Here is a 120,348-nt window from a genome sequence, read left to right on the forward strand (position 1 = left end):
GTGGATATAAATCACATCATGTGGCAGGAGGAATGTCAGCATCACACCCCAGGGAGAGGAGGTGAGATGGGAGATACTGTGGCCATCTTTGGGAAATCCGGTCAGCCACAGTCACTCTCCTGTTTCTTCTCTGTGTGACTTTGCTGAGGAGAACTATCGTCTAGAATGCATATTTACTCAGGAAAAGCATTTTAGTCAGGCAGATGTTCAAGGTCCAGAGGGAAGAGTGAAAAGAGAAGAAAGGAATTCTAGGCCTGAAGATGCCAATAGGGAAAGGTGTTGGGAGCAGGTCACATCATGTAAGGGAGGTTCACAGCCACAGGAGGTTAGTCTTCTCATGGGTACGTGTCTGGGTCTGATGCTGCTGTGAGCACACGACATAGAAGCAGGGAGAGGACGTGTTGTCTGGCACATAGAGAGCAGCACACTCAGGCATGTCCTTTCTGCAGTCTGTGTAGACAGAACGCTGACAAATGGAGCCCCTTTCCCCTATGACAGTCCACCATGAACCCCTGAATGTGGGGCCAGCAGGCTAAGCATGCATCAGAAAGTGAACAAAGAAAGGTTTGGAGGTAGTATCTGTCATCTTTTGGTGTCAAAGTATTAAATAAAATCAGCTAACACATTGGTTGCCAAAGTTATGAACCCGTGCCTTTTCAAAGACTTAGTTTTACAATAAGTAGGATTTCTTCAACTCAAGAGATACGAGAGAGAAACCAAGTACAGGTGAGCAGGCACTTAAAAATAAAACAGAAGATTGAAAATGGATGTATTGATAAGGATTCTATAATGGTTAAGGGAAAAACATGTCAGCTTTCTTGAAAGAGACTGTCGCTCAGACACTGGGCAGATACTTAAACCGAGGAAGGGGTCATTCATTCATTGCTTCATTCAAGAAATACGGTTAAGCAGGTAGTTTGTCCTTGGCCCTATTTCAAGCAATAAAGAAGTGAATGAGACTGGCTGCCTTCAAGGAGTGTGCGCTCTAACGGGGGCAAACAAGACAGAGCATTAGAAACTGCGATGTGTGGGGAGGGCATGAACAGGGCTGTGTGTTACAGTGACTGAATTGGGTGAGGCACGCCACAGATGAGGTGGTGACAGGCAAGGCCTCTCTGAGGAGGCCACATTGGAGCTGAACTTGAAGGGTGAGAAAGAGTCAGCCATGCCGGGGCTGGATGGAGAGCATCCCGGCCACTGGGGCAGCGGGGAAACACACAAGCTCCGAAACGGAACAAGAATGCTGGGCAGAAGGAGGTCGTGTGGCTGATTCTTCGGGAACCCTAAACACGCATTGATTTACTGCTGTGTTTATTTATTTATTTATTTATTTATTTAAAAGATTTTATTCATCTATTTGACAGAGATCACAAGCAGGCAGAGAGGCAGACAGAGAGAGAGAGAGAGGGAAGCAGGGTCTCTGCCGAGCAGAAAGCCCGATGTGGGACTCGATCCCAGGACCCTGAGATCATGACCTGATCTGAAGGCAGCGGCCTAACCCACTGAGCCACCCAGGCGCCCCTACTGCTGTGTTTAAACAGTGAGGTGTTTTTTTGTTTTTTGTGGGGTTTTTTTTCCCTGAGCGTGGAAGTTTGAATGGTCCCTAGATGGGGATTTCAAAAATGACTTAAAAATCATTACATCTGTTTTCCGTGTACATTGTAGAATCTTTGATGTGTGGAATGAAAGGCAGAAATGAAACAGCTAGTTAGTTTCTCAGGGCCGTTCACTGAGTAAAATGTCTTTTCCCCATTGAGTTGATAAAACGCCATCTCTATTGTGTACAGAAATTCACCATGAACCTGTGGCTCCTTGGGACCCTCTCTTTGGTTTCGTCCATCTGCCTCTCTGCTCCTGATCCCGGGGCTGTACTGATTGAATCTCTGTGCTCCTGTCTCAGCGGCGCCTTCCTGAAAACCAGCATAGACAACTACACAGCAGTGCTTAGGGTTTGAGTTTCTAGTAGGTTGTCCTAGATCACTATTAGCATCCCACGGAATGCCTGTGTTCCCTGGACCTCAGTTTGAAAAATACTAAGCTTGTACTGCCTTGCTTCGGAAAGGACCAGCAGGCCTGGAGTTGCCTCTGGAAGAAGCCAGATTCGTACAACATTTACACATGTCAGGCCTTGTATAGCACACTTTCGGCTGTTTCATCTCCTGTAATCCTTACCTATTACGTCCTCTGTTTTACCAGGAAGGGTCCACAAGGTTAAGGGGCTGTGTTCTAATGGATGTCTAATAGATACCAAGCAGTGCCAAGTGCTCTGAACAGAGAGATGCTTCTGCCCGTATCCTACCTGCAGTCAAATCGGACTGCTTGATGGGCCCCCCAATGCTAAAAATAAGAGCCAGTATTTGTGGAGCATTGGGCCTCACCCTCCACTTGCAACGTCTCATCCTACCTTCCTGCCACGGGATGGTTTTCTCCTCTGGGAAGCTCTAGCTTGTTCATAAGTGACAGGGAAGATCGTGTGCCAAGCCTGAAGGGAGGCAGATGGCTTCTCGTTGTACATGTGAGGAAATGAAGGTGTGGACAGTTAATGCTCTCGCTGGCAGAGTCACACCACGAACGAAGTGGCAAAGCCGAGATCTGGACCCAGAAGCAGCAGGTTTGGAGTCAGTCCGTGGCACGGTGGACCATTCCCCTCCCCACCAGGTCCTGAGCTTTTCCTCCTTGGGGCCTTTGAGCATGCCGCTGCCTCTGCCTGGGTTTTTCTTTGAGGCCAAACCAGAGACCTTGTATAGGGAGGATGGCTGGGCGAAAGCTGGAGTCCATCATGCTAGACAGACGGCATGTCGTCTCTCGTGATACTCTTGTAGGTGATACAGAGAAGAGTATGAGGCCCAAAGGTAGGCAGAACTGATTTGGAAATTGCTTCCCCCACGTATTAGCTCTGTGCTCCCTGCAGCTCAGTTTCCTCACTTGGGAATCCTTGTGAGATTTATACAACGCAATAATTCCATTAATACAAAAAATCACGGGGAGATGTCGTCTCTGTCCCCAACTCCCTCATTTACTCAGCAAATACTTGTGAACCTCCCATGAAGCTCCAGGCACTGTGCTAACCATTATACTTATCAGTTGTTTCTATAGAATAGTATTTCAGGGTTCAGGCTGGGAGTACCCCAAGAGTGGGCTAATATCGCCAACATTGTGCTCCTCCTTGACGCTGCCTGTGGAACTTCCTTGTCCAGTTTACAAGGGGATGTTACCTTCATAAGCTACGTGTGATTTTTTTCAAAGTTCTACATGAGCTGGTGTTTGTGTAACTCAACTCGGCTCTTTGGTCTTGTCACAGTTGTTATAGAACCCAGAGCCTGTGTGGCCAACCCTGGGGTGACCCCAAACGGGGCTGTCAGTCCGGGGGTGTGGAGAGTGAAGGGAGGTCTCTCCCTACAAGTTCTTCTAGGGTAATTCTATGGATTCTTTATCCCTGGGGAGTTGCTTCTGCAATTAGAAGGGCTCTCTGTTTCGATGGCTTATGACCTAATTCCATTGTCCTGTGCCTGAGGTGGTCAGATCCAGGCCTTGCAATAAGTCTCCAAAATCAGGGCCAGAGGGAGTTTAATGGGTAAGGTTACTATTTCCTCAAGGATTAAAATAAGCAAAGAGGATGGGTTATTACATAATCATTGACCCCTTGATTGAAAACACAAATGTAATTTATCTCAAAATCATCCTCTAGTTTGTTGTTCTCCAAAATTAGATTACGCTAGCAAATGTGTTGAGCCTCTTGAACAGACAGTTATTTTCATGTCAATAGCCTCTGGAAGAATAGTCTTCCCAGGCCCAGATTCTCTATGGATGGAATTTGGGGAAAAAAGCACTTCAAATCCAAACATTCGACCCATAGTTCTTATAGTCATTGAAGGCTGAGAGACAGCATGGCCTAATGGGGAAAGCTTGAACTTCGGAATCAGATTAAACCTAGATGGAGATACTGGCTTCTTTACTGACCCACCTGTGTGAATTTTGTTCAACTTCACCTTTCAGAATCTGTCTTCTTAGCTAAACAAATAAAATAAAACACTTAAAAATGAGAATAACAATTATCTACCTTTCAGGATTATTTATAGGTTTCTGATACTGTATATGGACGTACATGACAGAGTATCTGGCATACATTAAGGCCTCAGTCTATGGTAACTATTAAGTCTACAAATGCTTAGTAGAATACAGATCAAAAGACTGAATTGGTTCCAGAACCTGAGGGCTCTGTCTTAATCTTGGAAAGAGAGAGACACATAGCCAGTGGTTCTCAGCTCCAGCAGCTCAGAATCTCCTGGGGGTCTTCTAAGAAAGGCTACTGTCCTAGTCCTGCCCCCAAAGATTCTGCTTCTAATTGATTTGAGCTGAGGCTGGGTGTTGGGATGCCTCGCAGTGCCAGTCGGAGAACCTCGCCTGCATCTCCATCGCTGGGGCTGGCGGACCACACGTGGGGAAGCCTCACAGAGATGTTTATCAGGGGTCTGGCCTTAAGCCTCACAAGTTCAGAAACCCTCTTATTAGACCTTCAAGGTGATGGGACTCAGACACATGCTGAAAAGGAAACGGAGAGGCTCCTAATTTATCATTGAAAATATACCTACCAAACAGACCAAGTACATGCATTGGACTGAAGAGCATGTTCTCCCTTTAAGCAAACTCCAAAGGAAGCCAAATGATGGAGAAATGACTCGGAGCCCAGGAAGTGGTTACACAGATTAGATGTTGCCTGGCATCTGGTGTTGAGGTCCCAGCAAGGGCTTGTGCCCTCCAGGCAGGCTGGAGGCTCTATCTTCCCATGTAGCAGCCCCTTCTCACCTGTGAATGGTGCTTACGGGTCACATCCAGGTTTTGCCACTGGAACAACCCTTTCCATGGGCTTCAGAGGTTCCCCTGCCTGCCACCATTCTCAGGTCATCCCGACGTGGGCCCTGTAATGTCAGTCAGAGCAGCCGAACTGGCTCACATCTGCATCTAACAAACTGACTTGCCAATGCACCAAAGAGGGCAGGGTGTGAACCTCAGCTATGGTCTGATGAAAGCAAGGGTCATACACATGCGTGGGAGTGCCCCAGAGGAAAGGATTTTGGCTTTGACCTTCATCCTTCCCATTCCACAGGAGGATTTGAAAGCTGTAGCTGAAACGCCTGCGGGATCATAAACATGGGATGTTGCTTTTAGAGCCCATTACTGATCCCACAGTTTCTCGCCAGTAGGGAGAGGATCTCAGTGAATGATGGGATGGTGAGTGTGCTTGGGGAGGAGGTCCATAGCCAAGGCCAACATCTGCATCAGCATAGGGGAGATGGATGGGCACAATAATAGGGTAGTTGAGACATCTGGGTTTGGTATAAAATGTTAACAGGTAAAGAAAGCAAGAATCCAATATTAGGGTCATTCTGGGTTCAGAAGTCTTCATACCTAGAGGGAATAATTTATTCAGGATCGAGAATCACTGTTCTGTCCTTCTTCCCAGAGAGTGAGAACTATGTTCTGTTTATTAGCTGATGATACGAGATAATTACACCTATGCAAACCAAACTTTCATCATGGCTATAAGCAAACTCTAGTTCCTTTGCACGTTGGGTATTTCCTTGGCCAGGAGAAGCAGAAGGAAATTTCTTGTCTGCTTCTGTTTGGATCCCTGTTGCACTGAGCTGACCTAATTTTGCTTTGCCCATTCTCTTGGGTGGGGTCCACACTACTTTCCATCAGAGTGGCCATGTGCTTGTGCCAGGATTTTTATACAGCAGAACAGGTTTTATTTTCCACCCTCCTCTGAGTCGACGTGCCAGGCCCAGTGAACGTGGCAGCCCTCCAGCTCGCTCACACCCCTTTGAGTTGTGTGGTGTCTGCTCCTAAAGCAGTTTATGCCCACAGTACATGTTACAGTAATTAAGTGATTTAGTTACCTACTATGCCAACCAACTTAATATTATGTAAACCGATACAATGAGTATGAAAAGAAAGGGCTATTTCTTTGAGAACTAAGTGAAATTATTTGGAAAGACTCAATAAAGGAAAATTGATTTAAAGATTTCCTTTAAGTGTGGGGAGGTTGGGGGAAAATCAGAAGAATATGGAAGAATTCTGTCCTGGAAGTCTTTTTCAGGACTCTAAACTTTCATGCCACCTCTTAAGAAGTTGAAATTTAAAACAGTGGATAACACTTTATAGGTGTGATTTATGCAAAAAAAGAGACAGCAAGGATCCCAAGTGAGGGCACCAGGCTCAAAGAAAAGGCTTTGGTCCTATGTCAAAATGTTGGCAAATAGGGGTGCCTGGCTGGCATAGTTGGTAGAACATGCGATTCTTGATCTTGGCATTGAGTTCAAGCCCTACGTGGACGTAAAGTTTTCTTTAAAGAAATATATGTTTGGTTTTTTTTAAAGATTTTATTTATTTATTTGACAGAAAGATCACAAACAGACAGAGAGGCAGGCAGAGGGAGGGGAAAGCAGGCTCCCTGCTGAGCAGAGAGCCTGATGCGGGGCTCGATCCCAGGACCCTGAGATCATAACCCATGCTGAAGGCAGAGGCTTTAATCCACTGAGCCATCCAGGGGCTGCAGAAATAAATGTTTTAAGTTAAAATGTTTTAAGTATATATTTTCATCCTTGATTCATCATTTAACATATATATTGAGTGCCTACTGTGTATCAGAATTCCAGGTTCTGGAACTGCAGAAATGAATAAGGCCAACAAAGTCCCCGTCCACAAATGAACATTCTGGTGAAGGAGACAGTGGCCAACGGCAACTTATAGGCTATAGGTAATGTATGCCGCGATGCACATCTGTGAACTCAGTGTAAACTGATTCACAATGGGGTAGACAGGCAGTCACAGAACAAGCCTTGCCAATGAGGAACCAGAGTGGAGATGCAACTCCGTGGGCAGAGGGGAGCCATGTGGAAATCTAGGGAAGACTCTGGGGACAGAGGGGCCAATGAGGCTGAGACCCCGAGCTGGGCCTGAGCTCGTATTTAAGGAACAGCAAGAAGGCCAGTCTGCCTGGAGGAGCAGGATGGAAGGTGAGAGCCCAGGGGTGAGGGGAGCCCTAGGCCCATCCAGGGCATGGGGACCCTGGGGAAGACTTTGGATGTGACTCTGAAGCTGAGAAGCAGCCACTGGGGGCTTCTGAGAAGGGGAGGGGCCAGGTGTGATTGTTCTATTTAAAAGGTACACCTGCTGCTCTGTGAAGAGAACTGGCAATGAGGGGCAAGAGTGGATGCTAAAAGCTGCAAATGAGGCAGACAGGAAGAGTCCGTGATGTGAGCGGGGGTCCGTGGAGACCGGCTCCCAGAAAGCCACGCTGGGGCAGCGTCCCAGGCTCAGTGGGACTGGAAGGTGCTCTGGGGGCCCAGTGAGGCCAGGGTAGTAGCCTCGGAGGAACCAGGGGCCAGAAGCTACTGCAAGGAGCGCCAGGGAGTCTGAGCCCTTTCCAGTGGCTTGAAGGGAAAGGGCAGGAGAGACAGGGCTGGAGAGAGAAGGGCCCCGGAGAGGGGCAGGTAAGAGGCTGTCGGGAAGGAACCCGGAAGTGACCCCACAGGCCTCCCAGAGTCCTCTGCAGGGAGGCAGAGCTTCCAGAGGATTAGCAGAGATGGCTTTGTTTAAGGCTGGGAGACAACCAGGCAGAACTTGGCTTCCTTCACCATTAGAAGCAGTTGGCCTGACTTAGGAGGTATTTCCTTATTGTCTTCTGCTCTTCCAGTTTTCTTCTCCCTCCAGTGGGGAGGACTGACTCAGGAAGCCCGCAGAAGCCTGCTTTTGTTTGTCTTTGCAACAGACTTGACTGGAGGGGAGAGGGAGGGGTCTGGGTGCCTGCGGTGGGGCCTGCAGAGTATCAGGGAGATGGCCTGCTGCCCAAGGGGGCTAATCTTGCCCATTTTTGGCAGTCACTGTTAGGGAATGCTACTGGGCAGGGTTCCCATGTCAGAGGGAAAATAAGCTCAAGGCTTACATTTCTTAGGCTTTAGGTAGACTCTCCGTGGTTTTCAAGCTTTTGAAAAATGTCTGTTTATGGGAATCTATTTTATATATAGGTATCAGAATCGGAATGGAGAGAAAGAGGTTCCTGGCAGCCTCAGGACCTTGCTGGGCCCCCAGGATGGACTGGAAATGTCCAGGTATGGGGCCACTTTTGAGGATTGGATCTTTCTGGCTGGGTAATGGAAGGAGCCTGGTTCTGAAATTTTACCCTAAAGGCCTGGTCTGGCCTTAATTTTTCACCATTTTTGCCTCTACCCCTAGGTACTGACCAGCCTTTGGGAACAGATGAAAGAAGGGGTTGATCTTCAGGCTTGAATTCTGCCTCAACACAGCCCTTCCTCCTTTTGAGGTGCCCAACAAAGAGAGGTAAAGGCAAACATGTGCTTTTGATGACGACAAAGCCCAATGTAGACCCTTGTAACCTAGGGTTGGCCCCTGTGGAGTGTGCCTCCTTCCTGGGCTGGAGGCAGGCCTAAGGCCCAGAGTCAAAACGGGCTACGTGGACATTCCCTCCTAGCCCACACCAGAATCTTTCAAGTATGCATCCCAGGAAAGGCCTGCACACTGGGGAGAAGCCAGAGCCTGAAGCCTTCCCAACCTGACCTGTATTCTGCTACTGTGCCCTAGGCCACCTGGGGTAGGGGGAGGACTCATGTGGGAGTCATGGTGCACATGTCCCCAGGTTTCTCTGCAGTGTGCACATAGAATTAGAAGTTCTGGGTTCACATATCCATAATCTTAGAGATAGTGCCGAACTATTTTCCAGAAAGATGACCTGGGTTGTCCAAGTCTCTGTCCTTGCTGTTTCTTCTCTGTTAATTCCTGAGAGAAATATGTCAAACCTCCCACTATGTTTGTGGATTTGTCTGTTTACCATGTGTGTTTTGTTGGGGTTCTTTTGCTTTTAGATTTGAAGCTATGTTATTAGATTCATAAAATTGTTCTACCTTCTTGGTGAATTGATCATATTCAAAACAGTTTGGAGGTTCAAGAATGTTTCTAAGAGCATTATGCTTTGCCAATGACACTAAACCACAGCCCCAGATGGGAAATGGTCCAAATGTTATTTTTTCACTAGGAAATGACCTTAGTTGTCTCTCCTGATGCTTTTTGCGTTAAAGTCTATTTTGGACTTCTAACCTTGTTGCCTCCAGGATCTTGGGAGAAAGGGAGCCCAAGGCAAAGTGAAGTTGATACAAGTAGACCAAAGAGGGCTGGAGAGGGAAAAATAAGGCTTACTCCCCAGTGAACCACCCAGCTGCTCTGTGCTCAAGGAAGTTGAGGGATCCCAGTTCACTGCCTTGGGGGGACTGGAATGAGGCAACAGAGGAGGAGTACAGCCTTGAGGACAGCCTTCCATCAGAACACCTGCTAGACCGAGGATCGGAACATGGAAACTCAGCTGTGTGCATACATGGCCTCTTCATCTGTTCTCCCTGCAGCTCCGGGGGGGTTGTGGCCAGTGGGAGAGCCTGAGTGCTCTCAGGTGTGTGCGAGGATGTACTTCCTGCCAGCCCACAATAGAACTCCAGATATTTCTGAATTTGTCATTCTCTTCTTCGTGGACGTACTTATCCAATCAACAAAATTTTTTTTAAAAGGATAAAATAAATTTTTATTTATAGTCTTATAGTAAAGGGGAAAGACTTAACTTGCAAGAAAATTCTTGGGCAGTATGTACAATGTACCTTTTACTTCCACGTGAGGGAATCAAACATGGGCTGAGACTACACAGTACATGCTGGAAATCAGCAAATGCCAGGAATGGAGTAGGAAAAAGACAAAGAAATATGGCCTAAACACACAAACCCCTTCACCAGGATCAGGGCTGGTCACACACTGGGAGCGGGTTCCAGGACAGGTGGAAGGGGAGTGGGGTGAGGGTGGGGAGGGTCTGCTCTGGGGGACGGGTTTAGTATCTGGTCAATTGCTCTTAGTATTTACATACAAAATCGGTTGGCTCTGTTTCTTAGAAATGCACAAGGAAAGAAAGGAAAATCTGATCATTGCTTTATGAATTTGCCACTTTGCAATACCGACATCATCAGAAATAGAGACAATTCACACAGATACAGGTTTTAAGAGCAGGAAAGTATATCAAAACATTGTCACTGGCCCCCAATCCAAAACCTCTCCCTGACCTGATCCTGCCTCCTTGTCCCACCCCTTACCCTCCCTTTGCGGCTACCATTTCACTGCTGCCTGCTGTCTCCCACACATACCACACTGCTGCCTGATGTCCCCCACACATACCACACGAGTGTCATGCACCGCCCCGAGGCTGGCTGAGAGAAGCAGGATTGAAACAGGCCGATGGCAGTGCTCCAACTCTGTCCCCACTTGTTTTTATACCACAGACTTCTTCAAGGATCTGGCCTTTCAATAGGAAGGTAAATAGCTTTTTAGAAGAAAAATAGATTCTCAAAAAATAGGGGGATTAATTCTGATGACTCCAAACCAGTCATCTTTGTAAAGTAGAGCAGTCCACAGATTCACCAAGTCTATCAAACGGAGGTGAGGAGGCCCCTGGAGGAAAGGCCTGTTAGGGGCAGGAGTCCTTGGGGCATGTGCCGGGGGCGAGGAGGGGGGCGGCAGTGGAGGAGCTGGTGGCCGGTCGGAGGGCCGGCCATCTGTCCTCCAAAACAAAAGCTGCCAAGTTGGGGTGTCTTGGTTTAAAAATTCCTGGTGAGGACAGGGAATCCTTGCAGGGAAACATCAGAAAAAAAAAATTGTTGAGATGGGGAAGGAGAATGAGAGCTGTTGTCCAAGAGCTTCGATGTGAAGATCAAGTTTGAGAAAAAAGAGGGGAAAAAAAGTCTCTTAAATGATGGGAGGATTCTAGGGAGGAGCTGACAGGTGGCTGGGACCATGGAGGAGATGGTCTTTAGCTGGAGCTTAGCTGTCTCCATCTGCAGCTCCTCCCTGCTCTGCGGCTCCGTGCCTGCCCCCAAACCAGAGTCAGAGCCTTGGGCAAAGACAGAGATGGCACTTCCCTTGGCGTTGTGGTAGTAACGGTTGTCTGAGGAGGGGTGGTTGGCCAAGTTGAGCACTGCACCTCACCGTCTCTAGTGCATGGACTTCTTGCTCCAGAGGAACATCCTGCTGCTTGAAGTCATCAGTGTCTTGCTGGTGTGTGTGGTTTTTCCTTCACATTTCCTGGATGTCCTCTGTGGCTTTCTCTAGGACTTGGGCCTGGGATGCCTTCTGTCCTTGGAGTGACAGGTACTGAGTACCACAAACTGGGAAAGCTTTCTTAATGTGCTCCCTATGTTTTCATTCCGGGAAATTATGACGAGCCGGTTTGTCAGTCGTAGGTTGAAACCTCGGTTGCTCTTTGTCACTCTCCGTCTCAAGGTCATGTCGTCCTTATGGGTCATTTCCTAGGGTTCCCTCCCAAGGATGGGGGGGCACCTCCCTGACAACAAGCCCAGTCCCCCCACACAATCACTCACTCAATTGTGTGTGCACACATGCACACACACACACACACACACAAACATGGACAAGAACCACTTTCTCACTCTAGTCAACAGATACTTATGAAGTGCCTACTGTGTGCAGACACTGGGGCCCATTCCGACTCTTCTCTTTGAGGTTCCTGGTCCCTGTTCAAGGGACACTGGACAAAATCTCCCATCCTTGAAAGGCCCAAGCTGCTCTCTGGGGGCCTGAGTTGACCAGGAAGGCCTCAGCCAGTTAGCAGGGGAGAGCAAGATACTAAGGCTTCTTAATCCCTCAGACCCCTCTCTCTCCTCAAAAGCTAGAAGCCTCTGATATGGACATTTCTTGCTCTGGAACAGTCCTCTGGTCCTACGAACTAGAAAGACTTGTGACTGGGAGATGCCACCCGAAAGCGGCTGAGATCTCTCCAGTGTGAGGGTGGTATGAAAAGAGGTTTATGCCTCCAAATGTCCCTTATTCTTTCTCCTCAAAGTGACAAGATCCTCATTAGGTTTCAGCCCAGGGGAAAACTCAAGAATAAACCAACTGCCAATGCCACGGGGCTCTAGAAGCTCAAAAGTGTCACAGCCATCAGCTAGACCGAGGATAACCATGTAAAGTTGTTGCCAAACTAGAACACTTGAGAATGGCAAGGAGTGCTATTAATATGCGCACTGAACAGCCACCAGAAACCCAGACCGTCCTGGGCCAGCTGAGAGGTGTGGTCACTCACTCTAGAATGGAGTTCCTCAGAAACAATCTGCAATGGAGAAATTTGGTTCCCCGTCAGCCCTCTCAGGATGTGACTCAGAACTCATGCTAACTGAGAGGAATCTTTCCTAGACAGGCCCACTCCCTCTTTCCAGAACACACGGCAGGAGAGCCTCCCCAAATGAGGATGGGGTGGGCCACTTTAGAGAGCCACCCTGAGGGACCTCGAAGGCAGAGAGGGACATGGAAAAGATGCACGCAGGCCTCCTGTGAGGAAACTCCATCAATGCTGGAAACTTAGGGGCTCTTTGAAGATATGCTGGCCAGGAGGAGGAAATTCTTATAGTCAGTGAGGTCAGAACACAGGCCTCCGCTCCACACTGACACTTTTCTAGAAGGTCAAATATGTGTTTGGCCTTTGTAGTTGGTTTAGGGGAAGTTTCAGGCTCTGAGATTGAACTTTCCAGGCTCCCATCTCTTGTTTCCATGTGGTGATGCATTTATGGACTGTATTTTTAGAAGAAGATATTTGAAAATGGGAAGGTATTCATGACAGAGGAGTGACTCAGCCCTCATTGGCCGTGCCTCTGTTCTGGATGCCTTGAGATGGGATGGCATTCAGGACATGATGAGTGGGACTCGGAAGGTCCCAGCCTGTTACTATGAAGTGAGCGGAGCCTAAACATTTTAACCAAGAGGCAGGCTCCCCAGTAGACCGGAGGCAGGGATATACTAGAATCCAGACTTACCCACAGGGCTGGAATGGAGCCAACCTGATGTGTCTCAGCTCCCATCTTAGTGCGAGTGTCCAGCAGATAGTATGCGTATGCGCCCTTCTCAGGTGAAAACCTTCCAGATCTGCTCAGCTGTCCACCCAACCAATAAGTGTCCTCTCTTCTTTAAGTACTGAAGTCGTGAGATGTGTCACGCTGCTCTTGGCAGAAGAGGGTAGCCCTGGAGAAGAGCTGGTTGCTCTGGACAGGGGTGGGCGTGGGCTGATCCTCTAGGCTGAGGGCATGGCACCAGGGAACAATTGGTCGACCTTTTTTTTTGTCTCTAAAAACGGAAAAGGAAAACCCGGAGAGACCAAGAGAATAGACTTGATAATTAATTCTTACAACTAAAGATAGCTATACTAATAATAGCGTTCATGGTAATAATTACTAGGCACAGTAGCCAACATTTACTAAACATGCTTAAATGCAGGGTTTTAATGAATTCTCATGATAACCCTCTGAGGTTGGTATCATTGTCCCATATTTTAGATGGGGAAACAGGCAGAGAGAGGCCACATCACTAACCTGATCTCCAACTGCTTTAAGTGGACCTGGGTAGACCCAGCCTTCTTGGCAGGACATAATGGCCGTGGGTCAGATGGGAGTGTCCTTGGGCTCCCACCACCGAATCCCATGGCTTTCCCTCTGCTTCTTGCCATCCTTCCTTCTGACTGGTGAGAAAGGAAGAGGCACAGCTTACCAGTCTGAGGGACTATCCTCCTGGCCTGGCCCTGACTTCAGCCTTTCCCTCCCTTACAGGTTCTTCCCATCACAAAGAAATATGTGCAAGTCTCTCAGGAAAAAGTACCAAAAACTAAACCCTCTTCTTGGAGCCCATTCCCTTCCACCTCCTCTTCTTTCTACCCCCTACCACTAAACTTCTAGAAAAATTTGTTTGGGTTCTCTGTGTCCACTTCATTTCCTTTTACTCCACAACCTGCTCTAACCTCTCTTCTGCCCCATCCCCATCCCCTCTCCACCAATGACCTTACACCCTACCCAGCGTCCATCTCTGTCTCTACTGCACTTGCCTTTTTGAAGATTCCATCCCTGTTGGCCACTCTTTCCTTATTGAAGGGCTCCCTCCCTGTGACTTCCCTCCTACCACCTCCTTTTAATTTCCTCCTATTCCTCTAGCTTCCCCTTTGTTGGCTTTATAGGCTCTATCCTTTCTGCCTACCTGTGATGGTTAATTTTATTTGTCAACTTGATGGGCCCACGGGATGCCCGGACATTAGATTAAGCATCATTCTGGGCATTACTGTGAGGGAGTTGGCCTTCTAGAAAAGTGTCAGGATCAGATTAACATGTGAATCAGTGGATTGAATAAAGCAAATGGCCCTCCACAAAAGCCTTAACTAGACAAACAGGCTGAAAAAGGGAATTTGGTCTCTCTGAATGCCTTTGAGTTGGGTCATTAGTCTTCTTCTGCCCTTGGACTTAGACTCAGACTAGAAATTACACTGTTAGCTCTCCTGGTCTCCAGCTTGCCCACTGTAGATCTTGGTCCTTCTCAGCTTCTAGAATCACATGAGGCAATGCCTTATAACCAACCTATCTCTCTCTACCCAGTACTCCTATAATATATATGATGTCCCACTGGTTCCGTCTCCCTGGAGCCCTCTGACCAACAGGCCGGAGCCCCTGAGCACTCTTCAATCCTTACCCCATCACATTATGTCTGTCATAAGAGAATGTGTTTCACATTATCGTAGCCTAATGAGCTCCTTAAGGACAGAGATTGTGTTTTATTCATCTACCCAATCCATAATAAGTGCTCAGAGGTGTTTGTTGAATGAATGAACAAACCACAAACTTGGACGCAGATAGGACTAAGTACGATGCGTATAACCACAGGTGAGGCTCTTTTAATGTCCACATGATCTTCACGTTGGCAGTGCGGACCGCCGTCTAGTCTAAGTAAGATTCATGTACCTTAAATCCAATCTAGAGCTTAAAGTCCCTCAAATGCATTACTTCAGTCAGGCCTCCTGTGCTTTGGTCTCAACGGCCAGGCATGCTTGTCGGCTCAATAAACAATCTTTGGGAAGGAAAAGAATAAACATATATTTTCTTTCTGAACCTACAGACACGATTTCAAAATCTCACCTCCACCCAAGGCGCCAGATTCCCTTTCACTGTGCACTCTGTCACTTTCTCTCTCCGCCTGTCCCCTTGCTATCACTCCGTCATATTTGCAATACAGAGTTCTTGGAGAAGAGACTAAGACTGCATGCCTCTTGTCTGTAGCTAGAAATTATTTGGCAGGTTAACAGTCAGCCTTAGGCCTTATTCTCTGTCTTGAATTTATAGGGGAAGTACCTACACTCCTCAGGCTGACATAAAACCACAAGAACCTGTTTTGACTTTTTTGGGGATGGGCTGGGACCAGTGTGCAAGGGACCTGTACGAACAGGGCAGGGGAAATGTTAGAAGGCATGTCCAGGCCTGAAGGCTGCAGGTGGTGACAGCAGGAGAGAGTTTTGACAGAAGCCTATAAAACAGAAAAGTGCAGAAAAACAGGTTGTGAAGGTTCACAGGCCCATTAAGTAGAACATTCCATGATGTTCCTTCTGTGTTTTTCCCAGCGATATAGAACTAGTTTCTCCCCTGTAGGTCATGTACCCCACTTGGGACCCAAGGTGGGGTGTGAAGTGATAGAGAGGAGGGTTGAGTGCTTGCTTCCAGGATGGGCAGCCTGTGGTATAATCTTGGACGAGGCTGCAGCAACTCCATCTTTGAAGAGAGGTAGGAAGCACCTGCCTCCAACATCCACTGGCTTCTGACGTATACAGTGTATGGAGATCTGCTCCTTTCCCCCAATGTGTTTATGATCCACCATTAAGGTCGCTGCCTCTAGCTAAATATTCATATTGAATGTTCATTGGTGAATATCAGTGTTAATCAGACCGACGTAAATCCGTGGAGCTGGTAGAAAGCTGAAATCCTTCCTTAATTCTGAAAGGAGCCCTAGGGAGAACAGCAAAAATGCCCGCCGCCCTGTGGTACCAATGGACTCCAACTTTTTTGGGCAGGATTTCTCCTGAGTTGTGATCTGTGTGGCTGAGCGGGTCCACTACATGTTGGGGATGACTCTGAGGCAGCATTGAAGTTGGTCACTTGCAAGTCTGAAGTTGAATTATTGGAGCGCCCAGTGCCCATACCAAACAGTACAGAAGTAGAGCCTGAGGACCTTCGTGACTCTCTGGTGACACTGAAGCCAGCTCCAGTGACGGCCTCTTCAGCATCAGGCCCTTTGCTCCTTAGGCTTATTCCTAATCAAGACAGATCTTCTCATGGCTGAGATAGTCTGAGCCTGGAGAATTCTCCCTCTCACTCGTGAGGAGCAGAACGGAGGGTTAGAACCCAGTGCCTCTCACCCATTGTGATCTCCCCATTATTTCCACTCAGCCTATTTCCTATGACTCCTTGGGTCTTTTACATTCTGTTGTTCTTTTTCCTGCCTTCCAGAGAAGCTATGGAGAAGAGCCCCTTGCTTGCCTAAAGTGACACGTTCCTGGCAGTCTTGAAAAGCCCAAACACCTGTCAAAGGCCTTTCTACTCAGAGATCTCCTTTAGGCAAGTCTGATCCCTTCCTGTCCGCTGCCCTGCACAGGCACTGTGCCCCTGGCTGCGGGGTGCCAGTCAGCAGCGCGTGGCTCTTGTTCCTCTTTGCGTTCCATGGCTGAGCCCCAGCAGAACGTGGTGCATGCTGGGTACGGACAGAACTTTCTCCTTCCTCAGTGCCACATGTCCCGCCAGCCTTTCCTCCTATGTCCCAGTGTCCTGACTAGGACACTAGGCTAGAAGTCTGAAATCAAGATGTTGTTGGTGAGGCCATGCTCCCTCTGAAGGTTCTAGAGGGCAATCTGGTTTTTGTTTCTGTGGTTCCTGGAAACTCCAGGTGTTCTTTGGCTTGGGGTCACATATCTCCAAACCCTGCTGCCTGGGTCCCATGGCCTCCTCTCGTCTCTCTGTGAACTCTCCCCCGGCCTTTATCTTACAAGGACACATGCTGACATTTAGGCCCCACTGGGTACCCAAAAAAAGTCTCCTCACCTCAGAATCCTTCATGGAGTCACTTCTGAAAAGACCTCCTTCCAGCTAGGTCAGATTTACAATTTCTAGGGATCTGGACTTGCCGTCTTTGGGGGCCGTTACTCAGAGAATGGGCCAGGAGGGATCCCAGGTGCAAGTGGGGGCATGAGGTGGGCGGCAGCAGGGAGCCTATCACTCGGAGGAGGAGTGGGGGGCACTGGGATCCGGGGAAGTGTGGGAAAGGAGTCATGGGTGAGGAGTAGGGGTGGGTACTGGTAGGAACGCGCCCACAGGGAGATTAAAGAGAGTGTGAAATCACTTCTGAGAGAATTAGAAAAGCAACTTGAGACCCGGAGAAGAACTGCCAGCAGCACAGAGGTCGCTCGGGGCTACAGGCCACAGATTTGTAGTGACACCAAACTCATGCCTGGGGAACATTCTCTGATAGTTTAAGCCTGTGTGTGTGAGAGAGAGAGAGAGAGAGAGAGAGAACATGGCACAGAGAGCCCACCGCGTCTTTGGCCGGGTAGGTTTGCAAGGAGGACAGGGAGTGGGGCCGTTGGTGGCACTGGTTCAAGTCTGGGCTGCCCAGGAACGCCCAGGAAGGAAGGATCACCAGGAAAAGTGCAGAAAGATGGGCTAGTGAGTGCTGTCAAAGAGCAAGTGTGGTGCCTGCTGCTGGAATGAGTGTTTAAAGTTTTGGAAAATTGCCAACTAAGCAGAGTCCAAAGTTTGGGATGATGAGGGTGCAGGATCGTGGGTATATTGAGAGAAGTGGCTGAGATGGGGGGCGGTGGGGAGAGGGATAATGGGGGAGGGCCAGAGCTCTGGGACCAGCCTGCTGGATGTGACAGCCCTGGGGTGGGACTTACAAGGGAGGAGTTATGGGCTCAGGGGCCAAGGCCTTCCTTGAACACGGGAGGGATGGATGGGCAGCCTCAGGATATCTAGGGGGCCCGGTGGGTGGGGCGATCTGCCTCCAGGCTGCAAACAGAACTCCAGTCTCTTCAAGGCAGAGCTGTGCCAAAGCCCCTGGGGGGGGGGGTGGCGGTGTGCGGGGGCCGAGTTAGCCCTGGAAGTTTCTGTTCCTTATTTGCTGACAGTGCCATGTTTGAGAGAGGTAGCTAAAGTTGGCGTTCGCTGCTGAAAGGCACTTTCAGAGCAAAGAAAGAAGAGATGGTCTACTCTTGGGTCAGGGCCTGACGTCTGTTTTGGTTGCATAGGTTAGTCATTTATTTGCCAATGCTAAGGTCTGTGCTTGAGAAGCCCCTCTAGTCTGCGGAGCTGATGGCAAGCTCCTGCCATCAAGGAGAGGAGAACTGCAAGCTGAAAGACTGTCGTGGCCCTTTGGGGTCTGCCCACACGGGACCGAGCAGCCTCCCTGCCAGAAAACCACCCTTGTGGCTGGACAGACCCACTCTGCTCTAACCTCTATTAGGGGCAATAACCCCCCTTGGTGGAGAGGTGAGGCTCCAGGCACCCCTAGGGACCGGAGCTGTAAACAAGGGAAGACTTTGTACTCAGACCTTGTAGTAAAGGGTGGCCTTGGGTTAGGCAGGAAGTGACTTTCAACTCACATAATTTAAGGTTGTTGCTGCAGAAATAAATACGAAGCAGGAAGACAGGGCCTTCTTTTTTTAAAAAAAAATTTATTTATTTTTAAAGATTTTATTTATTTATTTGACAGACAGAGATCACAAGTAGGCAGAGACAGGCAGGGAGAAAGGAAGGGAAGCAGGCTCCCTGCTGAGCAGAGAGCCCAATGCAGAGCTTGATCTCAGGACCCTGGGATTATAACTTGAGCCGAAGGCAGAGCTTTAACCCACTGAGCTACCCAGACACCCCTTTTAAAAAATGTTTTATTTATTTTTTTAAAGATTAAAAAAAAATTTTTTAGGGGGACAGAGAGAGTGAATCTCAAGCAGGCTCCCCACTTGAGCACAGAGCCTGTCACGGGGGCTCCATCTCAGGACCCTGAAACCATGACCTGAGACAAAATTGAGTCAGACGCTTAATTGACTGAGCCACCCAGGTGCCCCTAAATATTTTATTTATTTATTTGGCTGAGAGTTGCTTTAAATCTTCTCCATCATTGGCTTTGTAATATTTTGCCATGTTCTCTCTCCACAGTTGCCAGGGCGGGGGATTGGCAGAGCACAGTGGGCTTCTCCATGACATGTTTTGTCACATTTAACTTCTGCTCCAAAGTTAATGAATTTCAGGCAGGTTTTTCAGCACCTGCACCTAGTGAATACTTGAATGACATTTTCATAGGCACCAAAAATACTTCCAATTACAATGTTAGCGAATGATAAAATAAAAGCACACCAGTCCTCAAAATCACTCACGCGATTTGCAGGGTTCAAGAACAGCCTGGCTCAGGGGATCCCAAACCCAAACCCAGTCTCCAGCTCAAATGTCATAAAAAATATACATATTGGATATTTGACCCTGTTCCTGGCACAGAGTTCCTAATGTTATATAACAAATTAGTATTTGGTTTTCCTCCCAGGTTCTTGGCACAGAGTTTCTAGGGCCCTCGGAATTTCCCAAATGATAGTTGTCATTCATAACCAGGCCCTTTTGCAACCACTCCTGAGTTTCTGTTACTGCGGTGAGTCTAGGAGTATGGGGGCCGGTTGCCGAAGGAACCTACCCAATCCTTGAGTATCTTAGAGTATCCTAGAGTATCACCAACCCAGTGATTAAAGGGCTGGAACATGGGGTGCCTGGGTCGCTCAGTGGGTTAAGCCTCTACCTTCAGCTCGGGTCATTGATCTCAGGGTCCTTAGATCGAGCCCCGCATTGGGCTCTCTGCTCAGTGGGGAGCCTGCTTCCTCCTCTTTCTGCCTGATTGCTCTGCCAAATAAATAAATAAATAAATAAAATTTTTTTTATAAACGGCTGGAACTTTTAGTCCCACCCCTGGACCTCTGGGAAGGGGAGAGAGGCTGGAGAATGAGTTCAATCACTGGTGGCCAACAACGTGATCTGTGTAAGGAAGTCTTCACAAAGACTGACTGAAGGTGCTGGAGAGCATCAAGGAAGGTGAACTTGGGGAGCTACCTGGAGAGTGACGCACCTGAAGAGGGTGTGGAAACTTCACGCCATTCCCATGCCATTCTTCATGCCATATTGCCCTATGCATCTCTTCCTTTGGCTGCTCCTGAGCTGAATCCTTTATAATAATTAGTAATAGCAAGTAAACTGTTTACCTGGGTTCTGTGAGATGGTCTAGCAAATTACTGAACCTGAGAGGGCCCGAGGGGGGAGCTGTTGGAATCTTTGATTCTGTAGCCAGGTTGGACAGAAGTTGTGGCAATCTGGGGACCCTCCACTTGTGATTGGTGGCCGAGGCTGGGAGGAAGTCTTGTGGGACTGAGCCCTCAGCCTGTGGGGCCTGGGCTAACTGGGCAGTTCGCGCCAGAATTAAATTAGATTGTAGGACACGCATTCAGTGTCTGCTAGGAACTGGAAGATTACTTGGTGTAGGAAAAAACCACTTTCAGTGTCAGAGTGTTAGAAGTACAGAAAGAGAGGTTTTTCTTTTAACCAAGATTAACAGCAGGAACATGGCTTACCATTTCCTGTTCTACCAGCTTCAAAATCCGGTGGCTCTTAATGAATTCTTACATTTTGGAAACATTTCAAATTTTGCAAATAAAGTGAGTCTTTATTAATATTTTACCTGGTACCATTTCAGCTTTGTATAATCTTTTAAAAAAAAAAAGATTTTATTTATTTATTTGAGAGAGAGAGCCAGCACAAGCAGGGGGAGCTGCAGAGGGGGAGGGAGAATCAGGGTCCCTGCTGAGCAGGGAGCCCAATGCAGGGCTCAATCCTAGGACCCTGAGATCATGACCTGAGCCAAAAGCAGACACACAAATGACTGAGCCATCCAGGAGCTCCAATTTTGCATAATCTTAATTAGCATGAAATCTGTCCAATCATTCAACAATCTTTTTTGTGGTATCTTCTGTGGACCAGACTCTCTTCTAGGTGTTAGAGATTTAGCAGTAAGCAAAACAAATGTCCCCCCTCCCCCACCAAGGACTTCTTAGTCTAATGGGGAGATTGATAATAAACAAATAATAGATACATGATAGATACTCTTACCTCCGATGTCAGGTAAGGGTAAGTTTATGAACAAAAATAAAGCAGAAATGTGTGAAGGTGGTCAAAAGGTACAAACCTTTAGTTACAAAATAACAAAAGTCCTGGGGATGTAATGTTCAGCCTGGTGACTACAGTTAATAAAACATTATATATTTGGTGGGGCGCCTGGGTGGCTCAGTGGGTTAAAGCCTCTGCCTTCGGCTCAGGTCATGATCCCAGGGTCCTGGGATCGAGCCCCACATCGGGCTCTCTGCAGAGAGCCTGCTTCCTTCTTTCTCTCTCTGCCTGCCTCTCTGCTTATTTGTGATCTCTCTCTGTCAAATAAATAAATTAAAAAAAAAACATTGTATATTTGAAAGCTGCTAAGAGAGTAGATCTTAAAATTTCTCATCAACAAGAAAAGTAATTTATAAACTACCTATGATGGTAGATGTTAACTGGATTTACTGTGCTGATCATTTTGCAATATATACAGGTATCAAATCATTGTGTGTTACACCTGAAACTGACACAATATTATATGTCAGTTATAGCTTGATGAAAGAAATATCCAAATAAAGAAAGAAATATATAAAGCAGGGGAAAGGATAGGGAAATACAGAGAAAGAGGCGCCATTCCAGACAGGATGCTGGAAGGAGTTATGTAGATATGGGGAGGGGACACCGTAGGCAAAGGGAACAGCCAGGAGCAGAAAGGTCCTTGGTGACTATTTAGCTCCTGAAGGACTTAGTCTAGCATTGACCTAGGAGGTGGGTTAAACCCACTAGTTATGGAATCAGACTTGAGTTCAAAACCCAGCTCTACCACCTACTAACTACATTTCTTTGGGCAAGTGAATTAATTTTTCTATGTTTGCTCGTCTGTTGAATTTGGGATAATAGTCTACTTGGCTCATAGGGTTGTGGTAAGCATTAAATGTGACAATGAACATAAAACCTTTATCTCTGACCCTCATATTAGGATGGGCTCCAAACACAATGACTGTCACTAATATTATGATTACTGGGAATAATAAGCCCTTTGAAAGCAACATTTGTGCAGTTACTACTGTTGACGCATGGAACTCGGGCAGAGCACAGAGGCTGTCTCTGCAGGGAAGAGTATCACATAAAACACGTCTGTGGATATGCAAGCCCATCACCTCTCTGGACAAGGGCTGGTGGGGGCCGAGGGCAAGAGAGCTCAGTTCAGAGCAACGGAAGAGTGAGAATGAGTATTACCAGGACTCGCTTTTAGAGCCCCTGCCCATTGTTTTGCACCTTGCAAGCACCTCACCAACTGGATCTCTGGCTGTCAGACTGCATGTTGGGTGAGCACTGCCACTTTGGGAAGAAGAATGTTGACTCATGGCCACATGTGCTGTTTGCAGAACCAACTTGGGCTTTCCTCTTAGCTTCCAGATGCCCAAACCTTTGGCCTTCCCAGCCTGGGGTGACCATAGTCAGATGTCAGCCCTGGGAGGAGCACCCACAAGTGTGAAGTAGAGAATGGAGTTTGGCAAAAGGAAGTGCTTGTGTTTTTATAAACACAAGCAATTTGAAATCGAAGAACACGTCCTTCTCTTACACCTGTCAGTGGTGTCCCAGCTGTACTATTATAATCACCTGTTACCTTTCCCAGCTCTTCCAGAAGGCTGGGAGGTCCTTGAGGGCTGAGGCGGTTTTCTCGTATTCCTAGAACCTAGTACCTAATAGATACTCAATAACGAATGAAAGAATGAATGAATGAATGACTTCAATGTCAAGGGAAAAATATAATTTACAGTGCTAAGTAGCCTTATGATAACCAGGTGTCCATGTGTAAATGTGTGTGAATATAATACAATTTTATTTCTTGACCTAAGATTTAATACTCTATTATAACATTTTTCCTGTTGTAAAAACTCAGAGTAGCTTTTCTTAAACCACTGTACAATATTGAAATGTGTGGCTAGGCCACGTTGGACAGTCAGCCATCCTTCACTGGTGAGCGGTTCCCATCTGCCCCACACCCTGAGACTTTCCACCTGCCAGCTTCTTCCGGGTTCTTCCTGGCCCATCCTATGCTCTCTGCTGGCTCACCATCCAGAAGTTCTGTGGTGACCAACAAGATGCTCCCCTGTGACCTGGCAAGAGGCAGGCAGTCTGTGAATTCTGGGAATGGAGAGGCGGAGCGAACCCACCCTCGTTCCCCTTGGGTGCTCTCGGGAAGTCTTGCTCGGGAAGACTTAGACCCCTTTGTGCCCCCCCCCCCCAGGGACAGGAATCACCCAGCCCCACCCTGTCCCTGCTCACCTGCATTTTCCCAGGGCCCCCTAGCCCAGCTGCTGGCTCTTATGAGGGGGATTGGGTCTGCCGGGCTCCCTATTCGATTCCCAGTGCTGGACATTCTGCCTGGCCTGCGGTAGGCACTCTGTAGTTGTCTGCTCTCCCTCTCTGTGGCTCTCCCCCATGTGACTACCTCACACACTGTGTCGGGTTATCTCATTACACCAGGGCTCCCCTTTCTCCTCCATGCCCTGTCCCTTGCTGTTGTGACCACCATGGGGCTTCTGGAGACAAATTCACCTCAGCTGCCTTTTTTTTCTTATTTAAGATTTTATTTTTAAATAATCTTGACACCCAGTGCGGGGCTCAAACCCACAACCTTGAGATCAAGGGTTGCAGGTTCCCCTGACTGAGCCAGCCAGGGGCTCCTCTGAGCTGCAGGTTTCCCCTCCATCTTCAGGCAGAGTGTGGAAGCAGTGTAATTAGCATAACAACACGGAGGCAGTTTACAGAGTGGGGGGCTGGTGAGGGAATCTGAGACAGCAGAGGGGAAGCATCTGATGGAAATGGACATCCGGAGGTGGGCAGCCTTCCACTCCGGCACCTTCCACTCTGACGGCAGCTGGTGCTGTTCTCTGAGATAGAAAGCAGCCCCAGAAGAGAGTCATTGAGCATGGCCACATCTGTGCGCCTGTCAGCCTGGAAGGCCAGTGCCTGGGGGGGGGGGGGGGGGTGGAGGGGGTCACGTGGTTCTGGGCCAAGCATTCCCCTCTGTGTCCTCTGCAGGAAGGAGGCAGCATTTCCTAAGGGCTGGATTCTGTCCTGGGTGGCTGGTTTTTCTCTGGAGCCACTTAGGTTCTGTCTCTGCTCTCTACTTACTGAGTTGGTAACTTGAGGGCTAAAATCAAATATGACTTTAGAAGAATTCTTAGCCTGATACGAATGAACGTAATCCAGACACTACTGATGCAGTCTTTAATATCTTTAATGTGGACACTATTGATATGAAGAACATTTTCCAAGCTTCTAGGGACCCTCTGGAATTAAGCCTAGATATGTTAAGAAAGGTGTATAAGAACACCCTCCCCCACCCCCCCCAAACATGTACCAGCTTCCAGAAGGAGATGCAGCTTCTCCTTTGGTGTTTCGCCTTCCTTTCCACCTCCTCCTCCTCTTCTCATGCTCTTCTCCACTTTTTAAAGTTGTGGGTTTTTTTTTTGTTTTCTTTTGTTTTTTAAGTAAGCTCTATGCCTAACAGGGGCCTTGAACTCATGACCCCGAGACCAAGAATCACATGCTCTAGGGGGCATCTGGGTGGCTCAGTCAGTGAAGTGTCCAACTCTTGACTTCAGCTCAAGTCAGGACCTCAAGGTCCTGAGATAGAGCGCCGTCCCTGTTGGGCTACGCGAGGGGTATGGAGCCTGCTTGCGATTCTCCCTCTCCCTCTCTCTCTGCTCCTCCCCCTGCCTTCTCTCTCCAAACACACAAACAAAGCCAAAAACCACCCCAAACCCAAAAAAACAAAAAGAGAATCACATGCTCTACCAACTGAAACAGCCAGATGCCCCTATTTTTAAAAAGATTTTTAATGTCTATTTTTTTCTGGTTAATGAAACCCATATTCAGGAGTATTGTGTTTATGATTTAAGGAGATCAAAATCAATAAATACTCCAGTGCAGTGACACACCATGGTGTTCAGTAGAAAGGAAAGCTCTGTGGAAACAGTCATTTTCACTTACAGTGGGTTCGGCTATGGCACTTGTGAATTTGTTTCAAAGCAACTGATAGATTAGGGAACAGTGGAAAAGTTAGGTGCATTCTGCCTTTGCCTATGAACAGTGATCTGCACCCACTGGAACTGAGTTAGGTAGGAACACACAAAACATGTGCACACATGTGCACACGTGCACATGCACACGCATGTGCTCACACCTCAGCTACTAGCTACCTCGGTTCACCACGTGCACTCTCTCAAAAGGTGGTACTTTGCGATGTTTTTGCACATGCGTGCTTTTTGATATTACAGCAAACAAATATTCATCCAACATCCCAAACATGTCTAAGCCCGCTGGCTCCAAACCCCAAAGAGTCCCAGCGGTGAGGAAAGCATTATTTATATACGAAGATCTTAACGGCAATTGCCGAGTCCTGCAGAAGTAACTCCATCCCAGAGCCAGGAACAGCTCATTTTGTGGTTTCAAGCAACCATTGCTACAATTTCCAAAGCACTGAGTGCAGATGAGAAAAATTAGAAACGGTGATAGAAAATTGTAAAAGAAGTCTATAATGTTGGATTCGATTTTCCATTTTGATGAAACCACTATCTATCAGAAACACATGCCGCAAGGGACCTGAATCTCAAAGGCAGAAAAACATGTCTCAGGATTTAAGGTTACAGAAGATTGCTTACCTTTGATATTTGGTGCCAAGGGAAACCAAGGGCGATAAACCCACCCATCATCAAGGATGCTCCCTCTTTCTGATCAATTTCAAATAATGCTCTTTCCACTGTTCAGGATCACAGACATGCCACAACCCTTCCCAGCCTCCTCTACGAGCACACCTCAGGGTCCTTCTCAAGGGAAAGTGCCCTATTCACTGTCATGTTTTCTGTTATTTATGAACCACTTCACATGTTCTAAACTCCCTGTTTTTATTCGGGTCCCATCTTCTTTCTTGGAACGTGTCACTGATGGCATTTAAAATGGTGCGGAAATCACATGGACTCCCCTGGCCCTGAGCTGTTTAATTTTGCTTAGTCTAGTGATTTTTAGGAACACCTACATCAAGAGAAAGCACCACAGACTGTATTTGGAAGTGGTTTGTCAGCTGCATTACTTAATTAGACTTAGTAATCTTGCCTCATGGCCGTGAGTGACTCATGAGGTGAGGGGCAAGGCGAGGGTGGGGGAGTCGGAGCCAGTGTTAAACTTCTGAGGACCTCACATTTATTTCCTTTTTATTATGTGGTTTCCCAAACATACACAAATGTTCCTTTTCTTTTCTTTCTTTCTTTTTTTTTTAATGTTCAAAGCTATCGACCTGGAGCTTCTAATGTAAAAGATCCTGGAGCTGGCAGAGTCAGCAAAAGACACCAGGGCAGGCACTGCAAACCCAGCGAACCCACAAAACGAACCGAAGATGATTCAAGAAAACACGTCAGAGAGGTGTGTGATCTGGGCAGACTCTCCAGAAGTGCAGCAGGGTCAGAGGTGTGAGCTCAAAGTGCGGGCTGGCGCTGGCAGGGGTGTACATGTCTGGTGGTGGGGGATTATTCTGGGGAAACGGGTGGAGCGGAGGGTGTGGTGGAACAGGTGGGAGGTTATAAGCAAGAGAAACAACACATTTGAAGGGCTGGGTGCGAGAAGGGGGGCCACACACCACATCTGGACAAGACCAGTGACTCCTCTGGGCTCCTGACATCCAGTGTTTGGTTCTGTGGATGATGTCCCCCTTGCTTCAAGGTCTCAGTCAGTCAGAGCGTGGAGCCTTGGGCTCTGCAGCCAGAAGGAATGTGCTAAGGTTTGTGAGGAGTGCCCTGGGAATAGCCACCAAATCCCTCACTGAAGGGAGCAGAGCGCGCGCAGAGCTCGTCTCATGGCAGATCGCAGCGGCCTCCTTGCTTCCCTAGACACACAGTTTTAAGAATCCGAGAGAAGCTGCACAAAGCAGGAAGGGCAGAAGGAGAGGTGGAGTGTGGGGCAGGATGTTGACGACCGGCCTCACCACCCAGGCTTATCCCACAGGAGTGACTGGAGGGGCCAGAAAGGGACCCCAGCCAGGAAAGCTCGTCTCAGGGCTCACATTGCTCACTCCGTTGTTCAGTTGTTCAGTGTCGTTGTTCAGTTGTTCAGTGTCAGGGTTTGGGTAGAAGCAGAGGGGATAATCCCGACTCAGCTGTTCCATCAAAGCTTCCTCACATTCCTCTGGGTCCTACCGCTCCCTCTGGCATTGCTTCCTGCTTTGGTCTTGAGGCTAGAGTCCCCTCCCTTGTCTGGAAGTGTGGGGCAAAGGACCACCTCTCCTCCTCCATGGGGGTGAGGGGTGACACCAGTGTCCTGACAACTCTCCGCTAAGAAATCCTTCCTTCCCACTAACCACCTCCATCCATTCTCCTCCCCACATCCCCCTACCTCAACTGCTCTCTCAGATGCCAGGGTGTCGGGGGCACCTCCGAGCAACGTCTGATGTAGATAGTCCAACATCTCTAGACTATGTGGGCGCTTGTCATCTGTTATTTTCAGCTGGGGAGCCTCTGTTGAAACACCACCACAGTGAAAGATGTCTTTGGTTACAATCCTCCACACATGGACCTTCTGTGAAATTACTGTTCTCTTCCCTTGCTCCTTTGTGTGTGCCATGTCATGACTACTGTGTTTTTACTCTGAAGACCTTGTTGCATGTCTGATTCTCTAGAAATGTGGCATATCTGCAACCTTGGAAAATATTCTCAGGTTGAAAAGAACAGTAGAGAAATCTTAAATTACATTCAGTTTTATTTTCTGTAGTAATGTTGGCATGGTAATTTTGAAACTCATGTATATTGTAGGATAAAATAGGCAAATCTGTGGATGCAATGAGTCAAGATTTTCAGGGAGAGAGAAAAGACATATAAAATTAAGGAAGAAAACCTTTTTGTTGATTTTGAACTGATAATATTGGTGTAAATTCACAATTAAAAATAAAAAGTATTTCCTAGCTTTGTCCACTGAAAGGCACCAAAACTATGACACACAGCAGCAATGAGCATATTTGGGTCCAGACCCTGGTTTCTCAGTATTAGGCTGAAAGCTAGAAAATTGCCTTATGGTATGGTATGGTATGGCATGGTATGGTATAATTAAGTCTAATATTGACCTAACTAAAGGAATCAGAGCGTTTGGAGATATGGCTGATTTCACATCTAGGCAGAAGGATAAGGGGACCTTGATGTATCATGCGCCAAAAAGTAAGGAATCTGTCAAAGATTAATGGAGTTGTACCAAAAACACACAGATTTGAAGGGGTTTCCTAATAGCCAAATTTGGGACAGTCTGAGCACTGGAAGAAAAAAAAAATTAAGGTTGATTATAATTAAATAGATAAATATTTTGCTAATGGTTGAATAAATAAAAATCAATGGCTCCATAATTTTACAGACAAAGGGAGAAAAAGTCATTTCCCACCATGGGTTATGACAGTTACACAAATTTCTTTCTCTACATATCTGTAGTTAAAGGGGGAGAATTAAACATGTATCCTGCCTTTTGAGGAGAAAGTGTTTTGCATTTCTCATTGACAAGAAGCCATTCTTTACAGAAGAATGTCAGTTAATATTGGTAGAAGAGCAATTGAATGAGAAACTTACCATTTGGTGAACAGCAGTGAAATAATTGGCTTGGGAAATAACTGAATTCTTTAAAACATGGACTCAGGAAAGTACCTTCTACCCATCAAATCCAGCCCACCATCTCTCTGATATTGTATATACCATGAATTGAGAATGTTTTTAAAAAATTTAGATAGTTGACAAAATCCAAAGGACAGCAATACGTCTTGACACATGAAATTTTTATACAAATTGAAATTTCAGCATCCATAAGTAAGGTTTTTTTTCTTTTTAAGGCTTTATTTATTTATTTGACAGAGAGAAAGAGAGACACAGCGAGAGAGGAAACGCAACTGCGGGGAGTGGGAGAGGGAGAAGCAGGCTTCCCGCTGAGCAGGGAGCCTGATGCAGGGCTCAATCCTATGACTCTGGGATCATGACCTGAGCCGAAGATAGATGCCTAATGACTGAGCCACCCAGGCACCCCCATAAGTAAGATTTTACTGGACCACCGCCATGCTCATTCATCACTGTGTTGCCAATGCCTGCGTTTGTAGTCCAATGGCAGATTCACATAATTGAGATAGAGACAATGTGGTCTACAAAGTGTAAATTATTTAGTATCTGGAACTTTACAGAAATACTTGGCTGACTCGTGCTGCAAACATTTGTAGAAGGGGAACTGAGGAAGAGGGTGTTTGTACAGGGCAGATGTATCATTCTATAAATCATTCATTAATTGCAAAAGGAAAATGCACTTTATAATGGGAAGATCTGGCAGTCACCCCTTGCCAAGTAATCAGCACTTAGCATCACTGAGAGAGCAACACCCTGACAGTCTGTACCCACCGGCGGTGAGCAACAGCAATCCCTGTGCCACCTCAGGGGCACTCGTGCCAACCATGTTTAACTTGACAATTTTTAAATAGTTTCATCGAGGTAGAGTTGACAGACAATAAACCACACGTATTTATTTATCTTTTTTAAAAAAAATCTTTTAAGACTTTACTTATGTATTTGAGAGAGAGAGCATGAGCAGGGGAAGGGGCAGAGGGAGAGGGAGAAGCAGACTCTCCGCTGAAGAGGGAGCCCCACGTGGGGATCGATCCCAGGACCGCAGTTTTAGGACCTGAGCTGAACACAGATGCTTAACTGACCGAGCCACCCAGGCGTCCCTAAACCACACGTATTTAAAGTGCATGATCTGATATGCTTTGGCGCTTGTATATCACTAAGTGAAACTACCACCATCAAGATAATGAACATGTCTATACCAACAGAGGTTCATCACACCCCTTTTTAATTCTGGGCTCCCACCCCCCTCATTTCTCTCTATCTCATCGATCTGCTTTCTAGCACTGCAGGTTAGTTTGCATTTTGTAAAACATTAAATAAATGGAATCCTACAGTGTGTACACTTTTTTATCTGGCTTCTTGAAGTCACCATGATTATTTCGAGACTGAGCCCTGCTGTTTCATGAATCAGTATTTTATTCCCTTCCTTCCACCTAAAAATAGGGATATATTATTATGTTCATTTTTTCATTCACATGTTGATGGGCATTTGGATAATTTCCCAGTTGGGGCGAGGACAAATAGAGATACTGTGGACATTCATATATAAGTCTTTGTATGGCCAAGTACTTTTAATTCTCTGGGGAAAAGCTCTAAGAGTGGAATGGTTGAATCATATGGTAGGTTTATGTTTAGGTTTTTAAGAAACTTCCAAACTGAGTTCCGGTTACTCTGTATCCTTGCCACCCTTGGCACGATCAGTCTTTTTAGTTTTGGTCATTTGTGGTTTTAATTTGTCTTTCCTGTAATGACTAATGATACTGAGTATGTTTCCGCAGGTTTTTGCCATCTGTGTGTCTTTTATCTTCTTCTTGAATTTTGAAAGGTTTTTAAAAAGAATACATTCTGTTTGCAAAAACATGGATGGAGCTTGAGGGCATTATGCTAATTGAAACAATCTAGACAGAAAAACAAATACTTGTTTGACTTCACTCTCATGTGGAATCTAAAACAAACAAACAAACAAACAAACAAAAAAACCCCAGAAACCAAACTCATAGAAAAGAGATCAGATTTGTGGTTACCAGAGTTGGGGAGCTGCAGGGTGGGGTGGGAAACTGGATCTGGATGAGGTGGTCCAAGGTACTAACTTCCAGTTATAGGATAGATAAGTGCCAAGGGTCTGATGTATATCATGACCTTAGCTAACACTGCTATGTGGTTTATTTGAAAGTTGCTAAGATAGTAGATCCTTAAAGTTTTCATAACGAGGAAAAAAAATTTTTTTTCCTTTTTTTTTCAAGCATTTCTATGAGATGATACATGTTAACTAAGTGTATTTTAATTATTTCACAATATGTGTAAATCAAACCATTATGCTATACACCTTGCCCCTATACAGTGATACTTATCAATTATATCTCAATAAAATTGAGATATAAGATTAAGAAATAAATACATGTTCTGGAGACAAGTTTCTTCTCAGATATATGACTTTCAAATGTTTTCTCCCAATCTGTGTCTTGATTTTTAGTTTCTTACTGTTTTTACAAAAAGCAGAAGTTTTCATTTGGACAAAGTCTAATGTATCCCTTTTTCTTTTATGGACCATTTCTCCAGAGTTGCCTCTGCATCTTTGTAAAAAAAGTTGTCCATATGTATGTATGTGAGTCTGTTTCTTGAATCTATTGTTTCATTGATCTGTGTGAGCAGTGCATTCTCTTGTACAGGATTAGGTAAGTCTTGAAATCTGGTAGTGTTAATTCTCCAACTTTGATTTTTTTTTTAAGAGTTTATTTAATTATTTGGCAGAGAGAAAGAGATCACAAGTAGGCAGAGAGGCAGGCAGAGGGAGAGGGGGAAGCAGGCTCCCCACTGAGCAGAGAGCCCAATGCGGTGCTTGAGCCCAGGACCCTGAGATCATGACCTGAGTTGAAGGCAGAGGCTTAACCCAATGAGCCACCCAGGCACCCGTGATCATTTTTTTAAAAGTCATTTTGGCTGGTCTGGTTTCTTTGGCTATTCTTCACGTGTCCATATAAATTTTAGAACCAACTTGTCAATATCTCTAAGAAAGTCTGTTGGGATTTTAATTTTGATAGCACTGACTCTATAAATCAATTTGGAAAGAGTTCATATCTCACAAATATTGAGTCTCCCAACTCATGAACATGGTATACCTCTCTGTTTACCTAGGTCTTTAATTCCTTCCAGCCATGTTTTGTAGTCTTTACAGTGCAAGTTGTGGTTGGCAGAGTTCAAAGATGTACCGCAAGGAACGCCTGGGTGGCTCAGTCAGTTAAGTGTCTGCCTTTGGCTCTGGTCATGATCCCAGGGTCATGGGATTGAGCTCCACATCAGGCTCTCTGCTCAGTGGGGAGCCTGCCCTGCTTCTCCCTCTGCCAGCCACTCCTCCTGCTTCTGTTCTGTCTCTCTCTGACAAATAAATAAATAACATCTTAAAGCAAGCAAACAAACAAATAAAAACAAAGATATCCACCAAAATTCCTGTCTCCTGGGATAGGCACCCGGTGTAATCTCCTCCCCTTGAGTGTGGGTAGGACCCATAAGTATAGCGTGTGGGTAGGACCCATTACATGCCTGTAATGAGGTTACTAATGGTTGATTCTGAGTTAATAAAAAGGATGTAATCTTACACGGCCCCGACTTTATTAGGGGAGTTCTTAAAAGAGGATGAAACACTGAAAAGACTTTCCAGAGGTCCCCAAGCATCAGAGGAGACCACAGCTTCAGTTGACACTTTGCTCATGGCCTGGGTGACCCCAGCAGAGGATTCAGATATGCTGTGTCCAGACTCTTGACCCACAGAAACTGTGAGTATATTTCTAAGCTGCTGAGGTTATGATAGTCTGCAGCACAGCAAAACAAATCCATAGGCCTTGAACATCTTCTGTCAGATTTGTCCTTGTTTCAGATTTTCGGGAACAGCTAAAATTGTCAATGAACTTGTTTTCTTAATTTCATTAGTTAGAATATGGAAATACAATGGATTTTTGTATGTTGATCATGGATTCTGCAGGACTGCTAAGTTTATTTCCCAGATTTCTTAGGATTTTCTATATGGAGGATAATAGAAAAAACATCCCATAGAGTCTACATATAGAATAATGTGAAAATTAAAATGTTATTTTGTCCCTTCCAGTCAGCAAACCTTTAATTTATTTCTCTTGCCTACTTACTGCCCTGGCTAGATCTTTCAGTTCAGTGTTGAACAGAAGTGGTAAAAGAGGACATCTTTGCCTTGTTCTCAGCTTAGTGAAAGGCATTCAGCTGCTCACTCTTAGTTTAGGGATTTTTTGTATATGCCTATTATCAGGTTGAGGAAGTTCCCTTGTGTTCCTGGTTGGGTTTTCGTTATTTATTTATTTATTTTTTTCTTAAATGAGAAATAGATGTTGGATTTTGTCAAAAAATTTTTTGCATCTGTTGGGATGATCATGTGTTTTTCCTCCTCTATTCCACCAATATAGTGAATTACATAAACTGATTTTCTCATGGTGAACCAACTTTGGATCCCTGGGACGTGTCTCAATAGGCTACGATGCATTATCCATTTGCTATATCGTTGGACTCTATTTGTTAATATTGTGTTTATAATTCTATGTTCTGGTTTGTGCCTTTCTTTTCTTATAATTCTTTGATTTTAGTAATAGATAATGCTGATCTCATACAATGAGATAAGAAAGGTTCTCTCTTCTTCAGTTTTCTGGGAGATTTTGTATAAATGTGTATTACCTTTTCCTTAAATATTTTACAGAAATTACCAAATTTACCACTAAAATTGACCACCTTTGGGCTGTGGTTTTCTCTGTGGGAATATTTTAAGTTACCAATTCTATTTATTTACTTTTCAATAGGTTTTTTAGGGTTTTCTATTTGTTCTTGAATCAGTCTTGGCAATTTTGTCTTCCTAGGATTTTTTTTCCATTTTATCTCAGTTGCATCATGTCTTGGTGTCATATTTCGGTTTTGGGTATATTTGGTCTTTGGCCTTGGACAGAACTTCTAAAAACCTTAGGATTTTTCTAAGTAACGAGATTGATAAAGGTGTCTTTTGTTGTGAATAAGGTGACTTGTGGAAAGCCCCTAGACAACCTAAAGATGGGGACTGGTTACCAGGGGAACCAGCCCTGTGATTAAAAGATTCGAGCTGATGACATGGCCTGGCACCATCTGCTCCGGTGCGCCTCCAGGGACCCCGGCGCCGCTGGAACTGCCCGCGGCCTAGAACCGACGCGCGTGTGCTTGTGAGCCAGAGCCCCGTACAGCGGCGGCGGCGGCGGTCGGGCCTGCGGGGACACGACGGGGCCGCTGCATGGGGGAGTGACGCGCCTGCGCCCTCTGTTCCGCGGCAGCGGCGAGACAGGAGGAAACCCCGCGGCGGGGGCTGCCCAGCGCTCGATTAACAAAATATATTGTGTTACTAGGTTTCACTAAATTTTTGAAGGCTGTGGGACTTTTTGAATCATACGATCTCCTAAAAGCAGTTCACATTGTTCAATTCATTTTTATATTAAAACTCGGGACTGCATTTTTTATGGTTTTGTGTCAAAAGCCATTTTCTTCTGGAAAAAGTATTACCAAACACCAGTGGATCAAAATATTTAAACATGCAGTTGCTGGGTGTATCATTTCACTCTTGTGGTTTTTTGGCCTCACTCTTTGTGCACCACTAAGGACTTTGCTGCTATTTGAACACAGTGATATTGTTGTCCTCTCACTACTCAGTGTTTTGTTCACTAGTTCTGGAGGAGGACCAGCAAAGACAAGAGGGGCTGCTTTTTTCATTATTGCTGTAATCTGCCTATTGCTTTTCGACAATGATGATCTCATGGCTAAAATGGCTGAACACCCTGAAGGACATCATGACAGTGCTCTAACTCACATGCTTTACACAGCCATTGCCTTCTTAGGTGTGGCAGATCACAAGCTTCCAGAAAACTCTCTGTAGATGTTGGTGGAGCCAAACGTCTTCAAGCTTTATCCCATCTTGTTTCTGTGCTTCTCTTGTGCCCATGGGTCATTGTTCTTTCTGTGACAACTGAGAGTAAAGTCGAGTCTTGGTTTTCTCTCATAATGCCTTTCACAACAGTTATCTTTTTTGTCATGATCCTGGATTTCTATGTCGATTCCATTTGTTCAGTCAAAATGGAAGTTTCCAAATATGCCTGCTATGGATCCTTTCCCATTTTTATTAGTGCTCTACTTTTTGGAAATTTTTGGACACATCCAATAACAGACCAGCTTCGAGCTTTGAACAAAGCAGCACACCAGGAAAGCACTGAACATGTCCTGTCTGGAGGAGTGGTAGTGAGCGCTATATTCTTCATTTTGTCTGCCAACATCTTATCATCTCCTTCCAAGAGAGGGCAGAAAGGCACCCTAGTTGGATATTCTCCTGAAGGAACACCTCTCTATAATTTCATGGGTGATGCTTTCCAGCAGAGCTCCCAATCGATCCCCAGGTTTATTAAGGAATCACTAAAACAAATTCTTGAGGAGAATGACTCTAGGCAGATCTTTTACTTCTTATGTTTGAATCTGCTTTTTACCTTTGTTGAATTATTCTATGGTGTGTTGACCAATAGTCTGGGTCTGATCTCAGATGGATTTCACATGCTCTTTGACTGCTCTGCTTTGGTCATGGGTCTTTTTGCGGCCTTGATGAGTAGATGGAAAGCAACTCGGATTTTTTCCTATGGGTATGGCCGAATAGAAATTCTCTCTGGATTTATTAATGGACTTTTTCTAATGGTAATAGCCTTTTTTGTGTTTATGGAGTCAGTGGCTAGATTAATTGATCCTCCAGAATTAGACACACATATGTTAACACCAGTCTCAGTTGGAGGGCTGATAGTAAACCTTACTGGTATCTGTGCCTTTAGCCATGCCCATAACCATAACCATGGAGCTTCTCAGGGAAGCTGTCATTCATCTGATCACAGTCATTCCCACCATATGCATGGACACAGTGACCATGGGCATGGTCACAGCCACGGATCTGCAGGCAGAGGCATGAATGCTAACATGAGGGGTGTATTTCTTCATGTTTTGGCAGACACACTTGGCAGTATTGGTGTAATTGTATCCACAGTTCTTAGAGTGAAGTTTAGATGGTTCATTCCTGATCCCCTGTGTTCTCTTTCTCTCTTTATTGCTATATTAATATTTCTCAGTGTTGTTCCACTGATTAAAGATGCCTGTCAGGTTCTACTTTTGAGACTGCCACCAGAATATGAAAAAGAGCTACATCTTGCTTTAGAAAAGATACAGAAAATTGAAGGATTAATATCATACCGATACCCTCATTTTTGGCATCATTCAGCCAGTGTTGTGGCAGGAACAGTTCATATACAGGTGACATCAGATGTGCTGGAACAAAGAATTGTACAGCAGGTTACAGGAATACTTAAAGATGCTGGAGTAAACAATTTAACAATTCAAGTGGAAAAAGAGGCATATTTTCAACATATGTCTGGCCTAAGTACTGGATTTCATGATGTTCTAGCTATGACAAAACAAATGGAGTCCATGAAATACTACAAAGATGGTACTTACATCATGTGAGATAACTCAAGAATTACCTGTGGGATATGAACAACGAAGATTAATTTACTTGGTATTTATAATATTGCCAGAAGGAAGAAAATTGCACATAATTGTACAGAAACATTTGCTGTATTCGAAAAAAATTCTAAAGCTCCCTGCTATTGGATCGAGGAATCTTTCTTAAAGGAAATTTAAATACAGAACAAAGCATTAATTGTACAAGGAAAATAATTACTTGAATTATGTGTATAACAGGAATCTTAAAATTTGAGTGAACATGATGTATCACATCATCTTCAAAAATGAACATATAATGATGGATTCTAATGAAGACCAAAATTACTTGTGTGTTTACTTTCTGTCAGAAAGCATATCCATTGTAAATAATGTATTTACATGTTTATTACAAAGACCCAAATGAAAAATTTTTAGTCAATTTTTTGCATAGCCCTAGTATAAAATAGGAATAAATGTTCTATATTTATGGATTTTCTGTATATAAAACTGGTTTCTAATTATAACTTAAATCCATTAAGTAAAAGCTGTATTGCCACTTTAAATGTAAACTAAATTATTTGGGAGAAACCAACCACTGAAATGAGACAAGCATTGAGAATAGGGAAGTATATAACATTATTGATGTATTACAAAAACCAACCACTCTGTAAAATAAATTTTTTTACTTTTGGTAATATTTGCAAATGAATAATTACTTTATTAGGGTAAAGAACTTATACTAAGTTGTGTGCATGTCTTCTTCCTCTGAAGTAGAATATTCCATTTCTTGTTATGCATCTGCCATTCCAAGTTGCTTGTCAAGCTGGGATCCAAGCAATGCGAGGGGTCTCATTTTTCATTTAGTTCCATATTTTGTGAAACAACCAGTTGAGAGAATCATAAATAATGTCAACTCACATTTGAATTTTCTGCCTTAAACACAGCTTCTTTTTTTAATTTCTGGGACATGTGGATCTATAAGAAGTATCAAAGAATAGGTAGTTATTTTAAATTTAGTAAGTGAATCTTGTCCGTAAGTACTTGTGCATCATGAAATCAAAATATCTACCCTGTAACTACTTTCTTTTTTTTTTTAAAGATTTTATTTATTTATTTGACAGAGAGAAATCACAAGTAGATGGAGAGGCAGGCAGAGAGAGAGAGAGGGAAGCAGGCTCTCCGCTGAGCAGAGAGCCCGATGCGGGACTCAATCCCAGGACTCTGAGATCATGACCTGAGCCAAAGGCAGCAGCTTAACCCACTGAGCCACCCAGGCGCCCCAACCCTGTAACTACTTTCTATAACAATATCTAATTTATATTTTTTCATTTCCAATTTAAACTGAATGTATAGTCTGAAAAAATGTATGATAAAGAGATCTATAATAACATATGCAGTTTTATGAACACCAAAGAATGTTCAAAAGAAACCTTTGAATACCTATTTATAAGCATTTGAATATTTTCATTCATATAATAGGAATTTTGATAAGTAGGATGAATTAATTTTAGTATGGGTGTTATTTTTTTAACTATACCATAATGGCAAACATGTATTGTAAATCATATTTTTATCTTAACAATTTTAATATGTGAGAGGTTCTAGAAATTTGTTACAAGTTATTTTGATATTCTTTGTCTTATCCTTACACATTTTCTGGTCCAGAATCTTCAATACATAATTAAACTTTTTGAGTGGTGGGAAAAAAAAAAAAAAAAAAGATTCGAAATTTTGGGCCCCACCCCCACTGCAGCAGGCACCTCAAGCAAGGGAAGAGGCACTGGAGATTCAATTCAACAAGTGGCCAATGATTTAATCAATAGTGTTTATGTGCATGAAGCCTCCATAAAACCCAAAGGAATGAATACACGGAGAGTGGCATAGGAGAGCCGAGCTCAGAGAGGGCATGGAAGCTCTCTGCACCTTTCCCTATAACTTACCCTCTGTATCTCTTAGATCTAGCTACTCCCGAATTATATCATTTTTAAATAAACCAGTGATATAGTAAGTAACATGTTTCTCTGAGTTCTGGAAGCCACCCATGCAAATTAATCAAAATTGAGAAGGGGTCGGGGAACATCTGATTTATAAATAGTCATTCTGATGCACAGGTGACATCCTAGACTTTGAACTGGTACCCAAAGTTGGGCTAAGCAAGTCATAATGGACTGAGTTCTTAACCTGTGGGGTCTGATGCTATCTCCAGGTGGATAGTGTCAGCATGGGTTTGAACTTGTGGGATACACAGCTGGTGTTACAAAATTGCTTGGTAGCATGGAGGAAAAATCACACACTAGAGTCAGTATGAAGTTATTCATAATTTTCCCTTATCATTTTTTAATATTTGTAGACTCTGTAGTAGTGCTTCTTCTTTCATTCATGACGTGTACTTCTGTCTTCTTTTCTTTTATCTTGGTTAGTCTGACAAAAGGTTTATCAATCTTTTGACATTTTCAAAGAACCAGCTTTGGTTGCTTTATTTTCTCTGTTGTGTTTCTGTTTTCTATTTCATGGATTTGTTTTTTGATATTTATTATTTCCTTCTATTTACTATGGGCATGATTTGTTTTCCTTAAATAGTTTCTTTAGGCAGAAACTCAGATTATTGGTCTTAGATATGTAATTTTTAAAAAAGATTTTATTTATTTACGACAGAGAGATATCAAGAGAGGGAACACAAGCAGGGTTTGGGGAGGGCGGAGCTAGAGAGGGACAAGCAGCCTTCCTGCTGAGCAGGGAGCCTGATATGGGGCTGATCCCAGGACACTGGGATCATGACCTGAGCCAAAGGCAGATGCTTAATGACTGAGCCACCCAGGCACCTCTAGACATGTAATTTTTCTAATATATGTATTTAAAGTTTTTTTTTCTCTAGGTATCACTTTCTCTACATTTCATAAATTTTGCATTATGTTTTCACTTTCATCCAGTTCAAGATATTTTTATATATTTTTATTTTTTTAAGATTTTATTTATTTATTTGATAGAGAGAGAGCTCACAAGTAGGCAGAGAGGCAGGCAGAGAGAGAGGAGGAAGCAGGCTCCCTGCTGAGCAGAGAGACCTACGCAGATCCCAGGACCCTGGGATCACAACCTGAGCTGAAGGCAGAGGCTTTAACCAACTGAGCCACTTAGGTGCCCCTCAAGATATTTTTTAAAGATTTATTTATTTATTTTACAGAGAGAGAGAGAGAAACAGAGAGAGAACACAAATCAGGTAGGGGCAGAGGGAAAGAGAGAATCTTCAGGCAGACTCACAGCTGAGCGTGAAGCCCAATACAAATCCCCAACAGAGCTCTATCCCAGGACCCTGAGATCATGATCTGAACCAAAATCAAGAGTTGTCTGCTTATCCGATTTAGCCATCCAGGTGCCCCCTATTCAAGATATTTTTAAATTTGTCTTGCGATTTCTATTTTGACCCAGGGTTACTTAGAAGTGTATTGTTTAACTTCCAAATTGTTGGTCATTTCCCAATTTTCTTTCTGTTTTTGACATCTGATTAATTCTGTGGGGACTAGAAAACACATGTGCTATTATTTAATTCTTCTTATATTTACTGAGACTTGTTTAAGAGTCTAGCATATGGTCTATTCTGGAGAATCCCTAATGTGTATTTGAATGTCTAATTCTGATATTTTGGGGAGGAATGTTCAAGTCTTTATATCCATATTGAGTTTCTGTCTAGGTCAATCAGTTTCTGAGAAAGGACTATTGAATTCTCTGTCTATAATTGTTGTATTGTCTCTATTTCCTTTCAGTCCTGTCAGTTTTTCTTTATGTATTTTGAGACTCTCTTGTCAGGTGCAAATACACTTTTCACTATGATATTTCACTGATGGATTTTTCATCATATTTACAAAAATTTTGGAGATTGAAAAATTTACTTGACAATTAGTTTTTCAAATAATTTCCCTATTCTTTCTCTTCCTTTCCTGTTTTTCTTAGACTCCCACTGCATGTATGTTGGTGTACCTTGCTGGACTTTGAACCTCTGTTTATTTTTCTTCAATCCCGATTCTTGCTATTCTTCGGTTTGGATAATGTCCATTGATCAGTCTTCAATGTCACTGAATCTTCTGCCAACTCTAATCCCCACTGAGCCTCTCTAGTGAGTTTTAAATTTCAGTTATTGGATTTTTTTAACTATAAAATTTCTGTTCAAATCTTTATAATAGTTTCTATTTCTCTATTGAGATTTTGTGAAGTCATTGTATTAATCTGTTCAGGCTACCATAATAGAATACCACAGATTAGGTGGTCTAAACAATGTTTATTTTCTCAGTTTGAAGTCTAGATGTTCCAGAACAAAGACCTGCGAGATTGATATCCAGTGAGGACTTTCTTCCCAGCTTGCAAACAGCTGCTTTCTTGCTGAGCTCTCGCACTGGTGGAAAGAGAGAAGGAAGAATGTCTCTTCCTCTTCTTCTGTGGGTACCAGCCCATGCCTGTGATCTCATTTAACCTTCATGACAGGATTCCTCACTATCACTATGTCTAAATACAGTCACATTGGGGGTTGAGCTTCAACATATGCATTTTGGGGAACACAACATTCAGTCCATAACAGTCACTGATATAATATTAGCTGTTGATTATTTGACAGTTTCCTTTACTTCTTTGAACATATTCTTACTAGCCCTTTGGAAATTTTTGTTACTGAATCAAACATCTGATTCTACTCAGAGTCAGTTTCTGTTGACTATGTTCCTTCCCTTGAGTACAGACTGCAACTTCCTGTTTTTAGCATGTAACTTTATTAAAAGATTCTATTTATTTATTTGACAGAGAGAGAGATCAGGCAGAGAGAGAGGCAGAGAGAGAGGGAGAAACAGGCTCCCTGCTGAGGAGAGAGCCCAAGGCGGGGCTTGAACCCAGGACCTGAGATCATGACCTCAGCCAAAGGCACCACCCAGTCGCCCCTGCATGAATTTTTTTTAATGGAAAAACAAAAATTTTAGATAATATGAGGATTGTTCATGTTGTTTTAGTAACTGCTCCCTGTTCATGTGCTTCTGGTGATAAACCTGGCTTACAATGGTGATGTGTGCCTTAGGATGGAAACCTCGTGGTACTCTGTTCCGTTCTTGAGGACACCCATTTAGTGTCCCTCACAAGACATTCTTGTCTCCGATGGATCTTCTCTACACTCTCCCCTGGCATTCTTAGCAACTATCTTCCTTGTTGCAGTTACCCAGTCTTTGAGGTGTGGGGCATTCAGGGCCAGGGGTTCAGGAACGCTCAGGGGCTAATCAGTTTTCCTTGGTTGTTATGTGTGTCCACCACTCATCCCCCTGGCTGCTATTGTTGCCACAAATTTACTATGGTGTTTCCTCATCCCGGGGGCTGTAAGGCAGGCATCAAGCACCCAGGTCCTATGGAGGAGAAAGGAACACATATTAGTCTCTTCTCCGGTGGTGGTACTATGCCCGCCTCTGCCCAGGCCGCTCTGTACAAAATGAATACCCCCTCTCCCTTCTCTAAGAGTAAGTCACCATCTTTACTTCAGTTGTTCCACTTTATACATTTTTCTTGCAGATCTTTGGCATCTCCAAGGTTGTGCTTGGTCAAGGGGCTAGCAATGGGCACTGCTTTGCCATCTTTTCAGGATTTCCTACTTCCTTGATTCATGCCTGTCTTCTCTTGTAGACTGATGGCCTCATGAAGGTGGGCCTTGTCCCTCACTGCTGGGTCCTAGAACAGTGCCCGTTACATAGGAGATATTCAATAAAAATGTCCCAAATGAATTGCCTACTTCCTTTTGGAAAGGCTCTGTTGTCTCTTGATTTTTTTACTCCTTCTCAGGGCCCTTTTCAGGCCTCCTCCTCTCACAGGCCCTGAAATATTGTATCTAAGTTTCTGTCCTAAACTACATCCTTTCTCTTTCCCTGGGAATCTCATCCATATAAATAACTTAAACTACATGATGATGATTTTGTTCAAACTAGAATTTGTTCAAACTAAATTTCTTTCTTGAATCTAAGACTGTAATCTAACAATGATGGGCCTGGCTCGTGTCCTACCAATGATCCATGTTCAATGTGATCAAAACTAAATTAACATGTTTCCCTGAAACTGGTATCTATCCTGCCATTCCTGAGTGGAGGGGTCTCTGTGGACTCTTCCCTCTCTGCCATCACTCTCATGTCATGTCTTTTGTGAGCTCATGAAATCCTGTAGACTCAGCCTCCTTTATGTGTTTTGTACTTATCTCCTTCTCCCCAACCCAGTGACCACTGCTTTGGATCTGACCTTGATCATTTTTCATCTAAGTAACTGCATGGACAATAGTCATCTTGCCTTTAGTTATTGCTTCCTCTAGTTCAACCTCTGCATGGGTCCTAAAGAGAACTGTTACAAATGCCATTAATTAATTATGCCTTTATGTGATCAAATCCTGTATCACTTGGCTCCCTGTGACCTTTTAGAGAACTCCAAATTCTTCAGTATGTATCTAGGATAACTCTGTGATCCATAAAGTAAACTGCATGAGGGTAGGGAGCATGGCTGTCTCATTGCATTCAGTGTCCAGGAAAGCACCTGGCACAGAGTTGCTGCTCGGTAAATATTTGTTGAATGATTGAGTGAATGAGTATTCTTGCACACCACTCCAGCTTCATTTCTTTTTTTTTTTTTTTTTAAGATTTTATTTATTTGTTTGAGAGAGAGAGAGATAGAGACAGAGAGCACAAGCAGGGGAAAGGAGAAGCAGGCTCCCTGTTGAACGGGGAGACCAATGTGGGACCCAATTCCAGGACCCTGGGATCATGGCCCGAGCTGAAAGCAGACACTTAAGTGACTAAGCCACCCAGGCGTTCCCTCCAACTTCATTTCTTGATGTAGCCTCCACTCCACTTTTAACTACACTAAAAATTACTATATAGTCACATATAGCTGAACACTTCATCTTGAGACAGCTGAGATAGGGATATCTGGTGCGTGGAGTAATTGATGTCTCTCCCCACCCACATATCTATGGCCACTGATTTAAATGAGAGCAGAGAAACTCCCTGTGGAAAACACTCAAAATATATCTGAAACTGAGCCACACACAATTCAGGAGTCATGACCAGGTCATGGAGATGTGCTGGTAGAAGGGAGTCACAGTACAAAGAATGGCTCTGAGGCATTTGAGAAAATTCATCAGTGGATCCGTACAAGACAGAAGGGGAGGTAGTGTTTTTAGGAACAGCCTGGAGGCTGGCATGTAGAGCCAGCCCTTAGGATAAGATGTGAGCTCTGGGAAGGGAAAGACCACAAGTGCTAATCTGTAGAACAATTCCCTGAACTTTAGCACTTTCCAGTCAAGCAAACCTGATAGGGAGCCATTCTCATTCTCCATTCTCAGGGTCTGCCAAGATGTTGGGTCACATCAAGTCTGGGATCCATCAACAGAGATCTACAGTGTGGAGCAGTGGAGGCTGCACAGAAGAGCTGGGCTCAAGGAGGATACAGGTAGTGAGCAGCACTCTAGACTGCATACGAGGAAGCAATGGACACTGCTTTGGGATTATCAGAAATGAATGGGAGCATGGAAGGGGCCTAATGGTGGAGGTGGGAGCTGTGAACCATGGTTGTTTGGGTCTTAGTTCTGTTGCTCACCTACCTATAGCCACTTTTTCTCTTCTTTTTTGCTAAAGAACCCTGGTTTTGTTCAGTTCAGCATTGGTGGAAGTATACATGTAGAAGTTGGGTTCAATAGTGTGGGATCAGTCATGATTGGTTGAAGCATCACAGGACCCTGTTTTTCTTTGGTTCATGGTTCATGAACTGGTAGTGAGTGGGTACATGACTTAGTTCTGGACAATGAAACAAAGAGAGGGACTGCCGGGAGATGTAATGCTTAATTTTATGTGCCAACTTGCCTAGGCCATGGGGTGCCCACATAGTTAGCCAAATATTATTCTGGGTGTTTCTGAAATGGTGCTTTTGAATGAGATTAACATTTAAACGAGTAGACAAAGTAAAGTAAAGCAGATTGCTCTTTCTAATGTGGGTGAGTCTCATCCCATCAGCCGAGGGCCAGAATAGAAACAAAAGCCTGCCTGACAACCTTCAAGTTGGAACATTGGCTTTTTCTTGCCTGCAGATTTGAACCAAGACATTGGCTCTTCCCGGATTTAAGAGCCCACCGGACTTTGAACCAAAACTTACACCATTGACTCTCCTTGTTCTCCAGCCTTCGGTCTTGAACAGGAATGACACCATTGGCTCTCTTGGGTCTCCAGCTTCTGACTCCTTCTGCAGATACTGGCACTTCTCAGCCTCTATGACTGAGCCAATTCCATATAATCTTTCTCTCTCTACAGATAGGTAGATAGGTAAAAACATGTATCTATATATCTGTTTACATACATATCATATATATTTTGGGAGATTATATAATATTATAATATAATTATATTATATAATTATAACATAATTATATAATAATATAATATATAATATAATTATAATTATATAATAATATAATATAATATAATAATATATGTAATATAATATTATTCTGTGAGAGATTTTCCTCTCCGGTGAAAAGAAAGAGGTGAGGAGAAATGCCCTTTGTTGTCTTTGATTCTGTTGTGCGAGGATGGGAGGTGCAGAGCTTGTAATGGCCATCTTTTGATTATAAGAATATAAGATGAGGGGCGAGGTGCTAAGGATGGCAGGACAGAGAGACAGAAAAGCCTGAGGCCGTAGTGACATTGTTGTACCACCAAACCCCTCATGGAACCACCTGATCCAGGTATTTTGCTGGGTATTTTAAGGCTTCCCTTTGACGTTCAATTCTTGCTGCCCAAAGTGTGGTCCACAGCTCATAGTGATTATATTATCAATTACGTTTCTGCATTTCTTTTTTTATTTTGTTTTTTAAAGATTTTATTTATTTATTTGACAGACAGAGATCACAAGTAGCCAGAGAGGCAGGCAGAGGGAGAAAGAGAAGCAGGCTTCTTGCCGAGCAGAGAGCCCGATGTGGGGCTGGATCCCAAGACCCTGGGATCATGACCTGAGCTAAAGGCAGAGGCTTTAACCCACTGAGCCACCCAGGCACCCCACGTTCTGCATTTCTAATGAACTTGGCCCCACCCCTGATCCTCTCACTCAGTATCTTCATTTTAACAAGATCCCTGGTGATTTGTGTGTGCACTGAAGTCTGGAAAACCCTGGCTTGAGTTATTTTAGCTGGGTGTTATTTTTCTCACATCTGAGCACTAATATAATTGATATGACCTCATTTGGATCTACGGACTGCAGTCTGTGACTGGATTATGTGGTGTTCTGGCTGGGTGGTGCCCTTTCTCTCTTGCTTGTTCCTTTGGACAGTCTGGTCTCTCCCTTCCTTCCACTTACACATGTACTAACATACCTCCTTCAAGACTTAGCAAGACCTCACCTCCACCAGGAAGCCCACCTGACTCCCACCAGGTTGAATCGAAAGCGCTTCTGATTGAGGGTATGGTGTCATCCTTTCTTTGCATTGGTCCTTCTTTGACTCTCCTAGAACCCCAGTACTTTGAGACAACCTTTATTTACTCTTTGTACCCTCCACACCTATCTACTGTCGGGCACATACTAACAGCTGAGTAAGTGTTTCTGGAAGACGGAATGAAGTGTGCTTGGCCGACCTGCTGCTTGTTGCCATGTCCTGCCCCACAAGGCTCCGGGCATCCGAGGTGCCGAGGGTGGGCAGCCCAGGCAGGATTAGAGAATGAGGGGGCTGCTGGCCCAGCAGCGGTCTCTCCCTCCCCTCCGCCCCCTCGCCCTCCTGGGAGCACACACATCAGAAACAGCTGCTCTCTTTCCCAGGAACAAATGTCATGAGGCACCCTAGTGACAGCTGAGCCAAAGGAAGACCCCACAGATAGGAGCTTCTGGAGCTGGACGGGCTTCTCCTCCTGCCCGCTCCCTGGATTGGAGCCTGTGAGTGCCGCCAAGCCTCTCAGGCTCTGGCTGTCATTCTAGAAGCAGAGTGGAGTGGTAATAAAAGTTAACGAGGCTGGGGCCATGACAGCATTCTGCCAGTTACACCGTGAGAGCCTAAGTGCGTTTAATGGCACTTTCTTATTAAGAAATTATTAAAAATGGGATCTTTCCCCCTGGCAAGATGCAGTGCACCCATTTTTATGGGCTGAGGTTTTTAATCAAAGCAACCTGGCTTTACTGTGGGGTAAGCCTGGGGCCTTGGCCAGGAGCAGGCTCCCAGAGTGGGGGGATGTGGAGCCCAAGTCTGGACCAGAGCCAAGAGCCCCTCCTGGGCAGGCATCGGTGAGCAGCCTGTATGGCTCATTTTCCAGCAGGCTGTGGCGCCCGTGACTTTGCCTCATTAGCTGGCGTGCCTCGGCCATCTGTGGCAGGCACATATGGCAGGGTGTGCTTGGGAAATCAGCTCCTGAGCTGAGCCACACACACACCCCCCCAGCTGGTGCCTGCCTCGCCTGATGTGCAGATGTGCTAATGGCCTGGCCTGACTTCAAGCAGGGCAAAGTACAGAGGATTCCGGGTGAAGAAGCATGAGTGTCTTTCCCCAGAGGGGCCCACGTGGAACATTCCTTTGGGAGGCTGTGGACATGGCAAAGCCATGAGTAATTCATCGACTTTCTAAATGTTTTTGGAGTGAGCTGCTGTGAGCAGGAACCAGGGTCTGTGGTGTGTCATCAGGATTCGAATGTGGAGGTCATGTTCTTTCCCCGAAAGACCCATCCAGTGGGAAGGGGTGGGAGGAGATGGACAGACAGACAGACTGACAGATCTTATCTGGTGGGCTAAGTGCTGAGATACAGGTGACCCGAGGGTTTGAGGGGAACAAGGAGCCCAGGCCAAGGGGTCTGAGAATGTCCTGAGGAAGGAACACTGAGCTGTTTCCCAAAAAGACAAGGCTGGAGAGGAGGAAACTGATGTCCATGCAGAGCCCGTTATGCAGCTGGCAGCTGGTCTCATCACCCACATCTTGTCCTGTGACCCTCCACAGATGGGGAACCAAAGCTCAGGGGGTGCTCCCTGGCCTACCTGAGGCCACAAGGGAAACTCTGGAGCCTTATGCCATGGCATGCTATCCACCAGTTATGCCGGGGATGAAAGGAAGGGCATTCTAGTCTGTTTTAACCACATTTTCTAGTTTCTGTAGTTGATGTTTTGACATCTAGAGCCTTGCTGACCAGAGAGACCAACACCCCCCACCCCCGGGGTGAGCTGATTCCTAGGGGAGGCAAAAGATGGTCCTGGGAGTTTGCTTTAAATGCAAACCAGTCAATCAAGAGCCCACAACCCACCCCCTCTTATTGGCTCCCTCACTCGGGGCCTCTATCCACCATGCTTGAATTTATTTAAATTAAATTAAATTAATTAAATTTAAAACACAGGCAAAAGGAGTTGTTGGTGAAAGGGGCTAACAAAAGCAAGTCATACACATTCCATGAGCTATTTGTGGGGCTGGAGCCCAAGGGTGTGGGGGGCCTAGGAAGGTGGGCAGACACTGGTGGCCACGCTGAGAAGAGTCTTGAACCCAGAGGCGTGGAAGTGCCGTTGAGGTTGGGAGACAGACCGTGCTTGGTCATAACCCCTTCCTCAGCAGCTAGGAGAATGGTCGGGAGAGAGAGAGAGACAGAGAGGTGAGGACCCTGTGTAGTAATCCCAGTATAAAAAGAAGGGAGATTTAACTGGGACCATGTTGGTGGGAATGAAGTGGAGGGGACAGACCTGAGAACCATGGAGGAGAACACAAGGACGAAAGCTTGGTGACTAGTTTGGTGGAATAAAAGGGAGGGCATGAGTTTTGGCAAAGAGATGAATCAGTGGTGGCTTCTTACCAAGATTGGAACCGCTGAGTCGACCGCCGTGGACATCCATCTGGTGGGAGCCATAGACCACTGGGCCTCTGGATTCAGAGCTCAGGGAAGCAGATTAAACCAGAAGATTTGAGTTACATGGGAGGCTTGTCCTTTTACATAACAATGTTAAACTCCTTTATCTTTTGTCATTGGTTATTATTAAGCATTTCTCACAAAAACTGAACAGAAAATCTAATTGAAGGAGCTTCACGTATCTTCACACAAGGATCCCCAGAACTGTTAATAATCACGTGACAAAGAACAAATGTTCCTTATATAGTCTAGTTAGGGAACCGCTACGTTCTACATAGGGAGCTTGAAGGTGCTCTTTGTCCACCATCCCTTAAAAGACTGCCACCACCTCGTCGAAGGAGCTGGGAAAGCAGACGTTTGGGAAGCAGAGAATTCGGATTTGCAATCTGAGGTTGATTGGGCAGGCATCCAATATTCTGGAATCACAAACACTCAAAGGTCAGGCAGGCCAAAAATGACTGATAAAGAAGAGAAACATCTGTGTGCTGGTTGGGGATGAAGGACCTGTGGTAGACACTCGCCGCTGGGTTCCTGTTCTGCACCAACTGCCAAAGTGCTGTAGGAGTCGTCCAGCCCTGGCACAGGGATCAGGTGTGATATGGGATCCTGGGAACCTACCTCTAGGCCCCAGGACCTGGTGGGGAGCTTCCCAATAGACCTGACAAATTAAAAAACGTGTGTGTGCACAGGTGTGGGGGTAAGCGGGTGCTCATGGAATGTTTTCGTACTAGCAAAAGGGTCCACAGTGGAGAGCCTCTGGAACTTGGTGCTTGAGAGATCCCAAAGCAGATGATGCGATCCTTATTCCCGAGGACCTTCCAGGCACTCGGAGGTGCCCAACCCTACGTGAAGGACCTTCAGACATCTCCAGGGTATAATAAACACGAGTGTGCGGGATCTGTTCTGTAGCTGGAAAGGCCAAAGAAATCAAAAGGGGAGCATATCCCCACGGATGGCCCAGGGGACGCGATGAAAATGATGGACTTCAAAACAGAGCGTGGCATCTTTATTACCCTCACATCCTTCTCGGAGGGGAACCGGGCCCTTTGCAACAAGGTCTCTGGCCTCAGATGAGTTCAGGCCCCTGAGAGCCTGAGCTGTGAAAGTGTTATTTATAAGCTCCTGCACCTGTAGGGCACAGTAGAGTACCACGCAGACCCGCAGAGGACATCGTCCACACCTGGGCCTTGGCCAGTTGGAGTGGATTTTGCTGGGTGCTTTCTGAGAGTTGTAGGGAGGCACACTAACGCTTTTCAGTCTCCTGAAGAATCACGGAGTTCATTTGGTACCTGGAAAACAGAAGAGACAAAAGCAACCATAAACAAAATGAGAAGGCGGACACACTAGGGAACAACACTGGCTGGACAATGACAGATGAAGGCTGAGCATCCTTACTCTGTAAAGCTCATGCAAATGCTCAGAAAAGTAACAAGACTGCAACAGGGCCGTGGGCACAGGCATAGGTGGGGATGTCTTTTCCCTGCTGGGGAAGCCCACTCTGGTGGTAGAGACAGAAACACCAGGAAGTCTCACTCGCTGCTTGCCTAGCAGATTCGTATTGGTGTGTGTCCAGTTCTGACCAATGAGACATCATGACGTGGACTCAGGCTTTGGGGAAAGTACAGGAGGAAGAGGGGCCGGCGGGACGCCCTTCCTCTTTCCATCTAGCTGGGGAAGCGGCCTAAGTCAAGGGTTCATCCTCTGGCTGCTTGGAGGGCCGCAGCAGGCCGGGACTGTGAGGGTATCCCAAAGAAAATCACAGAACGTTTGACCACAGCCTTTAAGTCACTGATGCTCCGAACCAAGTTTCCAACAAATGTGAGGTTTTTCAATAACCTTATGTTGCTGAAGCTGTTTTTAGGTTAAGTATTCTGTTGCTTGAGATGGAGTCATCCTAACTAATAAAAGATGAAATAGGTAATTTTTGGAAGAGGAAATGACAGTCAGCTCATAAAGATATGCATAGTGTTTTTGCCTCACTAACAGTTAAAGGAAATGCAAACCAGAATGACGCTATTATTTGATTATCAGATTTGCAAACATAACGATGTATGTGTGCCAGGATGGCTCCCTTATCCACACGTGATGAGAGAGCTCATTGGCATGATGTGTTTGTGAAGGGGTTTTATTATATATATGACGATGTAAAAGTTCTTCCTCTTCGAGTCACTATTCTACTGCTGAAAATCATCAGAGATTCGAACAAAGATGCGTTGACTATTTATTTGACATCTTCATGTACAATGTTTTATGGGCTATTTTAGTTTTCTAATGGTACTATTGCAAATGATCACAAACGTAGTGGCTTAAAACAATACAAATGTATTATCTTATAGTTCTGAGGTCAGAAGTCTAAAGTCAGGATGTTGGCAGAGGCACCTTCCTTCTGGGAGCTCCACGGGAGGATCTGTTTCCTTGCCTTTCCAGCTTCTAGAGGCTGCCTGTGTTCCTTGGCTCCTGCCACTTCCTCCCGTCACTTCGATCCCCACTTCTATGGCCACAGCTCCTTTATCTCCAGGTTTCCGGCCTTCCTCTTAGATGAACTCTTGGGTTAGGGATGCCTTGGTGGCTACCTGGCTTAAGTGTCTGCCTTTGGCACAGGTCATGATCCCCGCGGCCTGGGGTCCAGTCCTGCATCGGGCTTTTTGCTCAGTGGGGAAGCCTGCTTTTCCCTCTGCCTGCGACTCCCCCCTGATTGTGCTCTCTCTCTCTACCTGACAAATGAAATCTTAAATAAATAGATAAATAAATAATAAATAAAATGAACCCTGGGCTACGATGGGCTCACTTCAATGACAACCTCATCTCTAGACCATTAACTTAGTCACACCTGCAAAGTCTCTTTGCTGTATATGGTCACAGCACAGACTCTAGGGATTAGGGTGTGGACACCATTGGGAAGGCATTGTTCCGTCTGCCACACAGGCATTTCCGACTTAAAATATAAGAAACGTCAGTTCTGGGGCACCTGCGTGGCTCAGTGGATTAAAGCCTCTGCCTTCGGCTCAGGTCATGATCTCAGGGTCCTGGGATCTCTGCTCAGCAGGGAGCCTGCTTCCTCCTCTCTCTCTCTCTGCCTGCCTCTCTGCCTGCTTGTGATCTCTCTCTCTGTCAAATAAATAAATAAAATATTAAAAAAAAAAGAAACGTCAGTTCTGTGTTCTTTTTTGCCCCAAACACTGCCTCTTTTCTTGCCTCAAATCTCTGTGCCATGATCTACACAGTGGTCCAGCCCAGCAAACTGAGTGTCAATCCTGGCTTTTCCCTCTCTTATCCCCCATGTCCTGTTGTCATCTGTGAGTGTCACTTGTGTAGCCAGCACTGTTCTAGGCACAGAGACTCAGAGATGAGGGGACACATGGGGTCTCTGCTCAGAGGTGAACACACAAGGAGATATCACTGAGCTATCAATGCTTTTAAAAAATAAAACCGAGGCAGTGTGATGTGTAGATTGGCTGGGGAATAGGTGGTTACAGGAGGTCTCTGAAGGTGGAGGATTTAGTCTGGGATTTGATAAGGAGTCAATCACACAAAAGTCTCAAGGTGGGACAGCCCAGGTGGGGGAAAGAGCTTGAGCCAAGGCTTGTGGTAGGGACAGGCTTGTGTTGCTCAGGGACCTGAAAGAGCAGAGAGATCAAGGGCAAAGGAGAGATGAGGCCAGAGCAGAAGGTAGGACCTAGTTGACCAGAGCAAGGATTGTGGGCGTTGTTGTCAGGAAGCAAGCCTCTTGCTTCTATCCTACCTCTGCCCTCGTAACCTGACCCACAGCCACCTCTCACTTGACTACCATCATTGCCTTCCTCTTGGCCTCCCTCCTTGACCTTTGCCTCCACCGATCATTTTCTACATGATAGCCAAAGTGATACAGTACTTTGCAAATTTAATGTCTGTCCCAACATTCTCCCACTGTCTATCTATCTGTCCTACAGCGGCTTGATAACTGAAGACCCTATTTCCCAGACTCCATGCATCTTGGCTTCCAGAAGCACTTTAAATCAGCTCAGCTTAAATCAGATGTACTGGTGGACCATGTGAGTTAGCTCAAAGAGAGGCAGGGAGAGAGACACGCCCCATAGATGTGGGTCTCCCAGGTGTGGCTTTCACAGGTGCGTCTTGTACATGTGGATCTAGTAGGTGTGGCTGACACAGGTGCAGAGAGCCTTGAAGCTGTGGCTTGTGGATGTGGGATTGCTGCCTCCATGGTCAGCAGGTGCTGCCTCACTTGCCAGATTCCACAGCTTCCTGACTGCAGCAGATGTAATGGCTTCCCTGGCGGGTGAGCTCTGTGGTGATGTTCCAGAAACCCCTCCTCGAGGCCCAGTCCACAGCCTGTCCTTCCAGCCCTTCCAATAATCTGCAGGCAACTAACTCCCCGGGTTAGATTTCTTTCTATGTAAAAGAGTGAGAGTGCTTTCTGTGATCTTCTGTGGATCTTGGAATACGAAAGGACCACCCTGATCATATCACTTCCCTGCTTCTCGACCAGAGAATAAACCCCAACATCCAATGCCTATGAGAGCCCTCATCTTAATTTCAGCACATTCTCCTTTCCTCCATATCTGTCAGGTCCCGGCTTAACGTTACTTCCTCAGAGAGGCCTCTTGCGACTAGGGCTGCTATAACCAAGTGGCACAGATGGGGGCGGGGTGGGCAGCTTGAATAGCAGTAATGTATTGTCTCAAGTGCCAGAGGCCAGAAGTCTGCAGCCAAGGCACCAGGAGGACTGGTTCCATCTGAAGGCTGTGAGGGAGAATCTGTTAGGGTTCTCTCCCCTTGGTTGGTAAGTGCTTGTCTTCATGTTCATGCAGTGCTCTCCCTGTGTGTGTCTCTGTGTCCAAATTTTCCCTTTTAGTAAGCATACCAGTCATATTGGATGGGGCCCCCACCCAAACGCCCTCATCTTAATTATATCTGCAATGATCTTCTTTCTAAATTCTAATTTCATTCTGGGGTCTTGGGGGTTTGGGCTTCAACATATGTATTTGAGTTGGGGAGCACAACTGAGATCACGGCAGTCAGGTTTCCAATTATAAGCTGTCGTCAAACTTCACTTTTTCATCCAAGTGGTCAGCGCAGTGTACAGCAATGTAGGCATTTGGCTGGCTGATGTCTTGCAACCAGACCATAAACTCCATTGGCTGGGAAGACCGTGTCTGCTTTGTTGGTTGCTGCATTCCAGCACTTTGTACAGTGACTGGCGCATAACAAGTGAGCAAAAATGATTCATCAAATTAGGAAATTAATGAATTGATAAATATTGATTATCTCTAATAGCTAATGAAAGACCTAAAAGGCTAATGATAGGCAAATGGCCAAATCAACCAAGACAGCTGTTTATTACATAGCTATTATAGCTATTTATTACATGGTAAAGTCTGTTTCTGAAGAATTCCCACCCCCCCTTTCTGGTAGCCATCAGTTTGTTCTCTGTATTTAAGAGTCTGTTTTTTGGTCTCTCTTTTTTTAAAAAATTTGTTTGTTTTGTTTCTAAAGTTCTACATATGAGTGAAATCATGTGGTATTTGTTTTTCTCTGACCGGCTTATTTTGCCTAGCAGAATAATTTCCAGCTCCACCTATCTTGCAAATAATGAGATTTCATTCCTTTTTATGACTGAGTAACATTCTATTGTTAATACGTACCACATTGTCTTTATCGATTCATCTGTGAATTGACACTCAGGCTGCTTCCATATCTTGATTATTGTAAGTAAAGCTACGGTAAACGTTGGGTTGCATGGATCTTTTCAAAGTCATATTCTTTGGGTAAATATGCAGTAGTAGAATTACTGGATCGTATGGCATTTCTATGTTTAATTTTTTGAGGAACCTCCATACTGTTTTCCACAGTGGCTGTACCAGTTTGCATTCCCACCAACAGAGCACGAGGGTTTCTTTTTCTCTGTACCTTCACCAACACCTATTGTTGCTGAAGAATTTTTAACAATGTAGGGAGATGCTTATTATTTGTCATTGAGTGACATAATAGAATGTAACTATTTGTGCAATATTATTTGAAAATAGAAGAGGAAAATGAGGTAGAGTCCAGCATTGACCTTTGCAGTAATTGGAAACCTTGATACAAACTAGAATCAAATTTGTAAGTTTCCATATAGACTTTATTCAACAATTCTGATTATTTGCTCAGTGCCTTCCGGTCAGAGCAAACAAATGATTCAGATCCTATTAACTATCCTATATTCTTTGGGGCATAAAATATGGCGCTATGAGGAAATAATAGGGCCTTGATGGAACTTCTCTGGGCTAAAATAATCTTACTTTTAGTCTCTCATTTTGTCATTAGTAAAATAATGTCTGATCATATGTAAAAATGATGGGTTTGAACTCCCTAGGTTGCATATTTGTTCCTTAAAATTAAAACATTTTTTTTCTGATTTCAGAACTAATATGTGCTTATTATCAAAGAATTAAATGTCAAAGTAAAATAGAAATTGAGGTATTCTAAAATTCTGCCTCAAAACAATAATCATTGTATCATAATCCTGGTAATATTCTTCCAGAATGTACTCTAAATATACATATATGCTACATTAATAGTACACAAGCACTGTGCAGAAAGGAACCCACACTATGTGATGGTCTGCAAATTGCCTTTTCATTTTGAAACATTTCTTGGCCACTGTTTTTACATCAGTTTCCATGTGCCTCTCTGGTTCCTTTTATCTGGAGAGTCTCAGACTTTGACTTGGTCACTTAGGGTCTGAGAAAATGAACAGGAAGCGACTGGTTGTCTTTCCAAGGGCTTAGTGGCCAGGGTCCAGGTGCCCAGATTGGTTCATACTCTTTTGCTTATTGCTTTTCCCGGCATGGAGGCCATGTTCACCAACGACATGTGCTGGTGTGACCGGAGGAATCATGTGTGGAGTCCTTTTTGGGTGGAAGCTATTCCATAAAGTAGAAGAACAGAGCCAGGGCTATCCTGTGCCTGCTGCAGTTAAAATCCTACCACTCTGCAGAATTTTCTGGAGCTTCCCAAGATTGGAGGAGTTATTTCACCATTGTTCAGAACTGTGACCAAGTCTGTGAAACTGTGTAGTGGGGCTAAGAATACAGTCAGTATCTTTTAAGTGGTGTGGTAATGCTATGGGATGTGGGTTTTGTGTGTGTGTGTGTGTGTGTGTGCGCGCACATATGATCTCAGCATCTGAGATCGAGCCCTGTGTTGGTCTCCTCAATTGGCATGGGGGTGGGAGTCTTGCTTGAGATTCTCTCTCCCTCCCTCTCTGTCCCTCACTCCTTTCTCTTTCTTTCTAAAATAAATGAATCTTTTTAAAAATAGAGGTTATTATAGTCTGTAAATAGAATTTTTTCTCACAAATCTGGAGTAACATGAAGATCCAAGACTGATTTTCTGCTCTGTTTTCCTGTTTCCTCTGTGAGTAAGGGCTTGTGCTGAGAAGACCCAGTGTCACCTTCCCAGGGAATGACGAATCCTATGACACTCAAGGTAAACAAGGATATTAGCTTCCAGCTGTGGGGACACAAATCTCTGCAGAAAGGAAAACTGCAATCTGAAGGTGTTGTGGGTGTTATTATTTTTTTTTTATGATTTCATTGCCTTGCATTAAAATATTATATAAGACAATCTATCAATTATCTCATATTAGGACAGTTTTTCACCAATTTAACAGAGCAATTCTGTTCACCTTTTTTCAGGGTATAGTACAAAGTTTAACAGCCAGCAATTAGGACAAAGAGGCTCTGGGGAGCCTTATTTCTGTCCACGATGCATACATCACCCATGTTTATTGGCTTCATCCCTGAAACTAAGCTAGGCACCAGACATGTCCTTTTATGTCAGAATCAGGAGATGCATTTCCTGGAGCAGCGATCGCACATTATTTCATGCGATGGAGAATTATGTGAAGCAAGTGATGAGGGTACACAAAAAAAGACCTTGAGCCTGACCCTTGATTTTGAACCCTTACTGACACATTATGATGCTATTTTCCTTGTCTAGCATCTGGGCAGCAGACCGCTGGAACCTGTCTGCTGGCCCATGTCCTGGGATCGCTCCGCAGTCCAGCTTACGGCGAGCTCTGGGGCAGGGAGGGGAGCACTGTCCCAGTCAACCTGCACCTGGAGCAAGGTTCTGAACACAGCAGGAGAGTGCTTGGCAAACTTTGCTCTGTCACTTAGACTTAACTCACTTGGAATTTCTTTCTGTTTCTAGTGTGCTTTCTGAAAGGAGTTCAAGAAACAGAAGCAATTTGAGATTGGGGTTAAACCTGGCTCTGTCTTCACTGCAGGTATTTTCTGTATGTATTTTTTTTTTAAAGATTTACTTATTTATTTTGGGAGGGGGAGGGGAAGAGTCAGGGGGAGAGAGAGAATCTCAAGTGGGAGACACCTTGATAAGCACGGAGCCCCATGCAGGGCTCGATCTCATGACCCTAAAATCATGACCTTGGGATCATGACCCGAACCAAAGTCAAGAGTTGGGTGTTTAACCTACTGAGTCACCCAGGTGCCCCTCAAACAGCTCTTTTTTACAAGAATAATTTGGAAAGTGGGGGGAGAGTCTCCTGGCTTTGGATTAGGCAGAAATGATGACACTGATTGTTACCTTCTGTTCAGGGAGGGGGGTGGAGTTGAAGATGAAGGAATGGCAGTCAGTGTGCAAATGTTGGGACTGTGGCAGTGGATGAGAACACATTGTATAGTTCAATGGAAAGTGTAGGAGCCAGAGTTGAATACCAGCTCCTGGTGCCACCTTTTCTGTTTTTTTCTTTTTTAAAGATTTTATTTACTTACTAGAGAGAGTCAGAGAGAGTGACAGAGAGCATGAGCAGTAGGAGAGGAAGGAGCAGGCTCCCCACTGAGCAGGGAGCTCGATGCGGGGCTCAATCCCAGGACCCCAAGATCATGACCTGAGCCGAAGGCAAACGTTTAACCAACTGGGCCAGCCAGGTACCCCTTTTCTCCCTTTTCTTTTCTTTTTCCTTTTTAAAGATTTTATTTTCATGGTGCCATCTTGATCACTGACAACCACAAACCTTCTTATGTGGCAGAGCTGTGGTTTGAACACAGACTTGGCTATGCCAGCCTAAACTTGGTTATGCTGAGACAGGGCCAATAAAAGCTGAGAAATTGGCTTAGTCTTCCTGAAGATACAGGCTACACATGCAAGTATATCATAGTTGTTATTTTTGAACAGGCAATAACTCATTAAAGGAACTTTTTTTTATCATTTTATCTATCATTTTCATTTCTTTTATCTCATTTATATATTTACATGTTTCTATATAAATACATATTTATATATAATAAAAATTATATATTTATCGATCATTATTATCATGGTAATATAATATAATAATATAATGATATCCATTATTATCACTGATTAATATTATTAATGGAAAATTTTAATCTAGAACTTAACTATATTCCATGCAAAGTGCTTTTTGTGCCTTATCTCATCTAATACACACATGTACACAAACAGGATCTGATAAAGCAGATGCAAGCATCATCCCCATTTTACAGGTGACAAAATTAAGGCTTTAAATACTGTATAGCCCAAACAGTCTTGAAAAAGAACAAAGTTGGAGGACTCCCATTCCCTGATTTTAGAACTTAACTACAAAGCTGCAGTAATTGAAACAATGTGGTTCTGGCCCAAAGACAGATATGTCGACCAACAGATTAGAATAGAGAGCCTAGAAATAAACTCTTGTGTTTTTGGTCACATGAACTGTTGACAAGGGAGCCAAGAGACATGCAATGAGAGGAAAGACCATCTTATCGACACATGCTGCTGGGGAAACTGGGCATAAGCTTGCAAATAATAACCCTTACCTAACGCCATATACAAAAATTAGCTCCAGTTGGAGCAAGGATCTCCACATAAGAGCTACAATGATAAGACTCTTAGAAGAAAACAGGACAACAGCTTCATGAGGTTGGAGTTGGCAATGACTTCTTGGATGCAACACCAGAGGCACAGGTAATTAAAGAATTGTACAAACTGGACTTCATGAAAATTAAAAAATTGTGTGCATTGAAAGACACGGTCAATGGAGGAATGAGGCAACCCATAAAATGCGAGATGATATTTGCAAATCATAGCTGATAAGGGATTAATATCCAGAATATAAATATATATATACATATATATATTTATGATTAAAACACAACGACAGGAAAACTCATCAAACAGCCCAGTGGACAAAGCACTTGAGTAGATGTTTCTCCAAGGAATACACACAAATGGCTGTTATTCACATGAAAAGATGGCACTAATTAGTAGGGAAACACAGACAAAACCACAATGAGATGATGCTTCACACCTGTTGTAGGATGGCAATTATCAAAAAACAAACAAACAGAAAATAACAAGGGCAGAAGAGGATGTGGGGAGAGATGGAGCCCTGTGCCCCATTGGTGGGCACGTGTTTCAGTCATTGTGCAAAACTAGTTGGTAGTTGCTTCAAAAACTAAATATAGGATTATCATAAGGTCCAGCAATTTCACTTCTAGATATATATCTAAAAGATCAGGTGAAATCTCCAAAGATCCTTGTTCACTCGTGCTCAGAGCAGGATTACTCATAATAGTTAAAAGGCAGAAGCAACCAAATGTCGAGGAACAGGTATACAGAATGTGGTGTACGCATATAAGGGAATATTAATCAGTCCCCAAAGAGAAGGGAATTTCAACATATGCTACAGCATGGATAAACCTTGAAGACATTATGCTGAGTAAAGTAAACGGTGAACCAGTCACCAAAGGGCAAATATGGTATGGCTCCCCATATGGGAAATGCTGAGAGTAGTCAAATTCACAGAGACAGAAAGTAGGACAGTAGTTGCCAGGGGCTGGGAGGAAGGGAGAAGACGGAGTTAGTGTTAATGTGTGTGATGGTTAATTTTATGGCCACGGGGCTGCCCAGATATCTGGTTAAGCATTATTTCTGGATGTGCCTTCGAGGCTGTGGAGAGCCCGGACTAATATAAATAGATACAGGGTTTCTGTTTTGCAAGGCAAGAAGGGTTCTGGAGATGGATGGTGGGGAAGTCTGGATCGTGTATAATGCCACTGAACTGTGCCTTGAAAAACAATTAAAACGATAAATTTTATGTTATATGTATTTTCCCATAATTTAAAAAAATGAGGGAACAAAAGAATAGCGCAATTTGCTCTCAGCCACACAACTAGCAGATGATGGAGTTTGGATTTAAAGTCGGAATTTTGGAACACTGAAATAAATAAAATTAAGATGTTAAAAAAAAAAATAAAGCCATGGCTTAAACAGCTATGTAAAAAAAAAAAAAAAAAAAAAAAAGTTAAAAAAAAAATAAAGTCGGGTCTTTGGGATTGCAAAGTTCTGATTCAACACCAGGCAGTGGGTCTGTCTGTGGGACTGAGGCTGATCATATGTTGCTTTATAGAATATTTTACAGTTGAGGTGACTGGCTTTGTGCCCTGCTACTCTGAGAACCCTGGGAAACAACCACCCACAAGGCAGAGAGAGCGGGGGCTGGGGTTGGGCCTTGGGGAAGTCTGCACAACCCCAGACGGGAAGCCATAGGGATAGTAAACAGGTGGGGCATGGACCCTGGCCACCAATTCCCTCTGTGTTCCCCTACGTATCTGCAGCTTCCCGAGCACAAGGCTTTATCTGCTATGGCCCGTGGGAGGTGGGGAGGATGGAGGCCATTCCTGACCCCAGGCTCCTCCTCTCTGCGGCTCAGCCGCCCTGCCTTCTGCCCCTGCTGCAGAGCATATAAGAAAGCAATTGGGATCTGGTGGGGGAAATGACCCAAATGAGATGGAAATCCCTCACGGCACCTGGAAAATTCTACTGTCTAAGTGGGAATATGGAGGATGGTGACAGAACAGATACCAAGTTCACAAATGTGGGAAAATGTCTTTCTTTCTCTGTCACCCTCAGTTTTCAGGGACAGACACTGGGACAAGGTGCCAGTAGCTTTTTAGCAACCGCTGCTGATGTTTTATGAATCTACTGTGTGTCAGGTAGCCTGTTGTTTGCCCTTTTCCTCCCCCTTCAGGAATAGTGGTTGGAAATTACTAGTTGGTTCCTCTCTCCCTTGGGTCCCATGACATACCACAGAACTCCCTCAGTAAATTACTTTTTTTTTTTTTTTTTTTTGCTCAAATCAGTTTAAATAGATTTCTGTTACTTTCAAGGGTCTGTGACTAAAGTGGTTCATACTCATTTTATAGATGATGAAGCTGAAGCTGGAGGAATTTAAGGATACTCCCAAAGCCAGCAAATGGCAGTAACAGCCCGTGTCCCCAGGTCTATTTGGCACTAAGGTCAGCCTTTTCTGTGTGCTGCCTCCGCAGGGGTTGTCATCACAGGATGTGGTCCAGTAGACAATAGCGTCACTGCTCTACCCGGAAGGGAGAGGAATGGGCTGTGCAGGGGCCTGAGGTTGGCGACTGGCCAGGCCTGCCAGGAGAGAGTGGGTTGGGGGTGGAGGTCCATGAAGGGCATCCAGGGAAAGGCCCACCTTGAGGAAGAAACTTCTAAGACAGAGGCTCTTGGCACTCAGAACAATCTGTTCAGCCTTGACCCTTCACCATCTAAGGGAGGCTTCCCTTCTAAGTTATTAATACCACAAGTACTGGCACAGGTCTTTCTTGGATGTAGAGTTTTGAAAGTAGGATTAGTGATAAATATTTTATATTGGAAATCATTAGCTTGAAGGCAGCTTTTGGCTGGAAAGCTCTAGGTGGATTTTGATTTCCCACTTTCTATTCCTTGTCCTGCCCGCCCCCCATACACACCTAGGTGGCAGAGTCCACATGTGCTGAGGACAGAATGTCCCGGCTGAAGGACAGACAACCTATCCGAGGTGCTTTTCCCAAGCATACAGATTCTACTCTGCAACCCGTAAGTCTCAGTCTGGGTTGTTGGCTCCCTGAGGGGGCGGGACCACCAACGCTGCCAGCAGGGGCTCAGGGCTCTCCAAGTGAGGGCAACAGTGGGCAGCTCTGGCCTTGGAGAGATTTTATACACCACCCAAAGGACAATCTGGTAGTTGGAGGATACCTGTACTCTGTGGGAGGAAGCCTGCTTTGCCCGTTTTCTTCAAAGAAAACCAGACATGTCTCTAGATATGGAGACAGCTTTTCTTACTGGTTGGGGAGGGGGACTCCAAAGGGTTTGCTGAGGTTGGCCTGAGCAGAGCGAACTCACCCCTTTGCCTGCCTTCTTACCTGGTCTGTTCAACTGGAGGCAGATGCTGTCAGAAGCAAGAACCTTTCTGTTGTGGTGAAGCAGGTGACATCCCTCTCCGTTTCCTGTCTCCTGCCTTTGTGCGTTGGTGACTGACCTGGTTCCACCCTGTCCTAGGCTGGTACAGATTTCCATCCCTACTCTGGTTGGCACTCTGAGATAGACCCATCCTGGCCTTTCTGAAAACATGGGGACATAAAGATATTGTTGTATAATTAAAAGAGTGAAAAAAAAATCAGTACCCAAGACTCCATATTTAAAATATGAACAAAAAAAGCTAGGGCCGTGACTCGTCAGTTCGACAGTCGGATCTGTAGACCGTGGCTGAATCTCCCCTAATTCACTCGTCCTCAGCCCTGAGGCTCGTGCGAAGGGTAGACATCTGAGATATCCAGGGGGCCAAGTAAGCCATTCATTCTCCTCTCCTCATCCCTCAGGAGGAAAAGCCACTTTAATTGGAAGAATCACAAATTGCTGTGTTGAACCGAACCCGTATAGTAAGTAGTCTTAGTAGAGAAACCCTTGTAGATTTTAGCTTAAATGGGCCTTTCAGTGATTTTGAATTATGATTCTTGTCACAGTAAAGAGTAATTCAGCTTCTGAAGTTTTTTTTTTCTTTTAAGATTTTATTTCTTTACTTGACAGAGACTCAGTGAGAGAGGGGACACAAGTAGAGGGGGTGGGAGAGGGAGAAGCAGGCTCCCTGCTGAACAGGGGGCCCGATGTGGGGCTCCATCCCAGGACCCTGGGATCATGACCTGGGCTGGAGACAGGTGCTTAACTGACTGAGCCACCCTGGTGCCCCTCTGAAAGTTTTTAAAAAGCATCTATTTATTCATAGAGCAAACGTTTGCTGAGCACCTAGTTGGTGTCAGGCACTATGCGGGGTCCCGTGGCTGGCCCTGTAGCCGGTCAGGGACCATCCGCCCTTGCAGAGGGTCACTGCTTAGGGCAGAGAGCCAAGTAGGTGAACCCTTGCAGGAGGGAATATGCTCTCCTGGCAAACATGGGTTGTATGGGCGGTGTAGCTAGAAGGACTCAGGACTCCTGGGAAGGAGTGTGGAGGCCAGGTGTCTGTGTTCAGACCTGGCAGGTGACTGGGAGTTAGCGAGCAGCAGGAGGACGGTGTTACAAGCAGAGGGACGTTAGTGGCAAATGCCCAGAGCTGAGGAAGAACATGGCGCCCACTTCAGGGACTGAACTTCATTGTTGGTGCTGGGGGGGATGGAGGGTGGGGAAAGGGATACAATGGTGAGAACTTCTTCTGGAGAGACAAGCATGAGCGAGATGACCAAAGGCAGAGAGAACATGGTCAGAAATTTGGACTTTTGTCCTGAGGCCAATGGGGAGCCACTGAAAAGCTCTTAGCAGGGAAGTTACATGATCCAACTGACATTTTAGGAAGATTGCTTTGGCTTCAGGATGGGAAGTGGGTTGGAGGTGGTGGGGAGAGTGTGGGTGGGAACCTGCTTAGGAAGCCATTGGAGGGATGTAGGTGGAGGTCTGGGAGCCTGAACCAGAGAGGAGAGGTGGCCGAGCGGGCAGAGGGAATATATTCGCAGCAGGAACCATCCATTAGACCGACTATGGGAGGGAGAAGGGGTGGTGGAGGGTGATCCCACGACTTCTGTGTGAGCAGATGGATGGAAGTTGGTGTGATTCTCCAGGAGGTGGGACACGAAGAGAATCAGACTGGGGGTGGTGGTGGGCTGGGTTGCCGTGGGGAGACGTAGTCACACTGGTTTTGGACAGCTGAAGCTCTAAATGATAACGTCCAGAAGGCAGGCAGCCCTTCTGAAGCCACAGGAAAGGATGGTGAGGCCCATCACCACAAACCTAGTACCTAAAGACGTAGGGCCAAAGGTGCTGGCCCAGGAGAATGGGTGCATGGAGCAGTGGAGACAAAGGCCTGGGACAGGACTTCTCAACGCCAGCACTGCTGACACCTGGGGCTGCGTAATTCCATGGTGGAGAGTGTCCTATGCATTACGGGGTGTTTAGCAGCATCTCTGGTCTCTACCAGTAGAGCTCCCTACTTGTGATAGACACGATTTCTTCTGGTCATTGCCAGATCCCTCCTGAGGCCTGAAACTGTCCTCTCTTGAGAATCATCGGCCTAGGACAAAATAATGAGAAACATGGATTTTTAGAAAATGGGAAGAACCTGAAAAGGAGAAAAGGAGGAACCTGGGAAGGAGACTGGGAAGCAATGGCCAGAGAAGAGGGAAGAAAATCAGGAGAGTTTGAGAAACTAGAAAGTATTTAGAGGGGGACGAGTGGGTCAGAGCTGTCAAATATGCTGAGAGGCTGGGGACGAAGATGAGGACCCCACCAGAGGTAGGGTCAGGATGTGGCCCACACAGGAGGTGGCCTGAGTGGGGCAGTGGGCGGGGGGGGGACAGAAATCAAGATGGCGAGGCTTTCCTGTCAGGAGTGTGGGGGGCAGTGGCTGGAGAGGGTGACTATGGATGGCACTTTCAGGAGGCGGGGCTGGGGACAGGAGACATGGCTCTGAAGGCAGTGAGGGATCCCAGGAGCTTTTGGTTAAGATGAGAGAGACTTGTCCCCGGGCCAGTGGTGCTGGGAGGTGTGGGTGATGAACGTGGGGAGAGGGGAGGGGTGAAGCTGCAGGAGCGATGGAAGCAAAGGACAGGAGGGGAGGGGAAGCCAGACATGGGGGAGGGAAGCCGCCTCTGTCTGGTCCTGGGAGGGCAGGATAGGAAGCACAGAGGCTGAGGACATTCCCATATGGAGGCTTCTGTTTACCAGAAAAGCAGATGAGCTCATTTGCTGGTGAGGCCACAGAGGTGTGAGTGAGCAGGGGAGTTGGAACAGCTGTTATTGGGAATGGGTGAGAGAACACAATGGAGAGACCAGAGTGTGGGGAGGGGGTGGCGGTGGAGGGTCAGAGCTGAGAGGCAGGTGAGGCTGGAGGCTGTGGCTTTACAGAGATGCCAACCTTCAGAGTCTGCAGCTTCCTCTAGCACAGCTCAGTTGCCTAGGGCTGGGGTTCCATGGAGGGACATCCGGCAAGGGAGCAGAGGCTGCCGATAAGAGGGGTTGATGGGATCACTGAAGAGTGTGAGCCCCTGAGGAGAAAGTGTGCCAAGGGGTCCCACTGTTCCTGTCACCCCACCAAGGACAGAGGGCCCCAAGGGAAGCATTACCAGTCCAGGGTCCTATGTGCTGTCTGTCCCACTCTGGAAGAGCCGGGGGGCAGAGGGGACTGGGGCCCATGTTAATCATTGGGCTATTCCTGATGTTTTCCCCATTTTATAAGATCAGTTCTGCTTCATGATCCAACTGGTTCACCCCTGTAGGTCACATCTAAAGACCCCACTGGCCAGAGGTGTAAGGGACTCATTCCATGACCTCAGCCTGTCGGATGACCCAAGAGCTGTGACCAGAACCCAGTCAAGTCTCAACAGCCTGGCCACGTCCAGGGTTTTGTGCCCCAGTGCCTCTGTATTGAAGCCAGAGGGATTGTTCCAAAAGCACTAACCGGAAGGTGCCCGTTCACCACTTAAACCCTCCTGTGGTTTCCCATCACATCAAGAATGAAATGCAAACCCACTGTCAGGGTTTCCCTGAGCTTGGGCTCTGCTTCTTTTGGAGCTTATCTGGCTTACTCTCTGCCTCATAGCTGTACTGGCATCCACTGCTCAGTCCTCCTACCCCAAGGCCTTTGCATGTGCTGATTCTGCAGGCGGGGACTACTCCCCCATCTTCCCAGGACTGGCTCCTTCTCATCATTCCAACTGGCTCACATGCCATCTACTCAGAGGCTTCTCTACTCAGTGTCATGCCATTCAGAGCTGTCCTCTGCAGCCAGGAAATCCTGATCACATTTCTTGGCTTATTGTCTTTATAGCATTTACTATGGTTAAAATGACCTTGTTATGTGTTTGCTCATTTACTGATGGTCTGTCTCTCCCATGGGAATGTCAGATCCCTAAGAGCAAGGACAACGTCTAGTTCCATGCTTTGCCCCTAGGGGGCAGCGCAGCTAGGATCACTTAGATGGTGAATGATACTTGGACAGTGTCTCGCACACATTCAACATCTGTGGGGGGGCGGTGCTGAGTTATTACACAGGATTTCCTAGAGTCCAACTGCAGCTGCTTTGGAATAATCACATTTACTATGATATCACAAAGCTGTTTGAAGAGCACCCATGAGCATCTCGTCTTACTTCCAAAGCTCTCCTGGAGGGTGGCTTGGAGGCAGGTTCACTCAGGTGTGAACGAACGGTTAGTCTTCCAGAGGAGACTCAGCGCTGCCCTCCCGCCAGCGTCCCCTCCCCCAGGCCTATTGTCGTTGCCCTGGGAGCACGCTGGAGACAGGGGCAGTTTGCCAGGAAACTTAGCTCCAGCCTTTTGCCGTCTAATTCAATGCATCCAAAGATCAACAGAAATATTACCAAATCAGAAGCTGTGCTCAAATCCAAAGCTCACAATTAGCGAAGGTAAAAGCTTCCTGAGCTGCGTTGGCACAAGGTCTGGAAACAGCCCTGAATGAAGCCACCTAGTGTCCGACAAAGGCAGTCGTTTCTACCCAAACGAAACTGGAAAGATCCGCCAACTGCAGTGCTCCATCTGGTGCACTGACTGGGTGTTCGGGTTCCAGCAGTCTTAAGTCCCAACACAGCCTTAGATGTGACCTGCCCTGCTAACTGAGGAGACAAGGTTAAGGGGCGGAGATCGCTTCCCTCTGTTGGAGGGCTCGAGGGTGCTCCTGAGATTATCCAAAAAATGACGAAGAGCTGTACCATCCCCTGCACTCTTGACCGTGTGTATTGAGAATGCTTTTACCCTCCTAGATCATTCGTAGGATCAGAATCTGAATACTGGGAAAGCACACCTTGGGAGAGCCATTGATCCCTGAGAACCCAGGAGGACTAGCATCTTGGGATGAACACCCGGTGAGGTGCCCCCTGGGCAAGTGTCTACACCCCCCCCACCCCGCTCATGCCCAGCACTGGTTCTGAGGGTCCCAGATCAGCCACGGCTCTGTTTCCCACCTGCCCACAGGACGAGACTGTGAACCCAGAGGCTTTGCGTGCTGGCCAGGGCTGTCACGTGGCTGCGAGTGTGCTTGCACCGAGCCAGGAGGGGAGGGCAAGGCATGCCTGCGGCAGCACACAGCTGTTCATGCTAACTCGTCAACCCTGCATGTGGGGTAGCGGCGGGAATTTCCTCCTTCAGTGGGTGGGAACGCAGTGTCCCCGGGGCTCTCAGGACAGCACTTGGGGTCCCAGGTGAGGAGTCCTAGCTGTTGGGTGGGGCCCACATTAGCTGAACTGAGTGGGGGAGGTTAGGAGAGGGACCAAGGCGGACCCCCTCCCAGGAGGGAGCACCGGGGGAGACCCTGCTTAATTGGCCTCCGGTTTGGGTTCATGTAGTTGGATTATTGCCCGGGCTGGGCCTTGTTAAACCACAGAGCCTGGTTCCTTTCCTTTGTGACACTGGGGAATGACCCTAGAGGAATGTGGAAACTAGATTAGCAACAAGGTTCAAGGTTGGGGAAAGCAGTTGCTCACATAAATCCCGGAGTGTGAAGGAGGGGTGGAGGCTCTTTGTTATTTTATTCCATTTCCTTGTCTTCACTTTGTCCACTCTAGCCCCAACTACACATAAGAAAAGGGGTGGCCTTCTCTTGTTTTTAACCAACAGATTACAAACTGGAGGGCAGGGATGCCACGTCCCCAGATAGGATTGGCACAGAGCGATGGCACGGGGTGCCTGGCGGCATGGGGCAGTGACAGGCCAGGCAGCCTGGTTTCCTGCCCCAGCTCTGTGCAGTTACTGGGCCACTGGTGGGCTGTTATTCTGCCTGCCAGCCTCAGTCTCCTCATCTGTGAAATGGTCCTAACACCTGCCCTACCATCTCATAGGATGACTATGAAGATCATACTGACCAACTGCGAGGTGTCGGAGGTCTCGCCAAGGCTTCTGCTTCTTCTAGACCACTCCCAGGTAAGTGATCACCCAACTATGCTGTGATTCGGAGTACAGGGCTTTACAGAGTAGAAAGCCAGGATGTAGCTTCACGGTTTTCAGCCATTTTCCCTAACTGATGTCTGGGAACTCTGAAGCATTCAGGGCCCACCTGGCCTTCTGCGGACCACCAGGATACTGAGATCATGCTGTCACACCTGGGATATCTCCCCACTTCACCCCTTGAACACTTTTAAGTCAGGAATGTCCCAGACAGGGGTAAACACCTAAATGTTTCAATCAAGTACCTGTCTGTCGATGGAAACTTTGCAGTAGGCTCCTTCAGGTAGGTGCCTCCCCTCGGATGTATCTATAGCCCTATCATCCGCATAACTTGTTCCCACCCAAGGGCCAAGGGACAAGGGACAAGGCCAGTACCTTACTAAGGGATTTCATTGAAAATTCGAAGCCTAAGTTCTTGAGAAGCTATTACCCAGCCCTTTGTAGGTGGGGCTGTCGTCTTCTGGGACTCCAGAATATGAGCACCGATGAAGACATGTGTGCACTCAGGAGCGAGTGTGCTTGTGCACACAAACACACACACACCCCAGGAGGGACTGTGGGGTGTGATCTGATTAGTAGCAGATTCCAAGAAGTTGATAGGAGGGAGGAAATTGGGAGGTATTTCCTACCTGTGACAGCACTCCTCTAACATCAGAGCTATTATCCAACCTATGCCTGTGGACATCTGATAGAAAGACATGCTGGAATCCTCCATATTTTGCAGAGAAGGGACCATCCCTGTCAGGCACAATGGCTTATCTAAGGTCCAAACCAGGTAAGCATAGAGACTTGTGTCTGAAACCAGGTGTGTTTGCAAGCTGGGGCACTGGCTGCTCCCAGACCTTCCCTGGGGGCCTGTTCCGAGGGGTGTGTTGGGGTCACTGTGTACAGATAAGATGTGGCCTTGCATGCAGAAGGGGGAAGAGGAGATGGCAGACCGGAGCACTGTTCATGTAGGGGTCCAACCAGGAGTGGGCCCCGGTAGGGGATCACAGGCAGTGATGTCACTGCCTGGATCACAAAGGCCCACAACTTGTAACCCCTGCAACCAGGACACACACTCTAGTCCGGTGTCAGGGCTATTTGGATAGAAGCGTCTGAGACAGAAAGATGTTTTCGTCCTGTCTACGTACATCCCGGGGCTCTGGGAACCAGAACCCCCAAGAAAATAGCTTGTTTCCATGTTGCAGAAGTTGGCTGAAACCACCCCCGCGATGCCTCAGGATATTTCGAGGGAGACGCCATAAGGTACTTACTACTGAGGAGACTAGGCGATGCCCACCCCTCTGAACCGTCCTAGGGAAGCCCCATCCCTTCCTCTGGAGTTTGAGGGGAGGAGGGATTTGTGGGGGTTCCCGCCCATGGGCTGGAGGAGGGTGAGCACAGTGGATACCCTGGTGATCCCTTCTTGTTCACACCAATGTCATGGTGGGCTGGGTGCACTGGGGATTCCTGAGGTGCCTCTTAGGTGTGCCAGAGCATATCCAAGGCCCTGAAGCTGGGCCACGTTTCTGTCCTTGTGGGAGGGCTCTGCCACCTGGGCTGTGGTGTGTCTGGAATGGAGCGCCCTGGGTCTGAAGACCAGCAAAGGCCTCCAGACAGGGCTCTAAGGTCTCCTGCCTGGCTGCCGGGCACTGTCTTTACAGAACGCTCCAGAGGACATGGTGCAGGAGCTGAATGTTGACATCCCCTGCTCTCATTCCCTAAAGGACAAGAAGCCGCACAGGGCCAACAGAGTCTGGCGCTGGCTCAGGGTGAGTGCAGGTGCTGGGGAGACTCGACCCCTGGGAATCCGATGCAGCACCAAGGGCCCCACTTCCTAGAAGCCAGCCTGGCCTCCTAGAGTCCTGTACTCCTGTGAATCTGCATCCCCTCTCTTCCCCAAACTGGCCCTCATGGTCCTGCCCATGCCTTGGACAGAAGTAGAGCCATTGTCCACATACTTATAGGAATATCATTAAAGAGACTTTAGACCAGATCTCATCCCGTTTATCTAGACTCCTTTTGCCCTGTGCTAGGCATTTTCCTAACTCGTGCTCCCAGGTGGCCCAACAGTATTTCCTCAAGTTATACAAATCTTGCAAATGATCATTTGCAAGAGTGAGTTGGGAGACTCTGATCCAAAGGGACATGGGGCCCATGGTACTCTGTCTCTTGCTCTGTGCTTTTGTTTTGATGGAACACATCATTGGGTCCCCGAGGGTCAGGAACAGGGGCCTCACTGCACTGCATGGTAGTCCAGAAGGCCAGTCATTTATCACCAGCATCGAGCCCTTTACAGGGGCAGGACTGGATATAATCCTCTTCTGTGGCCAATGAACAGTGCTGAATCCTACAGCCTCCGTGCCCTCCTATCCTAAGCCTTCTCACCTAAAACGTCTGTGTTCTCATCTCAAGAATGAGATATGTTGGGTGCCGGGGTGGCTCAGGGGGTTCAGCCTCTGCCTGCAGCTCAGGTCATGGTCTCAGGATCCTGGGATCAAGGCCCACGTTGGGGTCTCTGCTCAGCGGGGAACCTGCTTCCCCGTCTCTGTCTGGCTGCCTCTCTGCCTACTTGTGACCTCTCTCTGTCAAATAAATAAATAAATAATCTTTAAAAAAATAAAAAGAATGGGCGATGTCATCAGAAATCACAGATTCCATGCCACTCATGCAGGGACGAGCTACCAATACTCCGCTCACAAAAGGACCTGAGATACTAGCAAGTTCAGACATCATTTTCTTCAATTCTTTGTATGGATACCAAGAACATATTCTCTTTTGCTTTAAGGTTTCTTTCTTTCTTTCTTTCTTTCTTTCTCTCTTTCTCTCTTTCTTTCTTTGAATTTTATTTCTTTATTTGACAGACAGAGATCACAAGTAGGCAGAGAGGCAGGCTGAGACAGAGAGGGGAAGTAGGCTCCCCACCGAGTAGAGAGCCCGATGCGGGGCTCGATCCCAGGACCGTGAGATCATGACCTAAGCCAAAGGCAGAGGCTTTAACCCACTGAGCCACCCAGACACCCCTTCCTTAAAGAGTTCTTAATTGATTGGTTGATTGATGGATTGAGAGGGAGGCAGGGGGAGAGTGGGGAGAAGCAGAGGGAGAGACAGTATCCTCAAGCAGACACTGCCCTATGGACACAGCCCTACGAGGAACGCAGCCTCAGGACATGGAGAGCATGACCTGAAGCAAAACCCAGAGTCTTAGGCTGAACCCAATGAGACACTGAGTTACCCGATTCTTTTTCGGACTCTGGGCTCTCTTGTCCCACCTCTTGTAGAAGTCCCTGAGATCTGGGGGCTCATTCTGCCCTCCAAGCCCCAACCCTCCTGGTGGCGACAGCACTGACTCATGTCTCCTCTGATTCACCTCAGGGGGAAAATGGCTCAACGAGGAAGAGGAATAAGACCTCGATAGTATGGAACACTCGTGCCAGTTCATTGGAGGCCGGAATAGATTACCTGGTGACTGCCGTCATAAAACAAGATCTAAACTATGTTAACACGTTTCTGGAAATATATCGCACCCTTGCTACCACCCAGGAGGTGCTGGACCTCCTCTTTGCAAGGTGAGCACCCTTCCCTGCCCCTAACTGCTCCATGGGATTTGACCAATGCCTGGTTGTGAGACTTGGAAGGACCCCAAGCTTCCCTTGCTCCTAACTGGGGCAGAGGTATTATAGGGACTCAGTGGGATCTTGTAGGGAAAGAACACTTGGTGACCTGCACCAGTGGAAAAGTCTGCTTTTGGGCCTATGGGCATGCTCTTTGAACATTCCCGTGCCCCTCATGATGAAACCTCTGCCTCATTCCTGACTCTCACTGTGATCTTGAGCTGGGCTCCTTTGCCACTGAAAGGGAGATCTGAGATTCCTTCTGGGGTCTGGGTCTGGGTGAATCCAGAGCAGGCATCCCTGAGGGTGAGCAGGGGCCAGGGCAACTCAGATGTTGGTGATGGCCTGGTTGGAGCCCTTTCATTCAGCAAGCATTCAGGAAGCCCCAGTAGGTGGAGGCGATTATCTAGGAGCTGAATGGGATCCCTGCACAGAACAGAGAGCACCCCAGGGCTGCAGGCTAGTCGAGGGTCAGGCGGTGAGAGCCAACATCCACAGATATCTCATGTGATGCCCCCTGGCCTCCTCTAGATTCGGATGTGTTTACTCCACGTATGACGAGGTCGGCGGACCCCAGGACCAGCGCAACATGTGAGTAAGCTTTGGCTGCTCCAGGAGGGCTTTCCCTCTCCAGCAGGGTAGTGAGGGTCCTGTGAGTTCGAGGGGCTACTGGACCTTCACGCACACCTCTGTGATTCCTGCTTTAGAGTAAACGTCTGAGAGCTTCTACTGGAAACTGGGAAGGTGCCCTGGGGAGCTGGGGTAGGTGTGTGAGCACTGTGGGAGAGCAGAGGGGGTTGGAGGACAGCTTCAACCCCTGAGAGGGTCATGCTCCATCCCTGCCCCCTCCCAGCCCTCTCTCTGCCCCAATTCTGGGACCCAGAACGCAGGATTTAGGAAGCATCGCACAGCAGTCTGTTGGCACCTGCACGCTGGGTGCTCAGAGGGGGCTCAGGGAGACTGGTGACCCAGTAGAGCCCAGGGAGCAGCAGGCATCCCACACCCTGTGGGAGGTGAGTGTCAGTGGAAACAGACCCACTCTCATGGCACCTAGTGAATGGGCAGAGGAGGTAACGGTGGAGGTACGGGGAGGGTCCTGGGAAGGCCTGGCTAGAGACAGTCCCTTTGTTCCCTCCTCGGTTGGATCATCACGGAGCAGAGGCGAGTGCAGTGAGGGTAATTAAGAGGCCAGATACCACCCCTCCCTGGGCACATGCAGTTGAATTGAAGTGGCTCGTGGCCAAGGAGACAGACTGAGGAGTGTGTCCAGCTCCCCTAAGAAGTCCAGAAATGCTCCCCTCATTGATCAAGGACTCCCACTCCCAGAGGCTGCTGGCCAGCCTGCCGTCTGGGAGCAGGCCTGTTTCAGGCAGGACTGTCAGGTCGCAGGTGGACAAGGAGTCTGACTGGTCTCGGACAGGAGGTGGAAGCCCAAGGGCCCAGGTTCCCACAGGGGTTCTCTGGGATATTGGTTTGGATACGTACCCTGTCCTCTGACTTCTCTGTCTCCATGTCTGTCCCCAGGGCCATCTATGCCATCCTGTATATGTGGGTGGAAAGGTATCCAGGAGACTTTGTGCAGCCTCCAGAGTTTTCCAACTTGCATGCTCTACTGGCCTACCTGCAGGTCAATTTGCCTGGCTCGGACCTGCAGCGCCGTGCCCAGCTTCTGCTGCCAGAAAGGCAGCGCGCTGAGACCACAGAGCCAGAGGCTGGGGGTGAGGAGGACTGGGGGTGAATGATGTGGACCTGAGGAGGAGGCAGGGTGGGCCACCCTGAGGAAGCCTCCATAGATTGTAGTTGGGCTGAGAGGAGTGAGTCGTCTCAGATCCCTGTCCCCATGGGCTTCCGTTAGGGACACCTTCCAGGGGCTGGGTCTTGAACGCAGGCCACGCTGAGTGGTGGGGAAAGGGAAAGACGCGAGGGAAGTCAACCAAGCTGATGATGCTTTCTCTTCTTGGAGCTACAGCACCGGCCCCAGAGCCAGATCAGGATGTGTCTCAGAAAGTTGTTCCAGCAGCCACTCTGGCACCCGCTGCACCTCTGAGGCCTGAGCTGGTCCCCTCCATCCCTGCTATGGCTGCTCATTATGGGATAGGAAGACCAGTGACCCCCCCTGACCCGTTGGGGCCAGGGCAGATGGTCGTCAGGGCCCTCGTTCACTTCTCTGCCACGGAAGAGCCACCTGGCCTTTTGACTTTCCTGGATGACCAGCAGGGTCCTGCCCACGAGCTGCCACCCCCTGCCTCCGTGGAGCAAGCAGGCTCCGCTCCTGAGCAGCACCTCGTGCTTGCTACAACCAGAAATCATGTCTTTCCCATCGCCCTCGTTGCTTTATTTGTATTTCTTCTGTTTTGTGTATATGTATATAATTACATACTAGATTTAATTAAATAAAGTAGAATTTGAGTTTACATAACATTTTACTCGCATCCTTTGCAGTGGGATATGGAGGTCTCATTAGGTCCATCCAGGGTGTTGCACAACCATGTCGTTCTATGACGTTTCCGTCACAGAGACACCCGCGCTCCTCATCGCTCACTGCTCTGTCCCTCGCCCAGTCCCTGCAACCGCTGCTCTGCTCTCTGTCTCGGCCACTTCACCTCCACTTGGATTTTCCTCTGCCTGGAATCCTACAATATGGCCTTCTCTGTGTGTCTGCAGAACATAAGCGTGATTCCCCTCTTTGCACACTTTGTTATATAAATAACATTTTATTACAGAGGAATGTTCCTGAAAGAACAAAGAGCACAGGAAGCCCCCACATGAACTATTTTCATTCTGAGCTAGGTTTCCCATTTAGAAGCATGCCTTGAAAAGCAGAAACCATGAGAGAAATGTCTGGGTCCATGAGACACCTTTACATGCTTTCATTTTTCTGGATAGTCTACGTTTCAACTATTCTAATGGGCATGTTATCAAGTATTAAAATTATATCTAAATATTCTCCTCTTGCTAACAAGTTAGGTCATAAAAGAGTTCTTTAGGCTTTATCCAGACTATGTTTATTTAGTAAATAATGATTTAAAGATGAAAAAAGGAAGGCATGTTCCTTCTACCAATGAACAATCCCCTATAATACACGGCATCCTACTTCTCCGCCTTACCCTCAGTGTAGTGTGTGTGTGTGTGTGTGCGCGCGTGTGTGTGCACATGTGCGCACATGTACGTGACAGAGTGGGGCAGGGAAGGTTCCGGGGCTGTGCTCTTGTTCTTCCTTATGTCCCCTCAGTGGACAGACACTGTCGCTCTGTCCCCTTGGGCATTCTCAGTGACAGCATTCTGGAAACCCCTCTGTTGAACAACTAATTCATTTCCAGTTCTTTGACTCTCATAATGTAAGCGATAAGCACGTCTGTGCCATAAATGTCTGTTTGTTTAGGAATGATTCCTATAAACACCAACACCGAAACACACGTTACCCACATTTTTAGGGGACTGGCTGCTGGCTCCTCTATGCTGTCTTCATTAGGGAGAAGCATTGCTTTGGAAAGGAGGGATCCAGGATTCTATAGATGAGACCTGAAATCATGAGGAGGACAAGCCAGCAGTGATGACGTCGGGGCCCTGGGAGTGACCATAGAGCATTGGGGAGCCTGCCCACAGCGCCCTCATATGTCCTCTCCCAGATGCTCCCCTGCCCCGTGTCCTGGAACACACCTCACCCATGCCCTGTCTGGTGACACGCTCCAGCCACTCCAGCCCCCCGGGCTCAATCACCCAGACTCTCACTGGAGCAACCAGACCCTGCTCCAGGCCAGCAGAGGTGCACAGGCCAGGCCATTCCTCTCGGCTTGCTCCCTGTCCTTCCTGGCTGAACCCCATCCTCTCAGGGACGAACCTCCAAGGACAGTGCCCGTCAGTGGATGACAGACAAGTGTTCATGCAGATGGAGTTTTAGTGGCAACAGCAAGAGTCACATGATCTGTGTGAGCAAGAGAGGCCTTTACAATGCACATCGGCTGCTCATGGAAGCTACAGGATGGACAGAGCCTCAACCAGGGCCTTTGGCACTGGACAGAGCTCATCCACACCCTCAGGATCTTCTGGCTGTGACCCCCTGACCCTGCCAACCCCAACCTTGGTATCCCTCAAGTTAAGCTTGTGTGAGAGAGGGGGCCTGGCTTCCTGCTGACACCCCTCCTCTCCCACAGAGTCGGGTAAGGGGGAGTCCCCTTGATCTGACGCTCTAATAGAGGTCGTCGTCAGTAACTCCGGTCTTGCCCGCCAGAAGATGGAGCTAACCAGGCACACAAGATAGATCCTCAGAGAGAGGACATTTGGGGCTCTCCCTGCAGGAAGAGAGAGAAACACCAGCGAGTGGGACTCCATGAGAAAGGGGAGCTCTGAGCACTAGGGGAGGGGCCGCCGTGGGCTGTGCGCTGCCTTACTGGTCAGGGGCTCAGGCTTCGTGTTGGCTTGCAGGGAGTGCCCAGGCTTCATCCCACCAACAGGTCCATCAAAAACCAAATTGACCTCCATCAAACATTTTCAACCCCAGCCACGAAAAGGCTCTGGGGCCCTGGCAGTCAAGGAGTCCTAAGACGCTATGTACCAATGGTTCCACGGTGGGGGAAAAGTGGGACAGGCGTGATGGAACTGGGGGCAGCTCATTTCCCTGCTTTGGGGAGAAAGAGCCCCATCACAAGGCACCCCAATATTTGTTCTAAAAACAGGTGGCAGCACAGCGGGCTCCAACTTGCCAGTCTTCACACGGAGGACTGTCCATGTCCAGGACCCTAGCTCTGGGGGACGTCCTGCCCCAGGGCTGGCCTGGGTCTGATGGGTGAGCACCAGTGTAGTGGGATCCCATACTGGTGGGCAGGAAGTCTTTCTGGAAGGACGACTGGATCAGAGGAGTCTGGATTGGCAGGCTAAAGGGACACATTAGGGTAGAGGCCCAGAGCCCATGACGGCAGCGTGCTCCCAGGGGGCTACTCTGAGCAGGTCAAGCTGAGGATTACTGAGTATCTTTTGAGAGCATGAATCATGACAGTCAATCCCCCTAACAAGCCCATGAAGAAGGGCGAAATGCTGTCTCTGTTTGACTCCGAAGGAAACCAAGGCTTTAAGAACCTGCCCCTCTCCATGCTCCCCATTGAGTCATAGGCAGGATTTGAACCCAGGGCTTGCCAGGCTTGTGGGCCCGACCTCACAAGAAGGTTGCGTTCAGATGCTTCAGAAGGGACTTCTCAACTCTGAGGTTCCATGAGCCTTTGTACCCAGGGAGAAGCCTCCTCCTGCCCAGACACAGGCTGGTGGGACTGGGAGAGTCCTCAGTGCCAAGTCACAGCGTCGTCAGACAACAGACCCAGGCCAAGCCTCAGTCAGAGGTGGCACCACTACCCCTTGAATTCAGGGAGGTCTCCAGGCCAGGGGTTGGATGTGGAATTTTGTTTCCAGCGAAACAGACTGCCCGACAACAGGGACGTTTTTTCCCAGCTGAAAACATCTCCCTGTTGAGAGAACATTCCTGGAGAGGTGACTGGCTGTAAACACATCCCTCAGTCGGTCCACGTCACAGGACCTGGGAACCTGAGAAGCATGCCCGGCAAGGCCAGGAGTCAGCGCCACATAGCACAGACTCTCTGTGTCAGTCTAACATCCCTGCCTGGGTTAAGCCCCTGGCGGGCCTTGGGTGGGCCGTGGGGCTCCTGGCACAGACTAGACCAGAGGTGACTCTAGCAAGAGTTTGACAACCAGCTTTCCAGGGGTGCAGCCCGGGCTCTGGTCCCACCACCTCCCCACACCACCCCACCCCTCTCCTGGGAAGGGTCTTACCTCCAGCTGCTCCTACTTCTGCTCACCTCCACTGTTCCTACTGGGTTTCTTGGCACTCCCATCACTTGTACTGAATTCCTGCTCCCAATTACAGGGTTGGATGGGGTGATCGATGGCACAGCTGGTTGCGGAATTGTGCACCTAGAGATTTTTACCTGTTTGGGTCGCCTGTGAGGATCAAGAATGAGCCAATTCCCTTGTCACTATCCAACATCTGACGTGGCCGGGCAGCAAGGAGAAGACTGAACCTGCAGTCTGGCGGGCCAGACCCTGAGTTGCCTCAGCCCATTCCCTGACGGCTCCAGCCGCTGGAAGGAAGGTCCGATCCATCCCAGCTGCTTGACAGTGAGAACTGTGCTCCAGGCATGATTCTTTTCATGTCATCTCATAGATGGGATTTCCTGCTGTCAAGAAGTACATGTGGGGGACACCTGGGTGGCTCAGTGGGTTAGGCTGCTGCCTTCGGCTCAGGTCATGATCTCAGGGTCCTGGGATAGAGTCCCACATTGGGCTCTCTACTCAGCAGGGAGCCTGTTCCTCCTCTCTCTCTCTGCCTGCCTCTCTGCCTACTTGTGATCTCCCTCTATCAAATAAATTTAAAAAATCTTAAAAAAAAAAAAAGTACATGTGGAAAAGGGCTTCCTAGAAACATCACGTGTCATTGACAAAAATGCCCATTCTCCAAAAGTGCGACCTGCTGGACCTCCCCTCCTGTGGTCAGATGACACAAGGCCTGGGGCCTTCGGGGGCGAGGAGCAGGCACAAGTCTATCCCCCTCAAGTTTCGTGGCTATTCTGCCAGAAGCCGGCCAACCCTCTCCTTACCCATGTGTGTGTAAACTCCATGTGGTCACAGCCTCAGGGCCTGCCTTGGTCAAAACCTTGCCCACGGTGGTTTGTGGACACATGGTGGGCAGTGGGGAGCCCCGAGGGACTGACAAAGCTCAGTGTAAGTAAAACCCCAAGAAGAAGACAAATGGGCAAACAAAACCCCAAGATCACGAGAGAATCCTCAGCCCCGGTTTCCTGCCTGTGGCCCCAGCCTGTCCTGTCTCCGTTTTGTGTCCGTGCCTTGTTTCCTTCACTTTGGCCCCTGCACTCTGCTGTTTGGTTTTGCTTCCCCAGCCCGAAAACGACACTGCTTTGCACCACGCCTTCGTCCTTTCCTGGATCTCCTTCCCACAGCTCTTTTCTGCTGCATTTTGGCCAGGTTTGCAAGGGGTCGTGGCTGAATTTCAAAGGTCTGACCGCGTACTCCCCCCCCCCCTGGGGAACGGGGCAGCCTCTGGTTCCTTCATTTCCATCCTTCTCTCTTCTCTGTCATATCTGATCCCCCCACACCAGCCCTGTGGGGCCGCTCACTTTACCCCAGTGCTCCACTTACACCTCCCCCAGCGGCCCTGCCCCAGATCTCGGGCTCCTCAGAACCCCCCCAACATACCCCCAGGGAAGGCCCACATTAGTTCCCCCTGAGCTTTGTTCTCTTTTCATGTTTGTTTGCTTGTTTGTTTGTTTGTTTGTTTTTTTCCTACTACACCTTCTCACCTGGGTGAAAGTTCTCTGGGTAATTTGAGGCCAGGCACCAGGACTTTGCTGTTTCTCAGGCCTCTAAGTTCCCTGACCCGGGGACGGTAGAGATCAGGGCTCAGCCTCCGTGGGCGACGAGCCCCCTGAGAGCGGCTCGTGGTTTGGGCCCCACCTGCAGCCTCGGCCTTCCTGCCCTTCCTGCACCTGCTCCCCCCGGCCCCGCCCATCTTTCTCTGATGGGCTGAAGGCAGGGCTGGTACCACAGACTCATGCCTCGCTGCCCTGTGTGTCCCACTCAGCTTCACGCCTCTTCCCGGCCCATCTTTCTGCCCAGGAAAGCCCTCTGCATTCTAAGATTTCCAGGAGCCTCCCCAGCTGAGAGCCCTCCCCTCTGACCCCAGGCTGGCACCCAGGATCCTCCCCACCAAGAACACAAGGAGCGAAGGGGGGCGTTGGGCAGGAGTGGCCGTGCCCTGGGGGATCGGGCGGGCCTACCAGGGCAGAGATCAGAAGGGACACAAACCACGCTTCTGCATCAAGGGAGGTGTCTTCCAACTTTTAAGATTGTGTACCCCTCAATAAAGAATTAGGAGCACTCACCCCTCAATACCTATACATGAATCTATAAATTACACATATGATTCAACTAATATAGAGATTGATTATAAGAGAAAATGTGAAAATAGAAGAAAAAGATTAAATAAATATCGACATGGTTTTAGTTTATTATAAGTATTAATTTTTTCTCTCTAATGTATTTATTTTTTAATTTAACTTTTTTAAAGTCCTCTCTATGCCCAGCGAGGGGCTCAAACTCACAACCCCCAGATGGAGAGGCACAGGCCCCACCGACGGAGCCAAAGTATTTATTAATAGGTTTCAGTGAAAGCAATTTGATTGGCTAAACATCAATTTTTGTATAAACCCCATTTTTGTATTTGGTGGTACAGTATCTAGAAGTGGTTCTAGAATCTCGTTTGTGCTGGTACTTGGTTGTCATGCGTCCCTGTGTCACCTCCGCATCCGTCCACCAATTATAGTTTGTTGTTTTGGTTTAGCTACGCGAAATTCCATCTCCTCTGACGTCTGTCTATCTTTCATGCTGATTAAAAGCTCTTGCAATTTTACTTGTTGGACAAATGGTTTCAAAACACTGTGCGGGAGATTGCCTTGTAATTAGAAAAGTCTGTTTCAACCTGAAGGGTGCACGCAGGAGAGTACCTACACGCTGCAACTACAAATCGAACCTTTTCAACAACAACAATGCCATAATGGAAAGATATTTCCAAGCATCTCATTTGCAAAATGCTATCCCATATGTTTTCTCTCGGGGAAAAGTAAACAAAGAAAGAAAGAAGAAAGAGAAAGAAAGAAAGAAAAAGAAACAAAGAATGAAAGAAACAAAGAAACAAACAAAGAAAGAAAGGGAAAGTAAGCAAAGAATTGTGCTTCCACTTACTGTTAAAGCACCTTTTTCTGCAAATGGCAGACTCCTTGGCTTTTTTTAAAATAAACACTGGTAGGACACCTGGGTGGCTCAGTTGTTGGATGACTGCCTTCGGCCCAGGTCATGATCCCGGAGTCCCAGGTTCGAGTCCCTCATTGGGCTCCCAGCTCCATGGGGAGTCTGCTTCTCCCTCTGACCTTCTCCTCGCTCATGCTCTCCTCACTGTCTCTCTCTCAAATAAATAAATAAAAATCTTAAAAAAATAAAAAATAAAATAAAATAAACACTGGTGTTCTGAGCCTGCCAGATGGGCTGAGGCCCTCCCTGCTTTCCTTGCCGGGGGGTTGACGAGGGCTCTTCTGGGCAAAGCAGAGGTCTCAGCGGCCCCTTTGTGTCTACTTGTGCGTTCAGTTCTAACCTTGTCCATCTGTAGTTGCTTTGTAGCGATCTTTTGAAAGCCATCTATCAGTTTTTCTCAGGTTCCATGTACTTAACATTAAATAATAAAATCCTTTAGTCCCCTTCACCAGACACACACACGCACACACACACTGCGACAAGTCACAACGTATTAAGAATGGAGATGTGAGGGTTCCCCCGGACACCCTTCTTTGAGGATCACCTTTTTGTAATGGCTTTTCTCATCTACCACCTGACATGTGACTTTGACATGCAGCGTGCCAGCATTTTAATGATTTGTTAATGTTTAAGGTTTTTATTTTTAAGGAGAAAGTGAACAGAGCTTTAGGATTCTCCCCACCATTCAAAGAGAATGACAAGGTGCCCCCCACCCCGGGACCGTTGGGGGAGCCACAGCACCGGTTGGCCATGCATGCTTGCTTCGCTAATTCTCCGGCAGCACCGTGGTTAAACTGTCCCCTCTCACCCAGCCAGCGGTGGTGACAACAAAGGCTCAGGGTGGACATCCCAGATCAGACATCTGACCATGTCGCCCTCTGGAACCACTTCCAGTTTCTCGTGGCTGACTGAATAGAACCTAGATTCCTCAGTCTGTCTTACATCTTACAGGAACCGCCACCCACTGTCCCCACCTGTCTCTGAGGCTTCACCCCACCTGCCTGCCCCACCCCCGGACTTGTCCTCATTCCTCCCTTTGCTCCTGCCCTTCCCTGAAGCCCTGCACCCTGTACCTCTTCTCTGCCAGAGCAAGTTCAAATTGTCACTGCCTCCCGTGACCTTTCCTGATGGCCCATGTCCCTCATCCCTGTTTCTGCAACACTTTAACCATCGCTCCATGAAGATGTCCCTGCAGACCTGAAACAGGCTCATGTGCCTCCCTCTTCTCTGCGCTCCCCTTACTGAGCTAAACAGCGTGGGCTGGCGGGTGTGTTTGTAAAACAGACTTTAGTTTGGAATGAAAGGGACATCTCTCCTGCACCTGCTCTCCCAGACTTCTGGCGCCTGTTATGGTGGTGATGATGTTTAAGCTGCCTGCGGGGGAGGGGGCTGAGGTGGCTCCTGATGGCTGTTCGGGGTCATTCCCCTTCCCTCTCTCACTGTCCCTCTCCTTTCCAGGGCGGAGGAGGAGGAAGAAGAGGTGCGGGGCTTCATCTTTGTGGGATTTCGACCCACGCGATGACAGCCCTGACCCAAAGCTTGTGACTTCTGAGTAGTCTGGAGGAAGGCAGCAAGCGGAAGAACGTGTTAGCTTTTTCTGCCAACTGGAGCAGCCGAGCATCAGAATCCAGGGCCGGGGGGCGGGGAGCTCGGTGCATGCCAAATGCTATCCCAGGAGCCAAGATTCACTGTGTTGCCTTCTCAGGCCCTCTGGCAGCTGGAGGGAGCGCCCTCTCACTTGTGCCTGGTGTTTGCAGTCCCCTGCCCCATGCAGACTCTCCGGTGGGGCAAACATCTTATAACCTGGAAGGGATATGCACCATATCCCCACCTATGTGGTGCAGAGAGCTCGCATAGCCTGAATAAACTGGAAAATCAAGGTGTGCAAACACTATCGACCTTCCCCACGGGCATTTCTCCGAGAGTAACTAAGACGCGAACCCGGCTTGCTCACTGCGCAGAGTTTAGCATCTATGCTATAGGGCTCTTTGAATGTCACTGTTATTGAGGTTTTCATAATTACGTACCTTCAAAAGATGTTCAATGTAATTCTGATCATACTCCTCTAAAAATGCCTCAGATTAAAAGCTTTTGCTGGCTCTTTAGACCGCGGGCCTGCAATTATAGAAAATGAACTGCATTTTAGCTTTCCATTGAAATTAATAACAACGGTTTCCCAGTTGACTCTGTGAATAGTTAATGGAACAAACAGGATACTTCAGTACACTATGGGTTGGAAAGCCATGTGAGCAAGAGTCTGAGTTTCTAATGGGAAAATAATTCATACAATGCAAACTTTTCTCATGCACACAGTGTAGAAGGCGTTTCTCTGAAATAAACACTGGACTATTGAGCGAATGATAAACTGTACCTCGGTGTGCATGTTACTCTGATGAAAACAGAATTCAGGTAAATCAGCTAGCACCCGGTACTGGGTACTGCTAGAGATCTCCTCATTTGACAAGGAAGAAACACATTCGGGCGACCTGCTTGCGTGTCCCTTATGGACACTAAGCTGGAAGCGGGGAGGGAAAAAAGTGGGGTCTGGCCTACCAGCCTAGAGCAAACAAACCCTGCAAAGCGAGTATTGTCTTTCCCGTTTCATGGATGTAGAATTCAGCAAAGTATCTTGCCCAGCGGACCTCCCCCACTGGCCAGGCATCCCCTCCCTGTTGAAGACACCCAGAGGGAGAAGCAGTCTCCGGAGAGAGTGTCTCCCTCCTTCCCCCATTAGCTGCCACTTCCCAGCCCTGCTCTTACCTCCGTGCCCGGTCTTGTACAGCTGGGAAGGGCCTGGAGGGACACTTCAGCTCAGGACATTTAGTTTTGACTCCTTCCCCACCAAATTCAAACTGCCTGCTTCTGGGGGTAGGGGAGGAGGGGAATGGGCACAGACCGCATCTTTATAAGGTGTCGGCATTGGGAGAAATTCCAAAAATCGGTTAGTCAAGGCACTGGTGGTTAAAAGAAAACTAAGAAGGAGAAAGATGCAAAGAGCTTAAGTAATGCTAAGAAAGACGCATCAGAGACTTCTCAGCCTCTCCTCCCTCAGGAATTCCACCGTGGAAGGCACAATTGTGTCTGCTGGTGGCGTGACGTATGCATCTGTTCACAATCACTATTTCATTCACCCATGATACACTAGAGAGTGAGTGGCATAAAACATTGCACCTAGGACTCCAGTAGAAGATTCTGGAAAAATTAGTGAGAGATGATTATGGACATCCCACATAATGAACATTAGGTTCAGGACAAACACTTTAGTAAGAACTACCCCCACCCTGGCTCCCCACCTGTCTGAGCTGGGGATGATGTGGCCCCCAAGACCAATCTCCATGACAAAGGTGATCTTAAAAAACCAAAGTTTTCTGAGATGTGGAATAAATGTCATTATCCTGTTACAATGTGACATTAACTACTTTTCAGGGCTTCAGGGTCCACTGAGAAGAGACTAACATCCTGAGGGGTAACGTTTTTGGGGTAACCCCATGTGACTTATTATGTCAAAACGGCACAAAGCTATGTGGGGGACCTCAGAGGTTAGATGACCGAGTATCGGGACAAGAAAAAGATCCCGATAAGCTGATAGGGAAAGGATAAGCTTTTAAAAGGTAAATGGCCTCATTTCAGTTCCAATAATTAACTGAGTAAAGACAAGGTAGGGGTCATGTTGGAAATTCTAGACAGCCACAGATCTCACGTGAATTCACGCATCACTCGCTGCTTGTGCAGTTTTCAGCTATATGAACCCCGCTGGAGCAGAGTCTACAGAAAGGGAGGGAGGGGCCCGTGGTCCCTTGTTCTAGGCACATGGCATCTAGCTCTTATGGGATCTGGACCGTGTCCAGCAGGGAGCTCTGAGAGCCTTGTCACCTGAGGTATGATTGAGGAAACCGTAGATGTTTACCCTGGAATAATCCAGGGACACACCCTCTGTCTTCATAAATTTGCAAGGCTGTGATCTGGATGAGAGTGGACATAGTCTATGTGTCTCTGGAGGGCTGAGCTGGTGTTCCTGTCGGCAATCCCAGGGAGGCGGACTGGGACTCAGGGTGAGGGGAATGCCTCACAATTCCAGGTGTGTAGCCGGATGTCTGGAAAGTTTCATGTGGAGACCAGCTGGATGTAGGGAGCAGTCCTCCACTATGGGCAACCTGGACCAGGTGGCCTCTGAGGACCCTTCCAACTCTGAGGTAGTGGCTGGTGCCACTGGGACTGAGCAGACGTTGTCAGGGACCGAGCCTCATGGTCTATGATCTTTGGGTAGCATTTGGGGCTTGCAGAAGGGTTTCTGGTGGGGAATATTTGAGGAAATAGTGTTGGAGCGCCATTTGTGCTTAAGGTCATATCCACAAAGGTAAAGGCAAAGGCTTCTCCTCCCAACTCCCATTCTTTCTAGAAGGAGGGTAGGATTGACTGAGAAAAGCATGTATAAGACTAAGTTTGTTGTTGTGCGACCCTTCTGGCAGTCAGCTCCAAGTACTGTTACCAGGGACTATTTTAGGGTCAAGAGAATAGCTTGATGCTACAGATCATTGTGTTGTACTGATGGTCCCTGCAGTGGGGTCCCTCTGCACTTTGTGGGCTGGAGTTGCCTGTATTAGTGGAACTTGGCTAATAGTAAGGGAACCTTGGGCTGGAAGTTCTGCTCCCCAGGGAGGGAGGGCGGGCAGGATAGGAAGGAGTGGGGAGTTGTGGATCACTGAGGCATCCGAGTAGGAGGTGGAGACCAACCTTGAGTTGAGAGGTGAGTGACTTCCCAGAGCTGGGCAGAGTCAGGACCAGGATCCTGTCTCCCAATCCTGAACTGATATTGTCTCCATGTCCTCACTGGGCCCACCACACGGACTGACAGATAAGAGATGGGGTGCTGAGGCCTAGGGGAAGGGTGATCCCAATTAAGATGATTAAAAAAAGAAAAGAATAAGGGGAAGGGAGCCAAGTGCACTTCCTTCCTTTATGGGGTTTTTATCCTCCAGTCAGAGCCCTTATGTTGCCTGCTGCAGTCCTGGGGCATTGCTGGGCTTTCAGAGGGACAGCCACCATTCTGGTCATTCGCATCCCTGTCCGCCCCCCATAGAGCTGGCTACCCCCCTCCTTTCCCTGCACTGGGCTTGCTCCCATGGGGTAAGCATTGCCGCTACTGAGGAGGGAACAGGAGCAGAAGCGGCAGCTGGGCTGGACACGGGGTAGAGCTGGTAAAAGGGACTCTGGAGCCGGACGTGACCCGCGGCAGCTGTCTCCTACACTCAGCCTCCGTTTCCTTGCCCGGTAAGGGCACCTGCTTGACAGGTCCCGTGTAAGAATCCCATGAGCCAAAGCGCTTCGTGGCCCAAAGCATAAAGGGATTTCCTCCTGGTAGAGGGTCACCGGCTTGGCCTCCTGACAAAGGTCAATAAGCGACACCCACAAGGGCTCCAGGGATGCCGGGTCGTCCTGGGGAGTCTGCCTTGCTGTCTCCCCACAGCAACGCTCCCCTCCCTGGCCTGGGGCTCTGGGGAGTCCGCAGCCTGTGCCAGCACGTGTGAACAGTCTCTTGTGACAGCCTGCAAATTAGCTTCCCCTTTTGAGCCAGCACGTCTTCTGTTACTCAGCTGAAAGGGACACCGGGGAGAACACGACCTTTGAGCGGGCCAAGAACACCCCTCCATGCGCACAGTGTGCTGAGCCACACCTTGATTTAAAAGGAAACCAAGATGTTACCTCACAACCTTGTTCTGAGAGTCATCCCAGGAGTGTGCCGCCAAGGGTAATTGATTTCTGACTCTCACATGGAGCTCGACTTGTCAGTCGGATGCGGACACCCAGACCCTGGCGGGGGGCACGGCTAGGAGCAGCCCTCATGGGGAGTGTCTGCTGCTGCCCAAGGGGAAATACTCCCACTGCAGGCTGTTGGTGGGGTATTCCCGAATGCAGAGTGGAGGGTTGGGGCAAGTAGGACCCGGCTGCAGCTCATCACTGCTTGAGATGAATAGCGAGGTTCAGGATGGTTTCTCAAACCATTGAGAACTTGGAGAGAGGTGCTCTCTGAGGAACCACGCAGCTCTGACACTCCTTCTCTGATTTTAAAGCATCCTAAGCATGGTGATTCAGCTCAGTGGTGTGCAGGAAAATGGTCCCAAAGACTAGAGGGAGTTCTGAGACAACGTGCATCTTGGTGGTGCCAGGGTGCATGAACAGACAGGCGGTCCATGTGCAGGGACCTCCTTACTCATTTTCCTGACAGTGGATGTTTTCCAAAACTTTAAAGAGCAGATCATGGAGGAGGACATGTGGGAAAGGGCTTCTGGGTCCCTGTTTGCATTTTGTTTCTCTGCTCCATGGCCCGACAGAAAAATGCCAAACCTTTTTGCTTTTGCCATTGACCGGAGAGCGTGCCCCTCCCTGAGCGGGGGTGTGTCTCAGGGCAGTGAGCGAGGAAGGTGCCAGCCACCGGCTCAACCCGGGGAGCCCATCAGCCGTCGGTGTCAGTGAACCTAGGACTTTCAGCCAGACCATACCCCCACCCCTGATCCAACCTCTTAAACATATTTCGAGTTAGAAAGGGCATTAACAATTGAGGATAATGTTTTTCTAACCTTTAAAAAATGTAAACAGTAAACATAACATTGATAAACAAAAGTGCACAGACCAGAGATGTACGACTTGCTGGATTTCACGCAGATCATACCTGAAGTACCTGCCACAACTGATCTTTCTCTGGTTTTCACAGATGCTGAGCTCCCAAGTTCATGTGCTTTCTAAGCACGTAAGTCCTTTCCTTCCTGAGCACACAAAGTTCTGAACCAGATGGGTTCTACTCCCTGGAGCTTGCTGTTGTGGACACACCGGGCCTGAGAGAGCTGAGAAGGGAAAGTCTCTCTCTGGGTCGGGTATGACAGAGCATTGCTGGAACCCAAGGTGGCCAAGGGGCCTTCCAGATCGAAACAGAGCTTCTTCCTGACTGGAAGACCCCCTGGGACGTGGAGACTTCGCGCTAGAACCAGGAAAAAATGGAGCATGTGTGGCAGAGGACAGCTCCCACCTTCCAGCATCCCAGAGAGGGAGCTAGTGAAGTGGGGCTGGAGAGAAAGCTCATTGCTCCCCAGCTCCACTGTCACCGCAGGGGGATACAGCCCACCCACGGAGGACAGCCTGCAGCATGGCCAAAGCTTGGTAACTGGGAGCTGATGCAAGGCACGGACAGGTCCCCACATCCCACACCATTTCCTCCCAGAAGCCCTCCACCCCCCGCCCTCCACACACCGTGATTGCTTTCTCCTCTGTATTCTGGATGGAATGCTAACGATAAATGCAATTAATCCAGCACACACTGATCATCCACTGCTGGGGTCCCCACCATGAACAAGACTGGTATTTTCTCCCTGGGACTGTCAGGGGCATGAGTAGCCCACAGGTGCATGCTGCCATGGGTTATCAGGGTCCAGTGTTCACAGAACCCTTCTTTGAGGAGACCGTGTAAGTCAGTAGGACTCAGTGGCATAAAACAAATGGCAGGAGACAGTCCGGAGACAGTGTGGAAAAGCCCAGGGAGGGGAGGGCTTGGGCACATTCCAGGGACAAAAGGCTTTCAGGCAGAGTCTCAGGGAGAACTGAGGGAGTGTGGCTACCCCATCCTGGGGCTGGAGAGGGCTTGACTGCAGAAGGGAACCCTTGCCCGAAGCTGGATTGAGCTTTATTCCAGGGCCAAGGGAAAGCCCTCAGAGGCAGGTAGGCGAAGGGATGGCCCATTTGTGGGGAAGGCCCAGAGCCCCAGCGGGGCGACACAGACCAAACATTGGAGGTGGAGGTCTGCTGGGGGGCCGGGCAGCATTGCATGTGTAATCCACCCACAAACCAATCTGAACCAGTGGTTCAGATCTAGACAAACTAAGATCAGCAGGCCTTGCCCCATTTTTGGCATAAATTCCAGATGAGAAAGCATGTGGATGCTTCCATTGTCTCTTGAAAACCTTAAAGGATTCAATTTTCCTCTCCAAAGATTAGAGTTAAAAAAAAAAAAAAAGTTCCTGTAGATTTTGGAAACACACCTGTTCTGCCCCTCACTTTAAAAAAAAAAAAAAACTTATCTCCCAATTTTTAAAGATTCTGTAACATTTAACAGATACAAAATAACACATATAAGATTGAGGCATCATAATAAAACAAACACGGTGAACCCACCACTGGGCCTAAGAACAAGAATGTCATCAAGGTCACCAAGATGGTCACCAGTGTCACCAAGGCCCAAGAACAAGAGGGTCCCTCCCTGACTCCAACCCCTTGTCCTATCCATAACCCTGGGGAAACCAGGCTCCTAAATTTTCTTGGTATTAGCTCCTTGGTTTTTATTTAGTTTTATAACAGGAGGTCTAATTTTGAATGATTTGAACTTCATAAAATATAGTACTCTATGTTGGCTTTTCTGAGACTTTTTTGATTCAAATTTCTTCTAAGATTCATCTTTCCTTTTGTATGTGGTGGATAGACACCGTTTTCACTGCTGCATAATATTCCATTGGGTGATCTCATCTTGATTTACTTATCCATTCCCCTGTGATGGACACAATTCAGTTGTCACTCGTTTTTGTCTATTCCAAACAGTGCTGCTGTGAACATTCTCCCAGATGCCCCTTGGCATTTTGGTGCAAGAGCAAGAGTGACCTTGGAGCATGAACCTAACAAAAAAATTGCTGAATCTCTACATTGTTTGCTGAGTGGCCCAACCATTCTTATTTGCCACTTCTCCTCTGAACGATGTTTGTTCATGACTTTCACCCATTTTATTGTTGGGTGATATGACTATTTCTTATTGATCTTTTATTGTTCTCTAAAATTAATCTTTTTTGATTATAAATATTTTAAAAGCAATTCTCAGCTTATGAATAAATTCTCTATTTTGGAATAATATCAAATTACAAAGTTGCAAAGATAGTACAGGGATTTACCATCCACTCTTCACTTGGTTTTCCCTAATGCTTACATCTGATATCACCAAGGGCACAACAAAGAAACCAACATTGGAACAGAGTAACCCATTCTCTCCTGATTGGAAAGATACAAGAAATCACCCAGAAGTAACAACCTCAGTTCCCCTGCAAAGCAAAAAAGTCTAATTGCAGAAATGGCAAAACATACTGCTCCTTGTCGCTTCCCTGACCTCCCCAAAATTCAGTTTTCATGGTGGGAAAATTGGAATAATTCCTACGTCATGGGTTGGTACAAATACAAATGAATAGACAAATAATATACAAATACAAATAAAATAATGATTACAAAATGCTTTAGCACGAAGACTCACTAACTGCTCCCTGTCCATTTTGTCATTATTAATGTTACAGATAAGCTCATTCCACACTTGCAGCCTGGCCTTCCTTCTCCCTCCTGGCATTGCCACCTCTCCTCCCACCATGACCCCCATCCCCACCCGTGGAGACTGTAGAAGGATTGATTTCCCCTCTAATATAGCACATGTTAGCATAACATAGGTATCATTTACACTGATAATTCCCATCCGCTGAGGATGTGTTTCCAGAATGCCAACTCTATCTTGTCTATTTTTAAAATATTCTTTTCTAAATTGTGATAACAATATACACAGAATTTACCTTCTTGGCCATTTTTAAGTGCAACATTTCCACTGGTGGTGAATATATTCACATGGTTGTGCAACCATCACCACCATCCAGAACTTTTCATCTTGCCAAACTGAAACTATGTCCCCACTAAACAATACCTCCTCGTACCCCCCTCTAGCCCCAACCCCTGGCCACAACCATTCTGCTTTTTGTCTTTATGAATCTGACTACTGTAGGTACCTCATGTAAGTGGAATCATCTAGTATTTCTCTTCGGGTGATTGGCTTATTTCCCTTAGTGTGATGTCCTCAAGTTTCATCCATGTTGTAGAACATGTCAGAACTTTGCTCCTTTTTAAGGCTGAACAATATTCCGTTGTATGGATAGACCACATTTGCTGGCCCATTCATCTGTGGACACTTGGGTTGTCTTCACCTCTTGGCTATTGTAAGTAAGGTTTCTGTGAAGTGGGTCTATAGATATTTCTTTGTGTCTCTGCTTTCAATTCTTTTGAGCATACACTCAATGGATCATATGACTTCTAAGAAAGAAAGAAGCTCTGGAGTTTCAGCACAAATCCTCTCTGGGCTTCTTACCCCTTATCATCATCACTGGCAAAGACTCTGTGGCTCCAGGAAGATGGCTTCTTGCCCAACGTGTCCCACACAGGTCGTGAGAGATGATGAACCTGCAGCGTGGCCCATCGGATCCAGCACCCAAGCTCTTCTCATCTCCCTCCCCAAACAGAGTATTCTTGGGGATAATCGATGGGCTCACCAAAACAATGTGTTAGAACATGAATCCACAAGACCCAACACCTTCTAATGCATGAAGGCTAAACAGAAAACATAGTGAAGGAGGAAATTCCATTCACAGAAGCTTTGAAATTGCTTAGAAATTAACCAGTTGTAGTAAATTTCAGGATTTGCTGAAGAAAATTTAAAAATTCTTGAGGGAGAAATAAAGGAAGAATTGAAATTTGAGGTTTGTTTCAGGCTAGGAAGATTCAGAATGATAAAGATCGAGAAGCTCCTCTAGTTCATTACAGATAGAGCACAAAAATGAACTAAAGCAGTGCCTGAGTGGCTCAGTCCTTAAGCGTCTGTCTTCACCTCAGGTCATGATCATAGGGTCTTGGGATTGAGCCCCACATCGGGCTCCCTGTTAAGCAGGGAGCCTGCTTCCTCATCTCTCTCTCTCTGCGTACATGTGATCTCTGTCAAATAAATAAATAAAAATAAATAAAATAAAAGATTAAAAATTAAAACATTAAAAAATAAAAATAAATAAATAAATAGATAACTAGATAAATAAAGGACATCCTTACGGCACCAAGAGTTTATTAGGAAGTCTCGTCTCACCCACAGCTCTGCAAGAATGTCCAAGGTCCCAGGAAGTGTTGAGTCCCATACTCATGCCCGAGACCCTCCCAGGGAAGCGACACCCCAGAGCGCTTTTGCAGAGCTGCCCCCTCCCTTCTGTGCCCCTTTCCCTCCTCGATGGTGGAAGCAAGCCTCTGGCTATGGCCTTCCCTCTGGCCGGCACGGGCTCTCCCCCTGCTCCTGGGGTCCGAGCCTGTGCTGACGAAGACAAGCGCCGTGTGGACTGTGGGTGCTCACGGCAGCAAAACTCACCCTGTGGAGAGTTCATGGATGTTTGAAGAAAAGTAGTGCTCGTCTCCACTCACCTGGGAGGCATTCCAAAGGATGTGATGACCTTGTGTCATGCAAGTCCTCATACCCTAGGTATTCTCCTCCCCCACTGACCCCAAATCTTGAACCTTTGTGAAGTCCCTATCCATGTCTTTCTGATGCAGGAATTGCTGCTCTTCCATGGTCCTCTAGCCTCTGCTTGAATTCTTCCGTGACAGGGACCTCATGACTCCATGTGTCATTGCCAGTGGTTGCCCCTGCCTTTCTCCCCAAATGGAGCGTAGACACTCAGGAGAGGGGGGTGGCTCTTCACTCATCATCTTTAATACTTAAATGGATATTAGGCAGACACAATACCCAAAATTCTGATGCTTTAGTTTTTCCTTTCACCCCACAAAGATTTCGTTAGCATCTGCTTACGTGCCAGGCACTGTGCTAGGAGTTGAGAATCCATCAGTTCCCAAGACAAGAGTCTCCAGCCATCTCTTAGCTTACCTGCTAGAGAGTAGAAGCATAAACAATCAAAGGAGGAAATCATTTACTTTTTCACTTTTCAGTGGTGATGCACGCTAGGAAGGAACAAAGAGCCAGGTGGACGGAAGCCATGCGGGGGAAGGGGGCTGAGACAGGTGGTCAGGGAAAGCATCACAGGCAGGATACAGGCTCCCGGCTGCTGTCACTTGGACTGGGCACCTGCTGGTTGTCATGAACTTACCCCTTATTTCCTTCTAGAAGTTTTACAGTTTCAGTTCTTTAATCTACCTAAGTCAGTGTTTGAATATGGTATAAGACAAGGGTCCAAACAAAATATTTTGAACATATTTCTGAGACTTTGCTTTTGGAAATAAGAGGAAAAGTTCTGAAATATATGAAAGTTTTAATTTAGGGGGACTGATGACAGTAATTAGCAAGGACACAGTTCTCAAATGGTACTTACTAACATATTCTAGTGTGAGTTTCTCTGTTCTTTTGTTTCTTATAGTTGTGAGACACTGATATGGAAACAATCAGTAGTCTAGGGCTAGCTGAAGATAAAACACAAAATGATTGGGAAGAAGCCAAGTATCAGAGTGCAGGTGATTGCATTCTGTGCCTCTTTATTACAGATAGGTAATGCATGTGGTCAGCTGCTTAGCATACCTTTTAAATCTGTTCGGTCAGAACCATTTAATAAGAATTCAAAAGTATCTATAGCAATTAGATCTCATATGAAATATTTATTAACCTCATTAATTTCTCTAATTTTAGGCTTTGTGCATTCATTATAGATGAGATACATTAATTGAGACTTGAACAGACTAATTTCAGAGTTTGTTAAAAAATTAAAAATAATTTTTCTAGGTTTTGACCTTTTCTTTTTCCTGGTGTATTGAGTACATTTGTCAACACATTTGAATGATTTTTCTACCTTTGAAAGACATATAATAACATTAAGAAAGCCTTCAAGATTTATTCTGAGTCTGGATTTTTTAAATAGTATGGTAGCTATTTACAGAAAGAAGTAAAGATTTTAGTAAATCCATTTTGTAGGATACAGAAGGATGATAAAATCTATTAAACATCAAAATTAACTTTCAACTAATGTATATTGTGTTAGTTTTTTTAATTGTAAAGGGTTTTGTGTTATGAAGTTGTTTGGTATGGTTTTAGTCTTTCTCTCTCTTTTTTCTTTTTTTAAGATTTTTATTTATTTATTTGACAGAGAGAAACACAGCAAGAGATGGAACAGAAGCAGGGGGAGTGGGAGAGGGAGAAGGAGGCTTCCCACTGAGCAGAGGGCCTGATGGGCTCAATGCAGGGCTTAATCCCAGGACTCTAGGATCATGACCTGAGCTCAAGACAGACACTTAACACCTGACCTACCCGGGCACCCCTGATTTTAGTCTTTCTAAATGTGACAGCTGACTGAATTTTCACTATGTATAGTTTGGGTTCACCAGAGGCATAATAAATCAAACTTAGTCCTGGAGAAAGCAAAGTAGATTATTAGGTAGTTCTTAAAATGTTTATTCATAGTACACCATTCCCTATGTCTCCATAAAAAAAATTACTCTTTTGGTTATTTGAACCAAAAGAAAATAATTCTGTTAATAAAAAAACAAAGAAATTACTCTTAAAGTATACTAGGGTTTATGAAAGGAAATCTTTCTGGAAGATAAAGCTTAATGTTCTTCAAAATAATATTTCTAATTCATTTTTAAAATAGTAATATTTCTTTTTTAAAGAATATTTTTCTATCTGATAACTCCTAGGAAGCAAATGGTCTATCTGTTTGATTTGCCTTGTTGCATACATTATCAAGACCATTGGGGTATAAGAGTACATTAGTTTCCTTTTTTCTTCTAACACTATTTTTTTTTTATTATAGGAATGCTAGGTGTAGAAAATTTAGGAAATACTAAATTATGCAAAGAAAATAGAAAATGGCTAATAATGCCACCAGTTAAAATTCTTTTAAAATCATTTATTCAAATATTTGAATATCTTTTCTGTACTTGTGTACCATTCTAGATATTTGAAATATGAAAGTGAATCATAGAAGTTCTTGTTCTCAGAAATTGAGATGAATCAGGTAATCATTTTATCATAATTACTATATTTTGATACAAATATGATATTTAAATAGTAAAACTTGGGCATAGAATCTCATGGCAAGGTGTTAGTGTAATTATTATTTTACATTATAGGTAAAGAGTAGTCTCTAGTGAAAAATAATAGCCTATTTGTGATTGTGCCGGGCCTGAGATAGTTAAGTAATGATTATGTATTGGGCCTCCCCCCAACACTGGCTATTTATTGAATGCCTGTTATGTGCCAGGCGCTGTTCCGGATGGCAACAATATAGCAGAGAACAAGACAGGGGGGATCCCTGTTCCTAAGGAGTTTACATGCTGTGGGGGCTGGGAAGAGAGAGAAACAATGAACAGGTAAGCAGATTAATGTAAAGGATAATGACATACCTGGAAGAAAACAAGATGATAAGGTCAGATCTTAATAGTCTGTTACACTGGTGACTGAATCTACAGCTGGTCTTCACATTTCCTTTCAGCCATGAGTTTGTCTTCCTCACCAGGAAAACTTTTAGTTAATGCTGCCACAGAGAAACAAATAGTGGCATCTCTGGTTCCTGCCCTTTGCCTTATCCTTTCCTGGAGGTTTCGTCCTCAGTGAAATTGCTAAACTGCAAAAGTAGGAAGGAATTTAGAGGAGAAGCAAGGCATCGGGCAAGTCATTTCTCAGATAATGTCTTTATTCATGAAGCTGAGAGTTTGTTGAGTTTGTACCTGTCAGTATCTCAGCAGAAATTACTATTCGTATGTTCTGAGTCAACAAAAACAAACCCTACCAGTTATTAGGAGGGAACAAGCGCAAATGATTTTATCAATCCTTTCAGAATTTGCAGCTTTATTGTCAAGTTTCTCATATCTCTTCCCAAAACTGTCATCTGTGTCACCTTATAAATAACTCCTCATTTGTAACTTAGCTGATTAAACATCTTTACAATTGATGTCTAGGACTTTTGTTCCCTGCTTTCTTTGGTACATAAGACTTTGGAGTGTGACTCATGACTCATCAGTTGACGTTGTGATGCATTTTTTAGAAACAAAGAATGCAACAGCAGATTTCCCTTAAGCAGCAGGAGTGGAAGTGAATACAAGAAAATTCAGATGCGCCTATCTTTGTGGGTGTTACTACAGTTGCATGTTATCTTGATTCTTGGAAGTGTGTTACAACACCGGACATTTCAATGAGTTTGAATAGAATAGGTATAAACTGTGTATGTGTCTTGCAGCAGAATTCTTACATTTTTATTATGTGGTAACCGCATTTCTCCCAGTTTTACGGTATGCACTCACTTTGCAGATAATACAATACTTAATATTTAGGCTTGTGTCTTACTTATTTTTGAAACAAGACAATGAGGAAAAAGCATCTTGGGCACACCACTTCACTTTTAGTACTCCATAATATTGTTATTTCTGATGACAATGTCTGGTTGGCTTACTTTGCTTTTTAATTTTAGCCATGTATAATCCTGGCCAAGCTGGCTATGTTCTACTTTATTTCCCTTAGTACATGCTTCTACCATGGTATACTTCAATACACGTTAAAGTCAGCCTGTGCAGGGGCGCCTGGCGGGCTCATTTGGAAGAGCATGTGACTCTTTTTTTTTTTGACTCCTGATTTTATTATTCAATTTCTCTTTTCTATTTAAAGTAGTCTTCAGTGGTTGGGAAGCCTGGCCTCCCAAGACCAGAGTCAGTTGGAGCTGGTTGTTGTTGGAAGGGGTTGGGGTGGGGACAGGGAAGGGGGCAGGGAGACCCTGCTCTGTTGGCGGTCCTGGGTGGAGAAGACGAACTGCACTTCATAGAGCCTGGGGTGTGATGGGAGGGGGATGAGGCAGAGCAGCAAGCTGGGGAGATGGGACCCAGCTCAGTCCCCAGCTTCATGCTCTTCTAATGTTTCCCCACTGGAGGCATTCTCTGCAGTCTTGGAGACCTTCTTTTTTTGCTTTTTCTGGGTTTTCTGACTTGCAGAACTTTGGAGGAAGGCCTTCAGCTCTGCATCTTGGACCTCCATCTCAGACTTGTAGAGGTCAGGTTCAAAGGGACCACTGGTTATCCACATGGGGCCATTGGGCATGAGCAGGACTGTAAATATCAACTGGGCAACAGATTCACTCTCCTTCTCATAGAGAACATTAAATGGCTGCCGCAGTTCATGTTTGGCGCACTCCACCACACCCATCCGGGCCTTCTTCTCGTCTTCAAATGCTCTTACAGTAAATGGCATGGCATCAAAACACCTTTCAACCTCACTGAAGAAGGCACATGAAGTTTTCATTTTCAGGCCATACTGTTTAGAAGGGTCTCGTTTGTAAATGGTGGTTCTCTGTCCCACATCCTTGGCTTTGCCCTCTCCTGAGCTGACAAGAACATCCACGGCATATACTTCATGTACCTCAAATTCAGCTTTTTCATGGTCCTTCTTCGGCTGGTCTGTGGGATTCTTGATAATTGTTTTCTCTCCATCGATGACATGCTGCTTCAACTGATGAGACAACATACCTTGTATTGGTGTGCAATTAAACGAGTGGGCAACCTTGTTCCAGGCTTCTGTCACTTGTGTGTTCTGGTTTCCCGGTTTGACCAGGCGCAGGGCAGCTTCAGCACAAAGGCGAGCTGCCTTAATGACATCTGCTTTCCGCCCTGTTACTTGGGTCCCCTGAGCTACGTCCACCACAAAAGTGTGAGCCACATTAGCGATGAAGCCATCCACATGGACCCCATGGTCAATTTTTACCAAGTCACCTTCCTTGAGAATATAGTCCCGGTCGCTCTTCAAAGGGGAGAAGTGACATACACAGTTATTTACTGAAATGCTGGTGGGAAAGGCAATACCTTTTTTCATTTCTTTTTCTCTCTTGAAATTTTTCCCTGTCTCTTCCATAATCATGGCATCACCTTTCTCACACAGGCTCAGTACCGACACACCTGAGTAGGATGCTTCCACCAAAGACCCAAGTACCCCGTTAGCGATGTCGCCCCCCATCTTATACTTGGTCACGACCAGGTCCTCGGCAATAGTTTGCTCCTGCTCCTCGTCCTCGCCCGACATCTTCCCAACACCACCACCACCCCGGCAACCTCGTTCGCCCTGAGCCGCCGCCTCTGCCTCCCTTCCAGCCGCAGGCTGGCCCCTTCCATCCGCGAGGAGAGCGCGAGCAAAAGCGCGAGCTAGCAGGGGAGCAGGCGGGCGGGCCGAGCATGACTCTTGATCTCCGGGTTAGTTTGAGCTCTACACCGGGTGTAGAGATCACTTAAAAATAAATAAATAGGGGCGCCTGGGTGGCTCAGTGGGTTGAGCCTCTGCCTTTGGCTCGGGTCGTGATCCCAGGGTGCTGGGACTGAGCCCCGCGTCGGGCTCTCTGCTCGGCGGGAAGCCTGCTTCCTCCTCTCTCTCTCTGCCTGCCTCTCTGCCTACTTGTGATCTCTCTGTCAAATGGATAGATAAAAATCTTAAAATAAATAAATAAATAAATAAATAAACAAACTTTAAAAAAAAGTCAATCTGCACAAATAGATATTTTATGAAAAACAAGCGTCAGAATCATGTCCCAGTCACAGTTCCTTCAGAGTTGACTACTGTTGGTTTTTGGTATATCCCTCTAGACATATTTTGTGCATATAATAAACTCGTGTGTATCTATACAGACAGATGTTTTAAAACACATACTGTTCTTGGGGTGCCTTCATGACTTAGTCTGTTAATGTCTGACTCTTGATTTCAGCTCAGGTCTCAATCTCAGACAAAGTGAGTGCATACCTGAGTTCAAGCCCCTTGGATTAAAAATACTAATAAATATGGGGCGCCTCAGTAGGTTAAAGCCTCTGCCTTCAGCTCGGGTCATGGTCTCAGGGTCCTGGGATCAAGCCCCATATCCGGCTTTCTGCTCAGCAGGGAGCCTGCTTCCCCTTCTCTCTCTGCCTGTTTGTGATCTCTCTCTTTCAAAATAAATAAATAAAATCTTTAAAAAAAATACCAATAAATAAATACATATATACTCTTCTGTACCTTGATTTACATTAGCTCAAATTTTGTTTTAATTTGGTCTTCTTTTTGAAATTCTGTTTTTAATTTGGTTGCTGATCTCACTAAGGTAATTGTATTACCTTAAAAAAGTGTTTATCTCTTGAAGAACATGTATTACCACATACGGTTTTCTCAGCTGGTTACAATTATAGATAAAAGGATTAACTGAGTTTTTTTTTTTAAACTATAAATCATGACCCTGTTGTTTTTGCTTTTTTAAAGGGATAGCTAAACATAATAAAAATTTAGTCATCTCAATAACTTTTTTACTAGGTTCCTGTGATCTGGCAAATACAGTACAACCATGGAAGAATATCTATTTAGTTCATTTTAAATTTTGCTAAACAGCTTGGTTATTAGGGAATATTGTAGTACAAATTACACGGATTTAATAATTATTTAACAAATCTGCTTGCTAGTCAGAAATGTCTTGGTGGGGGTGCCTGGGTGGCTCAGTTGGTTGGGCATCTGCCTTCAGCTCAGCTCATGATCTCAGGGTCCTGAGGACAGGATCTGTGTCTAGTTCTCTGCTTAGTAGGGAGCCTGCCTGTGCTTGCTGCTCTGCCTACTTGTGCTCTCTATTTCTCTGTCAAATAAATAAATAAAATCTTAAAAAAAAAAAATGAATGTCTTGGTGCACTTTACGGTGTTCCTCAATTCTGCAGATTGTACCTTTAACATATTTGTGTTTACAGTGGGCACTCCTAGAATAGCTTTCATTTTGAAAAGTGTTGAGTGTATTCATTTTATTCTAAAAAGGGGAAAGGGAAAGGTGGTCTTTTCTTGTTCAATTAGAATATAATATTAGGGTACCTGGGTGGCTCAGTCAGTCGGTTGATCCTCTGCCTTTGGCTCAGATCATGATCTCAGGGTCCGGGGATTGAGCCCTGCATCAGGCTCGTTACTCAGTAGGGAGTCTCCTCTTCCCTCTCCTAGAATATAATATTGATCTGGAGGGGCAAAAAAGTAAACTATTTTCAGTAATTTAAGTGTATCGCTAGAGGCTTTAATTTTTTCACTGTTAAAACTGCCTTCCATTTGGCTGTGAAACATAATGGGCAGAAGAGTAGAACTGCCAATATTAATCATTATAATAACTACTATTTGAGTGACTACTCTGGCTGTCACTTTGCTAGGAGCTTTAAGCTTTCATTCAGCTGTTAATTATGACAGTAATCCCATGAGGTCACCACTTTGCATTTAAGAAACTGGAGTTCAGAAAGTTTCAGAGATAATACATACAATTTGGATTAGGGTAAGTGGTTACCTATGGTTGGAAATCATACTTATATGATCTAAAAGCCGTTAGTCTTTACTAAGTTGTTTCTCTGAAAAGATAAAGTTCTGATAGAACCATAATTTTTTCCTTGGTGAAGAGCATTTCATAGATCATTTTTGTTTAAACCATATAGTTGACAAAAGAAGTAGGTTTCACATGCAAAAGGTCATAGTCCTATTCTAGGACTCATAATAAGATGATTTTTCAAAAGAAACTCAGTAGGATTGTTTTGTTATAATGCAGTTGAATGATTTTACAGAAATCATGGTTTTAATTCTAAAACACGAGAGAAGCTGATTGCTGACTTAGAAGTGAGATCACACAGTATTTGTCTTTGTCTGACTTCACTTAGCATAATACCCTCAGGGTTCATCCATGTTGTTGCAAATGGCAAGATTCCATTTTTATGGCTGAATAGTATTCGTGTGTGTGTGCATGTACACACATTTTCTTTATCCATCATTCTTCAGTGAATACTTAGATTATTTCCATACTTTGGCTATCATAAACAATACTGCAGTGAACATGAGTGCATATATATTTTTATTTTCTTCAGATAAATACCCAGAGATAGAATTGCTGGATCATACAGTATTTCTATGTTTAATTTTTTTTTCTATGTTTAATTTTTTGAGGAACCTCCATATTGTTTTCCACCGTGGCTGCACCAGTTTACATTGCCACCAACAGTGCACAGGGGTTCCCTTTTCTCCACATTCTTGCCAATACTTGTTATTTCTTATTTTCTTGATACTAGCCATTCCAGCAGGCGTAAAGTAATATCTCTTTGTGTTTTTAATTTGCATTTCCCCAATGATTAGTGATGTTGAGCATCTTTTCATGTGTCTGTGGCCATCTATATGTCATCTTTGGAAAAATTTCTATTCAGATCTTCTGCCTATTTTTAAATTGGATTGTTTGGGGGTTTTTGCTATTGAGTTGTTTAGAGTTCTTTGTATAATTAATTTTAGATATTAACTGCTTATCAGATACATGATTTACAAATATTTTCTCCTATTCCATCAGTTATGTTTTCATTCTGCTGGTGGTTTCTTTTGCTGTACAGATTAGTTTGATATAATCCCACTTGTTTATTTTTGCTTTTGTTGCCATTACTTTTGGTGTCAGATCCAAAAAATCATCACCAAGACAAATGTCAGGGAGCTTATCACCTATGTTTTCTCCTGAGTTGTAGAATTTCAGATCTTATGTTCCAGTCTTTAATTCATTTTGAGTTAATTTTTGTGTATGCTGTAAGACAGAGGTTCATTTGCATTCTTTCACATTTGGCTGTCTATAGTTTTTCAAACAGCATTTATTGAAGAGACTGTCTTTTCCCCATTATGTATATACTTGAGTTCTTTGTTGTAAAGTAATTGACCATATATGCGTGGGTTTTTTCTGGGTGCCATAGTTTGTGGCATTCTTCTACTGGTCTCTTTTTATGCCAGTACCATACTGTTATGATTACTGTAGCCTTGAAATATAACTTAAAATCAGGAAGTATGGTGCATCCAGCTTTTTCCTTCTTTCTCAAGATTGCTCTGGCTATTCAGAATTTTTTGTGGTTACAAATTTTAGGAAAATTTGTTCTATTTCTGTGAAAAAATAGGCACTAGAATTTCAATAGGGATTACATTGAATCTGTATGTTGGTTTGAGTCATATTGTGTTATTTTCACAATATTCTTCTAATCTAAAGCATTGAGTATTTTTTCATTTATTTGTGTGTTTCATCAATTTCTATAGTTTTATCTGGACTTTCGCTTTCTTGGTTGAATTTATTCCTAGGTATTTTATTTTTCTGATACTGTTATAAATGGGATTGTTTTCTTAATGTCTCCATGATAGTTCATTATTAATATATACAGCTTTTTGTGCATGATTTTATATCCTGTCACTTTACCGATTTTGCTTATTCTAACAGTTTTCTGGTGGAGTCTTTTTTTTTTTTTAAGATTTCATTTATTTACTTGAAAGAGAGAAATCACAAGTAGATGGAGAGGCAGGCAGAGAGAGAGAGAGGGAAGCAGGCTCCCCGCTGAGCAGAGAGCCCGATGCGGGCCATGATCCCAGGACCCTGAGATCATGACCCGAGCCAAAGGCAGCGGCCTAACCCACTGAGCCATTCAGGCGCCCTTCTGGTGGAGTCTTTAAGGTTCTATATATAAAATACCATGTCATCTGCATTTAGTGATAGCTTTACTTCTTCACTTCCAATTTAAGTGCCTTTTTTTTTCTCTTCCCTAATTGCTCTCACCAGGACTTCAATACTCTGTTGGTTAAAAGTGTCAAGAATGGGCATCTTCGTTTCGTTCCTGATTTTAGAGGAAAAAGCTTTCAGCTTTTCATTGTTGAATGTGATGTTAGCAACGGACTTGTCATGTCTGGCCTTTATTACGTAGAGGGTACATTCTTTCTGTATTGCCTTTGTTGAGAGCTTTTACCATAAATGGATATTGAACTTTGTCACATGGGATTTCTGTCACATGATCATCTCTGTTGAGATGATCAGGTCATCTTTACCTTTCATTCTGTTTATATGGTTTATCACATCGATTGGTTTGTGGAGTTGAACCATCCTGACATACCTGAAATGAATCCCATTTGATCATGATCTATAATTTTTTAACATGCTATTTAATTAGGTTTGCTAATGTTTTGCTGAGGATTTTTGCATCCATGTTTATTGGAGTGTTGACCTCTAATTTTTTCTTGTGGTGTGCTTGTCTGGTTTTGGTATCACGGTAATACCAGCATCATAAAATGGGTTTAGAATGTTCTGTCCTCTTCTATTTTTTGGAAGAGTTGAGGAGATTGGTATTAATTTTTCTTCAAACGTTCAGTAGAATTTACCAGTGATACCATCTTGTCCTGGACTTTTGTTTTTTGGGGGAGATAATAATTGCTTCTTTGCAGAGATTGGCACCTAAAAAGTAGAGTTACCTTGATTTTGGTAATGAGCTATCAGTAAAAGGACTCTGATTTTATTTTGTCAAATCTTTTTTGTAACGATGGTTACTTAGTGAGATGTTTACCTGCATGGTTTGTGTATTTATTTTGTATGATGCTTTTGGACAAGGAATTGTACACACACACACACACACACACACACACACCCAACACACACACATCTCCACAGTTTAGGTGCAAGCATAAGAAAATGGGTTACTATGAAGAATAGTAACATTGTCATAGCTTAAATGTTCTTCTTAGTGATTCTTGAAGTGTTAGGTTTTCTTTTTCTTTTTTAAAACAGTTTTATTTGTGGAATAACTATTATTACTAAAATACTTAAATGGTAGAATAGTAGATAGAAATTTAGAAAATCTGGAAAACAGGCAAGCAAGAGTAAGAAAAATACGTATTCCCTTCTACCAGGTATATACCTGTTTGTTCTTGTCCCCATTGATAATTGTTGGAGAGTTTTCCTAATCTATAGTGAAACTTACAGTGGATTAATAATCATTTTTCATACTCTCCAAGGACGTCCCCTAATTCTTCCTTACCCACTTGTTTCTTAATCTTTACCCACTGTTTCCTTGAAATTGCCTCAGCCTATATAGTAAAGGTTTCATTTAAAGTTAGAGAGATACTTTCCTTCATTTTTAGCACTATCATACCCATACCTTTTGTAGCCATATGGGTGACAGGTGTTGAAATGAAGTGCAGACAGACCAAAGTTGAGGAAACAACTCGTTTTGTGGAACACATTCAGTTTCGGGTGGCTCTATAGAGTAGTAGTAGTCATTAGCTGAATAGCATTTGCAGCGTGTGTGCAGTTGACTTAGCCCATGCACGACTCCCCTGGCCCTGCTTGCTCTCCTTGCTGGTACCACAGCACAGCATGCCAAAAATAGTTAATTGTGTGCTGTGGGGTTTTTTCCTTTTTATATAAATATCTATGTTTTCAGCAAGGAAAACATTTTAGAAAACATAAGAGAAGCAAACCTGTGCTTTGCAGAGTGGTATTAATAAGATATATGTGTATTAAAATTACAGTTGGACATCTAGTTTCTGGTGGAAGGATACTTGAGGATCCTTTTCTTTCACTGAACAGAAGTTTACTCATCACTCTATGGTATAATGACATTGGGCTACTTAGGAAGCATTTCTTAAAACTTTGTGCCCCACTGCTGGCATTTGTGTAGGAGGAAAATAAAAAAACAGCTGTGTAGGCCCTGGCTGTGGTATATGTGTGTATGTACACAAATACACACAGAAATATTACTCAACCAAGAAAAAGAACAAAATCTTGTAAAATTCAACAACATGGATGGATCTAGAGGGTATAATGCTAAGTGGAATATGTCTATCAGAGAAAGACAAATATATGATTTCGTCCATGTGGAATTTAAGAAACAAAACAGAAGAAAAGACAAACTAAAAAACAAACTCTTAAATATAGAGAACAGACTCAATTACTAAAGGGGAGGTGGGTAGAGGAATGGGTGAAATAGGTGAAGGGAATTAAGAGTACCCTATCACAATGAGCACTAAGTAATGTATAGAATTGTTGAACGATTGTATTGTACACCTAAAGCTAATTTAACACTGTATGTTAACTACTAGAATTAAATAAAATAATTAAATTAATTTTAATTAATTAAAATAAAATACATTAAAGTTAAAATTTATAAAAAGAAGTATACTTTCAATCATGTGACGTCTAGAAAGTGGGAAAAGGTTTATATAAAAATTCTATATAAAATTTATAATATTGTAATTTTTCTTAATATTGTCCTTTATTTTATGTACCTCTCAGTTATTCTTGTGCTATAATAATCTATAAATCATTGCAACTCAGAAGTGTTAACTAATTACCTACAACACAATGGCTAACACTAAAAAGACTGACAGTATCAAATGTTGGCAAGGATATGGAGCAACCACTCATATATTCTTGGTGGGAGCCTAAAATGGTATGACCACTTTTAGAAAGATCTGGCAGTTTGTGTGTGTGTGTGTGTGTGTGTGTGTTTAATATTTTATTTATTTATTATTTATTTATTTATTTGAGACAGTGAGGGTGAGTGGGAGAGAGAGGGAGAGAGAATCTGAAGCAGACTTTATGCTGAGCACAGAGATTGACATCGGGGTCTATACCATTACCAACAGATCATGACCTGAACTAAAACCAAGAGTCAGACGCTTAACTGCTGAGCCACCCAGGTGCCCCACTGTGTGTTTATTTATTTAAGATTTTATTTATTTATTTGATAGACAGAGATCACAAGTAGGCAGAGAGGCAGGCAGAGAGAGAGGAGGAAGCAGGCTCCCTGCCATGCAGAGAGCCTGATGTGGGGCTTGGTCCCAGGACCATGGGATCATGACCTGGGCTGAAGGCAGAGACTTTAACCCACTGAGCCACCCAGGTGTCCCCCCACTGTGTGTTTAAATAAAACCAAGCATAGATGTATCTTGAGTCCCAAGTCTTCCACTCTCAAGTATTTACCCAAACATATGCTCGTAGGAAGAATTGTACAAGAATATTCATAGAAGCTTTTATTCATAATCAAAAGCTGGACACAGCCCAGTTGTCCACCAATAAGTAGCATGATAAAGTGGGGGTACTGCTGAGGGATGAAAAGAACAGACTGCTAATATATACCCCAACTTGGATGCTGAATAAAAGAAGCCTTACACGAGAGTATGTACTCCATGTTTCCATATAGATGATATTCTAGAATAAGCAAAACTAATCTGTTATGGTAAAAAAAAAAATCAGGGTTGTGGTTAGAAAGGGACATGAGGGAACTTTCTGAGGTGATGATTATGTCCCACATCTTAATAGAGGTTTGTGTTACATAGATGCATGCATTGGTTAGAAACTCAATGAATATATACTTTAAACAATGCACAGATATTAATTTTACCTCTAAAGAAAAAATACAAACAAATATCAAACTTCAGTTAATGATATGCATGCTGTAACTTTTAGAAAGAGGCATACTGACTTCTGCATTATACTCTGAGGTACCTAAAAAGCTATGTTGGAGGGAAGGATGGGTAGATACGGGATAAAGCAAATACATCAAATGTTAATGGTGTATTTGTAAGATAGAGGCATTCACTGTAAAAAAATGTTAAATTTAGAAAATTTTCATAATAAATTGTTGGAAAAATATTAATTGATCTTGGAACTTTTTATGGCCTGTTTTTTCATGCATGATTAGTTATATAAACCTTATTTTGTTTCTCTTTGCTTCAATGATATTTATCTATATTTTTAATTATACTAAGTCATAGCCTTATTTGAGGAGTCAGGGTACAGAGAGGTAATTGTAGCTCATTAATACAGTTGTCTTTCTTTGGGATTATTGGCATTTTTCCCTTTTTTTGAAACAAAAAGTAGGTAGCACCTGGGTGTTTCATTTGGTTAAGATTCTGACTCTTGGTTTCAGACTGGTCATGATCTTGGGGTTGTGGGATTGAGACCCACTTTGGGCTCCACGCAGGGCATGGAACCTCCTCTGGATTCTCTTTCTCCCTCTGCCCACCCCCCACCTCTGCCACAAAAAAAAAAAAAAAGAAAAGAAAAGAAAAGAAAAAAGTGGGACTGAGTGGCAATGTCTTTAAATAGATTATTATAAATTGTGTGGTTTCTCTGGGAATGTATTGCATGTTGCTTATATAATGCCTTTTTAGTTTTTTCTTTAATTGACGGGGTAGAGGGAAGGAGTGGTAAGAAGTTTCCCAAGTTCAGGTTCATACAGCCTGTGTGTCCAGAGGAAGCAAGAGAGAGAGAGTACTGAGTCCAGTCACCTGACTTTTTTTTTTTTAAGCCAATTTCAGTCAGATTTTGTCAGTTGCAGCTGGAAGAATCCTACAGAGATAATCATTCAGTTTGTATCTATAAGCAGTGTTGCTTAGGGGTTCTTTATGTAGTGAATGATCCTGCAGTTAGGCTTCTATGTCTCTATGCATATTTTGCTTGTGTGATGGTTGTCTGCTGGCTAGATTGGAAGTTCTTTGAGGGAAAAGACTGTCTTACTCCTGTTAAATACACTTTCCGTTCTCATATAGATATGTAAACCTAGCCTAAATTGTTTCTCTCCTTTATATATCCTGGGTAATTTATCAGTAATTTTGAATTAATGATTAATTTTTTAAAATTATTGATCTTATCCTGTGTGCTAGTTGGTGTGTTTGGTGCTAAGACTGTAATGCTGAACAGAACACGAGCCCAGCATTCACAGAGCTTCCATTCTGTGGGGGAGACATATAAAATAATCATACAGATAAATAATTACTTTGATAAGTACTAAGAGGGAAACACAAGGGTGTTACAAGACCAGGTAACAGGGGTCTATCCTAGTCTTGGGTGCCACGTGAAACATTTTTTGTTTGTTTGTTTTAGACATCACATTTTAAAAAACAAGGAGTTGGTGCGCCTGGGTGGCTCAGTGGGTTAAAGCCTCTGCTTTTGGCTCAGGTCATGATCCGAGGGTCCTGGGACCGAGCCCCACATCGGGCTCTCTGCTCCACAGGGAGCCTGCTTCCTCCCCTGACTCTCTCTGTCTGCCTCTCTGCCTACTTGTGATTTCTCTCTCTCTGTCAAATAAATAAAATCTTTAAAAAAAAAAAAAAACCAAAAACCAAAACCAAAACAAAACAAAACAACAACAACAACAAAAAAAAACAAGAAGTTCTCTAGGAGAGGATAGTGGGAAAGAGTATTGCATACTACAGGCAGATGGAACATTTGCAAATTCCTTGCACCAAAACAGGGCATGACACTTTAAAGGAACAAATAGAGAATCTGTGGAATAGAGAAGTGAAATCCATGAGGACTGTGCTAAGAAATAAAAGCTGGAGAGTGAAGTCCAGAGCAGAATTATGCAGAGTATAATGGGTAAGCCTTTATACTGGGTTAGGTGTGGGAGGTAAGGGAGAGGGCAGTATCAAAAGTCCCTTTGCGTTTCTGGCTTAAGTGCCTATATGGTGAGCCCATTCTCACGTGGAGGACCAAATTTTGGTGGAAATGATTGTGGGTTTGATTCTGGGTCTGTTATGGTGTCTTTGAAACAACCAGGTATGTATTTTGTTATCATGCTATGAAGGATGTCACCTCCCCCAGATACTTTTCCTTTTGTGGCTCTTTATCTTATAGGTATAATATAATGTGGGAGTCTCTTCAGTCCTTACCTGCCTGCTAATCATTCCTGCTCTATACTGCTAGCATCTTAATTCAAGTTTTCTTTTTTCTCTCAGACTACTCTCATGGCTTTTTTTTAACTGGACTCCCTCCATTCTTTCAGACTTCCCCTTAATTCTTGCTTCACAATATATCCAGAATAAGTGTTTGAAATTACAGATCTCATCTCATCATTGTCCTTCTTAGAACCCTTCAGTACCTTCTTTTTGTTTATAGAACAAACATCCAAGTCCTTAACATTGTCCCCAGCACCTTGTGGATTACTCTTACCCCTGCAGATTTCCCAGGTTTTTCCTCATGCTCTCTAAGGACTTTTCAGTTGACCTTCCTCACATATCAGCTAAAACATCACATTCTCGGGGAAGCCTTACCTTGAACTTCCTTGTTGGGCTCCTCTAAAGATAGATCTTGTATTTTTATTGTTTTATATATATTTGTGACACTGGCTAATTAAGTCCTTTGTACTAGATTAAGATCTGTGAGGGCAAGGGCTGTCTGTTTAGCTCTCCACAGTAACCCTCTCCCCACCACAGTGCCTGGCATGCAGCCTATGACTAGCAAATGTTTGTTGAATGAATCATGAACTTTCTAGTGCTTAATTTATGTACCTGTTATGTGCCATGTTAGTTAACTGATAGGGAAAAACAACGTAATGTGTTTTGCTTTTTAAAATACATTATGTTTTACTCTTAGGTTTTCTTAATTTGGACTGTTCCCATGGAAACAGCAACCAAGGCTGTTGGGGTTACTATAATACTCTGTAGGTGATATTTGCTGCTGCCATTGTTAACCAAGACACAAAAATTTGAATTTTTAGATGGAGGTGTATTGGGTTTGAGAACCAAAGTTTAAAAATTTAATTTGAGGGAGAGTTGTTAAATATTCACTTTTCCAGTACTCTTTTGAAGGTCTTCCTTTCCATTAAAATAGTTTGCTGCAGAGCTCTAGGAGTTGGGAAAGCATGAATGCTGTTCTGTTTCTGCTAGATAACTTTGTTGTTTGTTTTCATTCTACTGTCTATCACTTACCGATTTTCTTTCTTAATGAATCCTTTGTTAATAAGTAATACTAGTAACCTTTACATAGTTAGAACATAATTATATTGTCTGTAACATAAGTGAACCTCTCTTACTAGGCATCGTAAGTTAGGATTGTTGGGGTGCCTGGGTGGCTCAGTCAGTTAAATGTCCACCTTGGACTCAGGGCCTGATCCCAGGATCCTGGAATTAGGACCTGAGCTGGGCTCCCTGCTCAGCAGGGAGTCTGTTTCTCCCTCTCACTCTGCCCCTCTGCCCACTTGAGCACGCTCTTTCTCTCAAATAAATAAAATCTTTGAAAAAAAATTAAAATAACATGAAGTTTCCTTTAATACCTTAAAGGCCCAGAGGAAAGCTGCAAGCATAGTTAAAGCATTTCTTTTTTTTTTTTTTAAAGATTTTATTTATTTATTTGACAGAGAGAAATTACAAGTACACTGAGAGGCAGGCAGAGAGAGAGAGAAGGAAGCAGGCTCCCTGCCGAGCAGAGAGCCCAATGCAGGCCTCGATCCCAGGACCCTGAGATCACGACCTGAGCCGAAGGCAGCGGCTTAACCCACTGAGCCACCCAGGCGCCCTTAAAGCATTTCTTTATACACCCTTTCATAGATGAAGGTTGCAGTCAGAACTTTGTAAAAATTTTATGCCCCATGGCAAATATGAGTAAATGGTTTCCAAGAAACTTTTAGAGATTGAGGAACATCTCAAAAATTGAGATGCTGTACAGTTTTATGTTGATTTTGATACTGAATGCAGAAGCAAAAAGTTATTTGGATTTTGTGAGTTAAAAATGAATGTTGATTTTGAAGGCCCCATTTTATCGTAGTAAATATAAAAATGAAAATGCAAATTTGTGGGAAATTCCCTTGAAACTGAAAATACAAGGCCTCCCTAGTATTTTGGCCCTTAAATACAAATAGCAATATCTGTTTTCTTCTGGAAGTTAGCCTCTATGATGCTAACTAACAACAGAAAATAAATAATTTCCCTCCGGGTCTATCATCCATTTATTTATATGAACATATATGAGTTTGTGCATATTTTGGCTTGTAGAACCTCTGCATATTTACTTTAAGTATATGTACTTAAAAAATTATGGGTTTGGAATCAGATTGCCTGATTTGAATCAGGCAACTAGTAACTGACTGAATCATGTTCAATCAGTTACTAGCTTTGGCATCTTGGGCAAGTTACTTAATGTTTCTTACTTTCAGTTACTTAATGTTTCTTAATGTTTCAGTTACTTAATGTTTCTTACTTCCTCATCTGAAAAATGAGGTTGCTGCTGCTAACCATATCAAACTCATGGGATTAAATCTGTTAATTCCCCATCTCAGTTAATAGCATGCCTGATATATAGTAAGCCCTCAGTAAATGTCGGCTATTATAAGTCTCTCCTCAGTCATTCCTTTTTTATGTTAAAATTGCTCTCATGAGTTAAACCCTGTTTAATTTACACTGTCTCTTCCTGGCATCAGTCATGTGGCTGTTGTCTAACAACAAAAATCCCAATATTTTGTCCTCTCCTCATGGTCTTGTTGTTTTCGCTTGTTCTTATTTTAGTTGCCTGCATCTCAAATCTTTTTCTGGCTACACTGTGTTTTTCCTTAGCTTACTGGGCATCGGTATTTCAGACAGGGTGGGCCATAGGTGTTGACCATAGCTGTGTTTTACTTTTAAACAGTGACGAGACTTCCTTCCTCCAAACTACCCACCCTCCCTGTCCCGTGCTGTGCTGGAAGGATTGAGCTGGAAGAAGCTTTGCTGGTTGTTTAGCCCAGTGCTTTTGTGCTGCAAAGCAGAAGGTTAGAGTCTGAGTCTACAGCTCTTCCAGATGATGGACATTTTTTTGTAAATCTTGCAAGATATTTTATTTCTCCACAGAGGATAAATCACAGAGTACAATAATAAATGGGTTACTAAATTTGGGCTTTAGAAAATATCAGGAAATTCTTATATTTATGATTGAGAAGCTAATCTTGAATTATAAGGTATGTAGTTGTATTTTGTTGGGAAATGTGAGGAAAATTCATGTGTAGCTCTTTTTTCTTCCATATATATCTGTGCTGGTTTTGATATGCTGACCCCTCGCCGTCTTGTTTCTCTCTTTATTATTTGAACATCCTGCAGTGTTGCTCAAATCCACCCCTCATTTGGTTGTTCCTACTCATTACATTCGTTCAAGTTCTCATTACCATTTATCTTTACCATTGCAGGAACTTTCTGTTTTGCCTTCCTGCATTATTGCCATACCTCCTAACCTGTACCAAATCTGCTGCCATAGATAATCCTATCCCCCCGCATGCAGACCTATTCACATCATTTTCCTCTAGCTATAATCTATCTAGTGATAGAGAGTTGTCCTATTGATAATGGAAAAAACAGGAAGGCTGATGGATGCCTGATCATTTTTGAGGGGGAAAAATGCATATTTTGTTAGGGGAGGAAGGTCTGAATTCCTCTGTTAGAGACTCTCATGCCAGCAGGTTAAACTCTACAAAGAGGCATCTATCCATGCCTTATAGTACTGGGAGTATGGGAAAATCTCCTTGTTAAGTCTGGTCCACTCAGATATCTTTCTTTGGCAGTATCTTAAATCAATTAAAGATTTGTTCCTTTAATACTTCATTTTGTCTTCCGTTATATACAAATGTCCTTAGAATAGGGTAGTATATTAATTTTCATAAATCTTATATAAACCAGTTTATTGAGATTTATTTCCTTAGATTTTGTTTAAGAAAGAAAAGGCAGGTAAGGGTAGAGAATGTAATACTGAAATATGAGAAGGGAAAGGACATAGATGAGGAGAGAAAAGATGAAGAAAATAAAGTTTATGACCTAGCATTGATCTAAGGGCTGGCCTCATCTTTAACTTTAACATCCTTTCAGTGGGCCCATTCCTTTTCCCCATCTTTTCTATGAGAATTTGTTTTTAGAAATAAAGTTCATCTAGTTAAATAATGAATCTGTAAATTCTGTGAACTGGATACTTCAGTAGTCATGTAGATTAAAAGTCATCCTCACAATTCATAAGTACAAATAATTATATGTCATATTTGATTGGAAATATTTCTGATACTTTTATTTATTTTTTAATATAAATAAAATAACTATTATAAAATAAGATTTTATTTATTTATTTGACAGACGGAGATCACAAGTAGGCAGAGAGGCAGGCAGAGAGAGAGAGGAGGAAGCAGGCTCCCTTGCTGAGTGGAGAGCCCAATGCGATGCGGGGCTCCATCCCAGGACTCTGGGATCATGACCTGAGCTGAAGGCAGAGGCTTTAACCCACTGAACCACCCAGGGCCCTGAAAATATTTATTTTTGTGTAATGGATTTCTGGCCTGCTTTATGATTGTTCTCTAAGCCAAAGGATTTCCTTTTATGAGTATTTACCCTACATGTCTATCTGCTTTTTACATTCCAGTGAAATAAATTAAAATGAAGAGAATGTACATTGAAAACATTTTATCTGCTGAGAGCCACAAATTCAAAAGAATTTTTCTTTTATTCCAGTTTTGATCAAATTTGTTCTTTTAAAAACTGTTGTTGTAAAAATATATATACACACACAGGTTGAAAATGGTGATATAAATGTATTCAGTTAATAGAGTTGTGGATTAGATACTCAATTTTATTTGCCTGGTTCCCAGCCTAGCACATACTGGGCACTCAGTAAATATTTATGGGGTATAATTTAATACATTAAAGATGCATGTAATTAATGTAATTAAAATTACATTAAAGTCTACAGTATAATATCTATGACCATGAAATTCTAAATCCATTCAGAAGCAATATCCTGACATAATATTTTGAAAGGATGAATAAATTTCTCAAAAGCCATTAATTTCCTTGTTTTCTGTATATTGGTAGAATTATTTAACTCAATAAAATAGGCAACCACCATTTTAACACCTCTACATTTGAAAATCTGCCTCTCGTGCTTAACTGAATCTCTCAGTTTTATATATGTGTGTATTTTATTATTAAGAGTAGTTATAGTCAAAATTACAGGTATCCCTGCTTTTCAAAAATTTGTGTTCTGCCTCTCTGCTTTTTCAAAGGACCTATCTGTTTTCACTAATTGAAAGAAATCCAAAGAGGATTTTTGCTTTTACAAAGGAAGAAAAAAAAAGACCCAAAAGCAAAAATAGCAGCCAGCATTTGTTGTGTGTTGAGCAGAGGCTGTGCACATCTGGACGGGCCACAGCAGCCCCACAGCCCTTCGGGGTGAGCTGAGCTCTCCATCTTGCCATCAAACCACCAAAGCTTTGAACTGTGTCTGTGAGCATCTGTGCTTTGTCTCCATTTATTTTGTGCATCTTTTGGCAAGTTGTGTCCTAAGGTATGAGAAAAGCTTAAGAGATTTTTTGGGTCTGGGAATGCTCAGGAATCTTTCCATATAAATTAATAGTGATTGCTTCTTTGCTTTATGCCATTTCAATTTACAAAAGATTTCATTGGAATGCTCTGCTCTCAGATAGTGGGGGAAACCTGTATTTGAAGAGGATTTGTGGGGAGGGAGCAAATTATGGGTCATTGGATTTCTGGTGGTAAGCAGATTTGGATGGGCACTAAATGAACTAGAATGGTCCAAGAATAGTAGTAGTAGGGGGTTGCAGTTATACCTGAGATATAAAGAAGCTGAAAAGTTAGAGTACAGGATTCTAATCCTGTAAGATTATAGGTTTATAGGCAGAGAATAACTGGGTTTACTTGTTTTGAGTTTATCAAAGACTGTTAGATTATTAATCTCTTCATTGGGATGGACAGGGTCAAAATAGGACGACCCCTTGGTCCTTGGGACTTTCTCACAGATAGAATTCTACAGGCTAGTAAGACCTTTTTGTGCAAAAGATTAGATACAACGGAATAAACTCTCTTTGTACTCTTATGAGTGATAGCCTTAAAAATAAAAGTTACTTCAATAGCAAAAATGAGTTTACTTGGGAATAGCAGAAAATTTCGATTTAAGACATGCAAGGTTTGTCACGCAATAGGCAAGCCCCACAAAGAGGAGGAATGTTATTTTATGGAGAAGAAGGAGGAAGTTGGGAGGGGTTGTTTTGAACAAAAGTGCCTTTGAGAAAAACAAGAGTTCAGGGTGGTGATAATTTCTCATTGGTTGAGTTGCCAGGGGCAGCTGATTCCTCCTAGGAGATACAATGTCCATCTTTTCCTGTTGGGGCCTGTAATTAATGAGTCTTTCCTGTTAAGGATTCTTCTGTTGCAGTCTGTAATTGATTGTTCTTCCTGTAATTGACTGTTGAGTGGGATGGCTCCTACTTCTAGCCTCCCAGTTCCATTTCGTGAACTTTCCCTTTATTAATTCCCCCAGGTGTTTGGCCGAACTCTGGGCCTCCACAGTTCTTTATCCTTGGAGGCAAGGAAGGATAGGTCCTATTCAGATCTCACATGCCTGGCTTCACTGGGGTGGCTGTCTCTGAGTGAGTGCCTTTATAGAAATAGGGAGCTTCCTGTAATACAAGTTGCTGTTTTTATTTGATCCCCTTTCTCTGGAATCCTCATGATTTAACTACCCCTTTTTAATACTGCCTTGGGATACGTTATTGAAATCCTCACTTTTAAGAAAGTTTAATCTAGACTTTTATATTTAGCATACAGAAAGAAATAATAATGTCAAAGAGATCCTGAAGATCTTTATACTCTATCCGTGTCATGCTCCTACCATTGAATGGTAGGAACTTGGTAAGAAGCTAGAGACCTGTCCTCACATGCCCCATCCCTATGTAGGTCCCCTTTTCTTTCTTCCCCTTCTTCATTTATCAATTTCACACACTATTTTGTTAATTTTTAGAGTATGTATTACTTCTTAAATTAACAAATGAACTTGTTTTTTTTTTTAAGATTTTATTCATTTATTTGACAGACAGAGTCCACAAGCAGGCAGAGAGGCAGGCAGAGAGAGAGGAGGAAGCAGGCTCCCTGCTGAGCAGAGAGCCTGATGCAGGGCTTGATCCCATGACCCTGGGATCATGACCTGAGCTGAAGGCAGAGGCTTTAACCCACTGAGCCACCCAGGCGCCCCTAAACTTGATTTTTATTATACAACTTGCTAATGGCCATTTTAGAAAACACAGGTAAACGTAAGAAGAAAGTAGTCACCTGTGATCCCCATCCCAGTTAGTACTGCTTTTAATGTTCTGTATGTTATGTTTTAAGTTAAAGAACACATATATTAAGTCTAATGTAACTACTTTTTATTTGACCAGTTGGCCAATGATTTATAATTTACTGATATAAGTTAGTATAATATATGGCTTACAAATTTTTAAGTGAATATTTTTAAATGATAAACCTACTTATAAGTGTCTCCCCACCACCAACCCCTGCCAAAAATGAAAGGCAATTGCCTGGGCAGATGGTAGTTAGAAGATAATAGTGTTTGGGGGAAAATATTTTTAAAATCAGTAATTAACTTATATTAACTCCTTTTTTATCAGAAGTTAATATACTCAGTAATATCTTTTTCATTCCTCCTTTAACTCTGAAATTTGGTATTAGAAGTGTGGGGCATTTGTAAATTATATAGTATAAAGACTGACTCCTCTAACTGCCCTTTTCAATTATTAAGCATGCTACAGCTAATATTGCTAATAGTATTTCATCTACATTAAAAATAGTATACATATCCTTAAAGTAATTTTACTAAGCCTGACTATAAGTTGTTTTATGATTAAATAATATTTTACGTATCATACGTTTCACTTCCCCACGTACGTAATAGGTACATTGCAACACAGCACTTTTCGTGTGTATTATTGTACTTCTCCAACCGTTGCAGAAATAAAGTTAGAAAGACACGTTCATCATTCAGAAGGTTAATAAGCATATGTTACTGAGTTGTTTATACCATATGTACTTAATCACAAGAAATGTTGTAAATATAAGGTAGTTGATTGCTTAATTGTTTATGTGAATTCATTTAAATAAAAAGGAAATATTTTAAAATTTCTGTGTTTAAGCAAAAAAACCTAGGAATTAAGGATATTTTTCACATTCCTTAAGCTCTGTTTCCTACTGGTCCAGACAATATAGCCATTCTGTTTTTGTTTTTGTTTTTTTAAGATTTTCTTTATTTATTTGATAGAGATTACAAGTAGTCAGAGAGGCAGGCAGAGAGAAAGGAGGAAGCAGGTTCCCTGCTGAGGAGAGAGCCCGATGTGGGGCTCGATCCCAGGACCCTGAGACCATGACCTGAGCCAAAGGCAGAGGCTTTAACCCACTGAGCCACCCTGGCGCCCCACTATAGGCATTCTTAAAAGTGAGGAAACATTCTAAGGTGTTATGACTTATATTTAGTACATCAAGAGAATATATTTAGTACATCAAGAGAAATTATAATAAGCCTCCATAATTGTGGAAAAATTATTGTTCTGCTTTTCTATTTTGTATTAGCTATGCTGAACATCTATCCTAATTATGGTTTTCTTTTCTGAAAGTGTTAAGATTTATGTATGTGTATATGGCGTAGTTCATAGATTATTTCAGATTCAATCAGATGGCTTCTAGAAACAGGATAAGTTTTTATACTGGACTGCTAAGCAACATATATTTTAAACTAGAAAATTATAAGTCCACTCTCTTGATAAAAAAATTTGAGGAAAGAAAGAAACAACAATATAAAATGTTGGAGTAGAAAATGACTGTCAAATAGTGGCATATTATATGCATGTGTGTATATATATTTTTGAAATGAAAATATTCCATTTTTTGAAAAAAAACTTTAAAATTTAGAATTATATATGTAAAATTTAGCATTATATGTATATAATTCTAAGTTTAAGGTTTTTTTTTTTTCCAACAAAACCATTAGATTTTTGTGGATGTATTGCTTAGGACTAAGATATAGAAACCAATAGGAATTGTGAAATTTCTTGTTTCTTAAATTGTCTGTCTTTTAATATTAATAATAAAATCATTGAAATACCTAGAAGTAATTATTGCCACTTTTCAAAATCTTCTCATAATATTTATCTTAAGTTAGAGGCTCTAACAGGACAGAAAATTACAGTATTTAAAAACACATTCAAGAACTGTCAGTCTTTGAGATATTGAAAAGGAATCTGAACATCCCATATTTAAGAATAGGTATTCTACAAAACAGTGTTCCAGAAGTAACCCTATTCTGTAGTATGACTTGATTCTTTCTTTCATTTCATAATTCCTCTCCCTAGATTATAGTTGAAAATGGTACATCTCATAGGTAAGTAAGTTTAGTTTAGTTTAAATCTGTTTTAAATCTCAGATTAAAATCTCAGTTAAAATCTCAGATTTTAGTTTAAATCTCATAGGTAAGTATGTTTTTTTTAAAGATTTATTTATGTGAGAGAGGGAGTAAGTGTGAGTGGGGGGAAGGACAGGGGAGGGGGAGAGTCTCAAGCAGATTTCCTGATGAGCACAGAGCCCCACTAGTGCTCCCTAGTCTCAGGACCCTGAGATCACAACCTGAGCTGAAACCAAGATTCTAACGCTTAAGCAGCTCTGCCACACAGGCACCCCTCATAGGTCAAATTTCTAAGTAAAACCTGTTTATGTGTAAAGTGTAAAATGAAGGTAAGCTGAGGAGATGCATTGTGATGCCATCGTGGTGACCACCGAAGGGATAGACATGTATATGTATTCCAGATAAGATATATGTACATACATATAAAATCCAGAGTGAGAGGCTCACCAAGCAAGTGAAAATCTGTTCCCTTACACCTGATCTGCTTGGCAGTTACATTTCACATGATAGCTTAAGATGACATTTTGATTTATGAGTAAGCCACTTCCACATTTGGATAAAGGGATTTAGTTCACTGGAACCAACCATTCTCCTTCTTTTTTTTCTTTAAAGATTTTATTTATTTAGTAGAGCGAACATGAGCGGGAGGGGCAGAGAGTGAGGGGGAACTAACCATTCTTGAGGTTTCACATTGGCAAAGCTCTAACACAGCTCTGGTAACTTAATTGTACTGGGTCACTCTTGAGATCAGCTAGATTCCCTGACCAATTGTACTTCTTTTTACTCCATTGAGGACTAATTTAGAGTTCATTCTTTTTTTTTTTTTTTTTTAAGATTTTATTTATTTATTTCACAGAGACAGTGAGAGAGGGAATACAAGCAGGGGGAGTGGGAGAGGGAGTGGGAGCAGGGAGTCTGATGCGGGCTCCATCCCAGGACCCTGGGGTCATGACCTGATCTGAAGGCAGCCGCTTAATGATTGAGCCACCCAGGCACCTCTAGAATTCATTCTTTAGGAAGAATGGTGAATGGTGAAATACCAGGCATGAAAAAGACTGGCGAGCACTATAACCATTTGTGTCCAATTTGCTTCATGGAAGCCACACACCTTGTGATTTTTTTTTCCAAGCCTCACCAAGCCCGGCTCCTGGCTCCAAGTTCCTAATAAGTTTGCGTATGTGAATGCCCAGCCTAGAGCGGATTAGCAGCAACAAACTACAAGTTCTCTCTCTCTCTCTCTGTGGGATCTTTGTCAGAGAGAGAGAGAAACAGGTGACAAACATTAAGGGAGGTGGCAGAAAAACTAACAAATTGACTCAGTTGTAATGCTTTAGGTGGAAGAATCATGGATATAGAGCATAATTAATCTTTATTTTCTATTTAAGGACATAAGTATGGAATAGGGAAGAAGTCTAGGAAATTGGTGGGAAGAGTAAGGGGAGTGTGATGCGGGGTGCAGAGGAATAGCATAGGTGAGAAGAGGAGGAAGTAAGGGAGAAAATGGAAGAAGAGACTCAGGAAGATATTATCCAAGAAGAGTGACGAACCCGCAATCCCTGGAAACAGAGTGGTATGAGGTCTATGTTCAGGGGGGGTTTGAAGAAGCATCTGGCTAGAACCCGGGGTTTGGAACCTTAGAGGTGGGAATAAGAATCAGATATATCCTGTTAAGATACCTGGCCTATCTTCTATTAACAGATTTTTTTTTCCTATAAGGGGAAATGATAGAATCATAGTTGTTTGTCATGAGATCATCTTTTGTCATGGGGAGGTGAAACGAGAAACAAGAGGCAATCAAGAAGTTACAGGAGCCTGATTTAGAACAGAGGCAATGGGAAAATTCCAGTGCTAGAATCCAGAGTTGGTGAGACAAGTGAAAGCAGAGGACTCATTTGTTCATTTTCTCTTTCAGTCTTGACATTGTTATTAACCACGTGCTGTGTCAGGCGCGCTACAAGGTGCTGGGCCTATGCATAATGTAAGACATGCTACCTGGCTTTTAAGGGATGCCCAGCAGGGACGATACATCTAAGCAAGTGAGAACTCACTACAGCAGTGAAGGCATAATGAAATAATAATAATAAAATGGTGGCTCAAGGGACAGAGTGAGTGATTTTGTTTGGGTGGATGAGAACCAGCTCTGTAGCAGAGGGTTCCCTTGAGCTGACCATTAAATGGAGAGGGATCTGCAGATCAACAAGACAGGAGAGGAAATTCCAAGCAGAGGGACTAGCATGCTGAGGTCAGAAAGTTGTAAGTACTTTAGCGTAGCCAAAGGGTAGAATGTGTAAAATTGTGTCAGGAAATGAAACTAGAGGAGCCAGATCTGGAAGGTTTAAGTGCCAGGTTGGAGAACGTGGCTTTCCTTTTGTAGAAGCAACTGGGGGCTGCAGAAGAATGTGAAGAAAATAGTATCACTGTTTGGGGGAATCCTAGTGTTGTAAGGTAGCTGGGAGAGGAGGAGCATGCCTGAAAACCCTTTTGGGTGGTGGCTAAAAGAACGGGTGCAACACGTAACTGCAGTCTAATTTGGTCTCAGTGGTGGGATGGATGGAGGGTGCAGGACACACAAGCAGCGTGTTCCGGGGGCGGGGGGGTCGGTGGGAACTTGGTGACTGGGTGTGGAAAACGAGGCAGAGAGTGGGAAAGAAACAGGCTTCTCTGGTTCTAGTTATAGGGTGCTGGGAGTCTAGAAGTACCATTAGGATGTGCTATAATAGATCCCTTAGAAGGAAATAATGACATGGTTTTTGAACGTAAGTGTGAGTCACAAATATGGGAACTGGGACAGTTATCTAATAACTGTTGGGAGAAAAATAAAGGTAGATCTGTACTCATATTACATACTGACCAGAACAACGTGATAATCATTTTATTAAAAACTATACAAATAAAGAAAATACAGCACATCTTTATCATCTTGTTATGGAGGACTAGAATAGTGGAAGCATTTTTAAAGGAACAAATGAATGTATTTCATTACATGAAACTGGACAACTTTTTATGTCAATGGACATGCAGGCATAGAGGATGCCTAGGGGAAAATTATAATCAAAGACCTTTTTTTAATCAGCCAAAGAGGTTTTATAACTAATACGTTAACCTCTTGTCAAGAAAAACGCTATAATCTAATAGAAGTAGAAATGGGCCAGGGATACAGAGGTGCTCAGCAGAGAAATAAGTATAATAATCATAGAAAGTTAGTCAAAGAGGTGCAACTAAAGGAAAAATTAGATATTACACTTGTATTTTAAATGGTCAGATTTATAAATATTAAAAAGAATAAAAATAACCTCAGAGCAGTTTGGGAGAACTTAGCATGCTTACACATTTCTGGTAGGAATCAAAATTTTATTCACCATTTCAGAGGGCAGTTAGTGAATGGCAGGGAAGTAAAGCAAGAAGCTGGAACTGAGAAGTGATCATGAGATTTGGCAGTTAGACACTCTGGCCACAACAAAACCAGTCTCAGGCTGATGGAGATGGAAGCCCTTTGGGTAAAGAACTGAAGTTCGCACTGATGGACTTACATTTCAGATAGACTGGAGGTGAAACGAACGTGGGAGAAAGGGTAATACGTGTAGACCCGTCTTTTGTTTTCATTTTTGTTTTTATTATTTTTTTAAAGATTTTATTTATTTATTTGACACAGAGAAAGAGAGATCACAAGTAGGCAGAGAGGCAGACAGGGAGAGAGGAGGAAGCAGGCTTCTGGCTGAGCAGAGAGCCTGTTGCGGGACTCCATCCCAGGACCCTGGGATCACAGCCTGAGCTGAAGGCAGAGGCTTTAACCCACGAAGCCACCCAGGCGCCCCTGTTTTCATTTTTAAAGCTGTCAAGACATGAGCTTTATGTGGAGGGAAAAGAAAGGTTGAAGAAAGATAAGAAACATGACGTAGGCTGCCAAAAGGTATGAGACAGCCCAAGTCGGGGGAGATGGGGATGGGGAATTCGCTTTCAGACAGGGATTGGGAGATCCGTTGCAAGAAGAAGGAATTAAGGATGTATATAAATAAAATAAACTTGAACATGTGTGGTTGAAAAGTGTCATTTTGTTAAAGGGGGTGGGGGGGAGTGCTATGACCTCTGATAGTCTCAATTTTCCCG

At 44.7% G+C, this 120,348-nt stretch overlaps 3 protein-coding genes across 12 annotated transcripts; 2 read left to right on the forward strand and 1 right to left on the reverse strand.

Moving 5' to 3' along the window:
- The first annotated feature begins 7,565 nt into the window (after positions 1 to 7,565).
- LOC106004690 (ral guanine nucleotide dissociation stimulator-like) lies at positions 7,566 to 73,298 on the forward strand. 10 transcript variants are annotated; one of them, XM_045069687.1, is made up of 16 exons: positions 7,566 to 7,669; positions 8,031 to 8,114; positions 8,239 to 8,343; positions 26,342 to 26,474; positions 43,545 to 43,651; positions 55,458 to 55,524; positions 56,251 to 56,326; positions 66,104 to 66,205; positions 67,178 to 67,259; positions 67,939 to 68,058; positions 68,474 to 68,531; positions 68,930 to 69,037; positions 70,641 to 70,834; positions 71,411 to 71,470; positions 72,404 to 72,597; positions 72,849 to 73,298. In XM_045069687.1, the coding sequence occupies exons 10-16, from the start codon at positions 67,982 to 67,984 to the stop codon at positions 73,274 to 73,276; spliced, it is 1,119 nt and encodes a 372-aa protein (XP_044925622.1). In that variant the 5' UTR covers positions 7,566 to 7,669; positions 8,031 to 8,114; positions 8,239 to 8,343; positions 26,342 to 26,474; positions 43,545 to 43,651; positions 55,458 to 55,524; positions 56,251 to 56,326; positions 66,104 to 66,205; positions 67,178 to 67,259; positions 67,939 to 67,981; the 3' UTR covers positions 73,277 to 73,298. The 10 variants fall into 10 exon arrangements, with proteins under 10 accessions (XP_044925622.1, XP_044925621.1, XP_044925625.1 ...); XM_045069686.1 differs by having other exon boundaries at positions 55,462 to 55,524; positions 67,941 to 68,058; XM_045069690.1 differs by lacking the exons at positions 43,545 to 43,651; positions 55,458 to 55,524 and having other exon boundaries at positions 67,941 to 68,058.
- LOC101680898 (zinc transporter 5-like) lies at positions 34,044 to 36,891 on the forward strand. The gene is given in 2 exon segments (XM_045069670.1): positions 34,044 to 34,578; positions 34,581 to 36,891. Coding segments are annotated over 2 exon segments (2,028 nt in total). The 5' UTR covers positions 34,044 to 34,187; the 3' UTR covers positions 36,218 to 36,891.
- A 21,787-nt stretch (positions 73,299 to 95,085) lies between the features above and the next one.
- LOC101678488 (proliferation-associated protein 2G4-like) lies at positions 95,086 to 96,553 on the reverse strand. Its single transcript, XM_045069672.1, has one exon. It carries the CDS (start codon positions 96,537 to 96,539, stop codon positions 95,355 to 95,357), a length of 1,185 nt encoding a protein of 394 aa, XP_044925607.1. The 5' UTR covers positions 96,540 to 96,553; the 3' UTR covers positions 95,086 to 95,354.
- Between the last annotated feature and the right edge of the window lie 23,795 nt (positions 96,554 to 120,348).

The sequence above is a fragment of the Mustela putorius genome, unplaced genomic scaffold (genome assembly GCF_011764305.1).
Source record: "Mustela putorius furo isolate JIRA1106 unplaced genomic scaffold, ASM1176430v1.1 tig00003942_pilon_pilon_pilon, whole genome shotgun sequence".
Taxonomy (NCBI): domain Eukaryota; kingdom Metazoa; phylum Chordata; class Mammalia; order Carnivora; family Mustelidae; genus Mustela; species Mustela putorius.

Excerpts from the sequence above, each read along its gene's own strand:
- LOC106004690 (XM_045069687.1), top strand. The coding sequence starts at position 67,982 with ATGCTGGAATCCTCCATATTTTGCAGAGAAGGGACCATCCCTGTCAGG. Across the intron at positions 68,532-68,929 it reads TTCGAGGGAGACGCCATAAG|AACGCTCCAGAGGACATGGT; the intron begins GTACTTACTACT and ends CTGTCTTTACAG. Across the intron at positions 71,471-72,403 it reads CCCCAGGACCAGCGCAACAT|GGCCATCTATGCCATCCTGT; the intron begins GTGAGTAAGCTT and ends GTCTGTCCCCAG.
- LOC101678488 (XM_045069672.1), bottom strand. The coding sequence starts at position 96,539 with ATGTCGGGCGAGGACGAGGAGCAGGAGCAAACTATTGCCGAGGACCTG.